We start from the raw sequence: 144,179 nt of genomic DNA, 5'->3' as shown, positions 1-144,179 counted from the left end.
AGTTATATAAAGGGGCCACGAACAAATATTCATATTCTGTCAAATAGAAAAACAAAGAAAAAAAATTTTAGAGACTAAAAAAAAATCATAAAAATAATTACCAGACATAATCTGTAAAAGGTTTTCTCCCCTTATGCTATTTTTGGGTTTAGAAATAACTACTCAGCGCTCCCTATTGCTTAAAATTATACGTTATTATCCTGATTAATTAATTTCTGGTTTAAAATTGAATACGCTTTTTAAAAACGTGGAAATGGCTTTGCTTATGCCTGGGCCTCTGAACTGTGCCCAGGTTCACATTGATCTGCGCACCGCCTTCATTATGAGGGAAAACATTTTCATCGTATTCTAAATTCGGCAGGCTAAGAGCTAAAAATAACTCTAAGCCGGCCATTTTGTAGGTTTGTATTCACGGCCCCCAAACAGGTCGAGCTCTTCCATTTTTAGAGCGTTAGAGAAATGTAAAGAGATTATGCGATTTTGTAAAGGGTGGGGATGGGGGTGTGGTTTTGATGGAAAAAGAAGTGGGGTGAGAGGGGAGGGGGCAAAGAGTTCTAGAAGTTCAACTTTAAGTCCGTATGTTATTTCTTTTTAAAAGCAGAATGGGCGATCTCTGTGATTGTATTCACCCCCCACCAGGGGCGGAACTACAGTGCCGCCAGACCCCGCAATGCGGGGGGGCCCACGCCATTTAAGGGCCCATGGCCGACCATAAAAAAATTTTTTTTACAGTTAAAAAATAATTTTCTTGCGTTTTTGACTTGACGGTAAAAGCTTTTGTAAATAACTAACAGATCTACTACAGTAGTGATGTTATACAGTAGCTAACACGTGCTGTTGCGTAAAAACTATATGCCTGAGCTGTAGTGTGAAAGATAGGCAAACGGTCAAAACACTTTCGTGACTTATTTCCCTTTTTAAATAGTTAAATAGGGGTGCTCATAAGCTCCTTTTAATAGATTTGTACTAGACAAATTAAAAAGCAATTACTTCTCTTAATTATTTTTAAAAAAATACATATTAAAGAATGACATAGCATAAAAAGGAAATGTTTTTAAAAGTAATAATATAAATACATGAAAACATAAAAATAAACATAACACGAGAAACCATTACACATACAAAGCTTTCACGTTTTATAATCTTTTTGACAGGCGAAAATTAGGAGGGTAGCCAGTATAACAGCAAACGTATTGAATAAACTAGTTCTAAATCTAAAAGAAAAAAAAATTCAAAACAGACTAATGCACTCACATAAATGACATGTAATCTATATATATAATTCTCTTCTGGGATCAGTTAGAAAACAAGCTGCAAGCGCGCCTTTGCAGTCCCATCTCTTCCTCTCTATCACTATCACTACCACCCCCACCCCACCCCCACATGATCTGGTGAGCGGTGCTCACTATGTTTACATTTTACAAACATAGAGACGGGTTTGGTGACGGCTATTAGGGGCAGATAATTTAGTTTGAAACGATTTTAAACTTAGAGGAGGTAACTAAGAGGAGGCTGCTTTCACGTGGGCGGGGGGGGGGGGGGGGGAGGGTGGGGGGGGGGGAAGGGGGGGGGGGTAGTGTTTTTAAGCAAATATTTTCAGTGGCAGCATTGGTACTGTCGAATTCACAAATTATAAATTACTGAAAAGTAGAGAAAAAAAACAACTAAATAGCGGCGTATGATACGCAGCGGGTCGGCTCGTTTGTTTTAATTGAAAAAGACAAACAAAAAAGATATTTTAAAAAAAAAACCCGATCAAGCCCGAAATGAGTATCCAATGTTTGTATTTTGTGTTTATATATATATATATATATATATATATATATATATATATATATATATATATATATATATATATATATATATATATAGGGGGGGCCAGAATATTTTTTTTGCGGGGTGGCCCTTTTTTTCTAGTTCCGCCACTGCCCCCCACCCTGATGTATTAATCCCCTTCCCCTGGTGTATTTATCGCCTCCCCCCCCCCCCCCCTGACGTATCCACCCTCCTGATGTATGTGATGTCAATATCTTAGTTTGTGGACGTGTCAGCACAATTAAGTGCCTCCCCCTCTCGGCATTACTCACACATACTCTGAGCAAACACTAACACCCATACCACACACTCTCACACCCATACCACACACTCTTACACACATACCCTCATCACACACTTACACATATATTCACATGCACCCTAACAAACTCCCTCAACACAAGCTCACACACACACACACACACACACTCAACACGCTCTCATATACACATACTCATTAATACCCTCACAACACTCGGACACACACATATATTTACTCACACACATACACACTCAAGCACGACCTCACCACACGTTCACATACGCACCACCCTTACTCATCAACTCACACTCACACACACTCAAACACACACTCACCCACTCAAACACACACTCACATCAGAGCATGTAAACTTTTCCATTAGCACTTTAAAAATTTCCACTTACAGCCTACCCCCTAACCCCAATCAACCAGCTTGCCCCACCCCCACAATCCTCCCTCCACCCCCCCCCCCCCCCAGCATACTCTACATATTTACTTAACACCCCACAAAAGATTGGGCACTTCCAGATCGAAATTGCCACATCTTATGCTCATCGCCATACGCGTGCTCATGACAAAACAGAATGCGAATCTTTAAAATCTTGGATCAATTTATTACCTGAAAACATTTTTACAAGGTAAATATTGTCTTTTTGGAGGTTTCTATCTTAAAATAAATATTATATTTTAGGGTATGAAACAGCGCTTAATTATATAGTTTTAGTTTACTTAGTATTCCTAGTTGCTTAGAAACACTATGTTTATCTTATATATTTATATGTAAATACTTGCACATAATCGCATAAACATATATGAAGCTATATACTTATTTATTAATATGTTTATTTTATTGATGTATCATTTGTAGATGTTTTTTTAAAACCAGTACCGTATTGAAGATGACAAAATAGATTTTTAAAATTGAAATTGAGTTTAAAAAAAAAAACTCAACAGAATCTCAATGCAATTTTTTTCATGTTTTTTAATTGCAGACATCATCTTTTGCATGCTTATGTCTTTTATCGAAAATAATAAAATATCTGACACATATAACAAAACAAGAAATCTGACACATATGAAACAAGTATAAATTTGGCATATATAAACCAACACGAAATCTGACTTTTCCTCATTAGCCAAAGGATTTAATTAAAAAAAAGTAATTTATTTTTTGCCTTCTGCTTCTTACAGCGAACATCAAAAGGAATCCTCCCAAGACGAAGCAGGCGATAAAATCCACTGGCACGACAGTTCCTTGCGTGCCCCAACATGACGTCATTGACAACTTGTACACGTCACGCTCGGTGCCCATCTAAATTCTTGCCCAAGCTCCATCCGGGGTCGATGGCTGCCGTGTCACCCAGAACACCAACAAACCCCACCTCGTCAATACCAACCAGAAGAAATTAAAACACAACACAGCGCAAATAAAAAAAAGTATTTGATCCAGACCAATTTTTTTTTTCTTCTACTGCGACAGTGAACTTAAAAGGTGGATTGGAAAACATCTAGAAAAAAAATAGGTATCAAGACGTCTATAGGAAATCGGTTATTGAATATCGAATTGTTCAATCGAACCTCCGCCTTTAAAACAACACAACAGCGTTATATTGTTTGGCAACTCTCTCAATACATACATACATACTCACAAACACATACACACATATAAATATATGTATATATATATACAAATATATATATATATATATATATATATATATATATATATATATATATATATATATATAGGCATGTTTATATATATGCATATGTTTAAATTATATATAAGCATATTTGGTTTAGTGGATTATTATTTGTCGCCTGAGTTAGCAGTTTACATTGATCAGTAATAAATATTTATACTGAACACTCATCAGTTATAAATATTTATGTCTAATGTATACGTATGCTGAGCAGTTCACCGCCGGCCAGAACTAGGAAGATGAATGGTGACCTTGTCTTGTCTTGTGTGGGAGTTGTCAAAGATGTCTTGAGGGCAAGGTTCAAGGTCGTGGTCTCTGTAGGTCAACAGTTGGGATGTTGGGGAGAGAAGGGAGGGTGAAGGTCATGAGTTAGGTGGATGGTTGATGGATTGTGGAGGGCGGGGGGGGGGGGGGGGGCGCTAGGGTAAGTGGGATTGATGAAAGTGATTTGCTTGCTGGGTGGTCTGGATAGGTGGAGGATGTTGGTGGATGTTGGTGTATGTTGGTGTTTGTTGGTGGATGTTGGTGGATGTTGGTGGATGTTGGTGGATGTTGGTGGATGTTGGTGGATGTTGGTGGATGTTGGTGGATGTTGGTGTGTGTTGGTGGATGTTGGTGGATGTTGGTGGATGTTGGTGGATGTTGGTGTGTGTTGGTGGATGTTGGTGGATGTTGGTGGATGTTGGTGGATGTTGGTGGATGTTGGTGGATGTTGGTGGATGTTGGTGTGTGTTGGTGGATGTTGGTGGATGTTGGTGGATGTTGGTGGATGTTGGTGGATGTTGGTGGATGTTGGTGGATGTTGGTGGATGTTGGTGGATGTTGGTGGATGTTGGTGTGTGTTGGTGGATGTTGGTGGATGTTGGTGGATGTTGGTGGATGTTGGTGGATGTTGGTGGATGTTGGTGGATGTTGGTGGATGTTGGTGGATGTTGGTGGATGTTGGTGGATGTTGGTGTGTGTTGGTGGATGTTGGTGGATGTTGGTGGATGTTGGTGGATGTTGTTGAATGTTGGTGGATGGTGGTGGATGTTGGTGGATGTTGGTGGATGTTGTTGGATGTTGGTGGATGTTGGTGGATGTTGTTGGATGTTGGTGGATGTTGGTGGAAGATTGGATGTTGGTGGATGTTGGTGGATGTTGTTGAATGTTGGTGGATGTTGGTGGATGTTGGTGGATGTTGTTGAATGTTGGTGGATGTTGGTGGATGTTGATGGATGTTGGTAAATGTTGGTGGATGTTTGTGAATGTTCGTGGATCTTTGTTGATGTTGGTGTGTTTGTGGATGTAGGTGGATGTTGGTGGATGTTTGTGGATGTTTGTTGATGTTGTTGAATGCTGGTGTGTGATAGATGGTAGAGTGAAAGGGAAGAGAAGAGGAAGATGGCGGGAGGCCTACCTCCTGGGGGAGGGAGGTTTATTCGGGGGGGGGGGGGGTAGTTGGATACAGGTTAGGTTAGGTTCGCCTGTCGTCCCTCCAGGGACATAGGCCGCTGACAAAAGCTTTTCAGGCATCTCTGTCCTGGGCTAGTCTCTCCAACTGTCCCCAGGTGTATCCTGTCCTGGGCTAGTCTCTCCAACTGTCCCCAGGTGTATCCTGTCCTGGGCTAGTCTCTCCAACTGTCCCTAGGTGTATCCTGTCCTGGGCTAGTCTCTCCAACTGTCCCCAGGTGTATCCAATCTTCTTGGTGTATTGAGTAAACTTGAAAGAATGTTGAGGAGAGTGAAGGTGGATGAAGGTGTGTGTGTCCTTAGGAGGTGGATTAGCTAGTGGATTGAAGTGCGGGAGGTATAAGCTTGTGGGGTAGTTGAAGGGACTAAGAAATGAACATAGTTTCGTAGGTCGGCTGGGCAAGTGGGCGTGGATCAATCAGGTATATCTTCACCCAGGTATGCAAGTATAGTGGGTCGATATGGGTCATTTGTTACTACACTCACCTTGAGAAATGTAAGAGTGGGGGGGGGGAGGTGAAGTGGGGCTTGGGGAATGTCGGCAAGTAAATCAAAATGTTTGAAACAAAACCCAAAAACTCAATGTCGTCACAACATGAATCGCACTCACAGCATAAACAGGAAACAACATCCGCACTCTCTGTTGTATTGGTACTTTTGTACGGGGTCCTTTTACAATAGGCCCAACCATGCACATACTTGAACTAGAATTCTCCCGACATGCGCGCTGATCAGACATATCCGGGCAGTTCTATCAAGCTGAACAGGCTATTGATCAAGTCTGACACTGCCATTGTTTTGAGAAGATCAAACTTGCTTTGAAATTCATTAACAGGCCGTGTCGTTTCTTAGCTCATAAAGATTTTCTTTAAAACGCTTTTTTTTTTCAATTCAAAATTTAAAACAAAAAAGAAAAATCGTAGTTATACATTCGCACACACACATATTGGCAAACATCCACATCAAGACCATCCACACACACGCATACATAAAACACACATCGCAATTGGCACAAAATGTATAAGCGCACGAACAAAATAATGAAAAAAATATGTTCATAATTCAAACAACAGAATTGATTAGAAAAGTAAACCAATGATTCCAGAGGCGTAGCGACGGGGGGGGGGGGGGGGTACATATGTCCTCGGGCGCCGACCCTAGGGGTGCCAAAATAAGCTCATTTTAGCAGCTATTTTGAATTATAAATATAAAAATATAGAGGGGGTGCCAAATTGAAAGTTTGTCCCCGGGCGCCGGGAGGGGTCGCTACGCCTCTGAATGGTTCGCCTTCTCTATGCCCAAATGAGCCGTCATCAATAAAATCGTTATTCAAACGAATTTCATCGGCTCGTAAATTCGAATTAATAACCACGCTTTGTCAGGGGTAGGTTAATTACAATCTTAATCACCGACACTAATCTCGTAATTAAGTCAGTCATGATAATTAATCGACATGCAGGTGGAGGTAACTCACTTGCAATTTTCTTTTTTTTTTTCTGGCATTCACCGGAAATGAAATGGTGGGATTTTCCAAAGACAAGTTTTATGTTTGCCACCGTCTTCACAATGCATTAGATGTGAATTCACGTTGATTAGATTTATTTCTCGGGCAACTTATAACAGACAATAAAACTATTAGGTTTTGTTGTGCTGTGAAGTGGTGGGTTGAGTCCCTTTGACATTCTAATAGTGTACATTGAGACTGGGGTTACATTAATGATGGGTCGATATATATATATATATATATATATATATATATATATATATATATATATATATATATATATATATATATATATATATATAATTTTTAATTATAATCAGGAGATTGTGATCTGAATAAATGTCAAATACAAATGCTAGCTGCAGTGAGATTAATTCAATTAGTAATAAAACAGATAGTTACCTCACAAGTTAAAGACAGTTATAAATACTATGGACTTTTCGACCCAAGGTCTTCGTCAGCAAACAACAGAGTGCTGACGAAGACCTTGGTTCGAAACGTCCATAGTATTTGTAACTGTCTTTAACTTGTGAGGTAGCTAACGCTATCTGTTTTGTTACTATCTGAATAAATGTAAACAGAGGTGGCAAAAGAAGAGGTTTAGCTAGGGGAAGGCGGGTTGGCACCAACCATAAGGGGTAGGAATAAACGATAAAAACAATGTTAACTGAGTTATATTAAGGGGGAATGCTCCGGTAAAAGAAAACTTTTTAAATACTCGTTAGAAAACAGTTATTTCTTTACAGCTCTATTAAGATACATCCGCATATGCATTACCACTAAATATGCATTACCATTACTACAAATCTTGGTAACTATGACAACGGCGTCCATCTTGAAAAATTAACCTCTTCGTAGGTTTTCCACCATTCATAAAATATTATATTTTAAGCCCAATAAGCAATGAATTCATAATCTTCTTCTATATTTTGAGTACTCAGCTCTAAATTTTAAGTGCATATCTTCAAACTAATTTTTTTATGAATTTTCAAATTGTTGGTCCATTAAAAACACCAGTTTTAATGCCCCAAAATTCCCCAAAAGTAAGTGTGTTGAACCGACACAAATTTTGAAAATTCAGAAAAAATTATTATATGTTTATATAAATAAATAAATAAATAAATAAATAAATAAATAAATAAATAAATAAATAAATAAATATATATATATATATATATATATATATATATATATATATATATATATATATATATATATATATATATATATAGGACCTATATATATATACATATATATATATATATATATATATATATATATATATATATATATATATATATATCAAGGGGGTCCAAAAGTGAGAGCCCTGGGATTGAGTTAACCCACCACTGGCCAAAAGAAATAATTGTATTTTTGTATTTGTGAAAAGAGTTTTTTCTGTTACCATTACAGATTCATTACTTTCTGCTTACGCACGCTGTTTTAATATGAAACTTTCCATCATTTTTTCCGGTCAATATAAATTGTTTCAGTATTTTCTCCTGTCAGTGAGGAAGGATACCAGAACTTTCTCTCTTACAATTTTAAAACGTATAGATCTACATTGTTTTCTTCTTTTATCATAAAACTTGTTTTCCATTTTTTTTTATTTCAACGTTGAACTTGATAACACCTTTCAATTTAAAAATTATCCATTACCTTCTCCTTTTAATGTCAAACTTATCCATTACTTTCTGCTTGTCAGAATTTCTTTTTACCCCAGACAACAGGCTTTTAACACCGCTTTTGTTTCTTTCCGGTAAATGAAGCAAACCGGAATTTTCCGGTTATTAAGATCAGCGGGGATGTGTGTGATATTTCCTCCACATCGCACCAAGCTGTTCCCATTGATCGACTCACAAAAACTCTTAGCCTATGAGCATAAAGCTTAGAAGTATTTTTTTTTTATATTCATGTGTTTTTATAACATCCGCCTCATGCATTTATGTTTTTCAGAGTAATAATGGGATTGTGCGGGGTGGGGGGGGGGGGGGGAGGTAACAATATTGTTTACATAATTAATACATATTTTTGAAAAAAAATGTTTATAGTCTGTATCTGAAAATGCCATTTTTAAAGAATCAATAAAAAACAAAAATCATGTTTTTGATGGAAACTCATAGTTTAGTTTCACACAAGAAGTTATCTTCTACTAGACAAAGTAGGTTGGCTAGCACAACCTTCTGCTAGATAGAGTAGGTTGGCTAGCACAACCTTCTACTAGATAGAGTAGGTTGGTTAGCACATCCTTCTGCTAGATAGAGTAGGTTGGCTAGCTAATTCTTCTGCTAGACAGAGTAGGTTGGCTAGCAAATCCTTCTACTAGATAGAGTAGGTTGGCTAGCAAATCCGTCTACTAGATAGAGTAGGCTGGCTAGCTAATTCTTCTGCTAGACAAAGTAGGTTGGCTAGCACATCCTTCTGCTAGATAGAGTAGGTTGGCTAGCAAATCCTTCTGCTAGACAGAGTAGGTTGGACCATAGATCCTTCTGAATACCTCAAAAAATAACATAGGAAATTGGTTCTGCTATCAGAAATAAATGTATTTACGACAAAAGCCCGAAAGTCATTTGCCCGAATGTCATTTTCCCGAATGTCATTTGCCCGAATGCCGTTTTCCTTAATGAACACTTGCCCGAATGAGGCATGTTTCCAAATGGACGTTTGCACGAGTGCGTCGAATACATGAAAGCCATTGCTCGAAGGTAGCCTAAAATACAATATTTCATATTATCATGTAGAAGTTTTTATTGAATGTATAATATGACAATGTTCTAATCAACACAAATAATATTTATATATTTATAAAATACAATTTTAACAGCGTATGTGCCAATCGACATAAAAAATAGTTATAAAATTATAAAATACAATTTTAAAAGTGTATCCTATGTGCCAATTGACATAAATAATACAATTTTAAACCTTTACAATGAATAAAAACGTCTTTTAAGACTCCGAAAACATCCAGTTATTTCTTTTTCTAAGGAACAGCTTCTCTCAGCATAGAATCAGCATAACCAACATTGTTTCGATAAAGGTCTATCAAACCATTCCAACATTTTTAAAAAAAATTCTCTCGTAACCATTGAATCTCGCGTTTTGATTACGAATCAAAGAGTGAGTTCCAGTCTATCACGTGCTCAGCCACAGACATGGAACGTGAGCAGTGCATGTCGTCTGTGCTCAGCCTTTTACCGGCACACGCAGCTGGAGCAGGATCCTGCTTAATCCTCCAATCAATTCTCAATCGTCCAATCAGTTTTCAATCTTTCAATCAATTTTCAATCTTTCAATTAGGGCCTGAAAGCCGGTTTTAGATGTTAGCCTAAATTGAGGTGTACCACGCCTGATCAACTTCCATTGTCTAACACGTCATGTACTTGTCTGCAGGGCGGGATCGGTTCCTTGGGATTGGGTGCATCTGTAATGGGCGATTCGATTCTACATTCGAAGAGTCTCGCCCCACCAAGCCCCACTCCACCAAGACTCAATCCACCAAATCTCCACCAAGCCCCACTCTACTAAGCCTCTATCCACCAAATATCACTATACAAAACACCACTCCACCAAGCTCCACTCCACCAAGCCCCTCTCCACTAAGTCACACTCCACCAAATCACACTCACACAAATCACTTGACCAAGCCTCATTCCACCAAGACCCACTCCACCAAACCTCACTTGACGAAGCCCCACTCCACCAAATCTTACCCCAACAAACCTGACTCCACCAAGCCCTACTCCACCGAGCCCAACTCCACCAAGCCCCACTCCGTTAAACATCAATCCAACAAGCCCCACTCTATCAAGCATCAATCCACCAAGTACACTGCACAAAACCCCACTCCAATAATCCCCACTCCACCAAGCGCCACTCTACTAAGCATTACTCCAAGAAGCCCCATTCCCCCAAACCTAACTCCATAGAAAAAAAATATAAACAAATAAACAATTACCAAAAGTAGTATACAGTTACAAGTATAGATGGAGGCAAGCAAAGTTGCAAACAATTAATTGACGCAACTACAACTTGAAAACAAAATGCGCTACTTACATCCCACACGAACTAAGGGACGCAATCAATACACAAAACAAGGGACACAACCACAACACTGGGACATACCTGGCAATACCTGAACGTATAGTTTTCATTCTTATCAACGGTTGATCTCAATTGAACGCAAAGATCACATCCTCGTGCACTATTGATCCCTCATCGATTCTCCATTCTACTTCCGGTTACTTATGACTGACCTGTCTCACTTCTGCTTCATAAGCTAGAAGTCATAACGCTTTGAATCAACCGAAGAATACCCTCTAATGATCACAACTCCCTAAACCAGTAATCGACACCAACTCCGGATCGATACCACGCAAAGTATCGAGCCCACCGATTACCGAACGTATCGAGTGATACACTTTCGTCATCTGCGTGAAGACATCGCTTCCGGCCGCCACAGCGCAGTCTCGAGCGAATAGAATGCACTTCCGGTAAGGCAATTATCTCTGGTTGTTTGACATCAAATTACCATGTAGGTTCACCCCCCCCCCCCTCCCGTAAGCCCCAACCACCTCCGAGCTAACCATGCCCACGAACAGCTCAATTCTATTAGAAATAAATTATTTCATTCTCGCCAACAAACAGCCGGCTTAGCTCAGCACAAGTGGAGCTTAATTGTCTCCACAGGGCTCAGGCTCTTCCCTGATTGGACCAAATTTACTTGTCTGTCAATTGTCTGTCTATTGTATGTAAGATCTCTGCAGGGTAGAAAAAATTAATTTAACATTTGGAATAGATACTCAATTCAATTTTTCAGGATAATTCGCTTTACTGAGAGATGCTCTCTTTTTTTATTTCTGTAAGACATTATATATATATATATATATATATATATATATATATATATATATATATATATATATATATATATATACATGCATACATATATATATATATATATATATATATATATATATATATACATGCATACATACATATATATATATATATATATATATATATATATATATATATATATATATATATATATATATAAACTGATACTTTATTGTTAGGGGGGGTCGACACCTTTAGTTGCCGCACCGGGTGACACTCGACCTAGCGGCGCCACTGCCTACAATACAAATATACTAATATAAATTGTAAGATTTATAGTTTAAAAAAATTAAGTTAGATATTTAAAACTATTATAATAGTGTATAGCATGAATAATTAATAAGTTAATATATTAAAAAATATTTAAGAGAATATTGTTTTTTAATATCATTTTCGTCTAGCTACTACTCAATTCATATTTTTAATAACCAAGATGGACAACTTGTAACTTATTCTAAAAGTTGTTATAATAATAATAAAACTTTTATTAAAAGTAATAATTAGAAAAAAAGTAATTATTTATAATTATATTAAATATAAATTTTCTACGGTTTTATGTATAGTTATTTACTTTCTGCTGTTTGTACATTTTTAGAATTATCATCTAACTATAGTTTAAATAGGAAACATTTAGAGTTAGAAAAATAGAATTACTACAAATAAAAAAGCTCTTTAAGATCTAAGATGTACTGACTCGTACGTTATCATTTCATGACGATCTCTATCGGTTGTATGTTCATTGCCAAATAAAGTTCACCTCTTTATAAGCCCATACCCCTAACCCAGGGGTCGGCAACCCTTTGGGACGGAAGAGCCAAAAGTTATAATTTACCAAATATCCCAGTATTTAAAGAGCCACTAACATTTATGTTCCAATATTATGATTTTTGATTAGGATTATATATATGTATATATATATATATATATATATATATATATATATATATATATATATATATATATATATATATATATATATATATACATACATATATATAAATATATCTTTAAAAATGAAAATAATATTTATTCAAATAAAAACATACATATGTTCCGCAGAAAAAGTATTAAAGTATTTTATCTAGCTCAAATATAAAAATGAAATGAGTAATCAAAGTATAGAACATAAATTATCGAATACTATTTACAACAGTTTCGCATTGCATACCTTTTGAAAGTTTGTTTACACCTGGCTCATAACTTATTTTCAGTTTCAAGCACGCTTCTAGATTTTATGTGTAAGTTGGCTTATATACTTTGTACTATATTCAAGCAAGAAAACGCTTGCTCGCATGAATATGTTGACCCGAAGATCGTCAACACTCCAAATGCCAACTTATTCACCCTACTATAGCATCCTGCAAGACTATTCCATGCGTCACATAGTAAGGCCTCAACTCGAGGCATTTCTTATAGAGCAGTTCGCTTGTGCAGCGAAACGGGCATGTTTTACTGGACTTCCAAATCTTCTAACTTGCTTTTATTATATGTGAACTTACCACTCCACAAATGTTTGGTTTTCAAATTTAGTCAAACCCCCTATGGTCAAACCCCCTATGGTCAAAGCACCTGTGGTCAAAGCACCTGTGGTCAAAGCACCTGTGGTCAAAGCACCTGTGGTCAAAGCACCTGTGGTCAAAGCACCTGTGGTCAAAGCACCTGTGGTCAAAGCACCTAGGACCGAAGTGAGAATTCTTATATAGAAGAGGTTGATAGTCGGACAACCTCAAGTCGTAATTTTAAAAGTGGGGGCTAGTGGGTGGTAGTTCTGAATTTTTTTTATTTTTTATTTTTGCCTAAGCCATGTAATTTACAGCGTCAGCTTACCTTGCCAGGTTCGCTTTAGTACTTTCATTTATTTCAGATTTAATTATACATAATACTAGACGTTTCATTACAATTTTATTTTGAAACCTGAATGGAAATGCATTTACATGTACCTTTTCTATGTCGAAGGAAAGCCATTTTTTTTCCGCCTCAGACATGTAATTAACAGCGTCAGTTTACCTTGCATGTTCCCTTTAGTATTACAGTTTTTATCACCGGCTTGTGAGGACTGATACAGATTTACAATAGTAATATTTCTTTCTTACTTGTAGCCTGCTTTCATTCATTTAAGATGGTTCACTTATACAATAAAAAACGTCTAAATATATATAAAAAAACACCTAAAAATGCAAATGTGTAAAAGCCAATAAAAATTCAGACGAATAAAGCACATTCTGTAGAAGTTTTTTCTACCGATGCTTTAGGCTAGGGCCGGGCTTTAACTTTTGAAAATTAACAATTGATTATAGGACTCCTTAGACTTGTCGACATTTTAGCATATTACATTAGATACACTACACACCTTAAAGAATATATCAATAACTTAAAATTTTATATCCTTTTAAAACAACTGAAAAAAAACGTTTTGTATACAATCGCTTGGGGAAATGAAGAGTTACTGCCCCTTGATCGCGTAACCGAGAACTAATTGTCTCCCATGGTATATAAACCATCCTCTCCAGTACCCGGTCTCTTCTGTATCGGCCTTATTCTGTTACTTAACGGTAAAATATTTATCCAGAGTTGTCGGCCGTCTTGTGATTTGTCTCCCATGTCTGCAGGGGGAGGATGCTGGCCGCGTCATTATGGCGTCGTTATTCTGGGATTAACTCCGCTTAATCCCGTCCTAAGCCCGCTCCCCCCCCCCCCCACCCGACACTCAACCACCACCCACTCCCTTAAATTTTATTTCACCTCGATATTCTCACTCGGACTTTGATGTGTTTCTATCACGCACCAAACTCAACGTCGTAAACAAGATTTCTAGAAAACAAGTTAACAATTGTATGACGTCATGTATTATACATTTTGACGTCATGCATTTAGCTGTCTGACGTCGTGGAAATGTCTAATTTGACGTCATCAAAGGCCTATACGTCTAATGCTAGATTAATGTCAGTGCAGTTCCGTATATGGCATAATTGATTTTACGCACATCTTTATATTTCCCATACAACTAAGCAAACACCTTACAATTTATATCTTGAAATACGATGAGGTTCTAACATATGCAATGAATTTATAATGCCGTAATGACAGGAAAATTTACAACTTATGGGAATGAATGACTAATAATATATTGAGTTATATTTTATAGAAAAACCGATGAAATCCTGGTTATTCTGGCAATTTTATTCTAATTATCCGTGTAGTATTATGAGATTTGGAAATAGAGTAATTGATATTCCATACAGTGTCTACTCCTACCTAACGTTCAAGACACACACACAGACACGCACACACGCACACACCCTCACACACAAAACGCCAAATAAAAACTTGTTTACTAACTCGTACATAACCCAGTTCCATAATTTTGTATAAGGCCATCCCATAATTTCTAGTCCCTGACCTAGAAAATTGCCACCAATCGCTGAAGACTTTCCTGAGACCAGCGGTGAGTACCACACTTGACAGGCGCTCGAATTCTTCTAGATGGTTCTCGTGATCTCCCTGACCAGCGAATGACCCCCCCCCTCACCCCCTCCTCGTTCTAACGTCAGCTGTCTCATAAAACTAGCAAAATTGTGGAATGTTACACAATGAACCATTCACTATGTTTACATTTGCAACATTAGGGCCCTCTCCAATATTTACATTTGCAACATTAGGGCCCCTCCAACATTTACATTTATAACCTAAGTGCCTTATCCAACTACATTTAAATATGTAACTTAAGGGCCTCCTCTAACCATGTATTTCATAACTACAACATAAAACTATCAGTCGTTTTTATTCCACTTCGTTCTGAAAAGTAACATTTTAAAAAATAAAACAGTAGGTCCAACAATGTTGTTTTTAATTCCCCCCCCCTCCCACCTAAAATAAGAAACTTAGCGTGCGAACATGTTATGGGCTATATGGCGCGTTGACTACAAGTTCAGCCTGCTTGTCTTTCGGGATTTGCACCCATAACGTTAGCTCGCACATACAGATTGGCAAGGCAGCAGTTGTTTGAATTTGGAGTTTTCCTAGACAGATTGTCGGCCTTAGCTAACATTGGAGTTGTCACCCTTCGATGGATTGCTTTTTAAGGGGTTGGTGTGGTCGAGTCGGTAAAGCTCATGGTTGCTAAACTGAAAATTCTTGAGTTCGAACTTCGATGAGTCTCGTTAGCTGCCTTGTAGTTTGTTCTTGGTTGGACAAAGGCTATGGAAGCAAAACCAAAAGAAAAGCAGGCTAAAATCGGAGTCAATGGCCTAAATGGCGCATAACCAGTTGACACGTATACTTAATTGTGTTGAAGGAGATCCCTTCCAACACTAAAATAAGAGAGAAGAAAAAGAAGAAAGAAAGAAAGAAGATTGCTTTTACCCACTAACATTGGAGTTGTTTTATCCACCAAACTGCCATAACCTGCCCGGATCTTCGAGAATCAAACTCGGGACTTTCGTATCAACAGCCATGCACTCCGCTACCAGACCACGTTGTCTTAACCTTATTCATATCTTCCACCTAGCGTTGTTACTTACCTAGACGCTTTAAAAAATTAACTCCTTCAATTAAATTTACTGTGCACTCGTCACCTACCCAAGGTAAGTGTTAACCCATCATACAACTAAATCTTCATATCTGTAGCTGTAATTGGTGCTACTCTTCCATATATAGGTTCTCCCTTATCAGTGTTACTTGAAATGTTCAGGGGGAGGGTACATTTTACGAAGGGAGGGCGGACAGGGGGTGCTACTAAATTTTACGCGAGGGGGGGGGGGGCGGCCACAAGTAAAGGTATTTATTTTCAACATACATTCTATTTCGATCCGGGAGTGGGGGGGGGGGGCGAAGAGATGCCTGAAAGAAACAATTTCCATTATCATTACGTGACAGCTAATCATCGTCTTTTGACGTAGTCCAATTGTTGAAACGTTTAATCCACTATAGCTGAAGGCAGGTTGTTTGGGTCGATACAATTTTAATTATTTCTCGCATTTTTTTTTTTTTTTTTTTTTTTTTTTTGCGTAAAAACAAAACAAGAAAAATTTATTTGCGAAATGTGTCATTGATTGGGTTTAAAATGCGGAGGATTTTCTTTCAGCTGGCGAGAAACAATCGCTTTGTTTTTGAAGATTGGAGAACCTTATTAAGCAATGAAGGATCAGAATCGACGCTAGCAGAGGGCTGTTTTGACAAGATGGTGTCGCGTTTGTTGGGGGTGTGATGAATGTGTCGGACGTGGACAGAATTCTGTTGCGTGTGGAGGTTTGGGTGTGGAGATGTGTGGGGATGTGTGGGGATGTGGGGTGGAGATGTGTAGATCTGGGGGGGGGGCATGGGTGGAGGAACGGGATGATGTTGAGAATGTGGGGTGGGGGGATGTGTGAATATATATATTAGGTGGGAATGTGGAAATATTATGGATGTGTGGATATGTGGATGTGTGGTTGGGAATGTGTGGTCAATTGATGAGTGGGGATGGGGAAATTGACGAGTGGAAATATTCTATATCTTTTATCGATTAATTGAAACACCCATGATCCGTTTTTAAATATTTGAAAATAAAGCTGTTTTATTCTAACGAATATAGCAGCATCATGTATGGCTGTTTTTGTTTTCTTTATTTTATTTTATTTTTTTCATTTTTCATTTTTTCTTTTCTTTTTTAATTTTTTTTTTTTTGTTCTTATTATTTATTTTAATTTTTTTTTTAGTTTTGGTGTAGTACTCTCAAGTTTTAAAAAAAGGTATTTACGATCAGAATTAAAAAAAACAACATTAAAAATAAAGTTCCCTGTTCGAACGTTCCGTGGAGCAAGTGAAGTAGAGTTCACCTGTTTCTGTGAACTCGGTGTAAGTCAACACTATGCCCAGGCGCCTTTTTACTTTCCCTAACATGAGTTAAGTCCCATCAGAGCTAGATTGACTCAGGGGCGTTCTCCTGACCTAACCCGGATTCGAACTCGAAACTATGGGTGTAATCATTAGCAGTCTAGCGCTTTACCTCTAGGCTCCGCAGTCCCACAGTGGAAGCATATTTTAAGCAAAAAAAAAAAAAAAAACTTGAAATAAGCAAATATTTCTTGCCTGTGTTTTTATTTCCGTCATTAGGTTGTCAGCCTTAAATCTATAAATCTGGTGTCTCTAATTAATTTGTAAAGCAGAAGACATCCATTAATTACATCAGCTTAAACTTTCCTGAACGTTTCTCATCATGATTGACGCGGCCTGTTTCATTATTTATGCTGGGCAGCAAACTGCTGGGTTAATCACGTTCTACGTCACCCACAGCAGAGGGGGAGGGGGGAGTATGAGTGTAGGGGGGGGGAGCCTGACAAAACAATATTTGTCTGTCACTTGAACCCCGGGGGTGGGGCGGAAGATTGGCGGTCGCGTCAAGATAAGTTTCAGATTCTCTCTAGGGGTTGCAGCATAGACGGGTAGACAGCATTAAGGTGGGGTGAGGGTGAAGACGGGGAGAGGTGTCAATATGCTTAGCAAGGACATCGGAGGGCCAATTCATTGTATGATCGGTTTTATTTTATCAATATTTTACTAAATGTTTACCGATATTTATACACACACGTGCATTTATATACATCCAATTATATACATATATACAAATAGACTTATATATCAGTAAAAAAAAAAAAATATATATATATATATATATATATATATATATATATATATATATATATATATATATATATGGACATTCGGACCGATGTAATATAGCTGTCAACGGATATGCATTTTTGGGCCCTCTATTTTCTGCATGAATGCAGAGAACAATTTAAAGGTTCAATGGAGATGTTGGAAGAGTTGCATGATTGGTGGGGGGAACTGGGATGGGATATTGATGTGTGGAGTAGCAGACTTTATCGTGGTTAGTGGTGCTGTGAGGGTTGTCACGTTACGTGCACCGGTTTGGGGTGTGTGAGGCATGCAGTGTGTGATGAATGCAGTGTGTGATGAATGCAGTGTGGGTGATGAATGCAGTGTGTGATGAATGCAGTGTGGGTGTGTGATAAATGCAGTGGGTGGGGTCAGATGCGTAGCGACCACTCCCGGCGCCCTGGGCGAACTTTCAGTTTGGCGCCCCCATATATATATATATATATATATATATATATATATATATATATATATATATATATATATATATATATATATATATATATATATGTGTGTGTGTGTGTGTATGTGTGCGACAGTCCGGAAAATTAATAATTACGCTGTAAGATTGTTGTTCCCTAAAAAATCACACACCGTCACAAAATTACGGACCCCCCTCCCCCCTTCGAGTGTGACGTCATTTATGGACGACCCCTTGGCTCGGAGCTAGGTTAAAGACAGTGGAGAATGAAAAGGTGGTGGTTAGGACATAATATGAGAAAGACATAAAATAACTTTACTATGCAGGTGCTTGTGTGAAGTCCATGGGGAAAGAGGAAGAGGGGCTGGACTATTAGGGTTCGACCTTCATAAAAATCAAGTGAGTTGACGAAGTGTTGCCTACGCCTATGTTCCTACTGAAGCCGAAACGAATAAAAAGAAAAAAATCAAAACATCTTAGAACAGTGGGTTCCATCGAACCCAAAAGGTTCGGTGATTCAGTCTCAAGGCTTCCGCGGAGGTCAAGACACACAACCGACTCATATGATTCACGATCGGATTTTGTCAGTGTGGACGATACAACTATTAAGAAGGGTTCGGTGATTGAGCATATGAAACTGGTGGGGTTCTGTACCTTCAAAAATTAAAGAACCACTGCTTTAGAGTGTATTTTGTAGAAGGTGCAAGCTTATTTAGTCTACTTTTGGTCGTGTCTTTAGAAAAATGTCGATAATAGTAGGCCTATATAACAATTTTAAATTCTTAGTTAGGTTGAACAAAGTGTTAGAAAAAAAAGCAATAAAAAATGATCTATTCAGTACAATATACTAATTTTCTTCTCTCTTAAAATTTTGGCAAAGAGTGTCGCTTCCCATCCACCCGCTCCGACAGTCTGCTATTTTACAGATCAGATAGCGATACAAGAATCCGTGATATTTTTTTCTCTATAATGAAGTGATCCAGGCAAGATGTAATGCAATCAAGTAAAAGTTTCTGATCTCTCACGATAAAGTTCAGAGAATCGTAAGAATCTTACAAAAAACTAGTCGCGTTATTACTTATCAAAACTGAGTAGTGAAATCGTACAATAAGTGTTAGTGATAAAAGAGTTATCTAGTCACCGATCCAGTACAAATTCTGCGGTTTTTGTTGGTGAAAGAGCGCCGGCCCCCTCCCCACCATCTTGGACAAAGTTGGTAAAGCGGATTTTAAACGTCACCAACCTTTTTTTTGTGTTACACAATCGTAAAATACGCTTTAGTACAATGAGTTTCTTTTCAGGTTGATATCGGTTATTTATTCCTTATTCCGGTGTGAATTTTTCCGCTTTTAGTCTTCGAAAAAGCGCCCCCCCCCAATCTAGGAAGCTGGAAAGCGGTTTTTCCGGTCACTGTTTCTTAAGGATATATGTTTTACAGTTACACAATCAATGTGGAAAACAGTTAAATCAGTATGCAAAGGCTCTCAGCCGTTAATTTTTTTTACTATGACTGTTTATAATTCAAAACTTCAGCTTAAAATGAGCTTTTAAAATTATTTTTTCCCCTTTTGGCGCCCCCTTAGGGTCGGCGCCCGGGGCGGCCGCCCTCCCCGCCCTCCCCTAGCTACGCCTCTGGGTGGGGTCAGTATGAATACAGGTAGGGGCCTGTAGGTACGGATCAGTTGAGCTTAACATATGGATGTATGCTTTAAGAGCTTAATTTTTATAGCCTAACTACCAGAGCTTAAACTTGAAAAGTTTAAATAAAGAGAACTTATGTTTACAGCTTAACATTCGGGGACTTAAAATTGAGAGCTTACATATTAATTAAACTAAACTTTCAGAACTTGAAGGGAGGCGGTGGTCGGACGGTAGAGCTAACATCATAGTCTTGAGTTCGGATTCCGGATATCAGTCCGTTGGGCGTCCCTGAGTCCACCCAGCTCTGGTGGGTACCTGACTCACTTTAGGAAAGTAACTGGGCTGTGCGTGTATCTATACGCTACAGCTGTATATACCTAGGTAACAGAAACAGTTTGGCTCTCCTTTATTTTCCAGACCTATCTCGACGTGTCAATGAAATTTGTAGAAAAACATTTTTTTTTTTACTTTTTGCGAGCTTAATTTGGAGAATTTATTTTTAGAGCTTAAATTTGAGAGCTTATATTTTTTTAGTTTTATGTTAAGCGTAGCTTTAAAGCTTGATTTTAGGAGCTTAGGTTGAGAGCTGAGTTATCCAAGCAATCAATAAACGTTGCCCCGGTTCCACTACTGTCATCTGCTTTTTGTTTTCTATCATTTTCCGGCTAGATTCTGGACTGATGATGGAGGATAGGATAAATTATTCATCATGCTTGAGTGTGTTTACACCGGAACAAAAAAAAATATTCAAAATAATGTTATCGAGATGTGGATTTGTGACGTAAGCTCTTAAAAATATTGTTTTTCTTTATTTAAAAAACACTAATTTTAGTTGATGTGTAAATTAATTCCAGATTTAAAGAAGACAAAAATATAGATTATTTAATTAGTGGTATGATTTGGGAAATTAATTTGGGCTTTATAAATAAAGAGTACTAACGTAAGATTGTAGGGATATGGATTAGTATATTTGAGATTTTATTAAAGTGTTCGGAGTCAGCAAATGTGGGTCCCATCAACGTGTGAGTCCCCCATCAACGTGTGGGCCCCAGCAAAGTTTGTGAATAAGCAAGCTGTGGGTCCCCATAAAAGTATGTGAGTCACAAACGTTTGGGCCCCTATCAACGTCTGGAAGTCAGCAAAGTGTGGGCGTATCAAAGTGTAGGTCCCCTCAACGTGTGGGCCCCCAACAATGTGTGGAAGTCAACAAAGTGTGGGCCCATCAATGTGTGGGTCCCATCAACGTGTGGGACCCCTCAACGTACAGGCCCCACCAAGTTGTGGAAGTCAGCAAAGTGTGGGCTATCAACGTGTTGGAGTGAGAAAAATGTGGGCCCTCCCCCCCGTCCATCAACGTGTAGGAATCAGAAAAAAATGATAATAATACTAACAGTAATGATAGTAAAAGTAATGTCTACAATAATAGCAATAAGATACTATACTATTCAATTTAAAGTTGCAGCATAAATTTAGAGCGACCACATATATTGTATGTCTATAAACATGACTTGGTTTCTAACTGTAAACTTATATGTTCAGTTAAATGTATAAAACTATTGACAGAAATAGAGGACAAATGCAGTATGTCCACACACACAAAAATATATAAATTGTAATCTCGAGAAAAACGAGTTTATAAATATTTTTCCCATCTTCTATATATATAATTCTCTTCTGGGAGCCGCTAGAAAACAAGCTGTAAAACGCTCCCTACCTCCCCACCCCTACATGGTCTTAGTGAGTTGTGTTCACTCTAAATGTTTACAAGCAGAGCCAACGATTTTAAACGTAGGGGGGAGGGGGGAAGGAAGGGGGGCGGTTATTGTCCTTAACGAGCTACTTATAGTGTTTTAAAGAAATATTTTCAGTGGCAGCGTTGGTACTGTCGAATTCACAAATTATGAATAACTGAAAAGTAGAAAAAACAACAACTAAATAGCGGCGTATGTTATGCCGCGGGCCGGCTCGTATTAAAATAATACTGAACATTATGTTAAAGCGTTCGAAAAATATTAGCATTATAATTTTGTAACATTTAAAATAAGTGCTCTTGTAGCTTCTGTTATTTGCCAGAATAAGTGTACATTGATTTCACACAAAACTGGACACACTGTTGTCTTCTATACAGTCGTTATGTCATACGCCTATTTTAAAATGTCCAGCACACGAAATTAAACTATAAACTACGGAGATCTGAACCCATTGAATTCAACCACCACTTTCTCTCCCCGATTTCTTGTTCTGTCGATAACGTCCCTTTTGGCAAAGAACACAAAAAAAAAATTCCAACAAATGTTTAGAGACAATCCAACGTTTATAAAACATTGCTCTTGTTTTCGCAAGATGTTTGATTACAATGTCGTGTTACGTTAACAAACTCCCCTGGTGATTAACTTTAAGATTAGCCAATTTATTCCGCGCGAGATTGGATTTGTTTAATAAATAATTAGTCACTTGTCTGCAACTGACGTTTTGAGCGCTGTGTTGAGGCGGGAAGAAAATATTTTGACATTCGCTGAAAAAGAACTAGACAACAGTAGCGCTTATCTGCAAGAAATTAACAAGAACCAATCATTATTTTAATGGGGTTTTATAGTTTTACACATTAAAATTTAATGCAACAACGATGTAACTTGTAAGTTTGATTTTTTTTTCTTTCTGTTGTAGGAGACAGGGGGGATTTATTAATTATACAAATTATGGCTTATTCTTTAATTTTAAGGCATCAAAGCATGCTACAACGACCAAAACTTAGCCATAGTGTTCATATAAGCCTCATCCACTCATGACTTTTGTAGTTATAACTGACTTCATTCATGACTTTTGTAGTTACGACTGACTTCACTCACGACTTTTGTAATTATAGCTGACTTCACTCATGACATTTGTAGTTATAACTGACTTCAGTCATGATATTTCCGTGATTAATTTTTTTCCACCAAACATATTTCACAAACAGTTTTTCAAAGCCAAACGTTTCACACAAATGGTAGCCAGAAAAAAATAATCCAAATTTCAGATTAATTTTCTACTTCACATCATTGGGAATTGAACGTAATAATGTCATACATGAATATTTCAGTCACTGAAATTCAATAAGCTAATTGTTTGGAGAATGCGGAGTTTCCCGTTATTTTGATGTATGCCATCAATATTTGTCTGACGTGGTATTTTGGCCACGGATGTTAATCTAATTGGTTAATCAAGGTATCGGGATTATCGCTTCGATGGAGTGACTAATTAATATGAACAAAAGGTAGGCGGGCGATACGGATTTCAATGCCAGGACAGTGACTCCGGTATTAGGAATTCTATATCAAAACAGTGACTATTGTATTAGTACTTTGATATCAAAGTGTGACTCCGGTATTAGGACTTCAATATCAAAACTGTGACTTCAGCAATATGGCTTCTATATGAATATTGTGACTCAATATCTAGGTGTGCGACTCCGGGGCAATGACGCCAATACTACTATTGTGATTTAAATAACTGAACAGTGACGCATAGACCGTGACTCCAACACTCAGTGACTCAAGGGCTGTGACTCCAACAACCTGACAATGACTCTGATACATATCTTGTGACTCCACTAACAAAATCGAAGTGCTTCTGGTGTATAACTACATCAACACCATTGTGACTCCAACACCTTAACTGACTCTGACATCATACATTACGACTGACTCGACAAAAAGTGCAAGTAAACAAAATTAAAAAAAAACATTGCACAAAAATATTTTAAAAAATTAGCCAATCGTCTCCGTTTCCTCCTGTTCGTGCTGCCGGATTAAGCGACCGGTTCCCATAATGCCACAGCCTCCACACATCACGGTCCGTTTGGCCTCGTTTTGATGACTGGCACGTGCAGAAAAATAAAATCATCAGTCCATGTTTTTATAAAAATTCTTTTTTTTTTTAATATATGAAGTTTCATTCATCGAAAGCACACGTACTTTTAGTTTACATGAGCTTGTTAACTGGTTTGGGGAAGAAATGTGGGTGGGGGGTAGGGGTAAAAGGGTCGTCTGTTAAGGACGTCACACTTTTTTGACGATTTGTACCTCCCCACTCCCATCCCATCGTCACGCGCCGTCACAAATTTGCAGCTTAATTAAGACTTTTAATTTAGGTTAATTAAGCTTTACGTCGTGTCCTAATCCGCATGGCTATGAAGGGCACCCGACTCTCGTTATGGAAATTAAAGGCGGCTGGACATCGAACTGACCACAGTTCGTATGTCGAGGTCACGGAAACAGGAGAGCTCTAATGCTTCTGCCCTGTTGACCATTCGATTCGAAAGGGTGGCTCTACGGTTTAACCTAAGGGTTGGGATAGGCTTAAGATTAGTAGCTATAACGACACGGATTAGGATTGTGACTATGGATTACCTGGGCCGGGGAATGTTTAGGGGCTACGAAAGTTAGAAAACGAATTACAGAGAACATAAATTTAAAAAAAAAAACTATAATTTTTTTCGACTTCTTCGTTCTTAACTTTAGTTCTAGAATGGATCCCCTCCAAAACAATTAAGTGTACGTGTCAACCAAGAACAAACTACAAGGCAGCATTTGTTTGATTTTGGAGACTCTTTGGTTTAGTAATCATGAGCTTTACCGGCTCGACCACGCCGCCCCCCTATTTTTTTCGACTAAAACAATGAATTTTTCCTGCTTGAAAGCAATTACCTTAGACATTGCGGTATAAACATTGCATGTTTTAGGGTACGATGGTCATTGCCACAGTTGCACTTTGAGCTAACCAATGTAAAAAAAATTGCCTACGGCATAGGAATGCAAAAAGTGCCTACGGCATACGAATGCAAAAATTGCCTACGGCATACGAAGACCTTCAAACGGCCCAATGGATCACTGCTATGAAGAAACTACTAAACTAAATCATATGATCTTATAAAGAAAAAAAAAGACGAAAAAAAAAGTCACCGCTGAAGGATGCCGGCCATATTGAACTTGTCCCGCGATTTGGTTTCCGGGCAAAGGGACAGTGGACGAACTACGTCATTAAGGGGCAGGGAATTACGGATGAAAAATGAATCGGCAGACATGTATAGGAATCCGAAGCTATGTCACCGCCATGCTGGTTTTCTGAGATCGATAATTTGCTATCGATCTTCCAGTGTGGCAAGTCGAGTGGGTAGGTCTGCCTTCGCTGCATGGCCAGACAGGGGAACAGTGAACGGGCTCATAACTAGTACAGGAAACCGGCTTGATTTATTTTCCTTCGAAGACGTCTCTCCATCGGAACTCAATGGAGAAGCGGGGTCCGACAGATGATTTATTAGGTTTCGTTTTCGAATTTGTTTTTAAATATTTGAAGATCTTTTCTTTTATTGTTTTAATCCTGATTTCTCGAACAATTTTTTTTTGTGGGGGGAGGGGGGAGTAAAATTAAGTCTACTGGCGATAGTGGCCAAGAAAAATAACTTTAAAGAAACCTACAATCAGAATGTGAGAAATTTGTTTTATTCGATAATTATAACAGGATAATTACTTCGGTTTATATGTATATGTATGTCAACTAGAAAACGATTTTTTTTCTCTTATATATGAACCGGATTCGAACCACCTAGACGGAGGCTCAAGAGCCTCCCCCCAATCCCCAGACAAAAAGTCTGAAAGAAACACTTGATACAACTAGTATAATGTGACAACTAGGATAGTATGACAACTAGGATAGTGACAACTGTGATAGTGACAACTAGGAAAATTTGACGATAAGGATAGTGTGAACACACGGATGTGGTAACTAGTATAGTATGACAACTAGGATAATGTGACAACTAGTATAATTTGACAATAAGGATAGTGTGACAACTACGATGAGGTAACTAGGATAGTATGACAACTAGGATAATGTGACAACTATGACAGTGTGCCAACTAAGTGTAGGAATCTAACGTTATCATCTCAGACTATTTTTAAAAAGGAAGTCTGGATAGATCAAGTTATTTGTTACCTAAAGCCTTACACTGATTGTTTACATTGATTGTTTACAATTGAATACAATAGGCCATTGGCCCACCGACCAGACAACTGCAGTTCTACCCCACACCGTGTACACACCCCACTCACACACCCCACTCACACACCCTACTCACACACCCTACTCACACACCCCACTCACACGCACACTCTCACACACAGCCACCACGCACCATTAATTCTTCTCGTGCCACAAGGTAGTCCTTAATTGCAGCAATTAATTATTTAAAACACTCAAGAAGATTTTCCCAACCACTATGTACATTACGCTTAGGTTTTTTTTTAATTAGTTTCGAAATAGATTTACCATGTGGCGTCACAAGGTCGGGTGTCACCCGGAGAGATGACTGAGGGTGTCACCCCACCTCTCCAATTATTTTGCTTTTTTTCGGTTAGGTGTCACCCCTAATATTTTAATAATTTAGAGAGAAAAAAACATTTTGAGTGCAATTTTTACTCTATTTAGTTGTTCCCCCCTCCCCCACACACACATCACATACTCGTTTTTCATGCTTCTAGATCTACTATCGAGAGTAAACGGGAAAAAAAAACAAAGGAAGTTGAAAACGAAGTTTTATTTTGCAGAATAAAGATTTTCTTTTTAAGTTTATCGAGGGAAAATAATTTTAAATAATTTGGGTCTTGGAGTGTGATTGTGTAAGACAGATTAATGGAATTATTTTTGTTTCCTTGAAATTTGATTAATGACTTGAAATGTTGTTTTGATAAAATTAAAATGATTAAAAGGTTGGAAATTTTTTTTTTTTTTCAAACGCGATGTCCCCTCATAACTTCTCGGACCGGCTCGTCCAGCGGATGTAGGTCAGCGCGCGGGGCCATCCGGCGGGAAGGGCGGGGAGGATCCGCGGCGAGACACGAGCCGCGCGCGGTAAGTGCGGGCCAGACGTGTCAACACGCCCAAAAACCAAACGGGGAGACCGGGTGGGGCGGGCCGGCTGACATCACAGTGATAACACCGCGGCCGTGGAAATCGTAACTTGTCGTGAGGGGGAGAAGAAAACGTGTTCGATTTATTTTTAGACTCACCAGCTAGTTCCAGTTCGATAGGAAAGAGGGGAGAGAAAAAAAAATTCTTTAAAATCCATCTCGGGGATGTAGTCATTCAAGCAATGCGACAAACCCGACACTGGATTGTCAAAGGCGGCCATAGGACTCCTAGAATCTCGAGGAATGTTGTCAGAAAATTTCAAAGGAGAGCGAGAGTAATATTCTTTCTTTAGCCTCCTCAGCTGTTTATTGTAAGGGGACGTCACTCCCGTTTCTTTTTTTTTTCTTCGCTAGATATGTGAGTACACGGCCCCCTCCGATTGCACAACTGACTCACAGCGTCAATCCGGTCATAACGCACCCGGAGACACGGATTCGCTGTGGTGGTGTTTTCATCAAATGTAAACAATCGTCGTCGGCGCATTCTCGACTCGCTTACCTCCAGCCATCGGCATCCGTCTCGTGAACTGATTCACAACACGAGTCATCTCTGTGTTGACGCGCTTGTGTTTATGAACCCAGTGTCATAAACAACACAGGGACTGTATTCAAGGACTAGCAGTCTCGTGATCCATTCGCAGACGACATTGGAAGGCGGGTGGGGACACTTGTGATTTCGGGAAACGGAAGTGATTTTCACGGGAAACAAACAAGTAGGTCAATAAGATTATTTACTAGACTAGATCTATGTCATGTCTGAAAAAAAACAATACAACGAATCTCGGCGTTTTACGATCACACGTTTAAACATAACTCGTGGTGTCTAACCACCTGTTGGTATCACCACATGTTGGTATCACCACATGTTCACATCCGTGATTTATTTGCAGTGACCACCGAGTACGATTCAGTTTGATGGTTTAAATTAAAAAATATTGATTCCCTTCTCCCTATAACAACAGCTCACGTGTACCGATAGCGGCATTTGTACTACTCACAGCAATCTACATCTTCTACCGTTAACCATACATGTACCACGCTGCAATATGTTACACCGTTAACCCTATAAATACGTCATACAGCAATGTTATTTCTTCTACTGTTAACCCTGTATGTACTATAGAGCAATCTTAAATCTACTATTAACCCTATATATACAATATAGCAGTGCCTTATCCTCTATTGTTAACCCTATATGTACCTCAGACAGCAATGTTACATGATCTACCGCCCTATATGTACCATAGAGCAGTGTTATATTCTACCGTTAACCCTATATGTCCCACACACAGCCATGTTATATCTTTAAACATCAACAACATAAATTATACACGAAAAGCATGAATTTATTTTTAACAATATGAGATAAACATATACATTTTCTTATATCTAAAACACCTGCGCCAATACACACACACACATATATATATATATATATATATATATATATATATATATATATATATATATATATATATATATATATATATATATACATACACACATATTATGCATCTTGAACCAAACCCCCATATTTTTTTTAAAGTGAGTTTTAATAATAAAATACGAACCCAATGTGAACATCTTAAAAACTTTAAAACCATTAAAATGAATAAAAGCATTGTAAAACAGAATGTGCCACTTCATATGTGTTCATTCACTCCATTTTTATCAAATACAAACATGTTTAGAACTTTAAAACATTAACCCTACATATTTACACTCTATGAACCTTAACTCTTTGTGTACTGCATCAAATTTTATATCCGACTGCCGATAAACATTTCCGAGTTTAATCAACAAATACATAATTACAAAATTACATTTTAAAAACACACGCCTTTATCTCAATGAGACGTGAGACTCGAGAATACTACACGATTATACAACATAAATCGTTAACTCTTTGTGTACCAAGCCAATGTTTACACAAACCATCAAATAATATTTAAACGATTAACCCCATGTTTGCCACATTAATATTACAATAGCCATAAACTACCCACACTATTAACCCTATATTTACCACCAAGAACTACCCATGTGTGATAACCTATGTGCACCACAAAGCATTAACCCTATACGCACCAACGTCCCGGTGCTCACTAAACATTTCAACTCCGCTCACCATTAACCCTATATTTACCACAAAGCATTAACCCTACATGCACCACGTGAATGTTTACGTAAACACTCACTCCATCGCGGTAACTCACCAAACATTTAAAATGACATTAACCGTTCGCGCGCAGACTGTAATCCATTTGTTTATTGATAAAAATCAATATTTCCTCTGCAAAACTCCTCAATTTTTTTTCCACGCACGTGCAAGAAATCGTAAACAAAACGCTAAACGTTGAGAGTGAGTAGAATTTTTTTTTAACAACGTGAGTTGTGTGTTTTGCTCAGTGACTAAGGGGAAAAAATAATCGAAAGGCAAAGGCAAGCTAAAACGGCGTGTGACGTGTTCGATCTACAGTAATCAAAGATCTGACACATTCCAAGTTTGCATTACAGCACATAGCGGGTTCCTTTCTTAGCCAACCAGAGACAGGAAAGTTTATACACAACTTCATACTGCTTGGACAGTCGACAATGGTACCCATCCTTGAAAACTTTGATTTCTAAGTTGTGTGTTATAATCATCTCAAATTCAGCCCCAATATCCTAAATCGAATCAATACATTATCAAAGGCAAAAAAACGAAAATTTCATATATATATATATATATATATATATATATATATATATATATATATATATATATATATATATATATATATATATAGTGGTGTACGTGTAATAAAGTTTATGTAGAGGACGCTAACTCTCCAGAACCTGGGGTTTCATAGTGTTTTTTTTTTTTTTTGGAGTTATGCTAAACGTAGGCTTTTTAAATACCACCGCAATCATGTGCCAATTAGTAGTAATGGTCGGCATTTATCGATACCTCACTTCCTCGATCATGCGGCAAATATCGATACTACTGTCTTAATCACTCGGCAAATACCGATACCGTACTGTCTTAATGACTCTGCCAATATCGATACCGCTCTTCTTCAATCATTCGATATATTTATACACCGTACTAAAACTGTACCCATACATACAAACTCATCCAGACAAACATTACATTGTTTACCATTGTTTACCACATACTCGATACACTATATATTCGGACAAAATATTATCAATATTTATTGATTCCCACGTGAAGATTTATTGATTATTGATTATTACGTGAACCAAATCTTTTCAAATTGAATCTAAAACTTTTGTTTTAATCTAATACAACCAAACCATTACATAATATCGTTGCAGTTGCTGTTCAATGCGGACAATCACCAAAAAAAAAACAATGGTCTATGTTCCGCTTCCCCCCCCCCTCCACCCACTCCTCCATCGATTGAAACGAATTTATCTTTTCTTGATAATCATCTCCCCATGCTTCTTTCTTCTCCCCCCCCCCCCCCACCCTTTGTATCGGTGACGAGAATTGAACGTGATTTCTGTTTACCAACTTACCGCCGGCGGATATGACGTCACAATATCAGCCGCTAACGTTGGGACATTAATATCTCGCCTGTTGCCCTAGCAGCGAGTTTGTAGTTGTTTATGAAGCCATTTTATGGTTAATCTAATCTCTGGTTAAATTTAATTAATGAGCTGAAATGAGAAATAGATTTAAGTCCTATTAATTCATACCAACTACTTTTGTTTTACTTTTTTCGCCCTTAATAAGCAGCTCTTAAGCTTACAGAAACTAAGCTGTATATAAAATCTTAAAGAACCGCAAGTGGCCCTCGTGCTCATCTGTCCTTCCCAATTTAGTTAACACACCAATATGACATGGTCCTAGCTTATATAATTTTAAATTACATTTCCATAAAAGTAAAAAAAAAGTAAAGAATCCGCTTTATACTTAGCAAATCATTGGGCAGATGAACTATAGTTTATATTTCTTGACCTCGGCATATGAAGAAAAAAAAATTCATAAAAAACGTTTTAATAACAAGCTTTTATATAATAATGCACTAAAAAGTAGAAAATAAATTATAGACTACTATTTAAATAACTATAAAGAAAAGCGTGGGTCACTTTAGTATCTATTGGATACCTTTACTAATGTTAAGGAAGACACCCACGCTTTTCTTTATAGTTATTTAAATAGTAGTCTATAATTTATTTTCTACTTTTTAGTGTATTATTACATAAAAGCTTGTTATTAAAACGTTTTTTATGAATTTTTTTTTCAGTACTTTACATGTTTTATTTAAAATAGAGTTACATGACTAAAAACCATTGCGCGCCTACTGAACGTGACGGCGCAGCTATTGAACGTACCTGTGTGGCGAAGCTATTGAACGTGATGACGCGTGTGGTGTGGTAGGCTAGACATGTCTACTAATTCGGTCCAAATTTTAATTAATTCATAAAAAATTAATTAGGCATCCTATTAAGTCAAATTTAGTTTCAGATTGCATTGTCTTCATGTCTTGACCCACGTGTCAAATGTGAATCGTATCGGTCAAGCAGAAGCGTCCGAATTTTCACTCCTGCGTTTCGATCTAGACTGACGACAGACTGTCGACAGAGGAAGTGAGTTAAATAAAAGCTTGTATAAAAAAATTCATAAAAAACGTTTTAATAACAAGCTTTTATGTAATGATGCACTAAAAAGTAGAAAATAAATTATAGACTACTATTTAAATAACTATAAAGAAAAGCGTGGGTCACTTTAGTATCTATTGGATACCTTTACTAATGTTAAGGAAGACACCCACGCTTTTCTTTATAGTTATTTAAATAGTAGTCTATAATTTATTTTCTACTTTTTAGTGCATCATTACATAAAAGCTTGTTATTAAAACGTTTTTTATGAATTTTTTTTTCAGTACTTTACATGTTTTATTTACAATAGAGTTACATGACTAAAAACCATTGCGCGCCTACTGAACATCACGTTCAGTAGGCGCGCAATGGTTTTTGAACGCAGCCATTACGTGATGGCGCAGCTATTGAAGGTGATGATGCGTGTGGTGTGGTTGGCTAGACATGCCTACTAATTCGGTCCAAATTTTAATTAATTCATAAAAAATTAATTAGGCATCCAATTAAGTCAAATTTAGTTTCAGATTGCATTGTCTTCATGTCTTGACCCACGTGCCAACTGTGAATCGTATCGGTCAAGTAGAACTGTCCGAATTTTCACTCCTGCGTTTCCGTCTAGACTGACGACAGAGGAAGTGAGTTAAATAAAAGCTTGTAAAAATGGGATCCGCACTATGCCCAGCTACCATTACTTTCCCTGACATGAGTTAGGTACCCACCAGCGGCCAATGTGAAAAAAGGCCTTTGTGCCTACAATTGTAACCGTTGTTTGAATAAATTTGAATAAATTTGAATTTGAAATTTGAGTGGACTCAAGGACGTTATAATGACTTGGATTCGGATTCGAACTCGAGACTTTCGGGTTCGAGTTGAGTTCTACCGCTTAGACAGCGCGCTCATAACATTTCCACACCAGTTGTGTGCTGTATGTGTACTCGGAGGGGGGAGGGGGCTAGGCAGGTCCCTTAAGATACTCCAGCAATACAAAATACAAAATTTCGACACAGTTGTATGTAACGTCAACTGCGGGTTCTGAACCCATGTCGTCATTGAAAAATGTCTTTTCAAATTTATATTAGAGCTCCCCCAGACCTCTAGCTGACCCCCGGGAGTAGGGAAATGGTGTAATTCTCCTGTCTCCTGTATTTTATGACATTCCTGGATGTTCCTTATCCAATAAAACAATACAACGCATCCATCTTCTTGTCGCGTAACGAATATGATAGACTCAATTATTTTTAATTTCTGATTAACATGGCTGATCCGCATAACAGCAACTGTATATTTCATGGTTATATTTGAGGTTATGGTTAATTGCAGTGTGGTGGTGGGTTAAGATTAGGGCTAGGGTATAGAGATTATGGTTAATGCTGATTTAATTTAGTGTTTAGAGATTATTGTTAATACTGAATTAATCTATTAAATAGAGATTTATAGTAAATGCTAAAATAATTAGTATTTAGAGATTATAGTTAATGCTAAATTAATTTAGTATCTAGAGATTATGGTTAACGAGCCGACCCGCGGCGTATCAAACGCCGCTATTTAGTTGTTTTATTTTCTACTTTTCAGTAATTCATAATTTGTGAATTCGACAGTACCAATGCTGCCACTGAAAATATTTGCTTTAAAACACTATCAATAAGTCGTTAAGGAAGATAACACCCCCCTCCCTCCTTTCCCCAACCCCTACCCCCCCCCCCCCCCCCCCCCCGTGAAAGCAACCTCCTTTTGGTTACCTACCCTAAGTTTAAAATCGTTTGAAACTAAATTATCTGCCCCTAATAGCCGTCACTAAACCCGGCTCTACGATTGTAAACATTTAGCGTGAACCACAGCTCACCAGACCATGTAGGGGTGGGGGCGGAAGGGAGCTCGCTTACAGCTTGTTTTCTAGGGTCTCCAAGAAGAGAATTATATATATAGAAGATAGATGCTGATTTTATTTAGTGTTTAGAGATTATGATGGGGCGGCGTGGCCTAGCTGTGGAGCGCTAGACTGCTAGCCCGATAGTTTCGAGTTTGAATCCGGTTCAAGTTAGTGGAACGTCCCTTAGCCCACCCAACTCTGATGGGTACCTAACTCAAGTTGGGAAAGTAAAGGCGGCTGAGCATAGTGCTGACCACATTATCCCTTTATATGCCGAGGTCAAGAAATATATGAACTCCACTTCATCTGCCCAATGGATCGTTAGGTCTAAAGAGGAATCTTCACTTTTATAGAGATTATAATTAATGCTGAATTAATCTAGTGAATAGAGAATATGATTAATGCTGAGTTAATTTAGGGTATAGATATTTGGGTTAATGCTAAATTAATCTACTTTACTGACGCTAGTTGTGCATTAAGGTTCGGTCTAATGTAGTAAAATCGTAATGTAATCAAAGCCGCAAAAACTAATGAACGCCTACTAACAAAAGCCAAAACCACACGGACAGCTAATGGAAATTTTTACCTCATTCTTCGATTGACATTCTAAACGCGTTGGTTAGTGTCTAGATGATTTCAGGGGTAACTAATGACAGATGATTAGGCTAAGTATAATTATGTGTCAATCTATTCATTAGTTATCTTTTTAAAAATATAACTAAGGTTGCCATGATTACTGGTCATTAAAAATATATCACGGATTGTGATTTTTTTTTCAATTCTAGTTTTTCAAAAAAAATAAATTCGATTGCTGAAGTTGAATTGTCTGTAAAAAGCCGAGGATCTGTCAGTCATTCATTTTTTTCTTTAGTCTGACAAATATTTTTTACTGGGGTGAATAGAATGCATTTCTGTTTGTTTGTTATGGCGGTTTATAAGGTTATCTAATCAGATTGAATAGCCCAGGAAAGAGAACTCTGGAGAGCTGTAGTTGGTGAGATATACTCCATAGATGTTACGGGAGCAGAGGCGTAGCGACCCCTCCCGGCACCCGGGGACAAACTTTTTAATTAGGCGCCCCCTCCACATAAATTTTTTATATTTATAATTCAAAATATCAGATAAAATGAGCTCATTTTAGGGTCGGCGCCCGGGGACATATGTACCCCCCCCCACCCCCGTCGTTTCGCCTCTGTACGGGAGATAATGATGATGATGACGACAGTGATAATGAATAGGATATTTAAAAATGTTGAATTTAACGCTTTCTAGTTTAGCTTTAAGTGGTTATTTTCTATATTTTCTGCTGAGTTTTGTGTGTTAAACCCAACATAAAAAATATTGAACTCACAGCGTTGTCTAGCGGCTGAACACTATGAGACACACATTGTTTAAACGTCATGTTTTTACATCAACATTTTACTGCAGATTCTGGCAAGTATGTCGTTAAGAATCCCCCCCCCCCTCCCATTCAACATTTTTTATTGTGGATGCAAACATTACTCACTTAAAGATTTTTTTTAAAAATATTCTTTATCTAACAAATGGCGAAATCAGTTTGAACGTTTCTTACTATGTAGTAGTCAATACCAAAGATATCAGTTTGTTAATGGTTTCTGTTTTTGGAATGCTGTACAGCTAAATTATATTTAAACCGTATTTTTTTTTTAATTCTTAAAATTACATTTTTTAATAGTTCGCGAGGCGTATATTTCTTCTGTAAGCTGGGACTGTTTAAGATAAGGACATCCCCCCCCCCACCCCGCCTTTTCCATCCCACTCAGTCTGATATCCTGAACTTTACCCTCATCCTAAACCTTACGTAACTCTATCTCTGACCCTCATGGTTTCTGACCATAACGGTAATGCCGATGACAGAAAAAAAATAATAATTCGAAACTGATGCTGCAGGAATATGGTCTTTGCATGTGTGCATTTCAGCGTGTATGGGACAATGAAGTAGCTGTTGTGAATGGACTTTGTTGTATTGAATGGGTTTGAGAGTATGTGTGTAGTGGAATGTTTTTAATAAAAGATGTTGAGGGTTTGAGAGTATGTGTGTAGTTGTCACAGGGTTTTTGTGTGACTGGGTTCACGCTATAAATTTGCCAGAGGCCTTTCTCCTACCTTTTATCTATCACATACGAAATCACAAGACAAGCCTTCTTTTACAAACTTTCATATTTATTTTTGTCTTCACATAGACAGCGTGTTCAGCCAAGCTACGCCATATTCTTGCCTTCCTCCTCTCCTCCTCTTCTCGCGCATGCGCACAACCACTCTCTTTCTGATGCAATCTCGCACACCCCACTCCCAAGATACGATCCAACAATGTTTCACTGTTATACGCCCTTTCTCCCGTTAAAAAAATTAATTTATTAATTTTTTTTTTGTTATATAGATCACATGATAACATAACAGTGAAAAGAAAATCATGTTGAAAAAGAAACTTGTTAATGAACATCCTAAATTATTTTATATGTACACTTTTTAAAAATTAAAACAATGATATTCATAAAATACATGGCAGAGTGTAAAGCTTCACTTATCTTTTAAGTATCACCATTAAGATCCAAACGTGTCATGTTTTTGGAACAAGTACTTGATGCACCCTTAGCAGTGCAAGGTGTTTACGGCTGAAGCAACCACTAAGTTCCCCGCGTAGTATGCATGCAAGATCATTAAAGACCTCCAGCTGCTGTTTCAGTAGCGGTTTTCTGACTTGGGTTCAAAGTAACAAGAAGTGAGACTGTTCCAAAACCCATTTGAATCAAATGTGGCCAGTTGCAAAGATGAACTGCAGCTTGAGGTCATTAGAGACACGTTCAAAGAAGGGCGGTGTGTTGTTATACGTTTTTACACAAGGAAGACTTTCCTAATTTTAAAACTTTTGCATCAAAGTACCTTTCAAATTGTGGGACTACATAACTGTGTGAACAAACGTTTTCAAGAATGAAATACGTGATGAACAATATGAAAGCAAACTTGGACCTCGAGTGTGTTTCGGCCCCCGACAGTGTTTCTTTCAGACTTTTTTCTCTTGGGGGGGCACTTAAAATGTGTTTATATTTCTATATAAATTATATTTTGTTGGGGGGAAAGACGGAGGACGTGCTTCGGGGGGGGGGGGGGGGGGGGGCTCCTTAACACCGAAGACATGCCTTGAAGAAACTCTGGCCCCCGAACTGATATTTGATAGTCAATGCGGCCCTCGGTATGAAAAGTTTGGAGACCCCTGATCTAGTATATGTAAATAAAGATGAAAAATGAAGAAAGCCGTCCTGTTTGATTTGTAATTGTATTGGATCGTCGTGCGTTGTTCGTCAAATTACAGCAGCAATCCTGTCCGAGTACCTCACATCACAACAGTAGCGTTAACCTGTTTCATTGACTACAGCAGGGGTCTCCAAACTACGGCCCGCGGGCCGGATGCGGCCCGCGAGGTCATCTCATCCGGCCCTCGGAGATCTTTTAGTCCACGGAAAAAAATGTTTGTTTTATGTGGCTGAGGAAAAATGCCACCCCAATGAGATGCCTGGAAGAAACTCTGGCCCCCGAACTTATATATGATAGTTAATGCGGCCCTCGGGCTGAAAAGTTTGGAGACCCCTGGACTACAGCATACAAAAGGATCATGTGATCAGTTCTATGCCCAGCCGCCGTCTCTAACCTGAGTCGTGTACAGACCAGAATGTGGTGTATTCAATAACGTTTAGCGGACAAAGTCCCCAATTCGATGTCGAGAGTTTTAGATAATTAGTCGTGCGCCGCCGATACGGTTGTGTTTGTTTTATTTTTTTCTACTTGAGGTTTATCTTTTTTATCAGCCGGGTTACCAGTCCTCAAGCACCGGAAGTTGACGTCACGTGGTAATTGTTACGGTTCATATCGATTAGCCGTACCCTCATATTCGGATAGTGGCAATCGAAAACCATGCATTACCCTTACAGTGGGATTAGATATCACCAGATGGTGTTTTATCGAAAACTATACATTACCCTTAGGTATAGAAACTGTGTGGTATGGCGTGGCATAGAGGTAGAGCGCTGGACTGCTAACCAATCATATGAAGGGATAATATTGTGGTCAGTACTATGCCCAGCCGCTTTTACTTTTTCTAACGAGAGTAATATAAAAATCAGCGCTAGGTGGACGTTTGGACGTTTTTAGTTAGCCTGAACCCGGATTCGAACACTAGACTTTCGGGTTAGTTATCTAGCGTTGTCCTAAATACGTGTATAATAATTGTAAAGGGGGAGTTATGTTTTTGAGTTAGGACTGTATCTTTGAAGGTTTTAGACATAATACTCGTGTCAGTATTAAGGCTCCCGAGTTGGATCTACTTCCGTTTGAGTAAAACCCTTTGACCAATCGGCTTGAAGCACGTGTTGACGACCTGTCCCAGAGAACCAGCAATTAACCCACGGGCCCAACACCGAAAAAACACCACACGCATCACACGCCAGCTAGTCGAGTTTCTAATCAATGCATGTATCAACGTCCAACCGGCATTTTTATGGAGCCGGCATTTTTACGGCCGCAGGTCACGTGCCCTGAACCACGTGACGACACAGCGCAATCAGCATAGAGGTGGGGGGCGCTGGGCGTGCGCGCCAAAATGCTATGACAGATAGAGTTTCTTCGAATAAAAATAGCACCGGTTGTGCGCATGCGCAGATGATAGTCTTGTTAACGAAGACGGGGTAAAAATGTGTAACAATATAAAAAAAATCAAGTTGTAAAAATTTGAGGTGTCTTGTTGCTGTGAAACATCAAATTGTCGCCTCGATGCCATATCATTATTACAGCATCAAAGTTGACATTATTGCTCGCTCAGACGAAAGAAAGTTGATCGAAACTCCATTTTGTGTGTGTGTGTTGAAGTCATGTCTTAAAATACATCCCCATACATGAATCTTTCTTCTCTGTAATTTGACTGTCAATACCACACGTGTATAAAACATAACATGTAATCATAGCGTCATGGACACTTCACATTTTTTGCGCACCATTGGCAGCTCTAAAATTTAATAAACTAATGCGCACGAGCTAGAGGTATTTCAAGCTTCGATATTCATTTGCGCAAAATCTTGAGGTATCCCCAATATTTATATTGAACAATTAGGACTCAATCCATGTTTAATACTGCAATGCAGTCCTCGAATATTTCCTTTTTTTAAGCAAAAAAAAAATGTAAACATACATTTTCGTTTTTAACTATTGCAAAATAGACCTTTACAACGTGTAGATATACATGTTTGTTAACTTATTTTAACAAAACCAAAGTTTTCCTTAAAAAAGGCATAATTTCAAGTGTCCGTTTAAAAGCAAGTTTGAAAAGCCTAATTAAATCACATGCCACTGTGACGAACTTAAATACCATCAGCAGCTTAAATACCATCTCGTCATGCGTACCATGGGTACCCCTGTCACTAGCCATTTCAAGTTGTCATTAAATAAATAAAGCGTTACGGTAATTGATTTTTAATTTTAATTGGTATGTCATTATATACTTCAATACCGGGTTTAGCTTTAGGCGATACAGCCTATATCTTGAAGCAGAATTTCTTTTGAAATGGCCGAGTTTTAAAATAAAAGGATATTAGCTATTAAAACATCGGTTCTCTCATTTTATAAAATATTTAGAGACTTCGTTTTGTTTACATGTATCCTGAGAGATTATAGAAATACATTAACCATCCGACTCACATTAACCATCCGGCTCAATCTTGTATCATTTGAAGTTATGTTTGGAAATGATTTTTTTACAAGGTTTTGTTTAGCTTGCTTCCCCCGTTTATATTCTTCCATCTTGGGTCGAAACTGGCGCTCGAAATTTTGACCACTTCTACCAGACCTATTTGTTTTTAATTTTGCATGGGGACCAAGCCCCGATGACAATACATTGTGATATAAAATTTGACTTAATTGGATGTTTAATTGATTTTTTTTATTTAATTAAAGTTTCCCTTAAATATTACGAATTTTCCGCGCTATTATACGCATATTGTTTGTGTTTATTTGGTATGCAATTGTTTTTAGTCATGTAATTCTATTTTATTATTTTTTTTTTTAGAATTGAAACAAACTAATAAAACAATTCATATAAAACGTTTTAATAACAAACTTGTATGTCATAGTGCACTAAGAAGTAGAAAATAAATGATTTTCTTTAATTATATTGTAATACACTACTTTTTAAATAACTATAAAGAAAAGCGTGTATCACTGTATTATCTATCGGTTACCCTTACATTATTTAGGGGTAGATCCACGCTTTTCTTTATAGTTATTTAAATAGTTATTTAAACGCTCGAGCGTTTCGATCTATGACGACAGATAGACAGACTATCGAAAGACTGATGACAGAGAAAGAAAGTTAACTAAAAACTTGTAAAAAGTTTTCAATAACAAGCTTTTACATAGATTTTATTTTGCAATAAAAAGTAAAAAATAAATGTCTGTTTAAATATTTTAAAATGCATTACTGTTTATCTAATTAACATTATTATACTTTTTTTTTAAATATTTATTTTCCACTTTTTATTGCATGATTATTTTTTAAACTTTCACGTGAACATTTTGTACAATAACCATTTTATGCTGAGGATATTTTGTACTTTCGCATAGTAAAGCCTTTTTTGTACTTGTGCTGTTTTCTGTGGTAAGACTATATGATAGTGGAATGTTAACCTGTTTTTGACAACTATTCATATGAAATCTGAAAGTTTGTATTTTTAATATCTCGGTAGAAACACACCGACACGATGTTGATACAATGTAGTCTCCGAAAATCTAAGGACGTTAAACGATCTTGCAAGGTTTCCAGAAGTTATGCATTGGGCGAAAATTGGCGCGCTTTAAACGTTTTTTATCAGCGTTCTCGCGAAGCCGCAGTGGGGAGACCACTTGTACAGCCTCGTGACCGGAAGTGATGACTCTCAGTTCTGGAGTTGAGTTTAAAACACGGACAAAAAAACTGTCCTCGTGATCTGGTGACGTTAGGATCCCTGGAAGCCATTTGCATTGGCAGCACATCTTTGTTTTGGGTACGGTGTAGAGTTTTAGGCTAACTTTGGTATCGACTTGAAAGTTGACCTCAAAGTTGGTTTAAGTGTTGGCTTTAGAAATGACTCCAAAGCTGACTTCAGGGGTAACTTTAGTGTTGGCATCACAGTTGACTTTAAAGTTGACTTTAGAGTTGACCTTAGTGTTGGCATCACAGTTGACTTCAAATCTGACTTCAGATTTAACTTGTGTGTTAACATCGCTTTAGCCCTATGCTGATATTTTTTTTAAAGAAAAGAAAATATACTTAAAAGTAACACGCGCAAAAATCCCAATGATAATTGTCGTTGGGCCTTAAACTTGAGAAGGTGAATCAAAAAGAGTAAGATAAAGCGAATGATTTGTAAACTACTCGACAAAGTCACATGAACTCAACTTCTACGGATATATTAGTTCTCAAAAGATGCCTTTCTTTGTATCTTACATAAGTAATAATAAAAAAAATTACTCCAATTTTAACAGGTATCGAGTTTCCTTCGTGTCAAAAATGCGGTGCTCCCGTTTCATCAAATTTCGCTAATAATTATTTTTAACCCTTTAAAAACTGAGCAGCGAGTATCCGGATCATGTTGATATTTTTAGACCAAGCGACAGATGAATGTAGCAGCACGCGCTAGCTGGCTACTCAACAGGTTGTGAGTAACAAATACAGCCCCCCCCCCCCACACACACACACAGACGCACACACACACACAGACGCACACACGAGCCAGCTGTGTCACAATGCTCTGTTGATTCCCCCCCCCCCCCGGGCTTGATTAGGTCAATGGAAGATTTGTAATAACTTTCATCAGATTTCGCGTCTACACAAAAGTAAATGGGAGTTGGGATATAGATCTGTTGTTTAGGCCGAAACATTTAAAAATGCAATATTTATCATTGGTTTTGATTGTTAATAAAAAGTTCCGATTATGGTAGAATTGCTAATTCAAGTAGAAAATATGAAATTGTATATGGAATAAAAACGTTACGTAATGGGCAGGTTAGAGGACTCAGCTGGTTTCAAAGGTAACTGGTTCGCGTTGAGTTTTTGTTAGGCTTGGTGTCCTCATTGGCGTTCTTTATGTAGGCGGGTAGACCTACAGTGCTGACTCATTGGCGCTCTATATGTATCAGTTAGAGGTAGACCTTCAGTTCTGAGCACTAGCCAATTTTTCGTCCACGCAAAAACATTTACTCAAGTATGGCCTTGAAATTTCTCTTCAAGTCCATATTTAGGTTAGGTTAGGTTTGCCCCTTCTGTGACAAGAGCTTTCCAGACGTCTCTGTCCTGGGCTAGTCTCTCCAACTGTCCCCAGATGTCCTGGGCTAGTCTCTCCAACTGTCCCCAGGTGTCCTGGGCTAGTCTCTCCAACTGTCCCCAGATGTCCTGGGCTAGTCTCTCCAACTGTCCCCAGGTGTCCTGGGCTAGTCTCTCCAACTGTCCCCAGGTGTCCTGGGCTAGTCTCTCCAACTGTCCCCAGGTGTATCCCGGCTAGTCTCTCCAACTGTCCCCATGGGTTCTGGGCTAGTCTCTCCAACTGTCCCCAGGTGTATCCAGACTAGTCTCTCCAACTGTCCCCAGGTGTATCCTGTCCTGGGCTAGTCTCTCCAACTGTCCCCAGGTGTATCCTGTCCTGGGCTAGTCTCTCCAACTGTCCCCAGGTGTATCCTGTCCTGGGCTAGTCTCTCCAACTGTCCCCAGATGTATCCAGTCTACGGTGTCTTCTTCAAAGTCACTTTCTACAACTTTTCCTATAGCATTACATTAAAACCTACATTGTTTCGTTAAAGCCAACAGCTATTTAAAGAGCCCTTTTAAGGGCCATTTTAATGTTACCAAAACCCATATCATTCCATCAAAACCTTCATTATTTCGCTATAAAGCCCATCATAATTTTTAAGAGTCGATTTAGTGTCGTCTGATCTTATAGCATTCTATTGAAACCCACCTTTTGCCTTTCAAGCCCATACTATTTCACAACAGCCCAAATCATTCCACCAAAGCCCAATTCATTCCACCAAAGCCCAATTCATTCCACCAAAGCCCAATTCATTCCACCAAAGCCCAATTCATTCCACCAAAGCCCAATTCATTCCACCAAAGCCCAATTCATTCCACCAAAGCCCAATTCATTCCACCAAAGCCCAATTCATTCCACCAAAGCCCAATTCATTCCACCAAAGCTTATATAATTTCATCAAATTTAATTTAATGGTGACTAAAAATGATAAATTCAGTTGAAGAAGAGTAACAGAACGCATGAACAGTCAGGGGTGGGAACATAATCTCGAACATTCTGGCAGGGGCGTAGCGAGGGGGGGGGGGGGGCGGGGGGTGCGGACCGCACCGGGTGACACCATTTAGGGGGGTGACACCAAGGCAAAAAATAGCAAAATATATAGAGAAAAACTTGAGGGGGGGGTGCAAATCGAAAGTTTGAGGGGGGGTGCAAATCGAAAACTTGATTGGGGGGTGCAAATCGAAAGTTTGAGGGGGGGGGGGGGTGCAAATCGAAAACTTGAAAGTTTGTCCCCGGGAAGGGTCGCAACGCCTCTGGGGGGGGGGGGGGGGGGGTGACACCATTAAGTGCCGCACCGGGTGACACCCGACCTCGCTACGCCACTGCATTCTGGTAACTTTCATGACTGGATAGAGAAACCAATCTTTTGTATTCGTTAAATTGATCGCTCTAGTCCACTGACGAACTATAAAAAAAAAACTTTTTACAATGCAAAAGTAATACGGATTCAAACACCCGACAAACAGAACCGTGTAAGCAGATCAGACTGACCTGACCATGCTGTTCCTACACAAAAGAAAAAAAAATTATATTTCAATAACGGTCATTCCCAATCAGCATCTTCCCTGATGAAAAAAAATCGTCTTTTATGGAGAAAAAAAAAACTTCCGATCCCAAAAAAAAATCGCGAAGCCTCTCTCTCTCTCACTCACCGCCCAGCACCATGATTTCTATAATTACGCGAAAAATGTTTCCCCGGTGATGTAAGGATAGGGTAGCTCGCCTCATTTTTACCCCATGAAAAATCTCGCATTAAAGGAAAGACAACTTCCGGGGGGAAATGCCACATTTTGTTAAGTTCTCTCCCTTATATAAAATTTACGACTCCGTCCTGTTAGCTTGCGAAAATCAAGCAGAGGCTAATGGGGGTTACGTGAAATAGGAAATATGAAGAAAAAAAATAAATACTTCCACAATTATAATTTTTTTTCTCCTCAATAACGACAGAAGACGCGCTGTGGAAGTGTATTAATCTTTAAAGCCCTGCTCGTCAGACTCAAGTGAGGTGATTTCATTTACCGTTTTCAAATGGAGAAATCAGAGTTACGTGCCCTTAGCAAAAAAAAATTCCGCAATCAATATTTCAGGGGATAGATCTATCAATGTGGGGGAAAAATGTTTTTTAAAAAACACGATCAGAATTTTATTTATTTTGATGAAAAATTAGCATCTATGAAACCATGTTGATGTTACATGGGAAGGGGGAGATTATGTTTTAAAAATACTTAGAAAAGATTTATTTTGACGTAATATAGGCGAACTATTCTTCAGACTTGTAGACCGTATATTCACTTGGTTGTCACACAGTTTTGAAGGCATCCGTTTTGAACGGTAGTTTACGTGACATGTAGAGGGGTGGGGGGGGGGGGCGTGATTGATGACGATCTTGACCTCAACTACCGATAACAGACGGGGGGGGGTCAAGTGACAAAAACGAGGTGACCACTGTGATTAAAAAATTACAAGTTCACGTCTTAAAGTTTGCCTCGGACCACGCCCCAACGCACACTGAAGCTTGTTTGTTTTTGTTTTGTTTTGGGGGCGGGGTTCGTTTTAAAAATATTCTCAACTTTCATACCTTCTTAATATAATTTAAAGGTAATTTTACAATAATACAAACATTAATACAAACACTTACACATTTGGTCCGCCAACAATTACACGAAAGTGTAAACACATCTTTAATGGTCGGATGGTAGAGCGAACGGCAGCTAACCTGAAAGACTCGAGTTCGGATCCCGGGTTCGAGTCTGTCGGAGGGGTATCTGACTCAGGGAAAACCAAGGCGGCTGGGTATTGTGCTGACCACATTATTCCCCTGTATGTCGAGATCTTTGAAACAGACGAACCCTACTCCATCTGCCCAGATTGTCTTGTGCAGAAAAGGGAAAATATAATGAATATAAAGATTAACATGCTTAATATCGAACTGTAAAATTACCCAAAATCTAACCTTCCAATATAACTTTAAATCTAACCATAATCTATTCCTAATTTTAGCATAAATGTAACCCTTACTTCAACTTTACATCTAATGCATACACGATACAACAAGAGACCCGTGGTGTTTGTTTTAGAGAAAGATTAAATCCTAAGCCTAAATCCACTGAGTTTTCCCCAAACACTTAAAGTGTGTCGGCACGCCCCTGTTGACAACACAGTGTTTCGGACACGTCCCTGTCTGGAACACAATGCGTGGACACGCCCCTGTGTCCAATGACATACAACATGCGATATTTTCTTCTGTGGGTGTTAGGCAGGTTTGTGTACGTTTACCTCCCCCCCCCCCCCTCAACTCCCCCTCCCCCACCTAACACACACACCCCATCGGCTGCCACCTGGTCTAAATTATCGAACAGAAACCAGGCGGATCTCAGGGCGTTCCGTTCGCCAATTAAAAAAACCTGCTCGCCCCAGATTATTCCAGAATAGCCACACTTACGTAAGCGTTGTCAACAGTAGGACTCCCTACAAAGGGCCACCACTTCGTTCTAACGTGTATACGATTTATAAAGGGGAGATAATGAATCCTAACTCGAGGGAGGTTATCAAGGAAAGCTAAAACGAGTTGCCGTTTCTGAGTGTAAGTAAACAGATCCAAATGAAAAACGTGAAAAACGTTATTTGACGAACCGTGGTAAACTGCAATTTTATAATTACACATTAGCTAAGTTTTCCGTATTTCATGTTGAAGCTGAACTTAATGGCGTTAAAGTTACCATACCGAATACTTGAAATTACTTTCATTTAGACAACATAAGGATGTTTAACCGGTTTCAATAATATTTAAAGTTATACTTTATACTTTATTCCTGGTGTTTTCTCCAATAAAAAGTTCAACTCTATACAACTTCAATTGGTGAATAATAGTAAAAACATTGACTTTGGAATAATTATTATAATTGTCTCCCTTTACTAATATTTCTCTCCCTTGAAATTAAATGACACCATCCCATAAAACGACACTTTATTAAATTAGTTGTAGTAATTTAGTAATAAAGAATTTTAAAGAACACCAGACATAAAACATCAGCCGTGATCACGGCTACAGCTGGGCGCAGCTTTAAGTAAACACCAGCTGCACCGGCTGCATGTTTACACCCAACTGACCACTCAGCCCTCGACCTCCCAGCTTCCGGCTCTCATTAAATCCTCGGCAATCGATGCCGGCCCCGCGGTCCTCCACAGCCGATCTGTTGGTTCCCTGCGTGGGTCATCATACTTGACCACGTACATCCCCAGCGCTTCTCATATTCCGACCCCCCCCCCCCCCCACCCTATTATTGCCCGCCCCCGGGCTCGTCTTTTATTTCTACCGTGTGGAGAGATGCTTCACCTAAACCGGTCTCACGGAGCCGCTAATTCTAGATTATCTCCTGGTTCTGTTGGCTACCCATCTTCATAGCAGGCCATCTTCATATTTAGTCGGAGATTAATAGGCCATCTTCATATTTAGTCGGAGATTAATAGGCCATCTTCATACTTAGTAGGCCATCTTCATATTTAGTCGGAGATTAATAGGCCATCTTCATAATGAGTCGGAAATTAATAGGCCATCTTTATAATTAGTTGAATACTAGTAGGCCATCTTCATATATACTCTGAGATTAATAGTCTCATTTTATATCTAGTTGAAAATTAATGGGCCATCTTCATACTTATTATGACATCTTCATATTATTTGAAGATAAGTAGGCCATCTTCATATTTAGTCAAAGTATGACAAGCCATCTTCATATTTAGTCGAAAATTACTAGACTATCTTCATATTTAGTTGAAAATTAGTAGGCCATCTTCATATTTAGTCGAAAATTACTAGACCATCTTCATATTTAGTTGAAAATTAGTAGGTCATCTTCATATTTAGTCAAAAATTACTAGACCATCTTCATATTTAGTTGAAAATTAGTAGGCCATCTTCATATTTAGTCGAAAATTACTAGACCATCTTCATATTTAGTTGAAAATTAGTAGGTCATCTTCATATTTAGTCAAAAATTACTAGACCATCTTCATATTTAGTTTAAAATTAGTAGGTCATCTTCATATTTAGTCGAAGTTCAAAAGCTTATCTTACCTATATTTACTTCATTTATTTCCGTCGTTGCGTCGTTAACCTTCATGGCAAAAATAATTTCCACCCAACACAGCCCTCCCGTCCTTTAAAAACGGATTGTTTACCTTAAACACAGTTAAAGGCTATCGTATTCCCTACCACAGACCGTACTGATCAATAACCTTAATCAGTTTACAGTACCAACACTGATTCCACACAGACTATTGTTTTACATGGATGATACTGTTGTCAAACGTTATCTTTGGTTTTGGACTTACAACATTCTTGATTTTTGGAACCACATCATGATCCTAAATTCGTTTAGGTTTGTTTTTTGTTGTGTTTTTTTTCGAATAATATAATTTTTTAAAATTCGAAACAAAAAGTTATTTGTGAAACAATCAATTTGAGAGAAAGAGCTAAATAAATTATCTTCAACCAGAATGAAAGTGGGATAATTTATAACCAATATTTTTATTCCACTTAGAAGCTTACGCTATAAAGCTTTGCCACAGTTCATGCTTTAAAATATATATATTTAAATACTTTAGGGAATACCCGTGCTATTTATAAACACAAACATGAGTTTCCATTTCTCAAGACTTTGTTTTTGTTTACATTTTGTCCACTCGAGTGACGAGCTGATGAAATATATATTTAAACCGGGATAATCCCTATGAAAATAAGTTTGTTTAGAATTCGATATTTGTTCAGTTTTTTTTTTATTTTATTTTTTTTAGATTTTGTTTACAGGCATCGATTTCATGTTGCTGAGATTAAGATATGATTCAAAATGATTAATTATTCAAGCACAAAAAAGCATTAAATTGGGGCTTAATTTTATTTAAATTGAAAAACGAGTTCGACTAGAATTTTTTGACCGTATTGCACAATTTTACACAGTGCTCAATCTGCCTCGGTGCCCAACCTTCCCCACTGCCTGATCTGCCCCACTTCCCTTCCCCACTGTCCAATCTGTCCCTATTCCCCTTCCCTACTAACCAATCTGCCCCTATTCCCTTTCCCCCTCTACTCAATCGCCCCCCCCCCTTTCTTTCCCCAATACCCAATCTACCTCTATTCCCCTTCCCCACTGCCGAACCTGCCCCTATCCCCCTTCCCCACTGTCCACTCTGCCCCACTGTCCACTCTGCCCCACTGTCCACTCTGCCCCACTCCCCACCCTTCCCATTTTCACAAAGCCACCACATGTGAGTACCGCAATAACACGAACCCCCACTTTAGCCCCACTCCCTACTCCAACATCGCACGAGATGACACACACCAGCAACACTAAAGTCAAAACGACCTATCGACCACAGCTCGACCGTCCATCGACCGTAGGTAAATGGTATCAAATGAGGCGGTGTTTACCACCGCTCCTAACGAGCTACTTGTAAACCGACGCTCGATGACTACGTGATCGATTCGATAACGACGGAGAGGAGAGTTAAATGCTGGATGGGAGGGGAAAGTTGTAATATATATGTGTTAGACGTTAGAGGTAAGGAAAAGTTGTAATAAGGAAGAGGGAGTTAAATGTGGGAGGTAAGGAGATGTTGTAATATAGAGGAGGGCGTCAAATGTGGGAGGTAAGAAAAAATTGTAATGTAGAGGAGGGCGTTAAATGTGGGAGGTAAGAAAAAATTGTAATATAGAGGAGGGCGTTAAATGTGGGAGGTAAGAAAAAATTGTAATATAGAGGAGGGCGTTAAATGTGGGAGGTAAGAAAAAATTGTAATATAGATGAGATTTAAACGTTGGAGGTAAGGAAAAGTTGTAATATAGATGAGGGAGTTAAATGCTAGGGGTAAAGAAAAATTATCTTATAATGCGATAATGCTAGTATTCTATTTTGTCAAAATGTTATGAAGTTTAATTGCAATCTTACTAAGTGTGTAAGGCGTAAGGGATAAACTCTGTATTATATTACCTGAAGAGGCTTTACGTGAATCTTCAGTGTGACTCCTAAACACTGAATATTAATACAGTCAATATTAGACATCTTATTCTAATGTTTTTGTTCGCATGTCTATGGAACGGCGTGGTGTAGCCGTAGCACGTACACGTAGCTACCCCATAGGTCACGAGTTCGCTTCCAGACCCGTCCATACTGAACATATACCGCGGTCTGCCTGGACGAAGAGCATAGCACGAGTTGGTTATGTTCTTATTCTTAGAATGTTCTAGATCCCGCCTGCTTATGAAATTGTGTTTCTGATGAAATCGTGTGAGTTTTTTTTTAATAATAAATAATTGTTATGTAGAGAGGGGGAAAAACGATTAAAAAAAACTGAGCCAAAAATTTGAAGAAAAATATTTTTGGTCAGTTTCAAACCAATCTGGACAAACTTGATGAAAATTAGTTTGGTCGGTCTAAAAATCTGGACGAAGAATCCACCCAAAGGGACTAGATGAGAAATACACTGCAGATCATCATCTGGGTGAGGGTGGGGGCCGCCTGGACGAGGGTGGGGCAGGGTGGGGATGTGAGCTAGTAGAGGGTGGGGCAGGGTGGGGGTAGCTCCCGTGGGAAAAGGGCGCTAATTGGTGCAGCAACATCCGCTGGTGAAGCTCAAGAGCTCCACAGTTGCCATGCCGATGTAATCAATGGATTCTGGCATTCTGATTGGTTCCCGGCGATCACGTGACGCAGTTTATTAGTGGGAGTTAGGTTAGGATGCGAATGCTGTTGGCGTTTTGAGTTGTTTTTGAAGCGGCTGTTGCCTTACTCGTTGTAGCGATAATTTACTGGTCATGAAACACTGTCAGACAACATCCGGTGTTTCGATCTCCGGTCGTCGTCAGTAAAACTATTAAATTACCTTTATATAACCGCCTAAATTAGTTGTTTTTTTTTCTGTTAATTTTGAGCATATTTTTTTTTTCATTTCTTTTTCAGCTCTGTGTTGCAGAATTTTTTTCATTTGTAGAAAGGCGACGTTGTGGTCTAACTGTAGAGCGCTAGACTGCTAAACCAAAATTCTCTAATTCGAATCCGTGTTCAAGTCAGTAGAAAATCCTTGGTTCAAACCAGATATATATATATATATATACATATATATATATATATATATATATATATATATATATATATATATATATATATATATATATATATATATATATATATTTATATATGTATTTATATATCTGTGTGTGTGGATGGGTGTGTTTGTGTTTATTTATGTATGTATTGTATTTATTTATTCATCTACGAGTTTATTTACTTATGTGACAAAACAACTTATTACTGAGTTACGACTAAGCAGAAAGATACAAATATTGTTTTCACTTTACAATGTCTGTTTTACACACTCTAGAACTAACTCTCTGTTTGGGGAGCGGCACCGGATACTGGGATCTCCATAATTCTAGGTTCTCCTGCCCACCAGGGGACGTAACACGATAATTAGCGGACAGGCCATGTCAAAGTATACGATACATTGGACCCGTGGTGTACCCTCGTTAGGGGTTGGGTGAGGGGGGTGGGTGTCACGGTTAATTACACGTTGAATCAAACAGAAAATCGAGGGTTATGTGAGATTTGATTAGAGGGTTAGTTGCGGATACTTGTTTTGTAGAGGCAGAGAACGGAGATGACCCTTTGTTACAAGACGTTATATCTGTATTGATACGTAACGCAACATTATGATACGTAACGTTCTTTTAAAGTTAGATTTATTTTTACTTTCTCTTATATACGAAGTAGAGAGAAAGTCTTGTAATCGAGCAAAAAAAAAATCGAGATTTTAAAAAATCACTGATACGGAAAAACATTATTTTGCAATCTTGTCCATATGTCTCTGTGGTGTGTCTGTGTGTGTGTGTAAACACAATAACTTGAGTACCTTTAAAGCTAGGTTGATGAAATTTCATATATAAGTATTTTATCAAAATCGTAGATCCGTGTCGACTTTTGAGCGATTTCCGATAACCGGAAGTGGTACTTTTTCTACTTTGAATTTTTCAAAAGCCTATAACTTGAGTACTATTTTAGATAGATAAATGAAATTTCACATGTAAGTAAGGGGTCCTCCTTTGGCCTGAATTAATCGAGTTTTAAATAACCTCAGCCTTAACTCCTTTTTAGCGCAATTTCCAGTCTGGAGAATTGCGTTTATTAACTCGTCTTTTCTGGGAATGTGTGTCCGGGCTTTAAGTCGTATCTCCTCCTCAACGAAGCAATATCGATGACTAGTTCCAAAAGCAATTATGTTAAGCAAGTTACCCGGATGAACATAGGCCAAAACAATCCCGGGTTTCTTTCATGGATTTCCCGGAAAAGCCAAAAAACATCGAAAAAAATGCAGTTTTTGGCCCATATCTCGGCAACCAGACCACTTAGCGACTTGAAACATTTACCAATTGATTCCTGCCATAATTTAGAACAATATTGTCGAAGAAAGTTTTCAAAAATATCCTTTCGTTCGGTCACGAAAAAAAATTTTGAATTAATTAAAATTTGGACCGAATTAGTAGCATGTTTATCCAACCACACCACACGCGTCATCACGTTCAATAGCTGCGCCATCACGTTCATTGGCTGCGACATCACGTTCGGTAGCTAGGCGCGCAATGGTTTTTAGTCATGTTACTCTATTGTAAATAAAACATGTAAAATACTGAAAAAAAAATTAATAAATAACGTTTTAATAACTAACTAATGGTTTTACTAACCCTGCTCTTGATTTACGCTACGACAGAGCTATTTTTAGATAACATAAGGAAATTGCGCTAAAATTGTCACTAGACTTTTTTTTAATTACTTGTTTATAAAAAAAAACTTTTTTCTCCACTATTTTTTTTACCTTTTTATTTTTTTATTAATTCAATTGTTTTAAACATTTAAATCAGTTATAATTATTTATTTGATAGATTTTACACAGCATCAAAGACATGAACATCAATTGCATATATAATAATCTAATGGAGAAAATAAAATGGCATAAGAACTAGACTAAAATAAGGTGTGCAAACTAGGTTTCTCTTGACTGCTTAGTTTACTGTGCTTTGTCCTTAGCTGAGGAGTCAAAACCAATTTTTTTTTTAATACTTTTATTTGCAATTAAACAAGTTCATCAACATCAAATTTTAACATAATTTTGAACATCAAATGAAAACGAAAGGTTTTGCAAATGTACATAATGAATATTTACATGATGTCATGTATTTGATTATAAAAAAATTGCAAAGGATGACAGAGGAAAGGAAATTTTTCAGAGAGTCAAAACCAATAAAAATTTAAAAGTATGAGATTTGCCAGATGATCCGAATAATAATTTTAGAGGCAGTTGCTTTATTTAAAATCAATATTATGAAATACAGCAACATTGTTTTTGCTATAAGTATAATAAAATAAAATGTTAATGTTAATTAAAAAGCAACATTGTTTAACATGTTCCTATAAAATGAATTATTTCTATCCAAAAATATAAACAAACAATATGATTGAACATTATTCATCTTGTGTTTTGTATTCTTTTGTCAACTAGCGATTAAATAAAAGTTGCCTCCCATTTAATTAGGGATTTGTAGTGCTTTTCTTTCTTTACGGCCATTTTTTTACTTTCTCGTATATACGAGGAAGTATGGAGAAAGTCTTGTAATCGTGCAAAAAAAAAAAATCGAGATTTTTACAAAGCTCGACGTTTTAGGGCTCCATGATTCGGAAAAACATAGTTTTGCAATTTTGTCCGTATGTCTGTGTGTATGTGTGTGTGTGTGTGTGTGTGTGTGTGTGTTAACGCGATAACTTGAGTAACATTACAGCTAGGTTGATGAAATTTCATATATATTTTATCAAAATCGCAGATCCGTATCAACTTTTGAGCAATTTCCGATAACCGAAAGTGGAACGTTTTCTTCTTTGAATTTTTCAAAAGCCTATAACTTGAGTACTATTTCAGATAGATAAATGAATTTTCTGATGTATGTAAAAGATCTAATTTTCTGCCTTCTGTCAAATTTTGAGTAATTTCCGTTGAGCGGAAGTAGTAATTTTCACTCTTTCCGACTTCTCAAAAAACGCATGTTAATTTATAAAAAGTACTTATAATATTCCGCACTATTATACACATCTTTATTCGGCGTTCGCTTGGTGCGCAATTCTTTTTTCTATGAGATTCTATTCTATTTTAAAACGTTTAAGTATTTAAAATGGATTAAAAATCATAACTATATCCCTAGTTCCCATCCCTGTTGTTTTATATAAGAATATTCGAGAAAGTTTAGCGGAGATCACTCCCGGTTTATTGTGACTAGTACTCGCTTCAATATGTTATTATTAAAGGCTAGATAAAAATAACTGATCAGCACACTAAAGTTTTATCTTTAAGGCTAGATATTTTTTACAAGCTCTGGGGCATACACTAGGGTTAGGTTCTAAATCATACATTGTGGATTGGTCCTAAATTATACGATATGGTTTGGCTCTAAAGCATACGATGTGGTTTGGTTTTAAAGCATACAATGTGCTTTGGTCCTAATACAACTAAATATGTGATATTACAACCGGCCTGTAAGACAGAAAACACATTTCAAACGATCAGCCTGATGCGTCACCAACACCCGGACCTCGACGGTTCCTCCGACAGTCAACGGTTCCCGACACGTCGGTGGTAGTCAATCAGCTAACAGGCAGCTAACGGCTCGCGCCTAATTTATGCGCATTCTCAACTCGCGTGTAGACTAGCCAGTGCTGTTCTCGGGCTTGTGCGGGAAAAAAATAGAGAAAGTTGGGGATTTGTGTTTTCTGAATTTACTTTTTAACAGATTTTTTTCTGAGACTCTAGGTTTGCATGGTAAGCGATATTTGTAAAAGCTAAGAGAGTTACTGTCTAGACCAGAGTTTCTTCCAGGCATCTCTTCGGGGGGGGGGGGGGGGGGGGGGGGGGGGGGGGCTCCCGAAGAAAGTCTACGCCCCCCCCCCCCAAAAACAAAATGGAATGTATATGGAAAACGTATACTTTCACCAGTGTCCGCCGCCCCCCCCCCCCCCCCCCCCCCCCCGAAAATATCAAGCGCTCCCCCCCCCCCCCCGGAGAAAAAAGTCTGGAAGAAACACTTGTCTATACATGCTGCTGATGTAAGGGCTGGTGTCGATGTTGACTTGACATGAGAGCCAGTGTAAGACGTATGGACTGGTGTTCACTTGATGGACTTGTCGGATGGAATTGTCGGTTAATGATAACTCTTTGATCTAATTAGCAGTTTAGATATCTAAACAAATTTATACTAGGACTAAAATTATCGAATGCCTGCATACAACCCTAACCCAAACCTAACCCTAACTGTACCTTAAAGCTATGACCGGAGGGTAATGTCCTGCGGGGGGGGGGGGTAAATGACAGGGGTTAATTGCTCGGGGGGGGGGTAATGTCCTTTTCCCACAATATATATAGTTATTTATTTATATTTTATTTTTATATTTACAATCAAATTTATTTTATGTCCGTATTTCATGAGAAATATGGTAAGAAAATTCTCTTGGATTCGTGTTTTTATAATGAAGACGGCAGTGTCAGAAAGGGCAATACTATACTGCTTGGCTTGATCACAGTTCTGCATTAACTTTATCGTGACTGAGTCTATATACCTAGACTTGTATAAACATAACACTTTCCACTCCCCCCGTCACACAACTCAGCACGAATAACTACAAACTGGTTCACAGATTAATTAACCCAATAACGATAACAATCTACTAGGAATTAACTCTAACTTTCCAGATACAAAAATTAGAAGATATTATTTTTTTTTTATTTCTCCCCTACGACCTTGATCGTTAAAAAACGTTTTTTTTTTTTCTGCCGTGAAACGTGTGGCTCCAAACCTCATCTCCGCTGATTGCATAGAAACCTATTTAATTATCAAAGCGGGCTGGCGACCCTAGCCGTCTTAGACCAGATCATACACGCGGACGTCTGAGACCTTTCGATTTTAAATTATGACTGCATGGACGGTCAGGGGGCTTGGCACTCCCGAAATCAGGCGGGTCTGTAAATGTAGACTTGTGTTAGGTATTGATCGAGGCTGAGGCTGGACCATGTACTGGGTGGCGGGATTTCAGTCCGAGGTGTCTGAGATTTGACGGGAGTGTTGAAGGGGGCCCAGTGTTTGAATTGGGTGCTAAAGGGGGCCCAAGGTTATGATTAGGATGCCAACCGAGGCCTAGGGTATGACTGCCAATGGGGGCCCAGTGTTTGAATTGGATGCTAATGGGGGCCCAGTGTTTGAACTGGGTGCTAAAGGGGGCCCAGTGTTTGAACTGGGTGCTAAAGGGGGCCCAGTGTTTGAACTGGGTGCTAAAGGGGGCCCAGGGTATGATTAGGGTGCCAACTGGGCCCTAGGGTATGACTGCTAATGGGGGCCCAGTGTTTGAATTGAGTGCTAATGGGGGCCCAGTGTTTTAATTGGGTGCTAAAGGGGGCCCAAGGTTATGATTAGGGTGCCAACCGAGGCCTAGGGTATGACTGCTAATGGGGGCCCAGGGTTTGAATTGGGTGGTAACGGGGGCCCAAGGTTTGATTACGGTGCTAATGGGGGCCCAGGATTTGAATTGGGTGCTTAAGGGGGCCCAGGGTATGATGAGGGTGCCAACTGGGGCCTAGGGTATGACTGCTAACGGGGGCCCAGGGTTTGAATTAGGTGCTAACGGGGGCCCAGGGTATGACTAGGGTGCTATAGAAAGCCCTGGGTTCAACTAGAGTGCCCAAGGGTTCGACGGGGTAGTTAAATGAGATCAAAACTTTCTCTAGAGTTCTGAATTGTTCCTAGGTTTTGCCCTTCAAAATTGTTTCCTATGTTTTGCCCTTCTGATTTTGAATCGCTTTTTGGTTTAGGTGTTACGTGACTTAAAGGGGTTCTAAAAATTATAAAACCACCTTCGGAGTGTACGTTGCTTTAGGATCCTTTTGTATTTAGAAGCGATTTGTATTGTGGCAACACCACCGTTTAGTTGTAATCAAACATTCATTCGTGTTTTTTTTTTTTTTTCAAACGTTGAGTTCACCATCTTTTAAAGGGGACTTCAAACTGATCACTTACCAGGGGTGAGAGAAAAATCTCTCAAGGAATCTCAAACCGATCATTACCCCGGGGACTGAGAGAAAAATCTCTTAAGGAATCTCAAACTTATCACTACCCCCGGGGTTTTACTTGGCTTAATCCCACACCGATATCATCCCTGAACCAGCCCTTTAGGGGTGTGTTCTGCAAATATTCGAGTCTCTCCTGGTTCGAACTGGCTTTTTTTTAAAATGTCTATTTGTTTGATGGAACGCAATCAGGAGAAATCCGACTCAAGACAAAAGTTTCTGGCTCCTGTTTTAAAATGTCTGATTCTGTAAGTTCATCTGACTTGATACAAAATGACGTATTATCTCCAGTAGCGTAGCGAGGGGGGGGGGGGATACATATGTCCCCGGGCGCCGACCTTAGGGGGCGCCAAAATGGGTTGGAAAAATAAATTGAAAGGTTGAGGGGGGTGTAAATCGAAAGTTTGAGGGGGGGGGGGGTTCAAATCGAAATCTCGAAGGGGGTGCAAATCGAAAGTTTGAGAGGGGGGTGCAAATCGAAATCTCGAGGGGGGGTGCAAATCGAAAAGTTTGTCCCCGGGCGCCGGGAAGGGTCGCCGCTACGCCTCTGATTATCTCAGTTATGCTTGTATTTCGGCTTTAGTTATCAGTTGTTCATCTACAAATCAATTATAGCGAGATACATATCCAGCGGTAAAGAACTGGAATGATAACTCGTAAGTCCCGATTTTGAATCCGGGTTCAAGTCAGTAGAACACCCAGCTCTGATGAGAAATTAGGGGGGGGGGCAAAAAGCTGACCACACCGTCTCTTCATATGCCGAGGTCACAGAAACAAGTGAACTCTACTTCACTTGCCCCGTAGACCGTCAGGTTTGATTAGGATTTGTACTTTAACTTTAACATTGCAGTATAAATTTTATATTTTATTATATTTATTTCATTCTTTCTATACAACGTTGCTTGTTACACTGCTTGTTACATTTATAATTTAAACAGTTCATATTTTTAAATATAAACTTCAAACTAAAACCTTCTTTCTTTTAATGTGTTGCTTGTATTATTTTATTTTTACTTTTAAACCTTCACATATGTGGCATACAGTAATTTTAACAAGCGCCTGTACAATGTTGTTAACTTGCTTTTCTCACCAAACCATGTAATAAACTCGACTTCATTAATATAGTGTAATTTATATCTTAAATTATCAGAATTTAACTACAACGCAAGGGGGGGGGGGGGGGCGGTAATATTAATTTAACGTCATCCCAATTTGCGTCTAATTATTCTAAAACCCGTAAAATACCGGACAGAGAAAAAAAATTTTACGCAATTTCTACAATTTTAGACAGGAGTCATTAGGGTTTGACGCCATTTTATTCCGTCTTCCCGGGAAATTGATATCTTGTATTTGTCATTAACTTTTTTTTTTCATTGCTATATTTGTAATTTTCATATTTTTTTTTCATTGCAATATTTGAAATTTTCATATTTTTTTTCATTGCAATATTTGTAATTTTCATTTTTTTTCATTGCAATATTTGAAATTTTCATATTTTTTTTCATTGCAATATTTGTAATTTATATTTTTTTTCTGTATTGCAATATTGGTATTCCAAGTTTCTAGCAGTGCGGGTTAACTAATGAGCTAATCGGGCAACTGCCTAAGGGCCGTTTTGTCCAATAATAATTCTCTGCTTAGTTTGCAGTTAAAGTGACTCATTTTTTTTTGATGTAGCGGGTGAAAATGTATAGGTAGCAGTCCATATTGAATACATCATGATGTAGCTTTAATTAACAGTATACACATAGTTAGTACCTGCCTTCTCTTGATTTTGATATAAACTTTTAAAAACTTTAATCTAAAATAACACCAAAGCATTGAATTGTAAAGGAGAAATAAATGATGAAAGGTATTTACAATTTTAAACCGCGCTGATAGTTAATCTCATGTAAACAAAATTAATTGGAATTATAAGCGCTTCAGTTCTTAAGTGTACGTTTTTCAGTGCCATCTAAGAAGCGCAATCAATATGTCGGGTCGATCGCTTTTACAGCAGGGAGATAAATGGTACAGGACGGTTCAAAGGGACATCACCGATCTTGGGGATAAAAGGGGATATAACTCCCAGATGGTATTTGTAGTCCCCTGTGTCGATATATTATAGGATAGAGATGTGAAGTTTGCTTAGTGGTGATGGGCGATTTGTTGCAGAATGTGAAGTTTTCTTAGTGGTGATGGGCGATTTGTTGCAGAATGTGAAGTTTGCTTAGTTGGGATGGGCGATTTGTTGCAGGGTGGAAAGTTGGCGTAGTTGTGGTGGGCAGTTTGTTGCATAATGTGAAGTTGGCTTAGTGGTGATGGGAAAAGTGAGCAGGATCGGGCAGTTGAGTCATGCAAGTACGGGGTCGCTATAAAGAAAATGCGATTTGCGGCCGTTCATTGTCGGGTGTTCATAGTGTTTATATGCGTGAATCTAGCTCCAATGTGAAGCTGAAGTAGAGTTTCACTGACTGTTTAAGTTAAACAAAACAATTAATTAATAATTATCTGATTAAAAAAAATATAATTGGCTCGACATGAACCATCATTTTTATTTAGTTCTAAGTCGACTCTCCTGACCCAGCCTCCCTTAAAGCCCATGGGCTAACCACTCTCCCCCCCCCACCACTCTCCCCCCCCCCCCCCCCCCACCACTCCCCCCCTCACTCCCCCCCCCCCTCACACACACACACCTAGAAATGTGTTCGAATAAATAATGAAGTACCGATGCAATCCGTAAGGTCAACAACCTAGAACCTTCCAAACCAGACACATATTCAAACAATCTTCAAGTAGATCAAACTGCAGTGACATAATTCACAGCAACATTTATTAAGCCTGTTCACATTGAAAGTTTAAAAAATAGCGCTTTAAAAAAATTACGCGGCTTAAAGTAAAATTGTACTTTAAATAACAGGAGCAAATTAAAAAAAACTGCTTGTTGCACATCTTATTTAGAAAAAAATAAATAATTCACATTTAAATATTTTTAAAATAAATTTCGAAACGAACTAACAAAAATAAAAAATAAACAAACAAGTTAATGCCCCGCAATTTTTTTTTTAAATCTTCAAACTTTTATGTGACAACAGAATAAAAGAAAATGTAAACCCTTAGTTTAAAAAAAGCCTATGAATCGATTTGAATAAATTCATTTTAAAAAACACAGGAATTACGTAGATTTTTTAATATGAAAGCATTTTCATGTTCTGCAATTCAAATATTTGTTTCGCTTGGACAGAAAAAATTGTTTTATTTAAATCCCGAATCTGTAATACTTCCAGTTCAAATTTATCAGATGTGTGTTAATTGTTCTGGCGTAAGACCTGTCCCTTTCATAAGCAACAAATGCTTTAACTAATCGTACAAAGTTTTTTTTTAATAAATTGCATTTAAATTTAACAATTTTATTATTTTTATATTTGTTTTATTTACTCTGGAAGTACAGTCACAAGTGAAAACCAGCGTCTCATATCCTCCTAGGGGGTCGGCGTGGTCGAGTCGGTAAAGCTCATGGTTGAGACAGATGAGGCTCGTTAGCTGGGGATAGCCACTCTTCTAGGAGAGACAACTCCTAAATCAAACAACTGCTGCCTTGTAGTTGTAGTGTGTTCTTGGTTGGACAAAGGCTATGGAAGTAAATCCGAAAAGAAAAGCAGGCTGAAATTGTGTTGGAGGGAATCCCTCCCAACACTAAAATTAAGAAAGAAGAAGAAATCCTTCCAGTAATCTCAAGGCCACGATCACAATACGCAGTATGCGTTCTCTCCATAGTAACCACTCGCTGCATAGACGGAAATTTACTTTTAATCCACAAGCTAACAATTATGCTACTCGTTAAAAATAAACCTCATTGGTGTTCTTATACATACGAGAAAGTGAGTGCACTATATATGCGATGGGGGTGTGGAAATATGTTTTATTTACTTGTGAAAAGTTGAAATTAAAGCAGGTACTGTTAGTATCCCATTGCGTGTACAGTCGTAGTTTCGACCTAAGGTCTTCGTTAGCAGACACACATGTATAACAATTAGGTAACAATTTAGGTAAGGTTCTACATTGAGACATCTCGGGACCTTAATCAGTCTTTTAATATGACTCACCAAGTTCTATCCACACATGATTTTCAAATATCTCGACTCACCAAATGCAATCTACACACATGATTTTCAAATTTTTCGTCTCACCAAATGCTATCCACACACATGATTTTCAAATATCTCCACTCACCAAGTTCTATCCACACACATAATTTAAAAATATCTCGACTCAACGAATTCTATCCACATAATTTTACAATATCTCTTTCCTTTGGAATATTTATACACCCAAGCATATCACCTCCCCCCCACCCCCTTTCTTTTAAATCTACGGCTTATATGTATAATCTTTTTTCTAATCCAAACACCCCTGTTGACCTTGAACTCCCTGGGGGAACCAATCAGAGAACCGGAAACCAGGCAATTGCAGATCTAGCTAGTGTGGGATATTTAACTAAAGAAAGATAGATCTAGCTAGTGTGGGATATTTAACTAAAGAAAGATTTAAAGAAACCATGGGGAAGAAAGGGGGAAAGAATTTATAGCGTGGGATATTTAGCTACAGAAAGATTAGAGGAAATCATTGAGTGAAAAGGGACAGAATTCATACCATTGGATACTTAGCTAAAGAAAGATTAGAGGAAATCATGGGAAGAAAATGATCAGAATGGGATATTTAGCTAAAGAAAGGTTGACGGATATCATGGGGAGAAAAGGGACAGAATTCATGGACGGCTGTTGACGCGATGATTTCCGTTTGTCTCCATTTAAACAATCTCCTGAAAAGAACGAATCGCTTAGTTCTACGTAAAATATTGTTACTGAGAACCTCGTTCCAGGGGTCTAATATGTTTAAAGAACGCTAGCTTCTACTGTTTAAAACGAAAATCGCAAGAATTTTCCCAAGTGAATAAAAAAAACAAATCGTCGTAATTTTTTTTCTTTATCTTTAGATTCATGACGTAGATGAAAATCTAAGGGAGATAAATAGCCGTGTCTGGGTTTTGGAAGAGCGATTTGTTGTCTCCCGTCCTTCGCCCGTGACTTTGCTCCCCTATTTTGTCGTCAATATAGTTTTTTTTAATATATATAAACAAATATGCTGAGGGACCGACAAAGTGCTAATACAAATATCGGCTCAGACTTATCGCCCTTGATTAATTCTAGAGACGCACTACGATCAGAGATCAATCCGGGTTACATTGTACATTTTGAAGGAGGATTTTGTTGTGTAAGCTGATGAGGACCTATTGGTTGAAACCCTGTTTGTTGTGCTTCTTACTTTGATGCTTTCTTAAAATATATGTGTTTGTCTTTGTGTTTTAAATTATTATTACTATCAATTCAATATTTCCCATTTGGTAATAAGTAAGATTGTAAGAGTAAATACATAATCTTAATTATTCTTAATTTCAAATGTTACCGTAAAAAAGTTGAGTTTTTAGCGCAATTTCCATTCTGGAGAATTGCGTTTATTAACTCGTCTTTTCTGGGAATGGATGGATGGATGGATGGATGGATGGATGGATGGATGTGTGTCCGCAGCTTTAAGTCGTATCTCCTCCTCAACGAAGCAATATAGAGGACTAGTTCCAAAGCAAATATGTTAAGCAAGTTACCAGGATGAACATAGGCCAAACAAATTCCGGGTTTCTTTCATGGATTTCCCGGAAAAGCCAAAAAGCCTAAAAAAAAAATGCAGTTTTTGGTCCATATCTCGGCAACCAGATCACTTAGCGAGTTGAAACATGTACCAATCGATTCCTGCCATAATTTAGAACAATATTGCCGAAGAAAGTTTTCAAAAATATCCTTTCGTTCGGTAACAAAGATTTTTTTTGAATTAATTAAAATTTGGACCGAATTAGTAGGCATGTTTATCCAACCACACCACACGCGTCATCACGTTCAATAGCTGCGCCATCACGTTCAATGGCTGCGTCATCACGTTCAGTAGCTAGGCGCGCAATGGTTTTTAGTCATGTAACTCTATTGTAAATAAAACATGTATTTTAACCAATTGTTTTACTAACCCTGCTCTTGATTTACGCTACGACAGAGCTATTTTTAGATAACATAAGGAAATTGCGCTAAAATTGTCACTAAACTTTTTAATTACCTTGTTTTTAATGCTAGATGGTTTGATAGCTTCGTGCCGTTATCAAATTTTTGTGATTTTTTTTTCAGAATCTCTAATGGACTGAACTGAAAAGATACAATGTCTGATTGGAGCAAGCTCGTGTAGTCTAGGTTACATAAACAAACGGCCACATTTACGTCATGAGAACATGTGTTCTACGTCACTATCTCTTTTTGAACTAGCTAGCGGAGGGTTTAACGCCAGCCAGAGGGGATACAACTCTTCTGCTGATATTCATGTGATTGATATCAGAGTACACCTCAACTCTAACGCAGAAGAATGACCACATGACATGACCTTACAATGACCATATAATGACCACACAATGACCGTATAATGACCATACCACAGGCGGACAACAGAGGGCCCCAGAGCGTCACTGAGCGCAGGAAGGTCACGTTTGCCACAGAGACCCCCGGCGCAGGAACGAATCCACCCGTAGCCGCGACCCCGCCCACCTCGATCGACGACAGCGAGAGCACAGCCTGCGGCGACGCGGAGAAACACATCAAAGAGGTCCTTGACCTTCCGCCGTACGAATTTCAAGGCCACCAGTCGTCCTTCGCGACCCGCAAACTTTCGGACCTCGAAGGTGAGGGTCATCTGACGTCGTCGAGAAAGCCGGAAAAGCATTTTAAAGACAGCGCGAACAAGAGCCTGTACGCCGGCGAGCACCTAGAGGTCAACGTCAAGGTCGTCAGTAACAGAGACACTAAAAAATCGTCGCTTCCGATTTTAAACTTCCCCCGCACGACCGAAGCCTCGGAAAGATCTCGAAAACTCTCCCTGTCGTTGCCGACGTCGTCGTCGTCCCCGAGGCAGATCCCGAAATTCGAAACAACGGAAAAACTACGGCTCCACTCCCAGCTGCAGAAAGCGAGCTACCAACGAGTTCCTCAAGAAGACCCCTCACCGTCTCCCGACAACCAAAAGATATTCACCCTCCAGCCGAGTGAGCATTCAAACACGGAGCCGAAGTACAAGCAGCATTTGTCTATCCACAGCGCGGAAGTCCACGCGGCGTTTCAGGAAACGGAGAAGGCGTCAAAACGAGCTCTCGCGGCCGCTTCTAGTAGCTCGTCATCGGAGAAGAAAGTTTTCTTCGGGAAAACCCGCTCATTGACTCGTTCCCATTCCTCGTCTTGTAAATCTTTGGACGAGCTGAACCGGGTTCACCACGGGGGAGTTCCCGGAAAATCCCGACCGGTTTGTCTCAGCCGCAGCGCGTCGTCCGAGGACCTCGCCGGGAACCGCAGGCGCCGGACGCAGACGGCGGGGAGCGGGGGCAACCACCCCCACCGCCAGCCCGGCGACTCGTGCCATTCCCCGGGCTCGCCCTCGCGCTGCTGCCTGGTGTCGGTGTCGCGTGTCCCCATGGCCGCAGCCACCAGTCACTTGACCTTGGACTCCGACTACCAGGTACTAGAAATTTCCACTTCCGGTTTTACATCCTCTTAAAGTTATCAGTTATTTCGTCATCCCAATACGTTCTGACTGTCTGTTATCTAAAGATATGTTTTTAAAAGCCTTTAGTTTAATGTCTTAAAACACTGTAATTTCCCGCAATTAATGTTAGGTATCCAATATTGCTGAGTCTTTGGCATCCTTAAAAACCTGAGTATTAATTGACCTTCCAACATACATGAAATATTAAAATTGAAGTTCTATTTTAATTCATTATTTTTTTTATATTCCATGTGCTTTAGTTTCCATTAATTGTTCAATTTATATTTTATTTAAATCTTTAAAATATGTTTTTCTTCCCTTAGATTACCCCTTTCTTTATTTTCTTCCAAATAAATTTTAATTTATCTTTTTGTTTGTTTTAACTTTTTCTACAAATCGTAATCCATATTCCATTCCATCTTAGTAATGCAGCTTCAAATTTTAATTCCACTTCTATTATACCTAGAACAATGTAGCTGCGAATTGTAAATCAACTTTCTTTCATCTTAGTAATGTAGCTACAAATTGTAGGCCCTAATTGAACTTCTATCTAAAAAAATGTAGCTACAAATTGTAATCGAAATTCTATCTAAAAAAAAAAAATACAATATGTAAATCAACTTCCTTTCGATCTAAGACAATGTAACTACAAATTGTAAACTAACTTACGTTCCATCTTTGTATGTAGCTACAAATTGTAAAGCCAAATTTCGCCCATCTTAGTAACCTTGCTACAAATTGTAAACCTACTTAAATCCAAAACAAATCAGCTACAAACTTATAAACCAATTTCAGTTCTAAAGACACCGTTGCTACAATAGGGCTTGTAAGTAGGTCACCAACCAATTGTGAATATGTTTCTTAAATCGGTAAAAAAAATTACGCTATTGTTAAGTTATTTAAAATCGTACAAACTGATAATTATACTTTGAGAATTCACCTGACCCTGGCTAACGAGATTTCAAATTTTAAGTAAGAGAAGCAAAGAGACTTACAAGCCCTATTGGTAAACCATTTTCCCTCTTGCAGACAGTTCGTCTCGCCATACTTGGAGCGCCGGGCGTGGGCAAGTCCTCCATAGTTCGGCAGTTCGTCCTGCAGCAGTTCATGGAGGAATACGTTCCAACAGAGCAGCGGCAGGTGTTCTGTCCTGCTGTCATCATCAACGAACACCTGTACGAGGTAGGCATAGCTTAGCCTTATCATAATATAGCATCACATAATTGGTTGCAAGAATAAGCAGCTATTTGAGGTACTCAGGCATAGCTTAGCCTTATCATCATATAGCATCACATAATTGGTTGCAAGAATAAGCAGCTATTTGAGGTACTGAACCTTATCCTAGCCTTAACATCATATAGCATCACATAATTGGTTGCAAGAATGAGCAGCTATTTGAGGTACTTTGGCATATCTTAGCCGTAATATAATATAGCATCACATAATTGGTTGCAAGAATAAGCAGCTATTTGAGTTACTGAACCTTATTCTAGCCTTAACATCATATAGCATCACATAATTGGTTGCAAGAATGAGCAGCTATTTGAGGTACTTTGGCAAAGCTTGGGATGCCTGGAAGAAACTCTATATTCGCATTAGCACAAAATAATTCACATCTAAAAGGTATCACAATACAAAAAAATATGTATTTACTTCAAAAAATTATGAAACTTATTTTGTTAGTCATGTTCGATAAAGATGTTATGCATTTTCTAGAAGATAAGCCTATTTGGTAAAACGTAATCACCGCCGCACCCATTAAAACACAACAAAACAAAATGATTTAACACCACCCCCTTCTTTTTATTGGTACGACATGGCCCAGAAGTAGAGCGCTAGACTGCTAACCCCAAAGTCTTTGAGTTCGAATCCGGGTTCAAGTCTGTCTCTAAGTCCACCCAGCTCTGATGGGAAAGTAAAGGCGGCTGGGTATAGTGGTGAACACACCATCCCTTCATATGCTTAGGTCACATCAACACGTGAACTCTACTTCAATAGCCCCAGTGTTTCTTCCAGATTTTTTCTCCGGGTGGGGGGGGGGGGGGCACTTGATATTTTCGGGGGTTAGGGCGGTCAACATTTTCCGTGGAGGGGAGGGGGGGTGGAAACTAGTAAAAGTATAAGTGTACTATATAAATTCCATCTCGTTCGGGGAGGGCGCTAGACTTTTTTTCGCCCCCCCCCCCCCCCCCCCCCCGAAGAGATGCATGGAACAAACTCTGAATAGCCCCTTCGTGTTCTACATTATGTGCACAAAATCTCCAATATAGGTTTGAAACAAGTTTTTTTTTTTTATTTAATTAACTTTCACACACATTTTCGCCATCCAGCAACTAAATGAAAATAAATGGCGATGTTTAGAAAAGGGAAATATCTCCATAATTGTAGGGGAGATAACTTTTATTTAATCGGTAGTTGACAAAAGAATACAAAACACAAGATTACTAATATTCAAACATTTTGGTTTTTTATACTTTTAGATCGAAATAAATCATTTTATATGGATACATTAAATGACATAATCTTTTAATAAACAAATACATTTAATATTACTATATTAGTAACACAAAACAATGTTTCTTTAATTCATTTCATAATATTATTTTTTTAAATAAAGCCACTGTTATTGTGTTAGTAATATTGCCCCCTGTAGCAGCTGTTTCTTTTGTTTAAAATTTTAAAAAAATTCTTAAAAAAACGTTTTAATTACGTTTTTCATGTTATAAAAGTAGACATTAAAGTATACACTATTTAAATAACTATAAAGAGCGAACAGCTGGTAACCCGAAAGTGTCGAGTTCGGATCTCGGACTAGAGTCTCTAAGACTACCCAGCAGACCAGGCGGCTGACTAGAAAACATTCGAACTCTACTTCATCTATCACATGAACCGCCAGGTTCAAATGGGTGGCTTTACCTCTCACCTTTAACCTATATCCCATCACACCCCTCCCCCTTACATCATCTACCCCACCTCGCTGACCTTTACCTCTCACCTTTAACCTATATCCCATCACACCCCTCCCCTTTACATCATCTACCCCACCTCGCTGACCTTTCACCTTTACCCTGTCATATCCCCACCCCCACCCTTCGCCCCCCCCCCCACCTCATTAATTGATCTGCACTGACTCCCCAGGTTCGAATCATCGACTGCCCGTACATCCCCTACTTCCCCGTCAACTCGCTCTACGAATGGACGGACTTCCGGGGCTACGGACTGAGGAACGCCACGGCCTACGTGCTGGTCTATGACATCACTTCCGAGGAGAGCTTCGAGGTCAGTAATTAAAAAACGATTTATCGTGTATCGATTATGTCATCAGGAACACACGATACATCATCTCCTCGGCGTGAGCTGGGGGGGGGGTGTTTAAACACCGTATTTAAACACCGCGTTTAAACGCCGTGATGGTTTTTCTTAAATATCCACGCGAAACCAAGAGCTTCACCTAGGGGGTGCAGCAAAATAAAATTAAAATAACGTTTATAAATTTGACTAGCAACTTAAAAATGTATTTGTTTAGCAAACATAGACAATGGGACGGCGTGGTCGAGTGTAAGAGCTTACAACTGCTAGACCGTAAGCCTCGAGTTCGGATACCCGGCTGTGATGGATACCTGACTCATGTTAGAGATACTAAGACAGATGAGTTTAGTGATGACCACACAATCACCTTGCATGCCGAGGTTATTTAAACAAATCAACTCTACTTCATCTGCCCCGTGTGTATTAAGCACGAACGGGAAAAGATGATAAAACGCAGACTAGCATTGAACTTAAATTGTAATTTATATCAAGTTTTTAACGACCATTTTGTTTTTTTAATTTGTGTTCTGTGAAAGACATTCATGGCGTTAAAATATCAAGATCCAGCATAGAGTATGGTTGTTAAAATAAAATTAAACTAACTCCGTCGACCGTATTGATATTTAACTCAACATCTTGCAGAGGCGTAGCGACCCTTCCCGGCGCCCGGGGACAAACTTTCAATATGGCGCCCCCATCGGGAGCAAATTTTCAAATTGCACCCCCCTCAACTTTTCGATTTGCACCCCCCCCCCCCAAAGACTTTTTGATTTGCACCCCTCCCCCCCCCCCCCAAAGACTTTTCGATTCGCACTCTCCCCCCCCCCCCCCTCAAAGGTTTAGATTTGCACCCCCCCCCCCCCTCAAACTGCAAAAATGCAGCTAAATTGGCATTTTAATTTCTTTTTACAACGGATTTTGGCACCCCCTAAGATCGGCGCCCGGGGACATATGTCCCCACTGCCCCCCCCCCCCCCCATCGCTACGCCTCTGACATCTTGTGAGGGACGCGGGACACCGTTGGGACACAAACAATTGTTTTCGTTTATTTATTTATTTTTACAGGCAAACACACCCCCCACACCCCCTTTCCTCCACCCCCCAGCGAAAACGCACCACCTAGTTAGGCCACTGGGACGGACGTGAATTATCTACAAGATAATGGGACAGTCATTATCCCTTACATGACGAGTGATGTATGTCCATTAGCCAGTATTCGAATATCTGGACAGCCTGGGAATAAATAGTTTGGGTCAGCGTGTCCCGTGCTCAGACTTTAAAAAAAAATGCAATCAACAAAAGAGAAAGTATCTTTTAATTAAAACTTGTTGGGGTGGCGGTTTAGTGGTTTTGATATTTTGTTTTTCTCAATTTGTCTTCTTGATGTCTTATCTGACTCACCCCCACACACGTTAACCCTCTTGATGCGGTACATCACAAGTCTGAGGCTACACATCCTGGCGTCCTCACTAGGGTCGGCGCTACTTATTAGACGAACTAGGCAGTCGCCTAGGGCGCCATCCCTAGGGGGGGGGGGGCGCAAAAAAGTTTAATCGCTGTTATAAAAAAAAATACCTAATAATAACTTTGGTTATCTTTTTTAAACTATAGATGGTAATATAGAAAAGGGGTAGCGATCTATTTCGGCGCCCAGGACGAACTATCATTTTCGCGCACCCACCCCAAAATATAGGCCTATATAGGGCTATATTTGTTCGCGTTGGTGAAAGTGCACTCCCACCTCCTTAATTTGGAAAGGTCGGAGCACTTTTTAACAGTCACTTTGACTTTTTATTTTGGTGTCACATAACTGATGTAGAAAACGATTAGATAAATTCGTAATTTATTTCGAACATTTCAAACGGTTATCTAATTTTAATGTTGATTTAGTGATCGCTTCAGCGCATGACGGGACGTTCCAAAAACACGAGCAATTTTGGCTTTTAATAGGGCTTGTAAGTCTCGTTTTCTCTTAATTCGCATTCTAAATCTTGTCTGGTGTATAGAGTTTTGTAATGACGGGGTGTTCAAAGTATTGTACTTGTTTGGTAAGTTTTGATGGATCGTTTAGATTTGGGAGTAACGGTGGAAGGCTTTTGCTGATATGGTTCCGTAGGTATGAAATATCGGTTCTTTTTTATTTGGCTGTGGTCGTGTAGTTGAAGGTCTAGTGGAATCTGATTGATAGTAGAGAGATGAGAATGTTGGTGATGAAGTATTGTTGTTCTGGGGTCTGGGAGTATCGAGCCTTTCGGTATTAAGGTATCGAGTGTGTTAAATGTTAACTTGTAGCAGTAGGTCCAGTGAAATCGTTGTTGATTTGGAGTATCGTTTTAAGAGCTTGATGAAGTTAAGCCAGTTGGTGTCGTAGTTCTGGAGCATCGAGTCTAGTTATGTTTAGGTATCGAAGTTTGAAAAGTGTTGTGAATGTAGTAAAGTCTATCGAGTAGTCGAGTTTGATGATTTCAATTCAGGTCGCGACACAATACAAAAAAAAAAGATAGGCTTTCTTTAGCAATATCTTAAAAAGTTACCCGTATTTGATTTTTTTTTAAAATACGTCCCTCTATTAAGGGGATCCAAAATTTTAAGGTATGTCGTGTCTACAAGCATCATTATTAAATGTATGTCATCAAAGTTTATTAGAAGTATGTTATAATAAAGCTACCAGGTTTAGACTTTCAAACAAAACCTACAGTTAAGTAGTCAATGAGTAAAACATTGTTTTGACAAGGTTACATGGCTAATATAAAAGTATTTTTTATAAATATTACGTCATGTAATTTAAAGCGTTTTATTGTGTTTTTCAAGCATGTCTTAGTTACACTTGGTTAATTTAGCCAAGCTTTTGAAAATTATTTCCCTTGAATAAAATTTGGTATTTGTATTTCCGAATGGGAGATAATTCGTTGATTAACTTTACATTCATTTCAAATTCCTGCACCTTAGGTTATTATTTGCTATTGTAAAAATTGTATTGAGCAGAAGTTCTAAAAAAAATAGTTTGGTAGGTTGTTTTTTTTTTAGCATTATCATGTTGAAAAACAAATACATCGGTAGCCTTTGTAGATTGCAATACTTGCAATAGTAGACATAGCCTACATTATGAGTTAGTGCAACAAATGCGTCTAAAATGCGTCTTAGTCGCAAGTTAATCATATAATTAATTAAGTGTCTTTTTCATTTTTTTCAACCTCTCCTAAACGATTCATATACAACAATTGTAGGCTGGAACCTATAACATTTATAATCAATTATTTTTCAAAAACAAAAAAAAATCGTTACATAATCACACAATAACCATTTTACGATTATAACTAAAGACAGCCAAAACCTAAAACAGGTAAGTTCAGTTCTGGAACTCACCTTGGGAGGGCTGCAGAGAGACTACTACTAGAAGAACTGTGTTTTTTTCCCCAGATTTTTTTCCAGACTTTTTTCTCTCGGGAGGGGGAGGAGCACTTGATTTTTTTCTAAGAGGGGGGGGGGGGGGGGCTATGTCGTAAAGTACAAAGTAGACTCGTGGACTTAGCAATAATTTCAATAGAATGTGATTACTGGAATTTAAGGAATTAGTACAAACTTTTGAGACGAAGGAGGCATGTAAAATCTGATTTTGATGTGTACTTATAACTTATAAATTAATATGTCACTTTTAATTATTTTTTTTTCTTGAACGTATGTTTTAGTAATTAATTTGTGTGAAAAGGGGCGCTTTAATAAGTTTTGCCTAGGGCGCTAAATAACCTGGCGTCGGCAGTGGTCCTCACATTCACAACAACTCTAACAATCATCCTAAAGTGAACCCGACGATAACCCTCTTGTTCTAGTGCATTACAAGTCTCAGACTACAAATTCTGTATTCCAGAAATCAACCCTACCATTAACCCTACCATTAACCCTACCATTAACCCTACCATTAACCCTACCATTAACCCTGACATTAACCCTCCCATTAACCCTACCATTAACCCTGCCATTAACCCTACCATTAACCCTACCATTAACCCTCCCATTAACCCTACCATTAACCCCTACCATTAACCCTACCATTAACCCTACCATTAACCCTACCATTAACCCTACCATTAACCCCTACCATTAACCCTACCATTAACCCTACCATTAACCCATACATTAACCCTACCATTAACCCTACCATTAACCCTACCATTAACCCTACCATTAACCCCTACCATTAACCCTACCATTAACCCTACCATTAACCCTACCATTAACCCTGACATTAACCCTCCCATTAACCCTACCATTAACCCTGCCATTAACCCTACCATTAACCCTACCATTAACCCTACCATTAAACCTACCATTAACCCCTACCATTAACCCTACCATTAACCCTACCATTAACCCTACCATTAACCCTACCATTAACCCCTACCATTAACCCTACCATTAACCCCTACCATTAACCCATACATTAACCCTACCATTAACCCTACCATTAACCCTACCATTAACCCTAACATTAACCCTACCATTAACCCTACCATTAACCCTACCATTAACCCTACCATTAACCCTACCATTAACCCTCTTGTTCCAGTACATCAAAAGCCTGAGACTACAGATCCTGGAGTCTAGAAATTAACCCTACCATTAACCCTACCATTAACCCTACCATTAACCCTACCATTAACCCTACCATTAACCCTACCATTAACCCTACCATTAACCCTACCATTAACCCTACCATTAACCCTACCATTAACCCTACCATTAACCCTCTTGTTCCAGTACATCAAAAGCCTGAGACTACAGATCCTGGAGTCTAGAAACTAACCCTACCATTAACCCTACCATTAACCCTCTTGTTCCAGTACATCAAAAGCCTGAGACTACAGATCCTGGAGTCTAGAAACTAACCCTACCATTAACCCTCCCATTAACCCTCTTGTTCCAGTACATCAAAAGCCTGAGACTACAGATCCTAGAGTCTAGAAACTAACCCTACCATTAACCCTACCATTAACCCTCTTGTTCCAGTACATCAAAAGCCTGAGACTACAGATCCTAGAGTCTAGAAACTAACCCTACCATTAACCCTCCCATTAACCCTCTTGTTCCAGTACAAGTAGTATATTAGGTCCCTTTTGGAGCGAAGGCGCAGGCGCTGGGTGAGGTGGAGCAGGAGCAGGAGCAAAGGCTATATAGGAAAATACTCCCCCAGCCTGGTACAATGACATATAGCAAAATACTCCCACCACCAGGCGCAGCCTGCCGCAGCCTGGTACAACGAGATATAGTAAAATACTCCCTGGGGGAGGTGGAGGTACACCGACATATAGTAAAATACTCACCCACCTGGGTGAGGGTGGGTGAGCAGGATGTACAATGAGATATAGTAAAATACTCACCCACCTGGGTGAGCAGGTGGGTGAGGGTGGGTGAGCAGGATGTACAATGAGATATAGTAAAATACTCACCCACCCTAGGGTGGGTGAGCAGGAGGGGGAGTAGGTCAGTAGGTCACCACCGGTGACCTTGTGACGTAATCATTGACCTTGTGACGTCATCATTGACCTTGTGACGTAATCATTGACCTAGTTACGTAATTTTAATGCGTTTTTTAATGAGTTTTAATGAGTTTTTTAAATTTTAATTAATTTTTGACCTAGTTACGTAATTTAATGCGTTTTTAAGGAGTTTTTAAATTTTTAATTAATTTTTATTATCGAGTTACGTAATTTAATTACTTTGATTGTATTTTTATTTTGTTTAATTTGTTTGTTTACTTGTTGTTTAATTTAATTACTTTGTTTATATTGTGTAATTTTTTATTAACGACTTACGTAATTTGATTATTTGTTTACTTTTTAATTATTTTTATTTTGTTTATTTTTAATTTTATTTTATTTTATAATTAGTTAAATTATTATTAACTAGTTACGTAATTTGATTTTAATTTTTTTAAATTTTTAAAATTTTTTTAAATTATTATTTTTAAATTTTATTTTTAATTGTTGTTTACTTGTTGTTTAATTTAATTACTTTGTATAATTTATTTGTTTGAAATTCATTTTAATTAGTTTGCTGTTAATTATTGGCGACAGATGTTACCAAGCGGGTGGTGGTGGTGGTGGTGGTGGTGGTGGTGGTAAATTTGCTTAAGATTATAAACTTCAAGTTTTAAAAATCAACAACGTTATGGACCATTCAGCAACACAACGAACGGTTACCGAAAATAGAACATCCATTTAACCACATCTGTTACTTATCGATCCGTGATCCTTTGTTGACACGCGCTGCGCTTTTAATGGGAATGTATTGATCGCACCCACGGAGCCATCGGGACAACGGGCGCGTTAATATTGATTCCACACACAGCCATCAAATGATGGTCCGCCTAATTAATTTGGGCATGCATCGTGGGTTTATGTCGACTACAAACATCCATTAGAGACACCTGTTACTCGCTAAGGGCACCCGACACGTATCGATCCACCGGCGATCCTTTGTTCTTGTCAACCACCGTACAAGGGCCAAGTTAATATTGATCGAACCCACTGACCATCAGTATGATGGTCCACCTATGTGTAATTTTTATTAACGAGTTACGTAATTTGATTTTTATTTTGTTTATTTTTAATTTAATTTAATTTTATAATTAGTTTAATTATTATTAACGAGTTACGTAATTTGATTTTAATTTTTTAAATTTTTAAATTTTTTTTAAATTATTATTTTTAAATTTTATTTTTAATTGTTGTTTACTTGTTGTTTAATTTAATTACTTTGTATAATTTATTTGTTTGAAATTCATTTTAATTAGTTTGCTTTTAATTTCTTTGTTGTACGCCGTTTGAAATAAAAGACTAACACTAGCGTGTACTAGAAAGTGTCATTGTGTATAACATCCATTTAACCACAGCTGTTACTTATTAGTGACAGCTTGTACTTATCGATCCGCCCGTGATCCTCCCCGGCGCTCCCCGTGGTTGCTTAATAGCGGGCTCACTGAAGCGATCACAACAGATAATTAATCGAAGCCATTAAGTCCCTCGACGCGTTAAGTGTGGCGACAGCTGGTGCTGTAATTAGTCACGGCTCTCGGCTTTTTTCATTAGACTACAGCTGTACATGAACTATGTTCACATATCGTACGCCCGGTCATTTCTTTTGATCAAATTAAAAAATTTTGTTTCCACATGTCCTGCGAACCGTCCCTTGGTATGTATGAAAGATTAATGGTTGTAACTATTCGCTTATAGCGAGGGTCAGCGAAAACAAAAATATATTTAAGGGTCGGAATTTTCTTTCAACCACCGTTAAGTCAGGTTTTGAGACGAAACGAAGTCTCGGTAGGTTCGTGTTTTTTAATGGGCGACAGGGCGACTTGGTGCGTTGGTACGTAGGTATGCGGGGTAGACATGTTTTTTACAAGTCTGGAAAAGTAATTACGTTTTTTATGACCGTTCCGATTTTCTTTTGATCTGACCACCATTTGACCACACTGAGCCAGATAAATTTAACAATTGTCGCAGCGGGGTTTATTTTAAGTGCACCCCGTGCACGCTTGTTTACATTTTAAAAGACGTGTCGCGTGTCTTCCCCTTACGGCTTCCCTAATAGAGAAACGAGAGGAAAGACAACTGTTCTAAAATTAGAACAACCTTGTCTACAGACACGAGTATCGTCCCTTGTGAAAAAATTCGCGTCAGAATCCTTAACTAAACAGTCAATTTCTTTAAAAAGTTAAAAAATAATTTAGGAAGACAAGGGTTAACAAAATATATATCTTAGTCTTGCAGCAGATTACCTTCCCATGTTCGCTTTAGTATTACAGTTTTCATCAATCTTCTTTTTGACTTGAACTTCTTTAATTTTTAAGAAAGTTAACTTATACATAATACATTACGTCTAATGACAATTTTTTTATTTTTACCACTCAATGTATTTTCTTTTTCTATATCTTACATTGTCATCTTAATTTTTGATCACCTTAGGTGGTGGTAAGGTGGTAAGGTGGTGGTAAGGTGGTGGTAAGGTGGTGGTAAATTTGCTTAAGATTATAAACTTCAAGTTTTAAAAATCAACAACGTTATAGTACGTCGTGTCAAATGACACACCGTTAAAATGTCTACATTTAAAGTTCACCAAAATAATGACGTAAAAACTAAATATGATATGACGTTAGCATACATATCATTCAATCTAATCACTCTAAAGTACAAATCAATAATTTTGATTGATTAAGGGGCTGGGTGAGTTATTTTTATTCGGGTGCCCAGGGAAGGTTTGGAGTTGGTTGGGACAGATTTTATACACGAGTCGGTGACGTTTTCACCGAGGGAGGTTCGAAGCTAGACCATGCATGTTTTGGAATTGTTAGGGGTCGAGTCTATAGTAGGGTCGGGGGAGTTTTGTTAACACAGAGGGATGTTTCGAAGTTGGTACATCCATGTTTTAGAATTGATAGGTAGAGAGGCCATACTAGGGTCGGTGAAGTTTTCACCGAGGCAGGTTGCAAAGTTGGGACATGCATGTTTAGGAATTGTTGGCAGTTGAGTTCATACTAGGGTCGGGGAGTTTTGCTAACACCGAGGCAGGTTGTAAAGTTGGTACATGCATCCTTGGAATTGTTAGGGGCCGTGTTCATACTAGGGTCGGTGAAGGTTGGTTTTGAACTCGGAACATGTATGTTTTGGAATCGGTAGGTCTAGAGTTCATACTAGGGTCGGTGAAGTTTTCACCGAGGCAGGTTACAAAGTTGGGCCAGGCATGTTTAGGAATTGTTGGCAGCCGAGTTCAAACTAGGGTCGGAGATGATTTCACCGAGGCAGGTTGCAAAGGTGTTACATGTATGTTTAGGAATTGTTGGTAGCCGAGTTCATACTAGTGTCGGTGAAGGTTGGTTTTGAACTCGGAACATGTATGTTTTGGAATCAGTCGGTGTAGAGTCCATACTAGGGTCAGGGGAGTTTTCGTTAACACCGAGGTAAGTTGCAAAGTTGGTACATCCATGTTTAGGAATTGTTGGTAGCCGAGTTCATACTAGTGTCGGTGAAGATTGGTTTTGAACTCGGAACATGCATGTTTTGAAATTGTTGGTAACCGAGTTCATACTAGGGACGGGGGTGTTTTCACCGAGGCAGGTTACAAAGTTCGTACATGCATCATTGGAATTGTTAGGGAGAGTTAAACTAAGGTCGGTGAAGTTTTCACCGAGGCAGGTTACAAAGTCGGTACATGGATGTTTAGGAATTGATGGCAGTCGAGTTCATACTAGGGTCGGGGAATTTTGTTAGTACTGAGGCAGGTTGGAAAGTTGGTACATGCATGTTTGGGAATTGTTGGTAGCCGAGTTCATACTAGTGTCGGTGAAGGTTGGTTTTGAACTCGGAACATGCATGTTTTGGAATTGTTGGTAGCCGAGTTCATACTAGTGTCGGTGAAGGTTGGTTTTGAACTCGGAACATGCGTGTTTTGGAATCGATAGGTGTAGACTCCATACTAGGGTCGGTGAAGTTTTCACCGAAGTGGTTTCAAAGTTAGTACAGGCATGTTTTGGAAGTGTTAGGGGTCGAGTTCATACTAGTGTCGGTGAAGGTTGGTTTTGAACTCGGAACATGCATGTTTTGAAATTGTTGGTAACCGAGTTCATACTAGGGACGGGGGCGAGGGTGGCGGACAAAGTTGTCGATGTAGGTAGGGTGCAAGAGATATTCAACGAGGAGTGGTGTCTACAAGTTATGTATCCCAGTCTGTTGGAGTGGTTTCTAGGGGGTTGTGATATTAGTTGAATAAATATTTGTCTGTAGGATTGTCATACAGCCTTTGTCTGTCCAAGGAATAGTGTGAGTAGTAGTACGGTCTGTTTATCTAGCGGTTGGTATTGAGGTTAGTGTGATGACGCAAGGTTGGATGGGAGAAGGGGAACGGGGTTGCGGACAAAGGGAAGGGGAAGGGCGAATAGTGATAAAAATAACTCACCCAGCCCCTTAATCAATCAAAATTATTGATTTGTACTTTAGAGTGATTAGATTGAATGATATGTATGCTAACGTCATATCATATTTAGTTTTTACGTCATTATTTTGGTGAACTTTAAATGTAGACATTTTAACGGTGTGTCATTTGACACGACGTACTATAACGTTGTTGATTTTTAAAACTTGAAGTTTATAATCTTAAGCAAATTTACCACCACCTTACCACCACCTTACCACCTTACCACCACCTAAGGTGATCAAAAATTAAGATGACAATGTAAGATATAGAAAAAGAAAATACATTGAGTGGTAAAAATAAAAAAATTGTCATTAGACGTAATGTATTATGTATAAGTTAACTTTCTTAAAAATTAAAGAAGTTCAAGTCAAAAAGAAGATTGATGAAAACTGTAATACTAAAGCGAACATGGGAAGGTAATCTGCTGCAAGACTAAGATATATATTTTGTTAACCCTTGTCTTCCTAAATTATTTTTTAACTTTTTAAAGAAATTGACTGTTTAGTTAAGGATTCTGACGCGAATTTTTTCACAAGGGACGATACTCGTGTCTGTAGACAAGGTTGTTCTAATTTTAGAACAGTTGTCTTTCCTCTCGTTTCTCTATTAGGGAAGCCGTAAGGGGAAGACACGCGACACGTCTTTTAAAATGTAAACAAGCGTGCACGGGGTGCACTTAAAATAAACCCCGCTGCGACAATTGTTAAATTTATCTGGCTCAGTGTGGTCAAATGGTGGTCAGATCAAAAGAAAATCGGAACGGTCATAAAAAACGTAATTACTTTTCCAGACTTGTAAAAAACATGTCTACCCCGCATACCTACGTACCAACGCACCAAGTCGCCCTGTCGCCCATTAAAAAACACGAACCTACCGAGACTTCGTTTCGTCTCAAAACCTGACTTAACGGTGGTTGAAAGAAAATTCCGACCCTTAAATATATTTTTGTTTTCGCTGACCCTCGCTATAAGCGAATAGTTACAACCATTAATCTTTCATACATACCAAGGGACGGTTCGCAGGACATGTGGAAACAAAATTTTTTAATTTGATCAAAAGAAATGACCGGGCGTACGATATGTGAACATAGTTCATGTACAGCTGTAGTCTAATGAAAAAAGCCGAGAGCCGTGACTAATTACAGCACCAGCTGTCGCCACACTTAACGCGTCGAGGGACTTAATGGCTTCGATTAATTATCTGTTGTGATCGCTTCAGTGAGCCCGCTATTAAGCAACCACGGGGAGCGCCGGGGAGGATCACGGGCGGATCGATAAGTACAAGCTGTCACTAATAAGTAACAGCTGTGGTTAAATGGATGTTATACACAATGACACTTTCTAGTACACGCTAGTGTTAGTCTTTTATTTCAAACGGCGTACAACAAAGAAATTAAAAGCAAACTAATTAAAATGAATTTCAAACAAATAAATTATACAAAGTAATTAAATTAAACAACAAGTAAACAACAATTAAAAATAAAATTTAAAAATAATAATTTAAAAAAAAATTTAAAAATTTAAAAAATTAAAATCAAATTACGTAACTCGTTAATAATAATTAAACTAATTATAAAATTAAATTAAATTAAAAATAAACAAAATAAAAATCAAATTACGTAACTCGTTAATAAAAATTACACATAGGTGGACCATCATACTGATGGTCAGTGGGTTCGATCAATATTAACTTGGCCCTTGTACGGTGGTTGACAAGAACAAAGGATCGCCGGTGGATCGATACGTGTCGGGTGCCCTTAGCGAGTAACAGGTGTCTCTAATGGATGTTTGTAGTCGACATAAACCCACGATGCATGCCCAAATTAATTAGGCGGACCATCATTTGATGGCTGTGTGTGGAATCAATATTAACGCGCCCGTTGTCCCGATGGCTCCGTGGGTGCGATCAATACATTCCCATTAAAAGCGCAGCGCGTGTCAACAAAGGATCACGGATCGATAAGTAACAGATGTGGTTAAATGGATGTTCTATTTTCGGTAACCGTTCGTTGTGTTGCTGAATGGTCCATAACGTTGTTGATTTTTAAAACTTGAAGTTTATAATCTTAAGCAAATTTACCACCACCACCACCACCACCACCACCACCACCCGCTTGGTAACATCTGTCGCCAATAATTAACAGCAAACTAATTAAAATGAATTTCAAACAAATAAATTATACAAAGTAATTAAATTAAACAACAAGTAAACAACAATTAAAAATAAAATTTAAAAATAATAATTTAAAAATTTTTTAAAAATTTAAAAAAATTAAAATCAAATTACGTAACTAGTTAATAATAATTTAACTAATTATAAAATAAAATAAAATTAAAAATAAACAAAATAAAAATAATTAAAAAGTAAACAAATAATCAAATTACGTAACTCGTTAATAAAAAATTACACAATATAAACAAAGTAATTAAATTAAACAACAAGTAAACAAACAAATTAAACAAAATAAAAATACAATCAAAGTAATTAAATTACGTAACTCGATAATAAAAATTAATTAAAAATTTAAAAACTCCTTAAAAACGCATTAAATTACGTAACTAGGTCAAAAATTAATTAAAATTTAAAAAACTCATTAAAACTCATTAAAAAACGCATTAAAATTACGTAACTAGGTCAATGATTACGTCACAAGGTCAATGATGACGTCACAAGGTCAATGATTACGTCACAAGGTCACCGGTGGTGACCTACTGACCTACTCCCCCTCCTGCTCACCCACCCTAGGGTGGGTGAGTATTTTACTATATCTCATTGTACATCCTGCTCACCCACCCTCACCCACCTGCTCACCCAGGTGGGTGAGTATTTTACTATATCTCATTGTACATCCTGCTCACCCACCCTCACCCAGGTGGGTGAGTATTTTACTATATGTCGGTGTACCTCCACCTCCCCCAGGGAGTATTTTACTATATCTCGTTGTACCAGGCTGCGGCAGGCTGCGCCTGGTGGTGGGAGTATTTTGCTATATGTCATTGTACCAGGCTGGGGGAGTATTTTCCTATATAGCCTTTGCTCCTGCTCCTGCTCCACCTCACCCAGCGCCTGCGCCTTCGCTCCAAAAGGGACCTAATATACTACTAGTACATCAAAAGCCTGAGACTACAGATCCTAGAGTCTAGAAACTAACCCTACCATTAACCCTACCATTAACCCTCTTGTTCCAGTACATCAAAAGCCTGAGACTACAGATCCTGGAGTCTAGAAACTGCCATGACGTGCCCATCTTTGTGGTGGGGAACAAGCACGACCTGGCGGAGGAGAAAGGCGTTCCCCGTAGGGAGGTCCGCGAGGTGAGCATGTCTGACGGTGGCCTTTTGTCGAAACACTTCTCCGTTCTGAATTCATTCAATTACCTGTACTTTAACATGGTTTTGTCTAGCAGATTAAGTCTTAGAGTTCATGTTATTATGCCTGGCAGTATAAAAATATATCTAGCATAATAGTTTAATACCCAGAAGATTTTACTTTCACCGTCTAGAGTCAGGCACCCATCTTGAAGTGTGTGTTATCTACGCCCTACATATCAAAGTTTAGAACTGAACCCCAAACGTTCAACCTCTAGTTGCTTGCTCTAGCCCCTGACCACTTTATGTTAGGGGTTGATTTGTTGTATGATTGGGTTTTTTTTTATTAACTACTTTTTATTTAGAATGTAAACTACTTAGCACCTTATCAACTGTGTATCAGTCGTATACTATTCCCGTCTAATTTGTTGGACCATCAACTATGATCGAACTGGTATTTGAACTAGTACCTATAAACAGGGTTTAATTTATTGTATGATCTCCTTGTAAAAATGTTGTATTTTAACCTATATCTACATGCCATTAAAAACATAAAGACGGTATATAATAAACAGTGGCGTAGGCAGGGGGGTTAGGGGGGTCATAACCCCCCCCCCCGTCATAGACCCCTCGGTATATATAAAAAGTATGAGGGGGGGGGGGGGGTGGAAATCGAAAGTTTGAGGGGGGGTGCAAATCGAAAGTTTGTCCCCGGGTAAAAATTGGAACCCCCCCCCCCCCCCTTGAGACGATCCTGGCTACGCCACTGATAATAACACATTAACATGGTAAAAAAAATCTTCCCGTCTTGACATTGCGAAATCTCATGATAAATTGTTCTACTTTTGAATAATTAAAACATTGCAGCATATTCCAAGGCCCAGCAGCTATCTACTTTCGATTTCACCATAGCAATATCTATTCTGTATCTCTTTTAAAATAATAATTGAAATATATTGGGAATGTTATTTGTATTAATGTTTTATAAGTTAGGCTTCTATATTTACAATAGAAGTAACTCAGTAAGCAAGAATGATTCATCAAATGGGTACAGGGTCGTCTGTTTTCTTGTGACACCTAGTTTACCCTGGGTCTGTTATAGCCTGCTCCATGTCACAATTTATCACTGAATGCTGCATGTGACAGCTTACCGTTGGACTGTTATACTTGCTCCATGTCACAATTTATCACTGAATGCTGCATGTGACAGCTTAACGTTGGGCTGTTATACTTGCTCCATGTCACAATTTATCACTGAATGTTGCATGTGACAGCTTACCGTTGGTCTGTCATACTTGCTCCATGACACAATAGGGCTGGTAAATAGGTCACCAACGAGTTATATGGCTAACGCAGGTTTTATTGACCGTAGAACTGGTTGTTGACCTACTTACCAACCCTATTTATCACTGAATACTTCTGTTTCTTGAGTTACACCTGGGTTAAACGTTGGTCTGTTATACCTGCTCTATATCACAATTTATTACTTAATGTTGCTTGTGCTACCTAGGTTATCGTTGGTCTGTTATAGCCTGCTCTATGTCACAATTTATTACTTAATGTTGCTTGTGCTACCTAGGTTACCGTTGGTCTGTTATACCTGCTACATGTCCCAATGTATACATTCTGTTTGCATGAGCCCAAGCTGTTGTGACTATAAGAAATAGAGCGGGAATTTATGTTGATTTTAAAACCACTTCATAGCGCAAAGCACACGTAGTGGTCTTATTACCTTCGACGTACTCATAATGAACATAAACAAACAATGTGTCTTTAACGTATTATTCCCACTCCTCCCCCACAATTAATACTGACGTCAGCACTACCTTAACATACTTGTGCCATGGTTACCTTGACCTAGATGGTTACCTTGACCTAGATGACTAAACCTTAGAGCTAGTTCCCCCAGATCGTAGTAGGAACAACCAAAGATAAAGATAAAAAAAACATTCTTTAAAACTCTTCCCTGATCTAATTAAATTAACCGACTTTTTAACATAGACAAAAATATATAAAGCGCTTCATGCATTTAACCTAACACAGATGTTCACAATTATCTAAATGATTTGTTTTGATATATTTTTAAAATATTTTTTTAAATTAAAATTCAGAGAACGTATAAAAAAAAATCTAATCATATATGAGTTGTTTAGAGGATAGCGGTCTTACGTAGCGCTGCTAAAAATAAACCATAATGGGCGCCAATGTCATGCGCAGTGCCTCTTAAAACGTTTGCCGTGTTTTGGGCTAGGAGGGAAGATTACGTTTCGCCTTTTGCGAGTGTTTTTCTGATTCCTCCAGGGAAAGGAGCTGACATGGGGAGGGGGACATTTCGGGGACAAATAGCCTGAAATGTAAAATGAAAATTGCATTCGGTCGAGGATGGTTTAAATTCTTTCAATGTTTTTTTTTTCCCTGCCAACTGAATGGGAATTTCTTTTATTTCGATTTTGATATTTTGGGCAAATAAAAGTGTAATTGAAATCAACCAAATTTGTATGGCTTCTCTAGCAGACGGAAGATTAGTCTATTTCAATGCGACTACGGAAGTGGCTGCATAAAGATAGGGCTAACCACGTAAGTGGTATGTGGGCCAATCGAACTGTAGATGACTACTTTAATTTTTATTAGCAGTTCAATCAACTATGGCTCTAAATAGACGTCGATATTATACTGCATCGTTTGTTTGAATATTTGTAGTTGTAGTTTTTAGACTTTGACTAAAAAGTCGTTTTTTTTTCCAAAGAATCAGTTTATTGCATACATACGTAGTTCTACTTGGTCAAACGGTAGAGCGGGTTTCACTATCGCACAAGGCTTACGTTCGGTTCGCGTATAATGCACTGTATGTCACTATAGCTAGAGGAATAAATATCTGGCAAAGATAAGGAAAGATAAAGTTGTTGGGTATGCTCATTAACACATTAACTCTATTTCATCTTCCTTTATATATTCACCGTAATTTAAATTAACCTTAACATTTCTTTAATATCATTTTCTTTTTAAAATTTACTACTATATTATTTTACTATATTTTAAACCAACTTTCTGAAACCTTTGTTTTACATTCATATTAATTTATCTTATTTTTTAAAGTACCATTTTCAACGTTTGCATTACTTTACTTTATTGTAACACTATACTTTACTTTTACTCTCCTTTGATATAATTCTACTTTGTGTTAACCTTTACTAAACTTGTCCTTACTTTTATATTGACTTTACATTTAATCTAATTGCGTGTTGTTTTGGCCCTTCAAAACTCCCCAAAACATTAGCTCAGAGCAATTTCTTTATAGTACATCTCCCCCCCCCTCCCCCTCTCTATCCTACCCCCCCCCCCCACCCCCCACTTTGTCATTCGTGTCCACGACGCAGTCAAATCTCCGGGCCCAATATTACAAAATTTCTTTTTTTTTTAAACTACCCCCCCCCCGCCCCCACATCACGTGGTACCAAGGGTCATTGGGCCCAGGATCAATCGGCAATCGTCTGCTTTTCTTCTGAGATTTGAATTTAAATCACGCTCTTCTGTATTCCAAAAACAGTTTCTCTCTTAACTCGTGACGTCGCTTCCGGTCCTTGCCAAATTCAAATCACCGCGATACCGCTAACGCAAAGATACTGGGGAATTTTTTTTCTAAACGGTGGGCCCAAAAAAGGGGACCGTTTAGACTGCGGCGCATATGTTTGGGTAAAAAAACAACTTCGGCACGGTGTCTTCTGTAGTCTTGTCTGATGTTACGTACAGTTATGTAAAAAAAAAAACATATTTTTTAAGTACTGTATAGGAGCTTAACTTGATAAAAGTAGATAAAGTACAGTTTGTCTGTTTGGGTTCACTGTATGTAGAAAGTGTGTATAGTGTACACATTCCTCTAATGGAATGTCCCTCTTTCTTTGCTTTTCCATGCTAACATAGCGTGGTAGGAATCTCATGCAGACTTAGGAGCCAGTTTGTAAACAAGTAACCGAACAAGAGATCGTTGAGTCAGCCAGTCTCTGATCTATTCACCGACCACTTCGTTCCCTTATCACAAACTTATTTTAAAGCATGGCATAGTTTATGTACACCTAAACAATTGTACAGAAACAGGTGTACAGGTGGTAACAGAAGTAAAGTAAAATTTAATACCTTTTCAGATCAGACGAAGTAGAGTTCCTCTGTTTCTTTCTCCACTTTATTTGAAAGGATAGAATGGTCTGTCGGTCCTTTTTTTTTTTAAACTTTACCCGCCTTGTGTTAGAGCTGGCAGGACTCAAAGAGTTAAATTCACAAACCAGGCTCGATGTTTGGGTTAGTGATGGCGTCCCTGGCTTATTCGAACGTGCCGCCCCCACATGTTTTATTAAAGTCTTTTCAATGAATTTGAAATAAAAAATAAAATGTGTTCAAGTTAATGGTATAAGGTCTACCTTCATGTCAGGTGCAGTTTATACAGTCATTGTTTTTTTTTTTTTTCTTTCTATTTTTCTGTTTGAATGTTCTTAGATCTTTTAGGAGCGGGTGTTCGAAGGTAGGGGGCTGATATTAAAAAACAATTCTATATACAAGTTTTATTTTCTAATTTCATGCTCCGATATATATTGTTGAACATTCTTAAAACACGAGCGATCATGGAAGAATAGATAACTTTTTTATTTCTTATCAGAATGTAATGGGGAAAATAACATAAGAGTAAATCCACAACATTCATTTATTTTTCGAATACAATTTGATTTTTTATTGACAGCGCATTTATTTTTTATGAATTAGAATCTCAATTTTTGTTTGTATTATTTCAGCGTTGTATTGTTCCAATTTTACCACAATAGAGCGTCCTTATAGATGTTTGCTTATGTCATTATCCTACATGCCGAAAATCGTATTTTTTTTTTAATTTGTTTGTTTTATTGGCCAACATGTAACATTTATTTTGGCTAACTTAATTTATTGGCCAGATTTTCTAGAACCTTTTTTTTTTATTTTTAACATTGGACAATATATCAAATAACGTATTTTTGTTTGCTTGTTTTATTGGCTGTAAAGTCGAAAAGCTAGATGTTTGTTAACTTGTTCATGGTATCAGTTGTTTTGACACTTCGTAGTACTTGAGTTAAACTTGATTTCCGTTAACTTGTTTCAGTTGCCAACATTTGAAAAACTTAACTTTATGCAACTTTTTTCATTGGCCAATATTTTGAAACAACAAAATTTCTCCAACTTGTTCCGGGTAGCTAAAATGAAAAACTTAACTTATTCCGGGTAGTCAACATGTTGTAAAACTTGTTCCGGGTAGCCAGCATGTTGTAAAACTTTTTCCGGGTAGTCACCATGTTGTAAAACTTGTTCCGGGTAGCCACCATGTAAAACTTAACTTGTTCCGGGTAGCCACCATGTTGTAAAAATTGTTCCGGGTAGTCACCATGTTGTAAAACTTGTTCCGGGTAGCCACCATGTTGTTAAACTTGTTCCGGGTAGCCACCATGTTGTAAAACTTGTTCCGGGTAGCCAGCTTGTTGAAAAACTTTTTCCGGGTAGCCAACATGTTGTAAAACTTGTTCCGGGTAGCCACCATGTTGTAAAACTTTTTCCGGGTAGCCAACATGTTGTAAAATTTGTTCCGGGTAGCCACCATGTTGTAAAACTTGTTCCGGGTAGCCAACATGTAAAACTTAACTTGTTCCGGGTAGCCACCATATTATAAAACTTGTTCCGGGTAGCCAGCATGTTGTAAAACTTTTTCCGGGTAGCCAACATGTTATAAAACAACTTGTTCCGGGTAGCCACCATGTTATAAAACAACTTGTTCCGGGTAGCCACCATGTTGTAAAACTTGTTCCGGGTAGCCACCATGTTGTAAAACTTGTTCCGGGTAGCAACCATGTTGTAAAACTTGTTCCGGGTAGCCACCATGTTGTAAAACTAAATCTTTGTTCCCTTATTTCAGGTAGCCAACATGGTGAAGAAGCAGTGGAAGTGTGGCTACATCGAGTGCTCGGCCAAGTACAACTGGCACATCATGCTGCTCTTCAAAGAGCTCATGAAAACTGTGGACTATATCGATTACGGACATAAGCCGACGTCAATGCGTGTGCAGGACGCCTTACGGAGGAACCGATGTCTCATTCTGTGATACAAAGATGACGACTACTATGCAAATTAGCCAGTATCGAATCCCTGGTATCGGAATCACCCGAATCGTATATGCTGACAGTTGAGTACTTACAATTGATGAATATATGTATCGATTCGTATCGAAATAGACCGAACCTTTGTATAGATTGGTAAAGACATATTCCCAAAACAAGAATGGTTGTATTGACTATTTGGTATTCAAATCGACCAAATATTTTTTTAGTAGGATTAAGATGAGTGAATACATCAGAAGAGGATTAAGGGCGTGGCAGGCATAACGTGACCGTTTTATTGTTGATTATCATAGGATTTTTGAGATTACACTTCACACGTCAATTATTGTCTGATTATCTCAACATGGAAAATAAATTATTACTTGATGGGTTCCAAACCACAAATAAATTTTTTTTTAATTGAAACAGTATCTCCTCCCACATAATAGTGACGGGACAATCTTGTATCAACTATATTTGTTGGACATTAATTTAGTTTTACTTTTTTTGATAACCGGAAATAAAGTAAGTATCATTTCCGGTTACCGGAAATAAAACAATTGATGGAGGGACATGTAAAATGCCTGTTGTATAAAAAAAATAACAGAAAGTTCGTTTTCTTTGCGGTTTTGTAAAAACCCGGAAGCGGAAATCAATTTGGATTTTTGAAATAACAGTGTCCGGCTGAGGGGCAGCTTCCGATGAAAACGGTTTCCGCGGAGAGCGGGGTTAAGAGCCGGATTAAGAGCTGGGAGCCGGTGTAAAAGTTTTGTAATTAGTTTTCTCGGCAAGCGAAGTGTTGGGACGCGTGCTCGGTCCCAAAAAAATTGATTTGGGTTCTGTGTCGTTTTATTTGTTTATATTTTGTTTTCGTAGTCTTCTGATTTAGTAGGACTAAAGTCACGTAGTTTTGTACCATAACGTTGGGAATGTGTTGAGTGACGTAGAGTTAAGGTCGTCAATAAGACCGTCTTAATAGATTATCGCTTGACCAAAGCTATTGAACCTCACTACAGCCAAGGACCACCACTTGGCCACAAGTGCTGGCCATCATGGGGATACAGCTTCTGGCCATTGCTTGACCTAAGAATTAGGCCATTGCTTGACCTGAGCTTTTAGACATTACTTGACCAGAGCTAAAGGCCATTACTTGACCAGAGCTAAAGGTCATTACTTGACCAGAGCTAAAGGCCATTACTTGACCAGTGCTACTGGCCATTACTTGACCTAAGTTAAAGCTATACTTGACCATAGCTTAAAGCCATTACTTGACCAGAGCTACTGGCCCCCTCAGGACCTTAGCTACTGACCATAGCTTGTGTCCTTAATATTTTTATTACCATAGCTACTCAAATCTAGCTTGACCAACAGCTATGAATTATGGCTTGGCCATTGACCAACAGCTATGTCTTTTGGCTTGACCAACAGCTATGTCTTACGATTGACCAACAGCTACATCATATGGCTTGACCAACAGCTATATCTTTTGGCTTGACCAACAGCTATATATTATGGCTTGACCAACAGCTATATCTTATGGCTTGACCAACAGCTATATCTTTTGGCTTGACCAACAGCTATATATTATGGCTTGACCAACAGCTATATCGCATGGCTTGACCAACAGCTATATCTTATGGCTTGACCAACAGCTATATCTTTTGGCTTGACCAACAGCTATATATTATGGCTTGACCAACAGCTATATCGCATGGCTTGACCAACAGCTATATCTTTTGGCTTGACCAACAGCTATATATTATGGCTTGACCAACAGCTATATCGCATGGCTTGACCAACAGCTATATCTTTTGGCTTGACCAACAGCTATATCTTATGGCTTGACCAACAGTTATATCTTATGCCTGACCGTTGCCAATTAAAGCCCACAGAAGATGGTCACTACTTACTAAACACCTGGTTGTTTCTTCTAACTTACTGGTATTTCATAAAACACAACGCCATCCCCCCTCCCCTACAAATCAACTCCCCCCTCCCCCCCCCCCCCCTTCCCGTCTAACGTCTCCCTAGATTAATCTGACCTGTCAGTCCATCCTGTCAATCAATTCTTAATTGTCTTTTTAATTAATCCCCGGGCCAGGATAGATCATCGTACTTTTAACATTTTGTTAAAGTAATTGATTTTTTCAAAATCATTAATCGTGAATACTTCACCCTACCCCCGAACCACCCCACCCCACCTCTGTAGGGAGCTAGAGCCCGCCATTAGGTTTGGCGGTGAAACCCGAGGTTCCATTAGGTCCAGTCAATACGGCAATTAGATCTGTCCTCTTGGGCTAGGATTGATAATGCACTTTAACAACTCGACGTCATCCAGAGATGGTTTGGTGGGTGGGGGAAAAAACATCTTGTCGGCGTAATGATGTGAACATCGCGATGTTCAAACATCATTGGGGGGAGGAGTCCGGATGTTGCTTGGTTTAGTTTTTGGTCAAAAGTTTTTTTAAAGGGCTTGATTATATGGTTTTGTGTTACAAGTTGAAGAAATAAAACTGAAAAAAAAGAATCAAAGTTCGATACAGAGTTGTTGGTGAAGTGGGGATGGTCTATGATGACATTGGCACAAAAAGTAAGTTCCCCTTCCAAACCTGACGGTCTATGGGGAAGTATAGTTCACCTGTTTCTGTGACCTCGGCATCTGAAGGGATAGTGTGGTCAGCACTATGCCCAGCCGCCATTACTTTCCCTTAGGTACACATCACTGTCTTGAACCAGGATTCGAACTCGATATTTACGGGTTAGCAGTCAAGCTGTCTACCGCTATGCCACCCCGTCCTTTTTGGCATGAATGAATTAAAAATAAAAATCCGTATCAGTTTTTAATATGAGTTTTCTCCATAGTGGACGTAATATTTTTTTAAAAATTAAACAAATTTTAGGTGAAAATTCAAAATACTTTATTTTTTTCACGAGTTTGGATAAAGTACTGTGATTATCACAGATTCTTTACCGAGTTTGGATTTAGATACCATAAACAACTCTGGTTTATCTTCAAACCCTCAAACTCCTAACGAAAACCAAAAAAAAAAAATTCCATCTGGTTACTAATTGATTACCACTCATAAATACATAATTTATAATTTTGATACTTTTGCCATTCTGAGACTACAAATCCCGCACAATAGATGCTTCTAGAACTGTCCCAATTAACGGCTTTTTTTTTAAAGTTCTGGAGTTTTCTTTCCTATTAGATTTGTATTTACATCATCAGCCATAATTTAAGAGTTGATAGACGGTAGTATTCTAGTATGTTTGATTATCTCCATATCTCACCTGAGACGTATTGGCTTAATGGATAAAAAGACAAGGTCAAGGGTTGTCTAATTAATTAACGAGGAGAAATGTACTTCCCCTCGACCCAAGCTTTATTTTTTAAATTTTAGAAATCACGTTTACAAATTTTACCCTTCACAAAACTCGCTTTTTGGGGAGGGAGGGGGTACAAGTACTACATTAAAATTATTTCAGAACTATTTTTTTAAACCATTTTTTTTTAAAATAACCTTGCCACCCGGGCCGTTCTTGTGATTGGTTACTTTTGTCAAACCGAAAATAGACCGGAAGTTCTCGGCCGGAAGTTTGAAACAATGAAGGGAATTTATATTAAAAAAACCTCCCGATTGACTTTCCTGACTGGGTTCAATATGGCGGTGTTTGGGTTCTGTTGTCAGAAAACTCATTTGCATATCCCACCTGTCTGACCCCGACTGACTGACGTGACCTAGATTTAGCAGAACGGCATCCAGAGGGTTAAAATAGAACTGGTCACAGAATCGGATGTACTACCCACGAAATCGAAATGGATTTTATAATCGCGAAACACAATTGTTAAGGTTTAAAACTAAACCGATGAAGTTTTTCTTGTTGAAGTTGCAGTAATTGTAGTCGTACAGTCATGGATGATTTGTTAATATTCCAGATTGAGTGAGTTTATGTAAAGTTGTTGTACGAGTGTAGGCTACATGTACAGTGTTTCTTCCAGACTTTTTTCTCCGGGGGGGCACTTGAAATCTTCGGGGGGGCGGTAAACTTTCTTCGGGGGGGCGGACACTGTTAAAAGTATATATTTTCTATATAAATTATATAAATTTCATTTCGTTCGGAGGGGGGGGGGCGGTAAAAAAATTTCGGGGGGGGGCTTCGCCCCCCCGAAGAGATGCCTGGAAGAAACTCTGTACATGTATCTGTGAATCAAACTCTCTAAACGCTGATGTCAATAGCAGCAAAAACGTGAAATGTAATTCTTGCACACCAGCAATATTTTCATGTCAGTGTCATATTTTGTTTTCTTATATGTCGTCATAGTTTGCCGGACAAACTGTCAAATGACAACAACTAATATCTCAACCATATATATATATATATATATATATATATATATATATAATTTTTTGTACATTATTTTTGTGACAATTTTTAAACCAATACATAGACATGTATATATATATATATATATATATATATATATATAATTTTTTGTACATTATTTTTGTGACAATTTTTAAACCAATACATAGACATGTATATATATATATATATATATATATATATATATATATATATATATATATATATATATATATATATATATATATATATATATATATATGTATATATGTATATATATATATATGTATATATGTATATATATATGTATATATATATGTATATATATATATGTATATATATATGTATATATATGTAGGGATATATATATATATATATATGCATATGTATATATATATGCATATGTATATATATGCATATATATATATATATGCATATATATATATATATATATATATATATATATATATATATATATATATATGTGCATATATATATATATGCATATATATATATATATATATATATATATATATATATATATATATATATATATATATATATATATGCATATATATATATATATATATATGCATATATATATATATGCATATATATATATATATATATATATATATATATATATATATATATATATATATATATATATATATATATATATATATATATAAAATTTTGTACACAATATTGTGATGACTGTAGATTTGTTTTTTACTTAGATATTTGTTTCAGATGGCTTAAGTGTCATCTAATATAATTTTTAGTTTACTTTGTAAATATTTTTAAAAAGACGAGACAAATACATTTTGAAATGCACGCTAACATTGCTCGAGAAAGATTCGGCAAGGGGGATAAACGTGTATTGTGTTATGCAAATGGAGATAACCAAGTACGTAAAAAGGGACAAAATCCATTTTATCTATGAAGGGGGATAACCAATTTTGTGATATGTAAAGGGGAACAAATAACGCTTGCTATTGAAGATGAATAACCAACGACATTTTTTATATAGAAAAAGGGGGATAACTTGTGATATGTAAATAAGGGCGACTATTCAATAGCTGTGCTCAGTTGTAATATTTATGTGATAAAATCTATATATTTATTTCTTTATTTATCACTTGGGTCAAACTCATTTATTTCTGTAAATTTTACTTCAGACTTCAACCGCTCCCCATCCACCCCCGCCCCCCATTTGTCAGTTCCTATACATTCCAGGATTCTTTATAATGAATTTAACTATCCAATTCCATCTCCGACCAAGTAGCACCACTCGTGTATGACTGTAACATGGGAGGTAACCGACACAACTTGTACAGCATAAACTCCCCTGTGTTTCCCTGGGTAATGTTGAATTGTATTTATTGATGTACGTTATGTAAATCTATTGTCAATCGTTAGGGTATTGTATGTGGTGTACAAGTAGGCAAGAAATCGACATATGCATAGATATGCCGATGGGTGAAAATGAAGTAAAGGGAAGGAATTCTAGTCAGATGTAATGAATTCAGGGGCCCTTGTTGTTTCTCGAGATTTTTGTTGTTAGTTTTTTGAAAGATCTTTTGTTAACATTTGTAGCATTATAGGGCTTCGTTGCCAAGTGTAGGGGGCGTTCGCAGCCAGGAATTAGAATGTACGCCGCATAGGATAGAGGGTGTTCGCATCTAGGAATTGGGGTATTCGTCGGTAAGTGTAGAAGGTGTTCGCAAACAGGGATTGGGGTGTTCGCAATCAGGGATTGGGGTGTTCGCCGCTAAATGTAGAAGGTGTTCGCAACTAGAGGTTGGGCTATACGCTCCTAAAGGTTTTAGCTGCGCCCTTACAACTATGGCATCCGTTGAAAAAAGAAGTTAGTCGACGCACTTTTAATGGAGAATAATAATAATAATTATTATTATTATTATTATGGGGAAAGGGGTTGTCCACTAATAAATCAAGAATGTCGTCAGCTAGTTTCAATAGTTTTGTATCATAGTTTTTGTTTTCTTTGAATCTGGAACTAACAGAGGTGTGAAGTTGGGGGCGTGTCTCACAGAAACTAAACCCCTGATAAATGTCTATTCTAGCTCAGACGAAACGTGTTATTTGAAAATTATTGTGATACTGGATTATTGTTTTTTTATGAAAATAAATATTAATAAAAGTACCAGTATACTCATTGTTTTCGTGTTTTTACTGATGTGGAATCGTCGAATGTGTAATTTAAGTTTTGTATGGTTTGTATACATGGGAATTCAAGTTGTGTATGGTATTTGTACTTGGCAATTCATGTTTTGTATGGTCTATGTAAATGGGAATTCGAGTTGTGTATAGTCTGTGTACATATAACTTGACTGTAGGTATTTCAGGTGCTGTTGGCATTGTTTTAACTCACCACAGGGAAATTAGTACTCACGTTGATATCCTGTCAGCAGAGTACTCGGTGAGTAGCGGTGGAGCAATAGATGTTGGTGAGTGGTGTGGCAATAGATGTTGGTGAGTGGTGTGGCAATAGATGTTGGTGAGTGGGGTTGACTCTGAAACTTTAGTCAAGTTCGTCCACGTCCAAATCTCAGGATATTTGACACTGTATCTATCAACAGTCCAGAAGTATCTGCCTGTCGTTTATAAAACATGTCTCATTATCTGCCGCTCAGAATGTGTCGTACTATGGGCACACATCTTAAATGTCATTTCATCGTAGCGCAGAAATTATGTCATCGTAACTGCCCAAAGTTCAGAAAGTCTGTCGTTTTAGAAATAACAGGGGTCTCCAAACTTTTCAGTCCGAGGGCCGCATTGACTATCAAATTTCAGTTCGGGGGCCAGTTAGTTCCAGGCATGTCTTTGATTTTTTTGTGCAAAGTTCCTCAGCCATCACCACAAACGGTTTTTCCGTGGACTGAAAGATCGCCGCGGGCCGGATGAGAGGACCTCGCGGGCATCATCCGGCCCGCGGGCCGTAGTTTGGAGACCCCTGTTTTAGCTGACCAAAGCTCAGAAAGTCTGTCGTAGTATCGAGACAAAGCTCAGACAGACCGAGTGTGTGTCAAGAGATCTGATCGTCTGCCTCAAACTCTGACCCAGTTTTTCTCTTCTATCTTTTCAACATGACGTCATTGACAACCTACTTGCTCAGCACAAAAGACTAGAATATGTATCTAGAACATACAAAAACTGCTGCAATAAAGAGCAATCTTTCAATACTATATTATTTTTATTTCTCACCTCGCGTATTTGAATGAATTTCATGTTTTATTTGTTACATTTTAATATATTAGGCGTGTTATTTTTCTTCTGTGAAAAACTTGTGTTGATTCGGCTCAATGAGGCAAGAACAAGAAAGATTAATTAATCTCACTGGGTATAGAGATTAATGTATCCAGTGTGTATAGAGATGGATGTATCCGTAGGTGGGGTACCTTGTGGATGGAGAAGTGAGGTATCTGGTGGATGGCAAGGTGGAGTATCCGTTTGGTAGATAGGGTTTCCACTGGATATATGTGAAGGTATCTGGTGGATTACTTGGTGGAAGGGAAGATGGATGTATCAACTGTATGGTGAGTGAGAAAACGTTGCATTGAGAGGCGGAGTATCCATGAATGAAGATGTTTTGTATCCAGTGGATTTAGAAAAGATAAGTATCTCTTTGATGACAGGGGGGGGGGGGGGGTGAGGTTATCTGGTGAACGAAACAGATGTCAGCGAAATGGCACCGGGCAGTCAACAAACCCCCCGGCGCTAGATGGAGTGTAAAACAAGCTTAAGCATCCATCACACCCGGCCGTTCCTTGACTGAGTACCGAGCAAACAAACACTCGCAGACTGCTACATCCAGGGTCGACGCGCGGGGGTGGGGGCGAGGGATACGTGTAATCGATGGATTATCGATGGGTGCAGCGATTGATCTGCCCCTTGTTTTGTTTGGCCACCGCTGCCCTCAGTGGTCACTTTATAGTGTCAGACGAGGGCATTGTTACTATCTATATCGGCATATGAGCATACATATATATAGTAATTGTTTAAATATATATATATTATATATATATATATATATATATATATATATATATATATATATATAGGCCTATATATATATATATATATATATATATAATTTATTTATTTATTTATTTATTTATTTATTTATTTATTTATTTATTTATTTATTTATTTATATCAACATTTTAGACAAAACCAAACAGTTAACGGAATGTTAAAATAAACAACAGACGCAGTAAATCCTCGAAAACAGTGTTTGTCACTTTGCAATAATATTTTATCACTGTAGCTTTTAAAGAATTCAGATCACAAAACAAATTGCCTGTAAAGTAAATTAAAGCAGTTTGAAAGCTACCTGACTAAGATTAAAAACAATAGCTTTAAATAGGAACTACTTGGACGACAAGTATGTTGTTGAGTCGGCGTCTAAGCACACGCAAATCTGTTTTAGAGTTTTCTCAAATTCTTGAACAATCGCGCCAACTGCTACCCACACACAAATATTTTCCTAGGTCTACTTGGTCTAATCCCTGTTAACACAAAAAAACTATGTTTGCATTTTCTTGGTCTACTTGAAGCGTTGACTTAATAACATAAGAATCCCTATGTAAACTGGTACTCCAAAAACCACTGTTGGCATTTTCCAGGTCTACTTATAAGTGTTGACTTAATAACATAAGAATCCCTACGATAACCGGTACTCCAGAAAAACACTGTTAGCATTTTCTTGGTCTACTTATAAACGTTGACTAAATCCCTACTATAACTAGTACCCCAAAAACCACTGGCTTAATAACATAAGAATCTCTGTGAAAACTGGTACCCCAAAAACCGAAGTTGGCATTTTTCTAGGTCTACTTATAAGTGTTGACTTAATAACATGAGAATCCCTGCGATAACTGGTACCACAAAAACCACTATTGGCATTTTCTTGGTCTTCTTATAAATGTTGACTTAATAACATAAGAATCCCTACCATAACGGGTACCCCAAAAACCACTGGTGTCTCCCCGGGGTCCACTTCCGGCGTAACGAACCAGACAGGTCAAGCCCACACGGCACCAGGGGCGGCTAATTCTGGGGATGTATGACGATGTAAGCAGACGATTAGACAGGGTCAGACCCATTTGTTAAATGAAAAAATTCCCCGGGGATGGTTAAGTAAGCATCGTACGTCACAATCTGTCAGGGACTGAGGGTGGGGGGGGGGGGGTGATGTCGGTTTTCACAAGGGAGGGATACGACTGGTAAATTTAACTTGATTTGTGATGTTTATAGGGTATAAGGAGGTCGCGCGGTTGTATGGATTTTTTATAAGTATGTATGTCCAACTGTCCGACATATGTACTAATGGAGAACGTAAGTTGAACAGTCAGATAACCTACATGAAAACGTGTGTATTTGTTGTTGTATATATATATATATATACATATATATATATATACATATATATATATATATATATATATATATATATATATATATATATATATATATATATATATATATCTGTCTCTCTATGTCTAAGTTCGTCTCTCTGCCTCTCCGTCTTTGACTGTTGTCTCAGACTCCTTTCATTTTTAGCGACTTCATTCATTCAAAAAACCAAAACACTTCGTCTTTCTTCTTACCCCACTGACACTACTAAAATGATATCAAATTACTACTAGTCTCGAGTTTTTTGGAGTCACTTCGCCAGATTTTTGCTAAAATTGTATTCTTCGATTCACAGAGATAAACAAATTTTTTCGAAACTTCCGGTTTGTCGTCATCACGCTAAAACAGCCTAACAACACAAAGCGAAAATGTTTTCTCCCATTTCCGTTTTGTGACGCAATTTCCGTGTACTTTTCAAGGCTAAGATATCGCAACCTTACCCTCACCCCTTCTTTCCTCTCCCCGTCCCCACCCACCCAACGTATTTTGGGTCTAGTTTATTTTCCTTATAGTTTAAAAACAAATAAGAGGAACAGATTGAAATGAATGTTATAGAACTGACAAATTCTAACGTCAGCAAATCATTAAAATCCCGGAAGTACTGTTAGGGTTAGGGTTCTTGTCTATTTTGTATTATAATAAACAAACCAAATGAAAAATAAAGCCAGAATTTTGCTGTTTAAAACTGATCCCTTTTGTTTATTGAAATATTGATTTTTACAGCTGAACGCAAAGGTGCGTTGCGAAAATATTTTTAAATGTCACAATTAACATATCTCAAGGAAGCTCGCAGAAAATATTTTTTTACGATGAAACAGAACCAAAGTCTGAATTGTAATAATGAATGTGTGTTTAGGGTAATTATTAAATATAGAATGAATAGAGAAGTAAAGAAAACTGTGTTTCTAATTTATATTTCTGAATTTGTAATTTACGTTTATTAGCCTTTCACTGTAATCTAAATATTTCTTTGAAGTTTAAGATGACTATTAATTAGAATGATAAAGAAAAAACACGATTTTCATCAACCATGATGATAATGTTTTAATATACAAATATAGAAAAATGTCACAAGCACAATATTGTAATAGTTAGCTCAAAAAATTAGAACAAAAAGGAATTGTCAGTTAATTTGTTTCTTGAGTTACCTAAGTGTTCTCAATAAACTTTTACCTACTTGAAATTTCTTTGTTTCTATAAAACTTTTTTTCTTCCGAGATATATAATAGACTTCTAGTTGTTTTTTTTTTACTGAAACTCAACCTTCGCGAGATCTTTTAGTTTTCTAGATAAAATTGAACTTTCGCGAGATATTCTAGTTTCGTTATTAAAACAACTTTCGCGAATTTTTTTAGTTTTTTTTTTAATAAAACTTAAATTTCGCGAGATATTCTAGTTTTATCATTAAGACTCAACTTTCATGAGATATTTTAGTTGGTTTTTTTTTCTTAGTTTTTTTTTTTTTTTTTTGTTTCTTTTGTAGTTTTCTCACTGAATCTCAACTTTCTCGAGATAGTTTATTTTACAAAACTTTCTTTCATCCAAAGATTGCAGTAACCTAACCGTTGAAAAAGAATCGTCAACAATTTTCTCTACTCGAGTAAATCATGTTTCTATTAATAGTAACACCCGAGCTGTCGCAACACGTTTCCGGTTATTACAACAACACCAACATACCAAGGCAGATAACTCTGAGAAAAACTCTGGTACCGTTTTGTGGCGATCCTGAGTTATCTGTTTGCACGAGAGCCGCTTGAAGTCACGTGCCGGCATATTAAGTTGAAAACGAAAACTATGCGAGGGTTCCCCGGTGACCCTTGGATGCCGAACATTCTGGAAACAGCTAGACTGCCGACGTCACGCCCTATCGGAATACATTTAAATTGTGTATCCTTAAATTTTGTATTAAAAATTGTTGTACCCTGAAATTGGAACTCTGATATTACGAACCTTGAAATTCGAACCATGATATTACGAACCATGAAATAGTAAATCTTGAAATATTTTGAACCCTGAACGTTGAACCCTGATATTCTGAATTTGAAATTGTTAACCCGGAAATATTTTGAACTCTTATATTACGAACTCTGATATTACGAACCCTGATATTATGAACCCTAAAATTGTGAACCCTGAAATATTTTAAACACTGTTATTATGAACCCTGATATTACGAACCATGGTATCTTGAACCCTGAAATTGTGAACCCTGAAATATTTTAAACACTGATATTCCTAACCTGAAATTGTGAACCCTGAAATATTTTAAACACTGTTATTATGAACCCTAATATTACGAACCATGGTATCTTGAACCCTGAAATTGTGAACCCTGAAATATTTTAAACACTGATATTCCTAACCTGAAATTGTGAACCCTGAAATATTTTAAACACTGTTATTATGAACCCTAATATTACGAACCATGGTATCTTGAACCCTGAAATTGTGAACCCTGAAATATTTTAAACACTGATATTCCTAACCTGAAATTGTGAACCCGGAAGTCTTTTGAACCCTGAAATTTGAACCATGGTATAACAAACCTGATATTATGAACCCTGAGATTGTGAACTTTGAAATTTTTCGAACCCTGAAATTTTAAACCCTCATTGATATTGTGAACACTGAAACTGAAATATTTTGGCTAGGATTCTGCCGTGTAGATAGTGCTGAAACCTATACAAACCGTTGGTCGTGTGAATAGCCCATTACCTCAGGGTTTACTGTTTGATATTTCTACTTAGACTAAACTAGAAAACAAGTTATGGGAAAAAAATATATTTTAAAATTTTCTTAGATGCAGAGTGTAAATATAACAAATTCAGAACAAAAAAAAGCTTACAATTCTAATTTTTACTCTTCGTGAAATGTAACAAAATATTCCTAAACGGCCTTCTGAATAGAAATGCAAAGAAAACACATCTCTAATCAAGTGTAATAAACAACTACTCGAATGTTAACTTATTTACTGGAATGACTTCTCTGCCCTTATAAAAAAATCGATTGTGTTTATGATTTTAAAAATATATATATATATTTCATTATTTAATCATTTCTGTGAGTTTTAAGAAGTAGGTCTCAGAAATAACGACTACCCAGTCGACAAAATCAAAGTGAAGCTCATACGCTAAAAGCTTTAGAGTGACTACTTCATTAGATTACTTCCCTTCCCCGAACAACGTGAGTTCTCTTTCCTTTGCCATTAGTAGCGTTTGAATAGTTTTATTTTTTATTGTAAATTTGTAATTGAACAAAGGGAAAGGACTCTTGAGTTTCTGAAAATAATTTTAAAACCATAGTGTTTAACCAGCGAACTCTCGGCGTGTTTAATTGAGTGGGGCGTTAAAAATTGAGGGGGGGGGGGGCGTCTCTAGCTTTTGTGTGGAGTTTAAAAATTGAGTGGGGCGTCTGTAGCTTTTGTGTGGAATGAAAAGCAAACTGGTGTAGAATTGTGTTGGTATGTAATATTGATGTACTTTAGGTCAGTAGCCTAGGTAAGGGGATGGGACGGCGTGGCTTAGCGATAGAGCGGTAGACTGCTAGCCCGAAAATTCGGGTTCAAGTCAATAGAATGTCCATGAGTCCACCCCAGCTATGTGGGTACCCAACTTGCTTGCTATGGTTATGTGGAATGTGTGAGAGGTGTATGTGTGGGACGGAGTGCTGTGTGTGTGTGTGTGTGTATACCTAACTATTAAATTGCAAGGCAGTGTCGTGTTCGGGTGTGTTGACGTGTATGTTGTTGTACGAAGTGAACGAGGGTAACAAGGGAAGCGACTGGTCGAGTGACAGCGATCTGTTGACGTGTATGTTGTTGTACGGAGTGAACGAGGGTAACAAGGGAAACGACTGGTCGAGTGGCAGTGGGTGTATTGTAAGTGGTAGAAAGGCGATGTTTAGTGGGGATTGGGGCTTTGGGGTTAGAAGGAGAATAAAGCATGTTGGTAACTGTGAACAGAGAAATAGATTAACTAAACTGACTTAAAGCACCCTAACCTCACGGGGTTGTAGTAGTCTGTACCTACTTGTGTCGCTATGAACAACGCACTCACACCTGCACTATAGACGTGTCAGGTAAGAAAATGAAACTTTACTAGGTGTCGCGGGAAGTGAGGATGTTCGCACGACCCCGAAGGGCTATCAGAAGAACACACTTGCAACGATGTATATCGAATACGTCTAACCGTGCTGTGAAGGGTAGTTGTGTTTTGTTGGGTGAAAAACAAAATGCTACCAACGTAAACAAGATAATATGATCTGGCCAACTTTTAAACAATGACGTTCCATCTTTGAAACAATGATGTTCAAACTTTAAAACAATGACGTTCCATCTTTGAAACAATGATGTTGCCAACTTTAAAACAATGATGTCACTAACACTAATATTTTGAGTTGTATAAACATCGAATTTCCAATTTCCAACAAAAGCGGTGTATTACACCGTTACAAAAAAAAAAACCGAATATCCAGCCCAACCACACCATAAATATCAAGCTTGGCCTCACACACAGAACTGGAATTGCGAACCAAAACTAGCCCTAAAAATAGTAAAATATGCAAACAACATCACGAATTTAACTTCTGCAAACCTCGCACGTACTGAGCCAGATCAATTCACTAAAATGTCGGTGGAAAAAAATTAGCATAAATAATTACAGGATGCGTGCTCAGATTCTTTTTAAATTTCCCAACTAAATTTTAAAGTGAAAAAAAATCTACGAAACAAATTTGATTAGCAAGTTAATATTCAAAGTTAACACAAAAAAAAACATTAAAAGAAAAACAACGACGAAACAAAATGTAATTATAACGTTAGAATCTGAAGCTAACAATAAAAATGAATTATTTCTTATTGTAATGAAGAAATTGGAAACTATAAAAAAAATTCAAATAAATATATTGTTTTAATGCTAAAATTTGAAGCTAACAAAAAGAGTTTAATTATATTTTATTTAAATCTTGATATTAGAAGATGGGAAAAAACCAAATAAATATTTTTAAAATGTTGAATTTTTAAGGTAACAAAAAATTGAAACGAATAAACAAATTGTATTAGATTTTAAAAATGTGATATGTGCAGTAAAGGGGTCATCCATAAATGACGTCACGCTTTTTTTACGATTTTTACCTCCCCCTCCCCTCCGTCACACGTCGTCACAAAAAGCCAGACCCCCCTCCCTAAAATGACGTCACACCTCAACCTACAACCCCCCTAACACTACTTCAGACAAGATGTAAGGACATTTTTTTTTAACTTAACCATCAATTTTGTTGTTTATGGTACGGCGTGGTCGGTTGGTAGAGCGCTCGACTGCTAATCCGAATGTGTCAAGTTCGGATCTCGGTCCGTGCTCGAAGAGTGTATGGCGTCACTGAGTCCATCCAGCTGTGATGGGTACCTGGCTCTCGCTAAGGAAAGTAAAGGCGGCCGGTCATAGTGCTGACCACACCGTCCGTTGATCAACAATCATGTTCTCTACTTCATCTACCCCCTGGATCGTTAGGTCATACAAAGGGAATTTCGCTTTTACTGTTCTATTTGGTGGCCACAGTTGTTTTATCTTGTCGGCTGTGACGTGGAATCCCTTGTGTGAAAAGATCCGAGAATTTTTTAAAAACCTAATCACGGGTGTGTTTTTGTTGTTGTTTATTTTGTACAGTTTTTCTATAACAAACTTCAAAAATAAAAACAAAACAAAAAACACGAACAAAAATATTTTTATGTTAGCTAAAAAAAAGTTACGGTTTTGAAATATTTTGCTGCCATTGTTGTTTATGCTAATTAAATTTTGGGCCGCTTTGTTTAAAAATAAATGAAGAAAAATTTTCAAATTTTAACCGCAAAAATCAATTATGATGTTTTGAATGCGCAAAGAACATTAGCTGATTAAGTAATGAATCTTTTGTATTTTATTTTGTAAGATTAAAGGGAGATCACCATTGTTAAAATTTAATACTAGCATCAATGCCATTGTTCGTATTTCATCCAATTTTTCATCTAATAATTTAATCTAATTATTTTTATTAAATTATTTTATCAAATTCTTTTTAAAAAATATTCTCCAGATTATGGTTGCATTTTGCTTCTAATTTTCTTTTTTTTTAAAAATATTTTCTAGCTTTAGTTTTAAAAAACAAGTTTTCGTAACCTATTTATGTATTTCGTAATACATTCTTTTTTTTTAATCAAGTTTTTACATTTATCCACTGAAGCGATTTGTTTGCAGCACCCTTAGCTTCGCTTCGGCCCCTTTTTTTATCCGTCCAGTTTATTTCATGTTTTTATTTTTTTAAATTACGTCGACTTTTAAATTTATTTTGGCTTTTTTCGTGTGACCACACAAAATTGGCCAGGAAAACATTGCTTTTTCGCCTGAATGCGCACGAATCTGTTCACAGACGCATTTAAACCGCCACTTGTCCTTGTAGGGCTAAAAAGCTTTTTACACTCGGCTTGCAATTTTACGACATTCTCCTGTCAGGGAAGCCGGCAGTTCTATTTACGGCAGAACGCAAATCTCCGACACTTAGCTGCTGGGGTTTAAAGAAAAAAATCTATTCGTTCTGTATTTCACTCAAAAATGTATGTGTTTATCAGCGGTGTTTAAAGTTGATTTTAAAATTGGTGTTTATTATTATGTGGTAATAAAATGAACTTAGAATGTACATTGTTAGACACAATGAGTGTTTAAAAAAAGTATTAGAGAAGTATTATTGTGGTATGTGGTCTTGTGGTTGAACTCACGCTTGCTAAACCGAAGGTCGCAAGTTCGAAACCCGGTTCGAGTAATGAACCGTTATAATCGTTATATTGATACACGACAACAACAAATTCAAAATAACACAATGCTGACCTTATGAGTCTGGGTATAAATGCTTTGCCATTTGCCTTGTTTTTTTTAATACAATCTTTTTGTTAGAAAAGTTGATGAACTGAGATGTGCTGAAATGAAAATTTAAGACATATTATGATGTCTGCTAATTGTCATCACTGAAAATGTGTCTGGACATTTGGCTCATTAGTGAGCGATGAAGAAGTATGAGATGATTCCCTAGAAGCAGCTATATGTGCAATGTTGATGTTCGTCCTAAGGCTGGATAGTTCAGCTTTAACATTTGTTTTACATTCTTAGTTTGAACAAGATGCAGCTACCCTCTCTCCCTCACTCACAAGTCCACTCCCTTACTAGACCCCCCTCGTCTGACCCATCCCTCACTATACTCACTAGACCCCCTCCCTCACTAGACCCCTCCCTCACTAGACCCACACCCTCACTAGACCCCTCCCTCACTAGACCCCTCCCTCCCCCCCCCCCCCTACGTAGTATTAAAACCTCGAATCTCTTTAAACCCGCACACTGGATAATCTCACGTCAAAGTTCCACTTTAAACATGTCATGCCAGCCATCTGAAAGTCGTAAATATCTCCCGACTTCCGAGTAGCGAACCTAATAACTCCAGCTCCGTAAGACACATACACCATAGCTAATATCTTATAGAAGATCAAATGATTTATCGATCTATACATTTAGGTAACTTGAATACGTTTGCATAAAAAAACACTTTTTGACATTAACTTCAAATAATATTCCGGAGTTAAGTCCCTTTTTTTAAACGTATGTCAACATCAACTTCATAATGAAAAGACATTAATTGGTCATTAATAATTATGATGCGTGTTGTTAGCAGTATCACGCTCTAAATCATTTAGCATCACTCTTATATTTGACTTTGCAATACTTACGACTACGATACTTTACAATTAGTTGTCGGTTTGGAGCTATGGCTAAAAATAAAGTGATGTAAGTTTGGAGACTGGTGTATCTTTACCCGTAGCGGCTATAAAGTAAACTTACCCTTAAGGGTTTTGGAGCAGATGAAGCAGAGTTTACCTGTTTCCGAGACCACCTATATTAAAAAATGACGTGTTCAATTCGCTAGGCTGTCGGTACTTACTTTCACTAACGTTATTCAGGTACCCATCGGAACTGGGTCTATATGGGTCTAGACTAGACTCTACTAACCCGAAGGGCTAGAGTTCGAATCCAATGAATAGTTAGTCTAAAGGAGCCCATCGCTTCCAACCCACCCGCCTGTGTACTAGATAGAGCTTAGTAGGGTGGTTAGGGTCAGCGTTCAGTTTAATTCTAGATGCACTCTACTTCACCTGGATTACTCGATTCTCAAACCACAAATGATACCTCACTGTTTGTCTGACGATGAGAAAGATGACCGACTTGATCCTGGAAACCTTGGGCATATCGAACTACCTTGGGCATATCGAACTACCTTGGGCATATCGAACTACCTTGGGCATATCGAACTACCTTGGGCATATCGAACTACCTTATGCATATCGAACTACCTTGGGCATATCGAACTACCTTGGGCATATCGAACTACCTTGGGCATATCGAACTACCTTGGGCATATCGAACTACCTTGGGCATATCGAACTACCTTGGGCATATCGAACTACCTTGGGCATATCGAACTACCTTATGCATATCGAACTACCTTGGGCATATCGAACTACCTTGGGCATATCGAACTACCTTGGGCATATAGAACATGCAGTGGTGTCAGTGAAAGGAGTTTTCAATATTTTTTTTTAAGTGAGTATCAAAACTGCAGAACTTGGCGATTTAAAAAACGTGAGATACACAAGACAAAATAGTTTTTAAAATCATGACAAAGTCCTGCCAACGCCGCTGACATTTATTCTTTGTGTAGGTAAATTATTTATTTTGGAATTCTTCCCATAAATATTCATGCGTTTGTAGGGATTAATTATCTTTTTTTTAATATAAAACCTGCATGGTTGCCATTATTAACAGATTAATGATTTGAAAATATTTAGTTTGAGACACGTTGCGTTTATAAAATACGAGCCGGCCCGCGCCATAACATACGCCGCTATTTAGTTGTTTCTAATTTTCAATAATTCATAATTTGTGAATTCGACAGTACCAACGCTGACACTGAAAATATTTCTTTAAAACACTATAAGTAGCTCGTTAAGGACCATAACCCCACCCCACCCCCTTCCTCCCCCCCCCTTCCTCCCCCCCTCCCCCCCTCCCCCCCCCCCCCCCCCCCTACGTTTAAAATCGTTGGCTCTGCTTGTAAACATTTAGAGTGAACACAGCTCACTAAAACCATGTAGGGGTGGGGAGGTAGGGAGAGCGTTTGCAGCTTGTTTTCTAACGGCTCGAAGAAGAGAATTATATATATAGATTACACAGACAGTGATGTTTTAAAGTGGTAATAACTTTCTTTTTCTAATTTAAAAATAAATAAGGGAAACAACTTGCAACTAGATTCACAAAAGGCATTAAATATTCAAAGAAATTCAAATTAGCTTTAGCGAAATCAAGATTTATTATGTTTTTGTTTCAAATATATATATAACATTTATGTTGAAATTATAATGTAATTTTTGTTTGTTTATAATTTTTAACTTATCCTGTGTTACTTTAGTCTAAACACAAAACAACTATGAGTGATAAATATACAATAAATGTAAAAAAAGGTATTTTAGATGGCTTTGACTGACTCGTAACCCAAAGTGTTCAATTGTTCCCAAAATAATAAATTTAAAATATTACCTTTTTATTGTTTTACTTATTCAGTAAAGCGGAGAAAAAAATGATAACATAGTCCCTAAAGTGTATGGTTGTTTAACTACTCACGATATTCTACCGATAACTAAAATGGGTGGAATTTTGGAGTCGGAGTAAGTCGGGGTCTCAGCGGCAAGACTCCCGGAAACCGCTTCCCTATATTGACAGAACTATCAGAATCATGTAATGGGGCGCAGTGGCGTGGAATTGGCCCCTCCAACCCACCTTGTACACGCCACTGCTGGTGCGGACGGGACCAAGACATTACCCACCCGTCACCCACCCTCCAGAAAACGCTTGCTTGTATGAATATGTTGACCCGAAGATCGTCAGCACTCCAAATGCCAACTTCTTCACCTCACATAACAGTGCCTCATCTCATTGCATTTCTTTTAGAGCTGTCCACTTGTGCAGCGCAACGTGCATGCTTTTCTGCACCTCCAATACATCTTACTTGCTCTTGAGATCTGTGAACTTACCACTCCACATATTTTTGGTTTTCAAATCCAGTAATTTCATTTGAAGCGAACTAGCATTAATTCCAAATAGCTTAAAGTTAATTAATCTCATTTCTTTTTGTGTTGAGAGGATCTACTATGAACGTCAGAGTAATTGCATTTGTTTTGAATTGCTCAAATCTCAGTCAGTCCATCCTTCATTTTGTTTAAAGTAATGCTGAGTAATTCATGTTAATAGTAGCATTGGTTTCATCACGATATTTTTTTAAAACTTTTCGAAATTAAGTAATTTACCCCTCTCTGTGTCTTCAACAAAAAAAAGCATTTTTTTTTTCTCAAAGCTAGACATAGACTGGGTTTACATTTAGCTCGTTTTACATTTAGCTCGTTTAGTTTCTTTGGGATATCCACCATGAAGTTGAATGTTTCAATTCGAGACTATTTAATAGGAAGTACATTAAAAATGGAGTAACTAAATATTCTAATATAATAGCGAGTGTTTATTAATTATATTATTATTATATTGTTCATTACCGAGTGTTGCAGAAAAATATTTTTATGAGTTTTAAAAATAAAATAAAATAAAATTATTAATATTTGTGCATGGAACTTAAGAGCAGCATCTTGCCATCAAAAGAGCCGCATGTGGCTCGCGAGCCGCAGGTTGCCGACCCCTGGCCTATGACGCAAAGATTCAATAATTTTAAAGTATACGTGTATAGCCTTCTTTATTATTCAGTCCCTTGGCCTTAGCTTTCACACTAATTCAATTGTTCTTCTCTCCCTTTGTTTCCACGAAGTTTGGTACTGTAGAAATGTTACTGCGTACTACCGTACTGTAAAAATATTACTACGCACTGCAGCACTGAAGAAATATTACTACACACTGCCGTACTGTAGAAATATTACTACGCACTGCAGCACTGAAGAAATATTACTACACACTGCAGCACTGAAGAAATATTACTACGCACTGCAGCACTGAAGAAATATTACTACGCACTGCAGCACTGAAGAAATATTACTACGCACTGCAGCACTGAAGAAATATTACTACGCACTGCAGCACTGAAGAAATATTACTACGCACTGCCGTACTGAAGAAATATTACTACGCACTGCAGCACTGAAGAAATATTACTACGCACTGCAGCACTGAAGAAATATTACTACGCACTGCCGTACTGTAGAAATATTACTACGCACTGCAGCACTGAAGAAATATTACTACGCACTGCCGTACTGTAGAAATATTACTACGCACTGCAGCACTGAAGAAATATTACTACGCACTGCAGCACTGAAGAAATATTACTACGCACTGCAGCACTGAAGAAATATTACTACGCACTGTTTTCAATTTCTCGCTTGACAACCCCGGCCGACACAACGATATTTATGGCCAGATTATTAATCAGAAAATAATAACGGATAACATTTTTTTTAAAGGTGAATCAACCCCAGTACAAGAATGAGAAAAGCAGGTAGCAATTTCTCTCGTGTTGCCCTCAATATCGAGTTGTGAGACCGGATGCACGTGTCGCGCCGTCGTGAGTAATTCATCATTTAATTAGTCGCCTCGCGATATAAAGTTTGATCGGGTTTGCATGACTGGTGGATAAGGTCTGTGGGGTTGGTGAGTTGGTTGGTTGGTTGGTTGATTGGTTGGTTGGTTGGTTGGTTGGTTGGTTGGTTGGTTGGTTGGTTGGTTGGTTGGTTGGTTGATTGGTTGGTTGGTTGGCTGGTCGGCAGGCTGGTTAATTGGCTGGTTGGTTGGTTAGTTGGGTGGCTGGGTGGTTGGTTGGTTGGCTCGCTGGCTGGTTGGTTGGTCGGTTTAGTGAATGTGATTGTGTGAGTTAAGGCGAAACACAGGGACAATAAACCAGACAAATAGTAGCTTCAAATCTGGCTACGACCCTGAAAAATCCCCTCCACCCTCAGATCCACTAACCTCTGACACCATGTTCACAAAGCCCCCCCCCCTCCTCCCCAACTCCCCCCCCCCCCACATACACACACGCACGACCTACACCTACTACAGCCCCAGACCCACAAAAAATAAAACCTCCCCCCAAAGGTCGGACAGTAATCGCCAAATGGACCAAGAAAACAAATGTCTTCCTCTGCATAAGACTACAAAATCAATGCCCCCCGCCATTTTCATGTTCAGTTCTTCCATGTAAGAAAAAAAAAACAAGAAATAATAAAAACATCAGGGAGAATAACTCCTTTTGATGTTTCGCGAAGCCTAAAGGATAACTCAATCGAAGCTAGGAAAACAAAAATTTGTATTCTACCTTAGCACTACTATCCCTTTGTTTCAAATTATTACCACAAACACACACACACACACATACTCACATACACACAAACTAACTAAACACGCACAGGAATATTTGCTGTTAATTAACAAGATGACGTAATTTTATTTCTATTCTTATTTTTTCTAGCCTCTTTCTGGACATGTCTTATTTAACCTCGCTCTCGCGACGAACGAGATTTGACACATATGTCGCGTCGACTTCACCCCTTGACATCCGCGCACGCAAAAAAAAATGTATTTACTCGTTATTGCGTCCCTTTGTTGCAGATATTCAATCAATTTTTTGTTTCAAGGGGCGGTAACACCTGATTGAGGTTGAGCGCCCGGACTAATCTAGTCCTTGGCTGTCAAAGACGTTATGAATCTCTTGACACTAAAGCTCCCGCGTTTGAAGAAAGTCTCGGCTGGTCGTAGATTACAGAGGCACGACTTCGTTAGAGTTTAATATACCGGTCGGGAGATGAAATATTGGATAAATCAGGTGCGTCTATTTTTTTTTTATGAATCCGGGGCATCGAATTAATGTTCACCTTGTAGTATGTCTTCAACTCTCCCAGACAGTTTCTTTCCGGCAACTCCCGGAGTGGGGGGGGGGGGCAGAGTTTCTTCCAGGCATCTATTCGAAGAAAGTCTACCCCCCCCCCCCCCTTCCCGCAAACGAAATGGAATTTATATAGAAAACATATACTTTTACCAGTGTGTGTACCCCCCCCCCCGAAAATATCAAGTGCCCCCCCCCCCCCCCACCGTGAAAAAAAGAAGAAACACTGAGGGGTCTCCCCCCAACCACCCACTCATCTTGTATAAAATAGAAAAAAATAAAACATGTATAGAAAATATAAATGGATTAAACACAAATTGAGTAAACCAACTAGTAACATCACCAGACAGGATCTAGATTGGAACCCCCATTGAATGAGTAAAGTATGTAGGCCAGAACAAACATGTAGATTGTCAGCTGTCAGTGAAACAGAAGCAGCCGGAATGTCGTGGACGCAGCTTGAACGATGGAGAGGTGTGGTTGCGTTCCTGTGCTCCACAAGGTGTCCACATTATGAATGATGATGATGATAGAAAATATATACTATTATTATTGTCCGACCACTCTCCTTCTGGAAGTTTTGAGTGCCCCTCCCCCTCGTAGAAAAAAGTCTGAAAGAAACCCTTCTCTCAACTCCTACCGTACTGTAAAGAATTAACATCACAATTTTAAAATCGAACTGCTTTAGTGTTACTAGTCACTCATGTGACTCATGCAGTCATCAGAACGGCCAGTCACATGACGTATGCAGTCATGTCAACGGTGAGTCACATGACTCCTGCAGTCATGTCAACGGTGAGTCACATGACTCCTGCAGTCATGTCAACGGTGAGTCACATGACTCCTGCAGTCATGTCAACGGTGAGTCACATGACTCCTGCAGTCATGTCAACGGTGAGTCACATGACTCCTGCAGTCATGTCAACGGTGAGTCACATGACTCCTGCAGTCATCTAAACGGTGAGTCACATGACTCCTGCAGTCATCTAAACGGTCAGTCACGACTGTTCGAGTGTCTGGTACTGTTTGATAAACGTGCTCCCGGACAGACGAGTGACGTCACATATTTGATTAAAGTTGGCTGTGAGAGTATTTTTGTTCATGTTTTTAGAGCCATAGTCCGGTGTGTCTTCGGCTATAGTTTGGTGTGTCTTCGGCCATAGTTTGGTGTGTCTTCAGCCATAGTTTTGTGTGTTTTTTATTAAAGTCTGGTGTCTTGTGTGAAAGTCTAGTGTGTCTGGTATTAAAGTCGTGTGTTTCTCGAATCAAAAGGCAATCTCCTTCGGATTTCGGCGCTGTGTTTTTTCTTTGTCAAGTTTCTAGTGTGTTTCGTTTCTCAGTTTTCTTGTGTGTGCGATTTTTGTCAAGTTTTGTGCGTCTGTCAAGTATTTTGTGTGTGTGCGATATTTTAAAAATTTAGTGCATGTGGGTTTTTGTCAAGTTTCTTGTGTGTCTTAGTTTCGTGATGTTCGTCGCCCTAAATGCATCTTGTGTCTGTAACACATATTGGTTAAAATGTTCAAATTTCAAAGTCACATGAGCTTAAAAATCTAAAATCGTCAACTGCTATAGCAGATGACTTGATTATCGTAATTCTAAACTTTCTAACTAAATTATAAATCTAATCTAAATCGTGGGTTGTTTTTTTTCCAACCATGTTGTACATTACGTCCTTTGCTTAATTATATTTCAATCATCAGAATTTAATTTTAACTTCAATTAAACTGGGTTAATTTTACAGAAAATTTTCAATTTCATTATTAAACATAAGAATCAGATTTAAAACTTCTAATTATTTTTGTGGGTATCGGGTGAAAACGGCAAATTCATTTCAAAACAAATTATAACCATTTGACGTGTAGGGAGAGAGACTGCTAAACCGAAAGTCTCGAGTTCGAATCCGGGTTCAAGGCAATAGATCGTCCCTGTGTCCACCCAGCTCTTATGGGTACCTAAATCAGGTTAGGGAAAATTAAGGCGGCTTGGCATAGTGCTGACCACATTATTCCTTCATATGCCGAGCTCACTGAAACGCCTGGTGTGTTGTGCACGAACGAGAAAAAAACAGAGACGTTTAATAAAGGTAAAGACCTGCTAGATTAGAAGTGTTGCAGTAGAGTTGATCTGGTTCTGTTTCCCGCACATAAAAGGACTGTGTGTCCAGCTCTTCTCATAAACTATCAGTGAGTGAATCGGATGTCTCCATTAAATAGTAAAAGTGTGTGTTGGGGGGAGGGGTATCCCGTTATTTTTCCCGAATTCGAGTCGTTGAAGAGATGTAACAAGCTGTTTAAAAAATCACCATAAGCGTTACCATAGACACTGAACCTTTTGACATGCATTCCATGAACATTTTATAAAATTGGTAATTAATTGTTTTATTTTACCATATGAAATTTGATGTGAAGGCCATATGATCCATATTACACTCGTGTTATTTACAAAAAGCAGTGATGACCTGTGTTTTTTAATGATTTAATTAAAGTATGCATACACAATCATGTTACATGCACGTAAAGGGGGTAGCTTGGTGTGGGGGTGGGGGGGGGGGGCATAGAAACTAGTAAATCACAACATAAAATCTAACCAACTAAATACATGTTTTACGTATGAAGTATCATTATTTCATTAATAAAATACTTACCTACATTATCACGATGAGCCGTTTTATAGTAATTTTATAGGAATTTATTTTTTAATGAAGTTTCGGGCATACTGTCCGCCTACGCTAAAACAATAACAGTAGTTTTTTGTGTGACTTGTGACTGCAGACAACTTAAAGTCTGCTACCAGTTTTTTCCCGTCTTGCGGTGGCTGTTTATTTTTATAAGACCCGGAAGTCCTGGTGGCCAGATTTTTGTGCAGTTAAAATAAAAAAGCCAAATAAGATTTGATTTTTTGGCGACTGATTGTAGGAAGACGTCAATTGTTCACTTGAGAAAATAAGCAGTTTATAACAAATTGTTTCTGGTTTGTTGCTCGATCAACAATCACAGTGTGTTGCGGTACAAAAAAAATGTTTCGATTTGTTTCAGTCTAGAGATGGGAGAATATTTTGGTTCCCAGAAAAAGGCGCAGTTTAACCGAAAAATGCGCAAAAACCCAAACTAATTTTATTAATACACTTTAATTTTGTCATACTGTGTGGAGAAGTGTTTTATTATGCTACAATGTACATAATGTTCATTCTTTGTTAATGTGTATAAATGCTCGAGTTAAGAAAATAAAAATGACCTTGCGCACTTTTTATTTGCACAGTTTTAAGCTGCGCAGTTTTCCGTTGCGCATCTTTCCGGTCAGCGAAAAGTTGAACTAGGAGAAAAGCACCGAAATTGATTCAACAGCACACACATATATAGTGGGAATAGATTTGTTACAGCTGGAAACGTTTTCTAATGTAATACCTTGACTCCTTCGTAGTCCTGGGATTGTATACTGGTTGGTGAAATTGTCTTTTCGGCACAGAATTTGACATAGAAATTGAATTGGATAGTATTCATGAAATATTAAAAATGAATCGTTTCCTATCATCTGAACAACAATAAAAACTAAGCCTCGGTTGTTGTTTTTTGTTTTTTATTTATACTTTTTTTATTTTCTTCCGTTAAATATTTGACCAAACACTTCCCAAATTTCTATTAACCTCAAGAGCTAGGATGAGTCCATATGACAGCCCGCAGACTGTGAGTGATGTTTATCTCAACCCGACTAAACCAACAAAGTAAATAAAAGACGCGGAATTCCGAGGATTTCTTCTAGCGACTATGGCACCGCGATCCAGCGATCCGCTGCTTTCTCTTTATAAGACCTCTAAAAGACCTCAATAAGACCACTAAATGACCTCTAAAAGACCTCTAGTACAGGCCTTCAAAGGGCTAGGGAAAACCGAAAATGGAAACTTTACCGGATCTAAAAAGCAATAGTCGCGACGTCATTAGCTAAGTAGCTTTTTGTGTCTGCGGTCTCTGTCCTGTATCACGTGGTTCCCGGGCTGGTAATGACTCTCGACTCTCGACGCGAGTCCTGACTCGATTCTAGACGGGCCAGATAAAAAGATTCTTGATGGTGATTATTTTTAAAGTTCATGGACAAAGACAGTTAGGTGTTAGTACGGTCTAGAAGTTTCTTTATTTAACACGCGATTTCTTTTTGTTCTGAGTTACACGTCATTTGAAAGTTACACGCCATTTGAAAGTTACACGTCATTTGAAAGTTACACGCCATTTGAAAGTTACACGTCATTTGAAAGTTACACGTCATTTGAAAGTTACACGCCATTTGAAAGTTACACGCCATTTGAAAGTTACACGCCATTTGAAAACTACACGCCATTTGAAAGTTACACGTCATTTGAAAGTTACACGTCATTTGAAAGTTACACGTCATTTGAAAGTTACACGCCATTTGAAAGTTACACGCCATTTGAAAGTTACACGTCATTTGAAAGTTATACGCCGTTTGTAAGTTACACGCCATTTGAAAGTTACACGCCATTTGAAAGTTACACGTCATTTGTAAGTTACACGCCATTTGAAAACTACACGCCGTTTGAAAGTTACACACCACCGTATAAAGTGACCACACTTTAATGAACACACCAGCTAGTTATTCGTGCTGCGTTACGACCTTAAAACTTTTTTTATTAAAAGTGTTTTAGAAAATAGCAAAAATAATAATTAAATTCAACTTCTTTTATTTTTTTATTAGCATCGCTAAGAGAGGCAGAGTATGATGCATTATACAACCAATTGTATTCAGAAATAATTCCCCGGGGTGTATCTCTATCGGCCACCCCCCTGAGGTCCAAATTCCTCTCCTCTACACCTTAAAAAAGAGTATCTGAACGATGATGTACGTTGGTTCATTCCGTGGTATGACTGTGACGTATAGTGTTGATAAAGCGAGGTTCTACGATCTAAACTAGGGTTAAAAGTCACTACATTGTACTCAGGACTTTCTAAGGTTTTAGTTGTATGTTGATGGCATACGGTACTTGTTGAAGACGTTATTTATTTTTTAGTTAAACTGTCACTCATTCAATGAAAATTTCCCCACCCCCCCCCCCCCACCCCCCCACCCCCACCCCCCCCCCCACCCCACCTTTTTATTCACGTTGTCCCACAAACTTCGTGTATGCGAGAATAAAGAACCGAAGCTGGTAAATGGCATTGTCCGACTGACGGTTCAGCTCACGACTTGCTGGGGATGTAGGCTATCTTTCGATCTGATGTGTCGCTCACACATTGAAGAGGTGCCACATCCACCACCTCCCCACACATCCCACCCTAATTAAACAACACACACGCCACTACTTCCCACACTTACCTACCCACCCTCAAAAACCGACCCCCCCACCCCACCCCCACACCTCCCCCCCCCCCCCCCATGTATGTGCTAGAACCAAGTTCCTGATAATTTTCTCACGATCGACGGCCTCAATGCCCAGACGGTAAATACGGCATCACTCCCCCAGATAAAACCCCAATCTCAATTCCACCCCCACCAGCACATAAGACTCCCCCCCCTCAACCCCACCCCCTTCTCCAGATAAGCCCCATTGTCCAGTTAACAAGTGTCACGACCTTGTCTTAAGTGTGTCACGATTCAAGACGTGACTATTGATTGGCCAAGCCGGATCTACTCTCTAACCCATTCACGTTCTCAACCTACTCTCTTACTCAAATTTTTTTACCCTTGAAAATTGAATGAAACTAGAGCATTTTAACTCTAGACGGGTCAGAATAAGGTTAACTTCATTCCGTTAGCATAGGGTTAATTTGATATTGCGCTCGTGACGTTTCTTGGAATAGGATTTCACATTTCTGTAAGTCAATGAAGAGATTCGTTTATCATAACCTAAACGTGGGTGGAGGGGGTTTACAGTGAGAGAAGTGTTTGGTCAGGGGTGGTGGGGTGGGGGAGGGGGAATGGAAGATGGGCTTTGGTGAGTGAGGAAGTGAATGTTGTTTTGTTTAGTCGTGTGAAATGTGTTTTCGTAGATACTGTCTGTATATTAATATAGTCTGTCTTGGTAAAGTCTTTCCTTGTATTTTTAAGTCTGTTTTTTTTTAAATAAAATCTGCCTTCATGTAGGTCTTGGTTACGTCAGCATTGATAATGTCTGCACTCCTTCCAAGTCTACATGAAGGTGGTAACTATGTGGTGACATACAGGGGTAACTTAGTGGTAACATAAGGGTAACTTAGTGGTAACATAAGGGTAACTTAGTGGTAACATAAGGGTAACTTAGTGGTAACATAAGGGTAACTTAGTGGTAACATAAGGGTAACTTAGTGGTAACATAAGGGTAACTTAGTGGTAACAGGTAACACAGGGGTAACCCTGTAGTAACTTTGGATAACACACGGTTAGCTTAGTGGTAATATGGGGTAACACTGTTAGCTTAGTGGTAATATGGGGTAACACGGGGTAACATGGGGTAGAATTGGGGTAACCCAGTAATAACTTTGGGTAACTAAGGGGTAGCTTAGTTATAAATGGGGTAACATACGGGTAGCTTAGTGGTAACATGGAGTAACACACAGGTAACTTAGTGGTAACAAGGGTAACAGGGGTAACTTAGTGGTAACATGGTGTAACACAGGGATAACCCAGTAGTAACTTTGGGGTAACTTAGTGGTAACACATGGGTAACACAGGGTTAACTTAGTGGTAACACACGAGTAACTTAGTGGTAACATGGGGTTAGATACGGGCAGCTTAGTGGTAACACAAGGGTGACATAGGGTAACACTTGGGTAGCTTAGTGGTAACGTGAGTAGCACGGGGGCAATACTGTAGTAACCAATCATCCTAAATTCCATTTCATGTCATGTTTTGCTCTCTACTGATTTAAAGTTCTACACGAAGACCTGTCTTAACGTTAACGTGTCATGTATTCTCTGATCGGCCTTTCTCCCTCTGTATTCTCTGATCGGCCTATCTGCCTCTGTATTCTCTGTGAGTTTTATGTGAGGTCCTCTCTTTGTATAACTCACAATATTCCCACTATTTAAAAAAAACTTAAAAGAATGTTATCGAATCTTAAAATCTCTTTCTAATCTAAACACTGAACAACACAACAAAAAGCGACTTTTTTTTTTTCTTTTCACTAGCGAGGCTGCCTTTTTTTTTAGCCGTGTGAGAAAATGCTGGAGGGCAACATTTTTAATCTTCTCTCTTGTGCTTCTTTCACGTTCATGACGTGTTCAGCCAACACAAAAAAATAGAATCGGAAAAAAATGAAACGAAATAATAATTTTAAAAAATCTTAAACATGAAACGAAATAAAATAGAATAAAACAACTGATGAAAGAAACACAAAACGAGTCCATCAATGAGAGATGGAGCTTGTCAAGTCTTGACAGAAGAATATTCTCCGCCTGCAGAAATGTATCCGTCTCTTTTTATTTCCCGCCTTCAATTTTAAAAAAATCGAAGATTCTTGTAGGTTTTTCCTCATCTTTTTCCCATTTTTAATGTCATAAATAATAACAGCGTTTAAAAATATATAAAATATGATACGAGACAGAATAAACCAAATGGGAAACTGGTAATCAAAAAAGTATTTATGTTTTCTCGTCTATTTTGTTTTTAATACTATACAGAAAAATACAGAAAGAAAGAAATGACACTATACAGAACAAACCTAACAGAAAAACGGATTGCGAAACAAATCATTCGCGAGCGTCTCATGGAAATGGGAGTAATTATGTATCCTACTATGTTATTTGTATGCTGTCCGTATGTCTGGATGTCAGTTTGTGGTGTCTCGAGTGAAGGGGAGGTGGGGGAAGGGTGGAGTTGGTGGAGTTGGTGGGATAGGAATAGTTGTAGTTGCTGTATATACTGTGGTGCGTCTGTGCTAGTTGGTGTAGTTAGTGTGTAGTTGGTGTGTAGTTGGTGTGTAGTTGGTGTGTAGTTGGTGAGTAGTTGGTGAGTAGTTGGTGAGTAGTTGGTGTGTAGTTGGTGTGTAGTTGGTGAGTAGTTGCTGTGTAATTAATGCGTAGTTGAAGAGTTGATATCAGTGGTATTTAGTTGGTGTGTAGTCAACTGCTGGTATTAGTGTTGGGTAGCTGGTGCGCAGTTGGTGTGTTGGTGATGTGGAGGTGGTCAATGTGTGTGTAATGGGTGTGTAACTAATGTGTAATTGGTGTATAGCCTGTTACTATTATCTGACTTCGTACAGTTCTTATAAATGTGTGCGCAAGACCTCAAACAAAAACAAACTATTCAAACATGCCACCGGATAATCGGGCTACTGGATAGTCGGGCTAATGGATAATCGGGCCACTGGATAATCGAGCCACCGAATAATCGGGCCACCGGATAATCCGTCCACTGGATAATCGGGCCACAGGATAATCGAGCCACCGGATAATCGGGACACCGGATGATCGGACCAACGGATAATAATCCCTCTAATTAATCCGTGCAACATTTTAATTGGGCCGAAATATAAAAATCAATTCAGGATAATCAGGGGTTATTTTTAAGTCAGACCAACCGCATATTCGGATCAAAACGCCTCCTTCCGGATACTATTTCCGGAAGGCTGTATTTAACGCACATGTTATTTAACACAAACAAGTGAAACCCTGTTCCAAACCAGACGCTAAAGAAAACATGAATTCATTCGATAGGCACGACTGATTAGTCCATGTCAATTAGCGTTAATTATTTCAAGATCGCGTGATCACGCAGCGTGACATTTTCCGAATGATTGCACCTGATTAGTAAAACTCAATAGGGAAAATTTTAACGGGTCAAAAATTTAATGTGCACCGGTTGAAGAAATTTGTATTAAGCATTCGAAATGTTTTTTTTTATAAGCTTTTTCGTAGGTCACAATGGCTGGCTGTGAATTTAAGAAAAAAAAAATTGTAACTTCATTATGACTTACTACTAATTTGGATATTTCAAATAATTATATATAGCTCATTTCCAATGACTACGCAAGATATTAAATTAGTCATATACATTTAATTAAAGATTTAAATTTAAAGTTACTCAATTTCAGTTTTTTAAAAAGGGAAATAACTACTTGCGAAATCCATCATTCAGGTGAGTTCGTGTTCACGGCGAATGTTTACAAATCTATTTTAGGCAGATAATATAACTAGGTTTCTAGACTGTCTTAAATAGCTTTTTAATGCATTTTAAATTTCAAAATAAGCACACATTTTCTTTACCTTTAAAAGTAAAAATAAAAACATATTTCTGCCAAATGTATATTAAAACGAATTCCGAAACGACCAACGGTTTTACTTTGTTGATTATGTATTTTAGTTCATTTAAAAGTTTTTTTTTTATCATAAATGTTTCTATGTTTGTTTTATTTTACTTTTAATGTATTTACTTATAAAACGCAGGCTGAGGCAGATTTTGGTTTTACTGTGTAGTATATTTTGTACAAAGCCTAACAAAATTATTCTATAGAAACTACTAAAACTATTCTACAGAAACTACTGAAACTTTACTATAGAAACTACTGAAACTATTCTATACAAACTACTGAAACCATCCTATAAAAAACAACTGAAACTACAGAAGCTACCTCTGGGTTCATCTAGTGAAAACTAATCACGCCTCCCCTTGACCCACCCTGCTCACCCTCAAGTTCATCTCCGCCTAGAATTGACTCAACTTGGACTGATTAACGATCTCCCCCACCCCACTCAAGCACACCCACCCCCCACCCCCCACCCCCCATATACACATACACATCACGTGACATATTAACTTAGACGTTAACTTATACACGTCTCCCTGTATGATAAATCCTACACAAATGACGTCAGTTTATCTCATAAATCCTTCTCAAAGGACGTCAGTTTATCTCATAAATCCTACACAAAGGACGTCAGTTTATCTCATAAATCCTACACAAAGGACGTCAGTTTATCTCATAAATCCTACACAAAGGACGTCAGTTTATCTCATAAATCCTACACAATTGACGTCAGTTTATCTCATAAATCATACACACAGGACGTCAGTTTATCTCATAAATCCTACACAAAGGACGTCAGTTTATCTCATAAATCCTACACAAAGGACGTCAGTTTATCTCATAAATCCTACACAATTGACGTCAGTTTATCTCATAAATCCTACACAAAGGACGTCAGTTTATCTCATAAATCCTACACAATTGACGTCAGTTTATCTCATAAATCATACACACAGGACGTCAGTTTATCTCATAAATCATACACACAGGACGTCAGTTTATCTCATAAATCCTACACAAAGGACGTCAGTTTATCTCATAAATCCTACACAAAGCACGTCAGTTTATCTCATATAACCCTTATAACCGATATATTTTAAAAGCTATGTTCCCTCCTTATCATGTTTTTTTTCAACTTACCTCCGAATTAAAAACAAAATAACTCAAGTATCTATTATCTTTTTCAGAAATAAAACACTTTATGAATGATGAACAAAATTAAACTGCTTGTAAAACGAGTTTCTCTCAAGTTCCTATCTCTAAAACCAATATAACATGTGTTTCCTATACTATCAAATAAAACAGCTCCATGGCTTGCCTTCATGTGCAGAAGATTAAAGAACTTTCGTTACGTTTTCTAAACTTTAATGTAGAACTCTCGTTCGTGAGAGGTCTTTAATTTAAAACACTTGCAAACACAAGACAGAGAAAATAGATACGGGTTTTCCCGGTAAGTGAACGCGCGCAGCTTCAATCCACACCGGTTCTTATTTCGTGCTTTGTGGTGCAAGAAAAACTGGACTGGATTTGTTTTTCCCACGTGTGGGTGTGTGGTTGGTCCACAATATTTATGGGTTGTTGTTTTTTTTTTTACTTTAGTTATCTAACTTTGAGTTTGGTTGTCTTTTTAATAGGAAATTATATTATGTTAACGCTGTTATTTTTTCATTTGTCAATAAATACTTTACGAATATAAAAACAAATGTTATGCCAATGGTTTGTCAAAAAATCGTAAGTAAGCACCGCTAAATTTTCTAGATCTAGTTTGTTTTTTTACACTTCCAATGCAATCGGGATATAAAAATGGTTTAAGACAACCACTCATTTTTTCAAGAAAAGAAAATAAATAAAAAGTTCTTAGGATATGCAGATTTAATGAGAATATAATATACATTTTTAAAACTCCGAATATTTTTAGGAACCTGGATATAACGTACCATTTCTATTTATAGGAAATCGTTCAAAAGTTTATAGAAACCTAAGTATATGGTATAATTCTTATATAAGAAATTTTGTCCACCTAACTGAACCGATATTTAAAATAATCTTGTTCATTCGGAATTAGAGTAAAATACAGCGTCCGGTTACCGGAAATCAATGAAAGGTTGATATAAACCTAAAATTAAATGAGAAACAGTGCATAAATGAATATATGTCTTTAGACATTCATAGTGGAAGAATAGAGGCGGATGTGATTTTAGCGTTGGCTAAACAAAGTCCGGCTGTTTCGGATTGGAGAAAGGTGTTAATTGCCTTGATTGTCGCCCTGACAAGCATAAAGAGAAAAAAACGTTAAAAAAATATAATGCAGCTGTGTTTATTTAATAAGCTTTCAGCATGCCCAGAGACGCCGGGCATCGTTGGTGTGTTCTGGTGTCCACCTTCATTATCATGCTTGTCTCGGTAACTAGCTCGATTAACTCGCGCCTCCCATGTGACGCGCATGCGCGGGGTTTTCAATTTCCTGTCCCGTTCACGGGAGAGCCGCCTGCAAACAAGACCCACGCTTCTGGGTTTAAACTTAGGGGGCGATAGAATCCTCCATTTTGGGTTTTCCGAAAAAAAAAAATCTTATAACAGAAAAGGTCTTAGGTTTTTGATCAGTTTTTGGGGGGAATTCCCATGTTGGGATTTTTTTTTCTCCTCGGAATAAAAAAAAAAAAACAACCAATGGAAGATAATACGATTTTTTTTTTACGTTTTCTCTTCTCCTAATCAAGGCAGGTAATAGACTAGTGAGTTCATCGCGTGTGAAGATAGCTCATTGGTTGTGATTTTGTTCCACTTGTGTTCCCTTGAGGGGCGGGAACCGTTCAGAGCTGTCTTCGCTTTGATCACGGTAACGCAGACGACATTAAGGGGACACAACCAAGATGAGAGACGTTAAAGGGGACAAACTCATGAAGGCTGCATTAAAAAAAGATGGAATCCTGCTGGGTTGATGGTTATAGCAGAAATGATGGGGATGGGGATGGGTTTAACGTTGTGTGAGGGGGTATGAGGGAGGGGGTGTAGTCATTGATCAGGGGTAGATGATAAGACTCCCGGGCGGTTTAGCCAGGGATTCAAGGGACATAATCTCCTCATTACAGCTACATGTCACGTTTCTTTGTTTAAGAGATACGTCTTCAAGAAAACTTTTTTTTGGGGCTCGTATAACTAGTTAAATTATTTATTATTTCAAATCTATATTAAAATGTATAAAAATCTAAAAAAAAATTAAATCTGAAAATCTATATAATAAGGTATGTTAATATGTTCTATTTATATACACAGATAACTTGTCCGCATAATTACCATTGTTATGTTGTTCTAATTACCGTATGGGTATGTGTATAATTTGTTCAGATATATACTTTAGTCTCATCTGTGATCGGTGTATATCATGGCTACCTTACCCCTAAATATCTTTGCCAAGCTACAAAAAAAAGAAGTATACATTAATCTCTAGCAGCTCGCTTTTAGTTAGTGTATTGTGTAAACAATTACGTTGAATTTTTCTAAGAATTGAGTTCCTTTGGCCTATTGTGAGTTTAGTTAACCAAAAGGGTTGTATTATGTGGTAAGGTAGCCTACACCTTTGATATAATTTTGCAGGGTGTATAAAATAACTGGACCGTTGAAAATAAAATCACAGCCACGAGCGTACACATATACATATACACACGCATATCTCAGCACACATCAGCACACATATATGTGTACGCAGACATCTACACACGTACATATAGTCACTCAAAATACACGCGTTCATGCATACATATTCACTCACAATACACGCATACATACATACATATTCACTCACAATGCACGAATACATACATACATATTCACTCACAATACACACATACATGCAGACATATTAACGCACACATATACTTATGCACGCATACACACATATGCACTCAAGAATTACACACACACTCAGGAACAAAAACACACACACGATACACACACTAAATCACGCACACAGATCAGACCATAAAAACATCCCACTCTACTAAGCCTGAGCTGAATACATGCTCAAAGATTTGTAACCATGGCAACCAACGCTTGAACTATGACGTACCCACTACCCACAATGCCAAGCTCATCACGCCTGGGTACATCTCGCTGAACTCTCACTGTGTTCCCGTGTCACGAGAACTTAAACTAATGGCGTCCAAAAACAATAACAAAAACAACAAACGAACCACAACTTCCGCTATGTCTAAACATCAACCAGCATAATATCACGGCGAAGTTTTCAATCTTTTCTAAAACAAAACTTGAGTTGTTTCCCATCGATCGGCTTCACGCTCTTGATTTCTAACTAAAGGGAAGTAACCTCGTGTTTGTGTTGGTCATGCGTATAGTTGTGTCAGGTTCCTTTCAGAATTTCCATTAGGCTCAATAGATTCACCAAACAATGTTAAATATACGCTGACATTATGAGTTTTAACTATACATCATGTGGAATAACAAGATTTACGTGTATGTAGTATTCAAGACGGCAAATTTTTTTTTTTTAATATCGCATTATTCAAACTATTGACATTGACAAATATTACAAAACAATGGAGGACTCCACTACAAACTACAGTGGATATACGTATGGAGAAACATGTACACAAATAGAAAAAGACACAGTTTTAAGACATGCTGCTTATATCATCAGCTTTTCTCGTTAGTGCCAAAGACACATGGGGCAGGTGAAGTAGAGTTCATCTGTTTCCACGACCTCGGCATATAAAGTGTCCGCACTATGCCCAACCGCTTTGGTTTCCCTAACGTGAGTCAGGTACTCATTAGAGCTGGGTGGACTCAGGGATTTCCAAAAGAATCGAACCCATGATTAGAAGTCGAGACTTTCGGGCTAGTAGTCGTTAGCTCTAGATCTTTATAACCCGCTTATATCCCTCATTGGGACTGTGCAAGATTGATGTGGTTATGAAATAATCAATAAAATGGTGACTAGTCATTAAAGGCATCCAAGGTGATCAAGAATTAAGAATACAAGTATAAGTACGTGTATCAACAACCATACATATATAAAACATACGTACACATATAATCACATACACATTTAAACTTACAGAATACGTATGCTTAGGCAGATACATAACAATTACGTAAGCAAACATGCATATAGACATAATATATACTTATGCGAGTTCATATTTATAGATGCTTAAAGAAAATACTACTTTGAAGTGAAATCAACGGGAAACCCCGAGTCCACATCTCTCCCAGGCGGGAGTCGAGAAGTCACGCGTCACTGACTCCATCCTCCCTGAACCGATCCTTCCAGAACATCGACGTCGGTGTCGTCTGAAAGAGCCGCCGCTGCTCGGTCGAGTGGCACTGCGCCACGCGTCATTAGCTCGCGTTAGCATTAGTCTTGGAGCTCACGGGGTTTCTGGTGCAGGGCGGCCCCACCCCCGGGTCGTCGTCACTTGACCCCTTCTCAGTCACGTGCACATACACTCTGGGATCTAGTCTTGAGAAAACGGTCGTCATAACATTGTTGGTGTTTCATGTGTACTCGTAGGTCAATAATAGAGTGGTTGCCACTGGTTGCAATGTTTGCTTGATAGAAGTTTATACGGTGGCTATCAACGATAAATTGGTAATTTATGGTAGTTCTCAGATGGATGGTAGCCTTTACTAGTAGCTCTATCTAGTAGACTGGTAGCCTTAATTGATACACGGTAGCCCTCACTGTTGGAAAGTAGCCCTAACTACTACAATAGTAGTCTTAACTGCAGTAGCGGTAGCCTTAAGTTATATTGGTAGCATTAACTTATATTGGTAGCCTTAACTGCTATAGTGGTAGCTCTAACTGCTAGAGTGGCAGCTCTCACAGCTAGAGTGGTAGCCTTAATTGCTATAGTGGTAGCACTAACTGCTATAGTGGTAGCCTTAACTGCTAGAGTGGTAGTCGTAACTGCTACAGTGGTAGCCCTTAATGCTATAGTGGTAGCCCTAACTACTTGCATGCTAGCTCTAACTGTTAGCCCATATTTGATGGCACAAAGCTAGCTCTGAGGAACTGTAAATGATTAAATTAAATTTGTAAAAAAAGTTTAATAAGCCTTTTATCCCTCCCCCCCCCACCCCCACCCCCCACCTCAACAAAGTGTCCCCCCCCCCCCCCATTCCTTGTAAGTTCCCATCCTTTGTTATAAAAACGGTAGATCCCTGCGGAAACGGCATGCAGCTTTAAATCCACGTTTCATTAGGTCTAGTGGTCTCACGCGGGCTTTCAATGATCTGGGTGGGCTGCTTTCGTTTCTTATTCTATCTGCTTGATTGAAAGGAATTTTTTTGTTTTTAATCCTTTTGAAATGGTGAGCAAATGTCGTGTCGGCGTGTATGTTCGTCTGTTTAAGGAGTTTGCAGATAGGTTGTGGTTTGATGGCGGGACTACGCCCTGAGGTGGTGTGGTCTAGGGGTGGCACAATGTCCTATGGTGGTGTGGTCTAGGGGTGGCACAATGTCCTATGGTGGTATTGTTCAGGGGTGGCACAATGCCCTAGGGTGGTGTGGTCTAGGGGTGGCACAATGTCCTATGGTGGTGTGGTTCAGGGGTGGCACAATGTCCTATGATGGTGTGGTCTAGGGGTGGCACAATGTCCTATGGTGGTGTGGTCTAGGGGTGGCACAATGTCCTATGATGGTGTGGTCTAGGGGTGGCACAATGTCCTATGATGGTGTGGTCTAGGGGTGGCACAATGTCCTATGGTGGTGTGGTCTAGGGGTGGCACAATGTCCTATGTTGGTGTGGTACAGGGGTGGCACAATGTCCTATGGTGGTGTGGTCAAGGGGTGGCACAATGTCCTATGATGGTGTGGTCTAGGGGTGGCACAATGTCCTATGATGGTGTGGTCCAGGGGTGGTACAATGTCCTATGGTGGTGTGGTCTAGGGGTGGCATAATGTCCTAGGATGGTGTGATACAGGGTGGTACAATGTCCTAGGATGGTGTGATACAGGGTGGTACAATGTCCTATGGTGGTGTGGTCTAGGGGTGGTACAATGTCCTATGATGGTGTGGTCCAGGGGTGGTACAATGTCCTATGGTGGTGTAGTCCAGGGGTGGCACAATGTCCTATGATGGTGTGGTCTAGGGGTGGCACAATGTCCTATGATGGTGTGGTCTAGGGGTGGCACAATGTCCTATGGTGGTGTGGTCTAGGGGTGGCACAATGTCCTATGATGGTGTGGTCTAGGGGTGGCACAATGTCCTATGATGGTGTGGTCTAGGGGTGGCACAATGTCCTATGGTGGTGTGGTCTAGGGGTGGCACAATGTCCTATGTTGGTGTGGTACAGGGGTGGCACAATGTCCTATGGTGGTGTGGTCAAGGGGTGGCACAATGTCCTATGATGGTGTGGTCTAGGGGTGGCACAATGTCCTATGATGGTGTGGTCCAGGGGTGGTACAATGTCCTATGGTGGTGTGGTCTAGGGGTGGCACAATGTCCTAGGATGGTGTGATACAGGGTGGTACAATGTCCTAGGATGGTGTGATACAGGGTGGTACAATGTCCTATGGTGGTGTGGTCTAGGGGTGGTACAATGTCCTATGATGGTGTGGTCCAGGGGTGGTACAATGTCCTATGGTGGTGTAGTCCAGGGGTGGCACAATGTCCTATGGTGGTGTGGTCTAGGGGTGGCACAATGTCCTATGGTGGTGTGGTCTAGGGGTGGCACAATGTCCTAGGATGGTGTGGTCCAGGGGTGGCACAATGTCCTAGGGTGGTGTGGTCTAGGGGTGGCACAATGTCCTATGGTGGTGTGGTCTAGTGGTGGCACAATGTCCTATGGTGGTGTGGTCTAGGGGTGGCACAATGTCCTAGGATGGTGTGATACAGGGTGGTACAATGTCCTAGGATGGTGTGATACAGGGTGGTACAATGTCCTATGGTGGTGTGGTCTAGGGGTGGCACAATGTCCTATGATGGTGTGGTCCAGGGGTGGTACAATGTCCTATGATGGTGTGGTCCAGGGGTGGTACAATGTCCTATGGTGGTGTGGTCTAGGGGTGGTACAATGTCCTAGGATGGTGTGGTCCAGGGGTGGCACAATGTCCTAGGGTGGTGTGGTCTAGGGGTGGCACAATGTCCCATGGTGGTGTGGTCTAGGGGTGGCACAATGTCCTATGGTGGTGTGGTCTAGTGGTGGCACAATGTCCTATGGTGGTGTGGTCTAGGGGTGGCACAATGTCCTAGGATGGTGTGATACAGGGTGGTACAATGTCCTAGGATGGTGTGATACAGGGTGGTACAATGTCCTATGGTGGTGTGGTCTAGGGGTGGCACAATGTCCTATGATGGTGTGGTCCAGGGGTGGTACAATGTCCTATGATGGTGTGGTCCAGGGGTGGTACAATGTCCTATGGTGGTGTGGTCTAGGGGTGGTACAATGTCCTAGGATGGTGTGGTCCAGGGGTGGCACAATGTCCTAGGGTGGTGTGGTCTAGGGGTGGCACAATGTCCCATGGTGGTGTGGTCTAGGGGTGACACAATGTCCTATGGTGGTGTGGTCTAGGGGTGACACAATGTCCTACGGTGGTGTGGTCTAGGGGTGGCACAATGTCCTATGGTGGTGTGGTCTAGGGGTGACACAATGTCCTACGGTGGTGTGGTCTAGGGGTGGCACAATGTCCCATGGTGGTGTGGTCTAGGGGTGACACAATGTCCTACGGTGGTGTGGTCTAGGGGTGGCACAATGTCCTAGGATGGTGTGGTCTAGGGGTGGCACAATGTCCTATGATGGTGTGGTCTAGGGGTGGCACAATGATGTCTAGGGGTGGCACAATGATGTCTAGGGGTGGCACAATTTCCTATAGTGGTGTGATACAGGGTGGCACAATGTCCTATGGTGGTGTGGTCTAGAGGTGGCACAAAGTCCTATGGTTGTGTGGTCTAGGGGTGGCACAATGTCCTATGGTTGTGTGGTCTAGGGGTGGCACAAAGTCCTATGGTTGTGTGGTCTAGGGGTGGCACAATGTCCTAGGGTGGTGTGTTGTAGGTGTGGCACAATGATGTGTAGAGGTGGCACAATGTCCTATGGTGCTGTGGTCCAAGGGCACAATGTCCTAGGGTGGTGTGATACAGGGTGGCACAATGTCCTATGGTAATGTGGTTCAGAGGTGGCACAATGTCCTGGGATGGTGTGGTTCAGTGGTGGGGAATTGTTCTACGGTGATGGGGTCCAGGGGTGGCACAGCGTTGAAGTTGTATACGTTATGTGTGAAACTCGGAGGCGTGAAGCTCTGTACTAGAAAAATGATGAACAGAGACATTCTAAAAATAGCAGGCTTTAGTCATGTGTGTGCATTGCTTTAAGTATAATTATAGTCCTGACTACAATAAAGGCTAAATGTAGGTATTTTGTATTCGGGTTTAAGTTAAGACTGGGTTTAGTCTAAACGTTATTTGCGACTCACTTACTCCTATTCAGAGGAGTAGCGAGGGCGGGCGGGGGTGCGGGCTGCAACGGGTGACACCCTTTAGGGGGGGGGGGTGACATCAAGGCAAACAATTGTTTAATTTACAGAAGAAAACTGCTTTTTTTGCCTGTCCCATTTTTAATTTTAAGTACAAATTTAGTAATTTATATAGATATATAGATATATATTTTGTTTCTTGGGGGGGGGCACCACGCAGTGCCGCACCTGGCGACACCCTCCCTAGCGACGCCACTGCTCCTATTTTAGTACGTGTTTTATAACGTTAAGATTTCCACAGAGACGTTTATTTATGTCAAACTTTAGTCAGAAATTTATTTCCATAACAACCGAGCATAGATTTTTTTGTAAAACGGTAAGGGAAAAAAATACATTAAAAATTTAATGGAAAAAATATTGTCATTTCAAGTCTGATTGAGAAAAAAATTTATTTAAAATTTGTTCGAGAAAAACAGTCATTCTCGTGACTAAGTTTTCCTAACAGGCTTCGAGACTAAACGCTCTTTACAGTCTTTGTTTAAGCGTGTTATTACTTGTTTATTAAAGGGAAATAATTGAAACGTCTGGATCCAAGCTAAAACTGGACGGAGTCATCTCTGTGAATGTAATGATTAGGGCAGCCGGGGGGGTGGGGGGGGGGGAGTGTGTGAGTACTTGGTCAGGTAGGCAGGTAAAAAATGTTTAGGTCAATGTGTAGTCATTGACCGGTAAACACAAGTAAGCGAGCATGCTCGAATGAGTTTAGTCAGACGTGGTGGTGGGACATTTTAGGGATTAGATGTGGGAGGGGAGATTTTAGGGATTAGATGTGGGAGGGAAGATTTTAGGGATTAGATGTGGGAGGGGAGATTTTAGGGATTAGATGTGGGAGGGAAGATTTTAGGGATTAGATGTGGGAGGGGAGATTTTAGGGATTAGATGTGGGAGGGGAGATTTTAGGGATTAGATGTGGGAGGGGAGATTTTAGGGATTAGATGTGGGAGGGGAGTTTTAGGGATTAGATGTGGGAGGGGAGATTTTAGGGATTAGATGTGGGAGGGGAGATTTTAGAGATTGGTTGTTGTGGGAAGGGAGATTTTAGGGATTTGATGAAGTGGGTGGGGAGATTTTAAGGATAAGAGATTGTGGGAGGGGAGATTGTTAGGGATTAGGTGGGTGGTGTGGAGAGTTTAGGGATTAGATGTGGGAGGGGATCCTTGTCTGGTGGAGGGACGGTGGTACATGGGAGGATGGGTGGTTGAAAATGGAAAGAGGGGCGGGACCATCTTGTTACATTATTGATTTATATCATCTAGATTCTAGAACAGGGGTCTCCAAACTTTTCAGTCCGAGGGCCGCATTAACTATCAAATTACAGTTCGGGGGCCAGTTTCTTCCAGGCATGTCGTGATTTTTCTGAGCAAAGTTCCTCAGCCTTCACCAACAAACGTTTTTTCCGTGGACAAAAAGATCTCCGCGGGCCGGATGAGAGGACCTTGCGGGCCGCATACGGCCCGCGGGCCGTAGTTTGGAGACCCCTGTTCTAGAACATAGACTTCTTCCAGTTAACCTGAGTACTTTATGATTCAAACCAGACAGGTGAGGCGATACGTCTTGTCTACAGCTGCATCTTAGTTAACTGACTACACAGAACGGTGCACACGCTGAATATTCAAGGGACATAACTGTGATATTAATAATACAAGGGACGTAACAATAATTAACAAGACATAACGTAACAGTAAAGGGAAAAGGTAGGGTTAAAATGGGATGAGAGGGAAAGTAGTAATAGTGGGAGGATTTGTTCAAAATTGATGAATTGAGGATGTTTTAAAATATTTTTTTTAATTAAGCGGGACTGATCTCCCCTAAACTTCCTTGAATATTCATTTATAACAAATCGGGATATAAAGCAACTCGAAATATCAACTTGATTTTTAATTAATTTTTTAATATTAGAACTTTCAATATATACAATTGAATCTCGTAGAAAAAAAAGAATCGCGCACCAAATGCATAGCTCACAATGTGTGTATAATAGTGCGAAACATTAGTAGAACTACTTTATAAAGAAAACCTTGGTTAATTTTCAAAGAGTTAATTAATCGTCTAATTAAGTAAAAACTTTATGTCACAATACATTGTCTTCAAGTCTTGACCTACGTGAAGTTTAAAACAACCCGGTCCTGTAGATATGTTCGAAATTAGCTCGCAAGTTTCCGACTATGACTGGCGAAAGACAAAGGAATCAAGTGAAAAATAAATGTTAATGCGTTTTTGAGAAATTGGACATAGAGTTAAGTACTACTTCTGTTCTTCGGAAATTGCTCACGATTTTTCAAAAAAAGAGAGAATTAGATCTTCTACGTATACGTGTAATTTCGTTTATCTAACTGAAACGAAACTTCTACTTTCGGTTTTTCAAAAGCCTATTACTAAAGTACTGTTTCAGTTAGGTAAACAAAATTATACTTATACGTAGAAGATCTAATTCTGTCTTATTTGACAAATAGTGAGTAGTTTCCAGAGATCAGAAGTAGTACTTACCATAAATTCTACTTTTGGTTTTTCAAAAGCCTGTAACTAAATAAATTCCACTTCCGGTTACCCGAAATCGCTGAAAAGCGGATACAGAACTACATATTTGATGTAATACTTATATAGAAAATTTCATCAAACTAGCTGCAACGGTACTCGAGCTCCAGTTATCGTGTTCACAGACACAGACAGACAAACAGACAGACGCACTGACATACACACAAACTCTACTTGAATTGCCCCATGGGCCGTCAGGTTCTAAAAGGAATGTTTACCCCTTCTTGTTCTACACTGTGTGCACACACATCTCTAATTAGAAGTTCTAACCAACTTAACAAGCATTTTTATTTCACTTTGACATACATTTCGAAACGCCTGCAGCAACTAAAAGAAAAAAAAATGGCCGTAAAGATCGTAAAGAAAGAAAAACACTAAATCCCTAATTGAAGGGGAGGCAACTTCTACTTAATCGCTAGTTAACAAAAGAATACAAAACGCAAGATGACTAATGTTCAAACATAATGTTTGTTTATACTTTTAGATAGAAATAATTTATTTTATAGGAACATGTTAAGCAATGTTGCTTTTTAATTAACATTAACATTTTATTTTAATATAATTATAGCGAAAACACTGTTGCTGTATTTCATAATATTGATTTTAAATAAAGTAACTGCCTCTTACATTTATTGCAGAGATTCTGTTGCAAAACCGGTGCTTATATTTATCTTATTCTCCAAAACTATAACAACAATGGCGTAAACTATACGTATTGAGATAAACTTTAACAGATTATTGGGACAATGCCAGATAATGGCAGACGATAAAGAGAATAGAGATTGGCGTTTTGAAAAGTATATTGGCGCACTGCAAAACCTGCTGTCAGAAGTCAGGAAGTCACAGAGTAAACCTTCTCAGGAAACTTTGTTAGAATACCAGAAAAAGGTCGACCTTCTCAAAGGGCTGGCGGAAGCAGAAAAGCAGCCTTGTGTAGCAGAGAGATCGTTCATCACAGACAAGCTCAAGCCTGTCAGCATCAGCAGTCCCTCAGCTCGTCAGCTCCAGGTCAAGGCTAAATCTAAATGTGAACAAGATGTCAGAGACGAGCTTCTGGGGAGGTCAAGGTCAGATAACTCAGCAGTTGTGAAGAGCGGCCACAAACCTGCCTCAGAGGAGGATGACCTCAACACCATCATGCACCACCATCACAGGCTGCAGGAAAAATTGGCAGAGGAATTGTTGTTCCACACTCAAGCTCTCGGGAGGAATATATCAGATGCTGGGAGGGTGGTCCGTGAGGATACAAAGGTCAGTAGGTCAATAGCTGGGAGGGTGGTCCGTGAGGATACAAAGGTCAGTAGGTCAATAGCTGGGAGGGTGGTCCGTGAGGATACAAAGGTCAGTAGGTCAATAGCTGGGAGGGTGGTCCGTGAGGATACAAAGGTCAGTAGGTCAATAGCTGGGAGGGTGGTCCGTGAGGATACAAAGGTCAGTAGGTCAATAGATGGGAGGGTGGTCCGTGAGGATACAAAGGTCAGTAGGTCAATAGCTGGGAGGGTGGTCTGTGAGGATACAAAGGTCAGTAGGTCAATAGCTGGGAGGGTGGTCCGTGAGGATACAAAGGTCAGTAGGTCAATAGCTGGGAGGGTGGTCCGTGAGGATACAAAGGTCAGTAGGTCAATAGCTGGGAGGGTAGTCCATGAGGATACAAAGGTCAGTAGGTCAATAGCTGGGAGGGTGGTCCGTGAGGATACAAAGAAAATAGCAGAAAGCACACAGCTAGCTGATGTAAACATGAGCAAGCTGAAGGTGGAGAGTGAGCGCCTTGAAGCCCACACCAAGACCTGCTCCTGGTGGATCTGGGTCATGTTAGTTCTTGTCATGGTTACTTTTGTTTGTATGGTGCTCTTTATGAGAATATTTTCTAAATAAACATGTTATCATTTGCTTGTTTGAAAAAAAAAATTATTTTATTTAAAGAAAAAGTTTTTTAAAAATAAACCGGGAGTGATCCCCCCTAAACCTTCCCGAATATTCCTATATAAAAAAACAGGGGATGGGAACTCGGGCTATAGACATGATTTTTAATCCATTTTAAATACTTTAAGTTTTAAAAATAGAATAAAATCTCGTAGACGAAAGAATTGCACACCAAGTGAACGCCAAATAAAAAAAGTGCATAATAGTGCGCAATATTATTAGTACTTTATAAAATATACATTAGTTTTTTGAGAAATCGGAAATAGCGTAAATTAGTACTTCCGGTCAACGAAAATTACTCAAAATTTAACAGAAGGTAGAGAATTAGATCTTTTACTTCATGTGCAATTTCATTTATCTATCTCAAATAGTACTCAAATTATAGGCTTTTGAAAAATTCAAAGTAGAAAAAGTACCACTTCCGGTTATCGGAAATCGCTCAAAAGTTGATACTGATCTACGATTTTGATATAATACTTATAAATGAAATTTCATCAACCTAGCTGTAACGGTACTTAAGTTATCGTGTTTACACACACACACACAGACACACACACACACACAGAGACATACGGACAAGATTGCAAAACTATGTTATTCCGACTCATGGAGGTGTAAAACGTCGAGATTTGCAAAAATCTCGATTTTTTTTTTTTTGCACGATTACAAGACTTTCTCTATACTTCGTATATACGAGAAAGTAAAAAAAAAATGGCCGTAAAGAAAGAAAAGCACTACAAATCCCTAATTAAATGGGAGGCAACTTTTATTTAATCGCTAGTTGACAAAAGAATACAAAAAAACAAGATGGCTGATGTTCAATCATATTGTTTGTTTATATTTTTGGATAGAAATAATTTATTTTATAGGAACATGTTAAACAATGTTGCTTTTTAATTAACATTTACATTTTATTTTATTATACTTATAGCTAAAACACCGTTGCTGTATTTCATAATATCGATTTTAAATAAAGCAACTACCTCTTACATTAGGTTAATGACTATAAAGATTTAGATTCCTTTAAAAAAAAAAAAATTTTTAATTAAAAAAACTTTGGAGAAAAAAGGTTTTAACTGTTTCAACGACCCCACCTCCCACCCCAACATCAATTTCGAATATCTATTCTTTTACTTATTTAAAGTTCTAAATCTTGTTTCTTTCCCCTCATCTTTCACACAGCAACCTTTTGAAAACTCAATGCGACCAGTACATATATAAACACTCTTTAAACTAGTCAACTTAATTTGTTTCCATACATAGAAAATGCTTCACTGTCCCATTGACATTCTCTGAAAAATTTCCTTTCCACTCCCCACCCAGACTTCTGACACTTTCATTTGACCTTCACCCCTTTTACTGTCATCCTTTGTAATATTTCTTTTATAATCATATACATGACATCATGTAAATATTCATTATGTACATGTTCAAAACCTTTCGTTTTCATTTGAAACTACGTAAAAAATGTGATGTTGATGTACTTGTTTTAATTGCAAATAAAAGTATTAAAAAAAAAAAGTTTAAAAAAAAAAGTTGTCAAGGCTGGGGTTATTAAAAACTCGAGTAATTCAGGCCAAAAGAGGGGACTGGAGTGTATGGTCCAAGTTGCCTTGTGTAGTTCTGTTTGTCCTGCTAAGTTGAAGCTGTATGGCGCCAAATACAAAGTATCTGTGCGTCCGTTGCTCAGTACCAAGTGGAGCGGGCTGATTAAGCAACGAATGATGTGTTCAGGAAGGTTAGGGTGACCATTTGTTTTGATGTTGACTTCCGTAAAATGTCAGCCCCTTTTTCGTTCTACACGTCCATGGTGATGGGTGTTGACTTGACTGTATCTAGAAAGGGTTGAGTCCATGATTTCATTTCCCCACCCCCCCCCCCCCGGGGCCCCTCTCTCGGGCTATCACCGTAGAGGATTCAGGAGAGGGCGCAACCACTTTGTTGGGTCTGGCTATACTTGTATTTGACATGTTGGTGTTTAGAAAATGTCGATCAAATAATAATTCAGGTCTTCTTTGACTAGAGAATTCTAGCGTGTGTTCCCTTGAAGAAGATGGGTTAGCTTAACAGACATGCAGGTCGACTCAACACTGGTCCAATCATTGTCCGGTACTAACCAAGAAATATGTTGTTGTGAACTGTATACTGGGTGTACTGAATGCTAACTTTACATCTGAATACTGCTATGGAATCGATTGCGAAAATAAGTTTTTATTATATCGCTAGTAAATCATGACCATTGATATATTTTAACTAACATACGGTGGTAACAGTTACCAATAATGCGCAAACGGAAAATTGCGCAACAAAACACAGTGCAATCAGAAATAAATGCGCAAATACAAATTAATTATATTAATACGCTTTGATTTTGTCAGATTTCGCGTAAAATGTTTTATTATGCTACAATGAACATGTAGTTATACTTTTGCTACAAATGGTCGACTTAAGAAAACAAAATTGCCCTTGCGGACTTTTTATACCCAGTTTTCCATTGAGCAATTTTCCGTTGCGCATCTTTCCGTTCACTGTTACGAACATATTAATGATGATTTATTTTTTTTATTTTTTTTGTAAATTTTCTATGCTCCACTCAAGAGGATCCGAACGTGTAACACTGTGTGTTGACAACTGACGAAAAATTGATGTAGACATGGCGATTTTACCAGAAAATTTTAGTGAAAAAAAAATAAATTGACTGAATTAAATCTCTAATATAACCCATACCTACCGAAAATTAGTATTGATTTTAAATCTTATATTGTTTTTAGTAATTTTTTTTTAAATAAAATTCTTATTACGCAAATAAATGTTTAAATGTCCTAATTAAATACTAATTTAATTATTTTTCTCTTTTTTTTTTCTCTTAAACGTTTTGTGTTATAATGTAGATTGACATTCCTAACATTTCAACTTATTATCTAAAAAAAAAATGTTCTGATTGAAGGGAGTTTACCTAACTAAATACTGTTATTGTTGAAATTCCTGCATTATCGTTCCTACTTGCCATTAATGTCACTTTTCTTTATCAGGTAAAAACTCATGCAGTAATACAGACACAAGATTATAACTACAGGGTTTCTTTCGGGCATCTCTTCCAGGCGGAGCACCCTTTCCCCCCCCCCCCCCCGGAACGAAACGAAATGGAATTTATTTAGAAAATATGTACTTTTAACAGTGTCCGCCCCCCCCCCCCCCCCCCCGAAAAAATAAACATTTTAGTCCGCACCCCCCCCCCCCCCCCCCAAAATTTCAAGTGAGAAAACAGCCTGGAAGAAACACTAGTCTCATAACTTCCAGGAAATTCCTCCACGTACACACCTCACCCCTCCTCTTTTTTTTTTTTTTGTATAAAAAAAAAAAAAAATTAGTATTGGAAAACACGTAAACACTGCCTTTTATTCTATTTTTTTGCAAACAAATAAATATATTTACAAAATGTTGTATGGAGCTAGTGTTAGTCGTTGTAAATTAATTTCACCAATCATTCATGCTTACCATAAAACTCTTCAGTAGAGTTTGAAGTAAAACGCTTTACAATATAACATGAAATGTTTTATCCTATAGGATGACCACTACATCTAGACGTCACTGATTGGCTGATATAAACATGCCCGCGACAGTTGGTCTACGGGGCCGCTGTGCCGTGTCTAGCATGCCTGTTTGGTGATGGAGTTGGCAGGCAGCAGGGACTTGATGAGCTGGACCCAGTACTGCGGCGTCCAGCCTGCGGCGTCGCCTGTGGTGAAGACGTCGTTGATGGTGAAGAAGGGGGTGCCGTACACCCCTCGGGTGCAGCCGTACTTCCACTCCAGTCTGGTGTCGCTGTCGATGCTGGAGTCATACACCTGTTGGGGGGAGCGGTACATTGTATTCATACACCTATTGGGGGGGGGGGGGAGCGGTACATTGTATTCATACACCTGTTGGGGGGAGCGGTACATTGTATTCATACACCTGTTGGGGGGAGCGGTACATTGTATGCATACACCTGTTGGGGGGAGCGGTACATTGTATTCATACACCTGTTGGGGGGAGCGGTACATTGTATGCATACACCTGTTGGGGGGAGCGGTACATTGTATTCATACACCTGTTGGGGGGAGCGGTACATTGTATGCATACACCTGTTGGGGGGAGCGGTACATTGTATTCATACACCTGTTGGGGGGAGCGGTACATTGTATTCATACACCTGTTGGGGGGAGTGGTACATTGTATTCATACACCTGTTGGGGGGAGCGGTACATTGTATGCATACACCTGTTGGGGGGAGTGGTACATTGTATTCATACACCTGTTGGGGGGAGTGGTACATTGTATTCATACACCTGTTGGGGGGAGCGGTACATTGTATTTATACACTTGTTGGGGGGAGCGGTACATTGTATTCATACACCTGTTGGGGGGAGCGGTACATTGTATTCATACACCTGTTGGGGGGAGCGGTACATTGTATTCATACACCTGTTGGGGGGAGTGGTACATTGTATTCATACACCTTTTGGGGGGAGCGGTACATTGTATTCATACACCTGTTGGGGGGAGCGGTACATTGTATTCATACACCTGTTGGGGGGAGCGGTACATTGTATCCATACACCACGGAACTACTTTTAGTCCGAATTTTTTTTTCCTAGATTTATTCACCTTGGTATTATACCTCCCCTACCCACTTTCCTTGGGGCGGAGTGGTTCAGCGGTAGAAAGCTGGACTGCTAACCCGTAATTCTCGAGTTCGAATCCGGGTCCTAGTCAGTAAACCGTCCCTGAGTCCACCCAACTCTGATGGGTACTTAACTCACGTTAGGGAAAGTAAAGGCGGCTGGGCATAGTGCTGACCACACTATCTCTTCATATGCCGAGGTCACAGAAACAAGTGCACTCTACTACGCTTGCCCCATAGACCGTCAGGTTTGAAAGGGGAAACTTTAATTTACTTTACCCACTTTCCTTACCATAACAGTCCCCCTCCCCTCTTACGTTCACTTTCCTGATATGCCAATATGCTATTGTTATGAGGGAGGGGAGCAGTGTGTATGTATACAATAAAACATAGCCTTAGTCTGAGTGGTGGAGGAGTTCAGTGGCACAGATCAGGAGGTTTTTGGTGGGTTTAGGCACCTCCCATGGACCTCAAAGTACCGGATGTCTGATTTTATATGGCAGATAGTGGTGACGGCGCTAATGATGCTTTCATTTTCAAATTGTGTATATTATACTAAAAAAATGATTTTATGTTCCCAAATTCGTTGTGGAATTTGCTAATGCGCGCGTGGGCAAGTACGTGTATATATTTATATGTTTAAATAAATAATTAACATCGAAACAAAACAACGTACCGCATTTAATTAACTTAGAAACAAAACAACGTACCCCTTTTCTGAAAGCGTCTGCTGTGACCGGCGCCAATTTCTGGGCCAGAGCCGTTAGAAAATTGACAACATCCCCTTCCGTTTTGTTCAACGTTGCGGTGGTGGTGAGCGAGTCGATGTTGTCATACACCAGCTGTATCCAGTCGTAGGCCGTGGCGTTGGACTTGATCGACTGGAAGTAGCTGCTCAGGAAACGTGTGGCCTTGGAGATGAGGTGGCTGTTCCGGTGGTAGGGCAGGGAGAAGAGATAGAGCTTGAGTTGAAGCTCGAAGGGGGTGAAGTTTCCAGCCACTTGGAGGAGAGTGCCAAACGAAGCTTGGGAGTCGGGGCAGGTCAGGTCGACGTAGGCGGCGAGTTTGACGTCAGCGCAGGGTCGGCCATCTTTGTAGATGAAGCCTAGTTCCGATTTGGGGAAGCTGAGTTGGGCGGACGCCAGGGAAGTGGCGGCTGCTAGTAGTGCCAGGAGTAGAGTCGGCATGATTTCCTGTCAAGACGTTTTAAAAAGAAAATAAACATTTCGTGTGGCTGTGTAACTATTCCTGCAACTGTACCCCTATAACGGTACCCATGTAAATGTACCCCTCGAACTTTCGATTTGCACCCCCCCCCCCCCTCAAACTTTCGATTTGCACCCCCCCCCCCTCAAATTTTTCTCTATATATCTTACTATTTTTTGCCTTGGTGTCACCCCTTAAATGGTGTCACCCGATGGGGTCCGCACCCCCCGCCCCCCTTTCCTCGCTACGCCTCTGACTGTACCCCTGTAACTACCCCTATAACTGTACCCCTGTAACTGTACCCCCTGTTGTCTAAAAATAGACCCTGACCACCTATAAACAATGCTTTCACCTACCTCAGGACTAATCAATACTTAATTTAAAAAACAATTAATTTTAAACGAAGTCAGAGAGTTATAACATTGCGATACGCTCATCCAAATAGTTCGTGAGGATGGGAAGGTTTGGATTTATGGGGGGGGGGGGGGGGGGGGGGGTGCGCGCACAAGAAGTGACACTTGTCTTATTTAACTCTTTTTTCAAGATTTTTCTTATCTACACTCTAAATACTTTGTTTTACCGGCATGTTTTTTTTTAAATATATAATTTGTTTAATCATAGACCTTCAATGTTTAATCATAGACCTTCCTAATTTAAACGACAGTTTCAGTCCGATTGTTGATCAATTTTTAGTAGGGCTATTTTCACCCTGCAAACAGGTCCTTTGGCCTGCAAACAGGTCTTTGCGGCCTGAAAACAGGTCTTTACAGCCTGCAAACAGGTCTTTACAGCCGGCAAACAGGTCCCTACAGCCTACAAACAGGTTTTTAGTCCTGCAAACAGGTCCTAACAGCCTGCAAGCAGGTCTATACAGCCTGCAAACAGGTCCTTACAGCCTGCAAACAGGGTTTACAGCCTGCAAACATGTCCCTACAGCCTACAAACAGTTATTTAGTCCTGCAAGCAGGTCCTTACAGCCTGCAAACAGGTTCTACTCCTAACAGCCTTCTTAGAGGTCTATACAACCTGCAAACAGGTCCTTGCAAGATGGCTCAGTAGCCTTGCCCAAGATCTCCCACACATTGAACTCCTTAGGCGAGCTTCCTCCATACTCGATCTTTAAGACTGTCCTGCTTACAAACTACAAAACTAGATTCTTTAATTCAAATTCGTTTACTTTGTTTTACACTAAACTGCGGTAAATTACGGTGAATTCGGAAAATAGGTTGAACTGCCAACTATACTAACGTAATAAGGATTTTTTTTTATAATGCTACACTTTCTACTAAACTAACTTAAACGATAAATATTTTTGTTATCATGCTGAGCTAGATTATTATACTAACTTAAATGCACACAATTGTTTTTTTCTTAATCTTGTTTAAGTAATATATTATTTCAACTAAATTAAAGGGCGAACATTACGTCACACTTGTCTAATAAACAATGATAAAAAAATGTAAAGTAAAAAAATGTTGAGGCTTACGTAAGAGGTAGTTAGGCCAAGCTGAAGACGAAGATATCCGGATACTGGACTGTACTTATAAGCTTTTTGCGAAGTCTTATCTTATCGTAGCCCTACCTGCCCGAAATGCTGAGTCAATGATGATCATGAGAGTAGCTCATGCAAGGGAGATGATCCGCTGTCGTCTCGGTAACGAGCGTATTGTTACCATTTTCGTTCATCAACCTGTGTCCCTTTTATAGGTGTGTAAAATAGAACACAATACAATTATTGATCGGCGCTTGATTAGTAAAATGATAACACAGCTGGTGGAAAGAAAAAATAGTTTTTTGTTGTTTTTTTTTAATTCTAACAATTCAGTTATGTTTATGAACAATTATTCTTTAATGCGTGGCCTAGTGGTAGAAAGATAGACTGCTAACTCGAAAGTCTATAGGTCGAATCCGCGTTGAAGCCAGTAGAACATTACTCAATGTTAGGGAAAGTAAAGGCGGCTGGTAATAGTGCTGACAACACTATCCCTTCATATGCCGAGGTCTCCGAAACAGATAGATTCTACTTCATCTGCCCCAGGTGCCTTAGGAAAAGATGATACTGATGAATTTTTTAAAGAACTGATATTTTACTAAATTTAAAAAGGTAACAGCGTAGAGAATCTATCATTTTGATCTTGTATAAAAATTGTATTCGTTAGAATCATTACTTTCTCCAACCAATGTGTATTTTGTACTAAGAAATTATCCTCAGTTTTCTTTGAATAGTTTACCAGGTACAGGTTTAAGTTGAAATTAGGTCAATTCTGCTATCTTATCCTCACTAGCTAAATGTGATTTATGGCTTATTTTGTTATTTTGTAATTAAAATGGTCAGTTGAAGTAATGCTTCGAGCAGGTGAAGTAGAGTTGATCTGTTTCAGTGGCCTCGGCATATGTAGAGATAGTGTCGTCAGCACTACACCCAGCCGCATTTATTTTCCCTAACGTGATTCTGGTACCCTTTAGAGCTGGGTGGACTCAGTGCCGTCTTACGGACCCCAACTCGGGACCCGAACTCAAGACTTTCGAGCAGTGGCGTAGGCAGGGGGGGGGGGGGGGTTGGGTAAACCCCCATAGACCCCTCGGTATATAGAAAAAGTATAAGGGGGGTGCAAATCGAAAGTTTGAGGGGGGGGTGCAAATCGAAAGTTTGTCCCCGGGTAAAAATTGGAACCCCCCCCCCCTTGAGACGATCCTGGCTACGCCACTGCTTTCGAGTTAGAAGTCAAACGCTCTACCATTCAACCAACCCGTGAAAACATGGTTTAAGATAAAAATCGTCCTTTGCAAACTTTTCAGACCTCTCCTCCAGTATCCGATCATTATGTTCCAAACGTCGATTGAATTAGGTTAAAAATAAACAAAAAATACTTATGATAAAATACTTGCCATCTTTTTTAATAGAAAAGGAGCAGTCAAATCTGCGAACCCCCATGTGCCCTATTATTCGCAACCCCCTACATCCGCCTCTGGACGCTATGCTGACGTCAGGTTAGAGATGATTTAACAATTTTCCGGCATTTAGTGCGGATAAGTTCTTTAACTAGTTCAAGTGATTAATTAAGTTATAACATGCGAGTATAACCACATGCTTTCTTATCTCTTTAGTTTTTTAAAAAATAAATTTTAAAGGTATCTTCTAAAATAGGTCGCACTAGCCGGCAACAGTGAAGAAATACTTGCCAGCACTACACATAAGCAAGAATAACACTTTAGGATTACATTATACAGTTCGTTCAGATCCGGTTTTTTTTTTTCAGGCATCTCCAGAAACTCGTCTACACCCCCTCACTTTCCAACGAAACAGAATTTACATTAAAAATTAAAATACTTCATCTATCAATCCCTTCCTCCTTTCGAGAGTTTCAAGTGCACTCCCTATGCTAAGCTAAGCTATGCTATGCGGCTGGTAAGTAGGCCACCAACCATTTCTACGGCTCAATAAAACCTGCATGAGCCATAGAACTGGTTGGTGACCTACTTACCAGCCCTATAGCATAGCATAGCATAGCTTAGCATGGCATGGCATAGCACAGTAAAGTATATCCATCCCAGTGGCTCAACAACCAATGGTAGGTTTTGACCGGCTTCAAGCCTCACTGCCTTCTCCCATACATTATTGCTATCTATCGGCTGTCTTGTACTTCCTGGTCTCAAAGCTCTTTAGAGTCTGTCTCCACATAATTTTTCCGTTTAATCCTAGGTCTAAATTAATTTAATAGCAGCATTGTGCTCGTCTCCCGACTTTGGATAGGTCTACATAGTATTCCTTGAGTCGACTCAGCTCTAATAGGGACCCGGCATAAAACGGGGAACGTAAGGGTGTCTTTGCATTGAAATGAACTATCTCTGACAGTGTAGAAACCGATTAAATGGTTCATTTACTTATGCTTGAGAAGACCGTCCAAAAATACTTTGTTCTTTCTCGTATAGACTTCCCAGAGTACTTTGTTTCTCATACAGATTCGTGGATAGGTTTAAATTTAATGCTAAGTTTTGTTGTTGGTGTCAGGTTATCCGTGGTATAAGACAATGATATTATAATTCATTGACAAAAAAGGCCATTATATGAGTTATTGTTTCTTATACTTTCTAAAAATAGGAATTTGTTCAAGAAATTCCTTTCTCATAACAGAAATAATTTGAACACAGGCATTACAAGTAAGAAGCTATAATTATAACTTGCATCAATTCACAAAATCAATCTATCTAATTTGTCTTAAAATAATAATTTTTCTTCATTAAAAAACAAAAATTGTTACATGATTTAAATTTGTCCTGTAGTAATTTCAAAATTAAAGGAAAAGTAAATAGAGTACAAAATGACTTCAGTTTCTAAATTCTACAAAATGTAACTCAGTGGATCTTATTTCAGGTGGGATAGATGACAGTAATAGAACATTGTCTCCCGTGATCTCTATACAGAGTACAGAACACTTCAAATATCAGCGTGATGAAATGGTTAGATTATATATTTTTTACCAGCTTACCTGAAATAATGTAGAACTTAGTGATTTAGAAGAAAAAAATAGCGATAGATGAAAAGTTACATGTTTATTGGCTAGTTTCAACTCTAGAAATACTATAATAATTTATTTCTCTACATTTTCGCCTATTTTCATAATAAATTGAAATTCCTTTTTTTTGTAAAGAACATTTAAAAAATAATGGTGCACTTCTATTAGGGGATATTTTTTTGTTTTTTAAGCATAATCATCTCAAACTTGTTGACACTATTTTGCATCCACAAATGTGTGATCTGTCTAACCATCACATACCTCCTATAACAAAAAAAGATTTTAATGTATTTTAACTTTTTGAACATTATTAACAGGCATTCTCGCCTACTCAAGAAACGAGTGTCACAAAACTTGACCACGGTGAGCATCCAGTTCAAAGTCCAGATTTGGCAGACTCAAATGATTTATTTGTTTCAACCACAAATCCTGGTTTAGAAATGGACGGAAGTGAAAACAAATCAGTGATTGCTGATAGGACTGGTATATCTAACAACACAACTGTAAGCTCAACACTACATGATCTAGAAAAAGGTGGGAGTGAAGATTCAAAAATGTTCGACACAATGGATAACCCAAACCACAAAACGAGTCTCACATCGGATGAAGATAACCAGAGTGTTGCATCAATTAGCACTATCCCGCCCACCCCGCCTGATTTAAAGTCACATTTGACTTCACTTATACATTCACAAAAGAAAAAAAGAACACCTTCTGTTAATGCCATCTGTGTTGATGTTGCTGTGAGTAAACAAACTGACCAAGAACATCTTTCTTCAGAAGGAAGTGTCAAATCTTGCAACTTACTACAAACTACACTTACAAAAATATCACCTTGTACAACAAATGAAGACAAGAAAACAAATGTTAAGTTGCCATTAACTACTCAAATTGAATCTTACCTGACCGAAAACACACTTCAAGGGAGGCAATGCATTGAACAAGAGTTAACTAAACAAGTTATCTCCCTGAACAGTAAATTGTTATTGAATAATAAAGAATTTGAGGAAGTTAACACATCTAGTTATTCACACAACAAAACAGAAAAAAAGGAAATCAAAACAACCTGTACTAAACAACCTGAGGCACTGATGGATGTTAATGAAAAAATTACACTTAAAAAGACAAGCAGTGATTTGACTAACAATCCACTTAAGTTTGTATAAATTACTAATTTATTTCCATTTTTTATTGCAATTAACTATAGCACTCGATTTTAATTATAGGTTAGTTTAATGCTACAATTTTTAAAG

At 38.6% G+C, this 144,179-nt stretch overlaps 4 protein-coding genes across 4 annotated transcripts; 3 read left to right on the top strand and 1 right to left on the bottom strand.

Annotated features, from left to right (window-relative positions):
• Window positions 1–27,617: 27,617 nt before the first annotated feature.
• Window positions 27,618–86,733, top strand: LOC131928096 (uncharacterized). Its single transcript, XM_059284013.1, has 6 exons — window positions 27,618–28,020; window positions 62,503–63,874; window positions 64,931–65,083; window positions 67,040–67,180; window positions 80,371–80,496; window positions 86,420–86,733. Exons 2-6 carry the CDS (start codon window positions 62,792–62,794, stop codon window positions 86,603–86,605), a joined length of 1,689 nt encoding a protein of 562 aa, XP_059139996.1. The 5' UTR covers window positions 27,618–28,020; window positions 62,503–62,791; the 3' UTR covers window positions 86,606–86,733.
• Window positions 86,734–131,307: 44,574 nt separating this feature from the next.
• LOC131928105 (vesicle transport protein USE1-like) lies at window positions 131,308–132,504 on the top strand. The gene is made up of 2 exons (XM_059284032.1): window positions 131,308–131,865; window positions 132,316–132,504. Exons 1-2 carry the CDS (start codon window positions 131,371–131,373, stop codon window positions 132,487–132,489), a joined length of 669 nt encoding a protein of 222 aa, XP_059140015.1. The 5' UTR covers window positions 131,308–131,370; the 3' UTR covers window positions 132,490–132,504.
• A 3,411-nt stretch (window positions 132,505–135,915) lies between these two features.
• LOC131928095 (uncharacterized) lies at window positions 135,916–140,083 on the bottom strand. The gene is made up of 3 exons (XM_059284012.1): window positions 139,896–140,083; window positions 137,914–138,396; window positions 135,916–136,385 (listed from the first exon to the last, which is right to left on the bottom strand). Exons 2-3 carry the CDS (start codon window positions 138,388–138,390, stop codon window positions 136,188–136,190), a joined length of 675 nt encoding a protein of 224 aa, XP_059139995.1. The 5' UTR covers window positions 138,391–138,396; window positions 139,896–140,083; the 3' UTR covers window positions 135,916–136,187.
• A 2,433-nt stretch (window positions 140,084–142,516) lies between these two features.
• On the top strand, window positions 142,517–144,092 carry LOC131928099 (uncharacterized). Its single transcript, XM_059284017.1, has 3 exons — window positions 142,517–142,570; window positions 142,785–142,870; window positions 143,244–144,092. The coding sequence occupies exons 2-3, from the start codon at window positions 142,868–142,870 to the stop codon at window positions 144,090–144,092; spliced, it is 852 nt and encodes a 283-aa protein (XP_059140000.1). The 5' UTR covers window positions 142,517–142,570; window positions 142,785–142,867.
• The last annotated feature ends 87 nt before the right edge of the window (window positions 144,093–144,179 follow it).

This window comes from Physella acuta, unplaced genomic scaffold, assembly GCF_028476545.2.
Source record: "Physella acuta isolate Inbredline_101_S28 unplaced genomic scaffold, ASM2847654v3 ptg001463l, whole genome shotgun sequence".
Lineage (NCBI taxonomy): Eukaryota > Metazoa > Mollusca > Gastropoda > Physidae > Physella > Physella acuta.
Note: the sequence above shows the minus strand (reverse complement) of the source record. Positions and strands in the feature narration are given on the sequence as shown.

Bases quoted from the DNA above. Each gene is read 5' to 3' on its own strand.
- LOC131928096 (XM_059284013.1), top strand. From the start codon at position 62,792: ATGACCATACCACAGGCGGACAACAGAGGGCCCCAGAGCGTCACTGAG. The intron at 67,181-80,370 runs GTCAGTAATTAA...CTCTTGTTCCAG, and splicing joins CTTCCGAGGAGAGCTTCGAG to TACATCAAAAGCCTGAGACT. The intron at 80,497-86,419 runs GTGAGCATGTCT...CCCTTATTTCAG, and splicing joins CCCGTAGGGAGGTCCGCGAG to GTAGCCAACATGGTGAAGAA.
- LOC131928105 (XM_059284032.1), top strand. From the start codon at position 131,371: ATGGCAGACGATAAAGAGAATAGAGATTGGCGTTTTGAAAAGTATATT. The intron at 131,866-132,315 runs GTCAGTAGGTCA...GAGGATACAAAG, and splicing joins TGGTCCGTGAGGATACAAAG to AAAATAGCAGAAAGCACACA.
- LOC131928095 (XM_059284012.1), bottom strand. From the start codon at position 138,390: ATGCCGACTCTACTCCTGGCACTACTAGCAGCCGCCACTTCCCTGGCG. The intron at 136,386-137,913 runs GTACGTTGTTTT...TCCCCCCAACAG, and splicing joins CAGACGCTTTCAGAAAAGGG to GTGTATGACTCCAGCATCGA.